Genomic DNA, 139,240 nt, shown 5'->3' with positions numbered 1-139,240 from the left:
CTCCACCACCTCCACCACCCCCACCGTGCACAACGCTGCACACCTTCGTCACCTCCACTGTGCACAGTACCACACCGCCGCCATAAGCTTGTCAAACACCTCCATCGTGCACACAGGTATTCCTCGTCTCCTCTTCCTCCTCTCCTTCTGCGCTTCTTCCTCTTCCTCCCTCCTATGTTCTTCCTCTGCTTCCTTCCTCCTTCCCTCCTCTTCCTCCACCATCCCTTCCTTTTCTCCTCCTTTTTCTTTCTCTCCGAAACACCGATACATACTAGTATACCGACACATGATACACCGGTACTGACCAGTATACTGGTCTGACCAGATCACCAAAACATGTCCAGTACCCAAAACGATCATCCTTGATCCAAAGTAGAATGAGTAAAAATAGGAACTTATCCGATCTATCTTAACCATCACTAGCCAAGTGAATTCCAGAATTCAGATAGAAGTACTGAATTAACCCAGAAACATCTTGGTCCACAAGCACTGTCTTGAGTGCCATAATAAAACTGGCATAACTCCAACATCTGTATCACTCACTACAACAAACAAAAGAATATAGAATTCTCCAAATACTCATCTGTTCACATGTGTAAACCAATTACCTAGTAATCTATGATACATTCGGATGAATTCATCCAGACCACTTTCTCAATAAACAACAATTGCATTAGTTTTTTTTACATATGGACTCAGGCATCCATGAATTAAGTTTCAATTTAGAAACTAAGTGCATGCAATCACCACATATTTAGTGATGCATTGAAGTGGGAATTTCATCTAGACTCTATATCCTCGGTGACAAAAAATATGAATGATAATTTTCCACTTCTAATAAGAATTTCAAGCATCTATTACCCATTTCTGATGTAAAGAGAGGATAATTGGATTTAACAGGCACCAGTTTATGCGAGCTTACAACCTGCATGGAGACCATGAGGATAGAATCACCAATAGCTTATTTCTTGAAACAGATTATCATATCAATTCCTCTAGGTGTCTTAAAATTAGAGTTGTAAAAGTCTTCCAGGCACTTATGCACCAATGACACAAATTAAAGTTCTTAATAAAATATTTGAGGTAACAAATTCCATTTATGAAAGTTATGTATGTGTACCCTTTTCTTTAAGCTAATATAATATATTGGCATAACACATCCTATCAAATGTAAAGTTCTAACTCCGGCAATCTGGGCCTCAATAAAAATACCTCAGTCCCAAATGACATAATAAGATCAGCTGATATCTAAATGCTATGGGGAAAAACTAATAAGTACTCAGGGCAACAAAGTACTAAGAGGTCTTATGAAAATAGGTTACTAGGTGTAAGATAGCAAAAAAGATTCAATTCCTCATTTTCCTAGAAAACCATGTTAACAACTTAAATCTTGGCAGCATTGCAACCATTTATTTGCCTACAATCTCCGCGCACTGCAAGTGTAGCTCGTGGCTTCAATCTCCTAGCATACCATGCATTTTCTTTTTTACAACAAACTGTGATTTCTATCCAATTTGATACTAACACTATGAAAATCTCATCAGCAACAAACTACCACTCCAATCTAGAACAAATAATTCAATATGCCATCTTAAGTTTTCGTTACAACACATCAACAGTATCAGAAGCACATATGCATGATATTTTTAAAGTACAAACAATAAATCAGTAACCTAGAAGTAAAAAATAACTACTAAAAACGTAAATTAGGAATTATTTTCTCATTTATCTTTAGAAAAATATGGAGTCAAAAAGTCATATTACACTTGTATATTAACAAGTCGCTCTGTTGCACACTCTTTTGATTTCAAAAACCACTACCCCTTTTAAAATAAACATTTACTACCTCACCATTTCTTATATTTCCATTTTTTATTGCCAAACAATCAGAAATGAAAATCCTACAGGAATGCTATTATTATCTCACATCAACTAACACCAAACAAATTTTCTTCTTTTCTTGTTGTACTCCCAGGATAATTTTACATAATTCTAAAAACCTAATAGTTAATTTCAAAGGCTTCATATCTTAAAGAGCTGAGTGGATTTGTATGCTCAAGCCAAATCATCATGAGTCAGGGAAAAAGCATTTATCGATAGAGTCATAAAAAACAACAGCTTTTTAACCCTAAAGGAAAATATTTTTACCATTCTCTGTAGCATTTCATGCACATAGCATGGTTGCATTTAGGCAATACGATTTTGCTGTTCATCTCCATGCAAATACTACATTCTTCTTCTCTTTCATCATCTGTCTCAGAGAACTGCTTCCTCTCATCCTCATCTCTTCGTCTATATCTTTCCATGCATACCGCCTTTTGCCTTTTGTTTTCCATATCGGTGATTCCTTTTTTTAGTTGAAGCAATGAGGGGAAAATTACAGCTATCAAAGAAAACAAAGAAGCAAGAAATTAGCAATCGGTAAAGATAGAAGAATGCTTGTCAAACTCCATTGCAAAAACCAACCATAGAATTCTTTAATGCTAGCTTTTCTTTCATGTGTTGACATGGTTGTTGATCCATCAGCATGAACCTGCACATCTTATAATTCCTCAATGAATAAAAGAGATCAAACTGTAAACAAACCAACAGGAGGCAAGTAAGAGTATTTTAATTAATGGTATAGCAATGGATGACATATAAAGACCTTATATATCATAATTCTAAGGAGTCCAAGTGCCCCAGCAAGGCTACAATCTGTCCACTGCACAAGAAAAAGAAATAAGTGTGCAGCTGGACAGTATGACATTCGCATTTGAAGGCATGCACCATCATAATCAGTGGGAAAATCTGATGCCCTGCAAGTCATGAGGAAGGATTAGGTAAAAGAATATTTTAAACAAAAAAAACATTTATTTTACTTCTAAAGCTACATTTTACTTAACAAGAAATAAAGTTATTCCACTTCTTACAGAGGAAGCATTGACAAAATTAAAGGCAAAAATTATCACGATTGCAAGAAAGCATCTAAAACAGTACTAGCCTTTTAAAGGACATGTAGACGAAACAAAATAGATAAACCGATTTTCCTTTCCCAATTAAACTTAGTGGAGGTTGAGAAGATGATGGAAGCCTCACCTCTTTCTTAAAATAACAATATACCGAAAGAAAACCCCACCGAGACACATGCACATACCATCTATGACCAATTTCCACCCAAAATAGCCAAATATGTCATAAATTAAGGATACAAAATGTACCCTTCCAAAAATCACCTAAAAAAGATTTAATTTTCGGTGTCAGGAGACCAATTACCAGAGTAATGCCAAAACCCTACAATACTTCAACTATCGATTACTATAGATCGCTAAAACTCAACAAAATTATGCTTTTTTTGTCCTCATCATCAGGAGCAGAAAGACACAGTAATCAGCAGAAAACGATATGCGCAACGTCAAAGCAATCAGGAACAAAAACCCCAAAAAAAGTAAACAACCAACGAACTTATCAAGAAACCCGATTGACCCAAAACACAAGAAATCAAACCCAAAAAAGAAGCAAAGAAGAAGAACTGCGGAAACAGCAGCACTACGTACAAAGAATTGGCGTGCTGGATGTCAGCCTCAAGGACCTTCAACGAGTCCTTGAACGATTTCCGCATTGAATTGCCCGACAACATCAACCCCTCCAATCATCCAAAGAAATAAAAACCCTAAAAGTCCCTCCGCCCCCGCCGAATTCCCAAGTCTTAAACCTCTCTCTCTCTCTCTCTCTCTACTTTGGTAAAGAAGACGACACGAAGGAGTCCCGTCTGATCGCGCTGCTGCTTTCGCTCGCTTTAATCGGTTCGATGGTTGCTTGGAAGAGAGGGTTAGGCGAAGGGTATATACACGTGGATGGAGATGTAGGCCCTCGCGCGCATCGAGATTGGGGCTGAAAAGATGGGGTTTGGGGCCCGCGAGTGTACGAAGGGGAACACGTAAGAAACGAAAAGTGTTGTCTCCCTCCATCGTGATTGGCTAGGAAGATGAAACACACAGCGGGCCCCATCTGATATCCAATGATAAGGCAGGTAGGATGACCCCGTGGTGGTCCCAATTTGATCTTGTAGCACATTATCCGCGATTAAATAGAGATTAATGAGAGACTAACTTTATCGAATAAACAAAACTTCCTGAATTTTTTTTCTCTTGTAATTGTGTTTGGAGTGCATGAAAATATGAAAGCTTTATATTTTGTAGAAAGATTCTGCCTTTGAGCATTTGGAATCTATTATTAAAAATATATTTATTTTCCTTGAAAATTTTGTAGATTGTCCAACTATTAATTAAAGATATTAAAGCTTAAGCGAATGATAATAGGCTTATCTATCTTTTGTAAATTCATTCATCTCAATTAATGTAATAGACTCATCTAATCATTATAAATCTATTTTATCACTTTTGATATGAATTTATATTAGAGTTTTATACTAAAAAAAAGACAAAATGATAAATTGAAGATGGAGATTAGGGAGGTAGAGAGGTGATTAGTGTACAAATTAATGAAGGTATCACCCTTACTTAAATACTTCATATATATAATATCTTGATTAGTTCTATATTAGAAGTTGATAAGATTAAAATTGAGTTATCAACTTCAACTTAAATATTTTGATCAGATAAAACAAAATTTATAGATCAATTAACCTATCAAGTATAAAATTATTATTAGGCTATGCTTTACGTGTATCGTGATAGAGTTTGATTTGAACTATGTTAGGTCTTAACAAGGACGTGAAATCTATATTTCGATTAGTTATAATCTATGAAATTAAAAAAAATATCATTAATTATTGTAAATTATAGTAATGTATCTGTTAATTGTTGCTATTCACATTTCAACAAAATTATTGTTTCTTCCCTACTGATCCTGTAGTGCAGCACTACGTTCTTGCCTTGCAACAGATTGGAGAATGCCAAGGAACTATAGAAACAACATGCTGTGTGTTCTCTGAAAGTGGCAATTCTTGTCCTGTGAAAGCCTTTCATCATTCTTTTTCAACCTCACTGACACCTTTTTCTCTAATACACGAGTTATACTTGGTAATTTACATCTCAGAAAAGACTCATGTAAATTACAAGCAAACTCAAGAATTGCATGAGTTTCTCCAAAATAGATAAACATTCTATTAATCTAACAGTCTTTGATGTGCTTCTTTTTCTTTTTCTTGTTTCTCAAGATTCCCCTTTGATGTGACAGAGATGGACAATGTAGCGGCAGACAATCTTGAATGGAGTTTGACACCCCATGTTTTCTTCATGGATGGATAGGATAGTCTTCTAAGGTCAGAGATATATCCATGTCCTTGGACAAAGTCTGCTTTCTTTCTTTTCTTATCCTCTGATTCTAAGATTCCCCATTCTCGCAACAATCCTCTGCATGCTTGTGTCCTAGTGCCCCCATAGATCCAAACACCCACCGATGGAGGAAGAAAAAGATGGACGGGAAAGAGAGAGAGAGAGATGTCTAATTCACGTAGACATCTGGAAGAGTAATGTCTCCTTTTCGACGTCGGTGTCAGAGTCAACCCAATCCAAAGCTCTCTCCAAAGTCCAACCAGCCAACTCAAAGTGGCCTGTCAGGCATCGCTACAGTTGTGTTTTACAGAAGGGAAGAGGTCGATTTGAACGGGATCAAGACTTCTTTACCTCACTTTGGACCATTTCAATGCGAGGAAAAGATAGATGACAGTGAGACTCTGCAAATTAGAAATACAAACGAAAGTTCTTTAGTTACTCTATACAAAATGCAGCTTATCATCACACGAAGTTTAGATTTACTTGTTGCAATCCGGGCTGAAGTATCTGGACTTGGCTGAGTTCTGTACGTGCTGAAAAGGATGTTTGGTGAAGAAAAGTTCTTCTTCCTCCAAGGAAAGAACATGGCCGCCGGTTAGTTGGTCAAAAAAGTTCAGCACCTCGTGCAGACAAGTTGGAAGGAGTTAATGGAGGAATTCAATGATCAAAGTTGGCACATTGTCTGAGTTCATTTTTATCACGTCAGACTTGCTTTTCTTGCAGCACAAGGGATGTGAGACCAGCGACTGATCCAAGGATCAGCAGCATTCCCAAGGAATTAGTAGTGCTCGAGATGTGCCCAGATCTGAAGGAGAGAACTGTATCCAAGAAACAACAAGGCAGGCTCTTCCTCTGCTGTCTAAGCAAGGTTTTCTGATAACAACCGAGTACGAGCAATCGATGTATTGTGCGATACAATATTACAGAGTCTTATAGTGTAATCACGCTCAGTGCAGACAACAGCGAGTTAATGCATCCATAACAGCTGCATGTCTGCTTTGAGATCTCAGAGAGATGGCTGAAGCTGCTCCCGGAAGACGCATAGCATGTCAGCAAACGTCACGATCCCGATAAGGCCGTAGTCTTCCTCGTCGACGACCCACAGGTAGCTCACCCGGTGCACCAGCGCCTGCACCATCACGGCCACCAGCGAGCTCCCGGGGTGGCATACTTCCGGCTCCGACGATCGCCTCCCAGTACTGGAGAAGCTCTTCGACGGCCTCCGCAGCCGCTTTTCCTCCTCGCTGGACTCATCATCGGAGGACGTGGAGGACGAGTTGGAGAACGAGGATAGCTCATCTTCCATAAGGTGGAGCATCTCCTGAAAGCCCTTCTCTTTCAGTCCGGCTTTTATTGCGCGGACAAGGGACTCCGGTGGCGAGCCATAGTGGTCGATGACGGCCATGAGGTCGCCTGCTTTCAGGGTGGCGATGCCGGCGGCCACAGCCACCGTGTTGTAGCCGGCAGAAAGAGCGCAAGGGGAGATGTCGCCCAGCAGTTGGCCATCGTCGGTGACGACGGCGACGGCGGCCTGTTCGGTAAGGGCGCGGCGGACGAGGGGGATGAGGGAGAGGCCGGGCTCGTCGTGGCGGATGGTGAGGGCATCGGCGGACTGGACGAGGCCGAGGTCGTCGATGGAGAGGGTAGGAATGGGGCAGAAGAGGGCGATGGAGTTGAGGAAGTAGCGGACAAAGTCCTCGTGCGTCAGCCAGCAGAATTTGGCGGCGGTAGCGACGCCATCGCCGCCCTGGTCGAGCTTCTTCCGGCCAAGGGAACGGATGGGGATCACAAGGTTCTGCGCTCCGTCAACGATCAGATCGAGGGCTTCCAACACGCTGCAAATCAAATTGCAAAATGAAAAATCGAATCTTCAAGCGTCAAATTGCTAAAAGGTGACAATTTTCATTCATATTCATTACAAATTAACCAAAAAAAAAAAGACAGGATGAAAGAGTACCTAAACTGCGGCTCGACGAGGCTGACGAGGCCGGCGCCCTTGGGGAGGAGGGCGGTGACGGGCCGCTCGAGCGCTGCGGCCGGCGACGCGAGGTTGTCGTCGGAGCAGAGGAAGCAGAGGACGTCCGCGACGCAGATCTTTCCAGCGACGGCGACGGCCTTCTTCCCCGGGGGGGCCCGGTCAGGATCTAGCACAGCGAGGTGGGGCTCGCCGCCTCTTTTGAGGGCAAGGAGGGCGTCGCTGACGGTAGCGGCGGAGAGCGGCAGCGATCTTAGCGGGGGCTTCCCGATGCAGAGGTCCGACACCTCATTCAACACCAAGCTCACTGCCATACACTGGGAAAACCTAACCCCTAACCCTTGCCTTCCGAGAACAATTCCTCACACCCAGAAAGAGGAGGAGAAAGACGAGATCGGCCGAGGAAGAGAACTCGATTACTTTATATAGGAAATGGGGTGGCAAGCTGTAGCCGAACGCGGTTGGAGTTTCAATGGAGAAACGGAACCCCCAAATACAAGAAAAAACGTTTCCCAAATACCAACCAAGTATGGAAACGGACGGAAACGTAGGCCGCCAACATGGAAAACTCGACACGGTTCAAGAGCATAGCTGGCGATCCCCACCGTCAATCCTACGCCTGCAAGTAGATCGACGGTCGTGATCATCGACCATGTACTTGTAGAGCGTCAGGCTTTAATTTCTAGCGAATTAAAGAAATCTCAATTTATCTTTCCTATCTTCTCTAATAGATTATTATATTTATTAAAATAAAAATATAATTATTGAAGTACATCACTTTTATTTGACTAATAATATAAATAAAAATGTTAAATCGAAGGGCAAAAGTCAAACACGGATGCGTGCTATATGTGGTAGCACGAAAAGCCATCGATAAATAAAGGTGGCCCACACGTAGACAATGCTTAACCGATGAGCTGTGGCTGTGCTTATCATCGGATCAGGTATTGACATTATAGACAAGATAAGTCGGCGGGCCATTCCGTATCGCCTCTTTGCCCGATTCAGATGACCCAACGTAAGCGTAAGTCACATGAATAGATGACCGGCGTGGGAAGTAGAACTCATTTTTCTTTTGTTTGACCGATCCAGCAAATGATGCAATTTACTCGCGGACCAATTCTAAGGTAGGTGACTGAAATGTTGAAATCACCGAGCAATGTTATCTCAGGATTCCACATTGCGATCGATCATGCTACGAGTTAGTGCAAACATTAAGCATTAATAATAATAGGTCTAAAATTATGATATATATATATATATAATAAAATATTAAAAATATTAAAATCTTTTATCCAAAACTCAAATAAAAATCACAAACGAATAATTAAAATACAAGAATTATGTTACTGTACATAATATCCAAAATATCTGATATAACCTTATAGGGATATAAACAGAAATAACCTTTATATATGAATAAATACTAGAAAACCATAATACGCAGCGGAATTAAATGAAAGTACAATCAAACAGAACACCAAGATATACATAAAAAACCCCTCCAATGTGAAGGGTAAAAATCACGGGGCAAACTAGAGATAATCCACTATAAGAATAATGAATATACAAATCTCAATCTCTTGCCCTAAACCCTAACAACGATCTCAAGAGAATAATTGGGATACAAGGATCACGTCACTACCTACAATATTTAAAACCTTCTCAAGTAATCACAGCAAGAGTCTACTGTAGATTTGATCTAACCTGAGATGAGAACACTGCTAGATGATTGAGAACAACATCTCTGTATTGTCCTTGTCTTCTTCTCTTTCTTTCTCTTCCTTTTCTGCCTTGTTTTCCTCCTTTTCTTTGGAATCCCGTGGGTGTATACTTCTCCCACGTTGCTGCCTTATTTAAACATTTTTCTGCCTCCAAAACGTAGCCACCACACCCCCTAATGTTAATTAGAGTTATGTTAAGAGGGGGTGTGGGCTATGAACTACCTAAGCCCACTATGGGCTGAATCTATGGGTTGCCAGCCCAACAACATGAGATGAGAACATTGTCTGAATAATTGAAAATAATCTCTTCGTATCTTCTTCATTTTCCTTCTTCTATTATTTTTCTACGCTTTCTTATTATCGTTGTCCACATTTTTTCTTTCTAAGCTATCACACTTAGTTAGAGTTTAAGTTAAAAATATATATAAAAAGCTAAAATGAGTTATAGATAATTAAAACCCGATTGAATCTTGGGTCATTTATCCGATAGATAATGATGGATATATTATGGCTCCACTCAGTAGCATAAGAAAAACAACGAATAAATGTTAAAAAAAAATAAAAAAAAATTATTCTAATTAAATCGATTATAACAATCAATTAGACCACTATAATCAATATTAGTGATCATTTGTTAAAAATATTTATTATTCTTAAAATAGATTAAGATATTAAAAAATCATATTAAAAATTATCCAATCTTGATATTAGATTATAGCACAAGCATCCGAACCCTTTCAGCCAAATTAGAAGACTTTTTATACACTTAAATCTAAATCATATTAGATTAATCCAATCACTAATACATAATAATAATAATAATAATAATAATAATTATTATTATTATTATTATTATTATTATTATTATGTTATACACATCTCGTCCTACCTTGATAACTGATACCTGCGGGCCCACCGGAGGAACGACCTGCTCCTCTTAAAATGTACTTACGGTTCTTATGGTGGGACCCATTTCCGCTACGATAATTATGGTATAATACTTCAAGTAACTAATATATATATTTAGAATTGGAATTAATGTAAATTATAGAATTAATATAAACAATCAAATCACATATTTCGATGTGTTTTCGTATTCCCTTCTTTTAATGCGCAGGTGGGACGCTGGCGACACCCCGGTGCGGGTCCCCCGTAGCGAACATGTGGGGCCCGATTGAATGGGCGAGAATGTCGAGTTCTGGCGTTCCGAAGTTGCCGGAGGTGGTGGTCTCCCGGTCCTTCTTTCTTCGTTCCTTCCTTCTCTTGTCCTGTTCTGATCCCATCCATGGACGACTTCTCGAACTCCCAAGAGAGCCCACATGCACGCTTCCCGTCCTCCCATTCCGATCCGCGTTAAAGAAATCGCAAGTCGTTCTTTTACAATCGGAGAAGCCAGCTTTACAGCTCCCCCTCCCTCTATTAGATCTGGAGCAACTCCATCTCTTTCTCTCTCTCCTCCTCCTCCTCCTCCTGAGGTCATCGGCTGTGAGATCTCTCGCAGAGAGTGGTGGAGATGATGGGCGTCAGCAGTCCTCGTGCTATTGGCAACGGCAAGGTCGATAGCAAGGTCAAGTACCGCAGCGTGGATGTCGCCGAGGAGGGAGAGGATGACGAAGCGTTCGCCGGGAGGAGGAGGAAGAGTCCGGAGAGCCATGGCAAGACTTACGTCCGCACCTGCGCCTTCTTCGCCTCCCTTAATTCCGTTCTTCTTGGCTATGGTGGCATCCTCATTTCCATTCATTACCATTATCATTGTTATTTGGTTCTATTGCTGTCTGAAACAGATCGCATCTTTTTCTCTCCATCCACATCGTTGTTCGTTGCCACATTTCCAGCCAAGACGAAGTCAAGGTTGGTTTGACTTGAAATTTACGAGTCTAGTTGGTCAACAGGGAGACTTCAATCTTTTAGGTCATGCTTTCTCGGTCCTTTTCATCTATGAAAGCAGCGTCACATGCTGCTTGCATCGAGGACATGGATATCCTTCTTCATCCCTCTTCCTGCTTCATCTATTTTGCTTGATGGATAGAACAGTTTCATTGTTCTTTAATCTCTTTTTCGATTGCTAAATTCGATCATAATTCTTCTTATTATGCCATATTTGCTGTCACTTTAGTATGTAACAGTACTTGGATTTGGGTCCTGAAACGTTAGCTCGATTTCTTCCGGTGACGCTTCTTGCTTGCATCTTGCAGATGTGGGCGTCATGAGCGGAGCTATCCTCTTCATCCAAAAAGATCTTCACATCACGGAGGTCGAAGAAGAAGTTCTAGTGGGATGTCTGAGCATCATCTCGCTGCTGGGTAGCCTAGCAGGCGGAAGAACGTCGGATGCCGTGGGCAGAAAGTGGACCATGGCTCTCGCCGCAATCATCTTCCAGATTGGCGCCGCAATAATGGCGCTCGCTCCTTCTTTCCCAGTGCTGATGATGGGAAGACTCCTCGCTGGCGTCGGGATAGGCTTCGGCGTCATGATCGCGCCCGTCTACATCGCAGAGATATCTCCCGCCGCTGCCAGGGGATCCCTCACCTCCTTCCCGGAGATCTTCATAAATCTTGGGATTCTTCTCGGCTACATCTCTAACTACGCCTTCTCCGGCTTCTCGGAACACGTCAACTGGAGGATCATGCTCGGCGTCGGCATACTTCCGTCTGTCTTCATCGGGTTCGCGCTGTTCGTGATCCCAGAATCCCCGAGATGGTTGGTGATGCAGAAGAGGGCGGAGGAGGCGAGATCAGTGCTCTCGAAGATAATCGAGGACGAGGGTGAGGTGGAGCGGCGACTGGCGGAGATAGAGAAGGCGGCTGGGGCTGCCACCGCCATCAAGTGGGAGGAGAAAGCTGTGTGGAAGGAGCTCCTGAGCCCTTCGCCTTCATTGCGCCGCATGCTGATCGTTGGCTGCGGCATCCAGTGCTTCCAACAGATCACCGGCATCGACGCCACCGTCTACTACAGCCCGACCATATTCCGCGACGCCGGGATCAAGTCCGACAGCGAGCTGCTTGCTGCAACCATCGCGGTCGGGGTCACCAAGACCTGCTTCATCCTGGTTGCCATTTTCTTGATCGACAGAGTGGGAAGGAAGCCGCTGCTGTACGCCAGCACCATGGGGATGACGCTGTGCTTGTTCCTGTTAGGCGTCGCTCTCTCCTTGAATCACCATGGGACGGGGCTGATCTCACCGGCAGCAGGGATCGGGCTGGCCATCGTTGCGGTCTGCGGGAATGTGGCCTTCTTCTCGGTGGGGATCGGTCCCATCTGCTGGGTGCTGAGTACCGAGATCTTCCCACTGAGACTGCGAGCTCAGGCCTCGGCCCTGGGTGCAGTGGGGAACAGGGTGAGCAGCGGCTTGGTCGCCATGTCCTTCCTGTCCGTGTCCCGTGCCATCACGGTCGCAGGAACCTTCTTCATCTTCTCCGCTATATCTGCTCTCTCCGTGGCATTCGTCTACTACTGCGTTCCGGAGACCAAAGGGAAGTCCTTGGAGCAGATTGAGGAGCTGTTTCAAGCAAGCAGAGAGGGTCAGAAGGAGGAGGTGGAGCTTCAAGATGCGGAGCATCTGTTGCAGGAATAGTTCATGTTGCCCATTACCAATATGTGCACTGCTTTGGTCAAATTGGAATCCAAGATTTGACTGGGAGTAAAATGCATGGGGATAAATTAGAATGAGCATCGGGTGACACTGTTTGAAGCTCCAACTTGACATCTGTTCAACATAGTTAGTAATCTGCAGGAACAAGTAGGCAAACATTTGGATGCGTAAAGCTCTATAGTGACGTCTCCACACACATATGATAGGGCACATTTTAGTAATATACCCTTCAACTACTGTTTACAATCACATGTCAAGATCAATATAACGGACCATGCCCCATGGTCAACATCGTTTCGCAAAGATCGGATGGTCTCGATTGGGTATAGCATCGTCCTGCAAAAGTCGAAACGATGTCACCTGAGCATAGTGTCGTCCCGCAAAGGTCGAGACAGTGTTGCGGGACGACGTCGCCCGAGCACAGTGCCGTTCCGCAAAAGTCAGGACGATATTGCGGGATGACATCGCCCAAGCATAGTGCCGACCTACAAAGGTTGGGACGGTGCCAACCAAGTATAGCACCATCCCGTAAAAGTCGGGATGACGTCAACCAAGTACAACACCATCCCGTAAAGATTGGGACGACGTCGATCGAGTACAGTGTCATCCCGTGAAGGTTGAGACAATATTGAGTGCGATGTCGCTTTTCGACGCCATGGCATTGAGGACACCCAACATATGCTCCAAGAGTAAGCTCGTTTCCCGATGGGTCGGCAACCATAAATATGATAGGTACGATCGGTCTATGGGCTGAAGGATAAAAACCTATCGTGGGTCGACGATAGGGGATTGGTTTTTAGCTTATTTTTCACCTAGTTCTAACAAAATCATCGAAGGGGTTGACCCCATTGGACGACCAACCAAAGGGGAGTATCCAGATCTTCAAGCCAAAGCCCAAGCCCGACCCCATTGGACGACGACTCCCGTCGCCCCGAGTACCGACGTGGATGATCTTACGCACTCGGAACTGAACCAAGTCGTGCTAACCCCCCAACCACGGTGTAAAGGATCACTGTCAATATCATTATGAACAATTAGGAATGACATAAGTAAAGGATCACTATCAATATCTTAGAGAGCATGAAGGTGATCCTGACATATAATTTATACAAACGATTAATGTTCTTGAAGCGTTGATCATTATATGCGAGTGGAGTCATTTTGAGCATTTATCAAGTATTATCTATCCAACTCGTTAATTAATATTAGATTAAATATGGTTTTGTCATAGCCTCTTGGTTGGGGAGTCGATGCATAATAAAGAGCCAAAGATATCTCTTTGGATCCACCTGGATAATTTGTGGTCGTTGGGAGAGATAGTTAATGTGGACCTTTTAATTTGTGGTTGAACTGGAATATATCATCTTTAATTTTTTCTTTTAAAGATTATCACTAACACAAATGATCTATATTCCTTATATCCACCCAAGAAGCTTTCATGGTATTAGATCAGAGGATATAATAAAGAGTATCATTCTTTGAGTCTCGAGTACGATAATTTATTTGACATGCACTCCACTCATGTATTATTGGCTTTGTCATCAAAGACGTCAAAGATATGATCATTCTTGTTCGACCTCGTCTATCCTCATGAACAAAGCTCTTGCCATACTGATATGACTCATACTGAATGGAATGACATTAACTGACATACAAGATAACACGACAATAAATTAACATGAAGTGAGAGTTGGCGTAGTGCGCCTGTGCTAGGAGTAGATAACGTCAACTTCCACGATAAAGATGCTACATGAAGGGACCACTGACCTGACACCGACCGCCCAATGGTAGCACAGCCTGCTGCAGAGGAGCAGCAGAAACATGACGGAGTAGGTGTCGAATTGGAATGATCCGAGTCCCACGTCCTCGCACATCTGATTCCTCCCTCTCATGGGCAATCAATCAAACAGTCGCCGTGCCTGATATAGATCGCGCTGCGGCATGTCATGCCACGGTGACGTGACATGAGATGGTCTCACTCTTCCCGTCTCCGCTCCGATCAAAGATAAAATATTGAGGGTATACTGCAATTACGAAAAAGGGCAAGCGCTCATATACAAGAGATCTCACCCAAACTCGTGTCCTAATCCGTACGGAGTGCCACTGTGTGGCGCGCGCCACGTCCACGAGGCTCGCGCGTTTAACGCCGACCGAAACGAGTGGCATCCAACCGCTGAGCTCCACGATCACCGTTCGCTCCTTCACCCACGTTTCTCACGATTCCATCAAGCCACGTCCATCTTCTGCAGGTCGAAATCGACGTCGCCCGTCTCACTGTTCATCGCACAGCAGCCGCCGTACCGCCTGATGTATGGGGCGATGCTGTCTCGTTCGGCCATATAGTGTGGTGTCCTGTCTTGCTACAGAGTGAGAATTAGGAAGTCGGACGTGGTCCTTTGAGCCGAACCATAAGTCTGTCACCCTTGGAACATGCTAATTGGCGAGAATAGCCAAACTACTGGTCCTAGCAAGCAACAAATGTGCTACTGTTGATTCTTTGGATCCGGTAAATTCCACAAACAACAGACGGGCATCATGCACTTCAAACGATAGTTGATGGTGGGATGTGCGTGCAGTTCGTTCTCGATGATGTCAGTCGGTAAATATCTCTCGACCGTCCGTCTCCATCAACAGATGAATGGTGTTTGTTTTACCTTGTGAATGCCCATCGATCACGTCGTCGACTCCCCCCTGTTACTGTCTCTGTCAACAGACCAATGACATGCGCCTTCTTTGATCGACCATGTCGCGCTGCTGTGAATCTTGATTCACAGCCACTTCATCCTTTTTTCGTTCCAGGAAGCCTTGTGTCGGGGATGCGATAGGCTGGGCTGCTCCTCGTTCCGCCTCGAGATCGGTGACAGCAGGAGTCGATCCCGATTGCGGTCGCGATCCCCGCGAGAGAGGAAGCGGAGCGCGGATGATAGAGGCAGCCGGAGTCGTGGTGCTCGAGCAAGGGCAGAATCGGCAACCAACGCGCGGCACATGAACGTCTCCTGTCTCTTTTTCCAGGTAGAGTAACTGCAGGAGCAGGACGAGGAGGAGGAGGCGGAAGACAAAAGCTCTCTTTATGTTTTCCTTTTTGATGGTGTTTCCTTTGAAAGTAATCACAACATGAGCAGTAGCTGACGACGGTGCGGATCAAGGAGGAAAGGGGAAGGAAGGGAAACAAAAGCAACGACACAGGCGGCAACGGCAGAGAAGAGCGCCGAAAGTTAGATTTCGGCCGCTCGTTCTCCTCTCTTTGTATGCCTCCATTCGTGGGAGATCGAAGACTCTTCTTCCTCCCTCGCTTCCGTGGTTCGTCGCTTTGTTCTGTTCCTTCCACGACGGTAGCTTAGGGTCTTTGACAAGAGATTCTTGAGATGTGAAGAAGTGCTTGTATCTGTGATGACGACGACGACTACGACGACGATGGCGTCGACGAGAGGAGTTTTGGACCTAAACCACATGCCGCCACCGGACTACGAGGACCACGTGAAGGAGGAACTGAAGCGAGCGATGATTCAGCACGAGATCTTATTCAAGCACCAGGTTCTTGTTTCCCCTTTTCTGTGCTTCTATGAATCCCTTCTCGCTCTGTTCTTGGTTTCTTGAAAGAACGAGGGGGTGTTTGGGCTTCCCGATTTGTAGGTGCGAGAGCTCCATCGCCTGTATTGGACGCAGAAGAATTTGATGAATGATGTTCGCTGGAGACGATCTGATCGCGTATCGTCTCTCGAGGCACAGAAAGAACGCAAGGGACCGGTGGAGGAGGTAAAATCCGGCAGTGTGCGACATGGCTGCTCCACGGTAAGATGCGCCCGTCTAGGGCTTGTTCCAAAACCTTGGGTTGGGATATTGGTGGGTGAATCATGGAGATCTTCCGATTCTAATACTTCGATACCAATCCGCAGGCGAAATCGATGGGGATGCAGAACACTTCATTTGAATTGCGTGCCAACGATAGGAGGAACTTCGATCTTCAACTTCCTGCAGGTGAGTTTATCAAGGATTCCACCAAAGATGTCACAAATGCCTTCGCAAAAGTACTCCTGTCCATGTTTTGATCAATGTGTTGTTTGGTGCAGGGCATGTGAAGGTCGACTTCAGTGCTACAGAGGTTAAGGTCAGTTGCTCTTCTGGCTTCGAAGCACTTGCAGATTATGCTGGATATCAGTCATCTTCGAGTTGCTGCTTTTTCTGACCTTTGTTCGGTAATCAAAATGCAGAACAAATCTGGCCATAGGACGACAGCCAAGTGTTCCCATTCTGTGCATCAGACTGAAAGATGGCAAGAACTCGACTTTATCCACTCAGATGCTGGTGAGTTTTTATAATGAAATTGATACTTTAGTACCTCATCGAAATAGAAATATATCTATTTTTTTGCTCACGAATAGACTGAAACACTTCTTGCATTGCACTTCTTAAACTAGCCAAACTCTCAAATATATTTAATGTTTCTTTCATTTATTTTTTGACAGTAAAAGATCATGTAGTCGATCCGAGATAATTGGGACTTACAAGTCTGCTTATTATTTAATATTTTATTTTCTTTATTTTTTGACGATAAAAGATCCATGTAGTCGATCCCAAATAATTGACACTTATAATTTTGTTATTGTTGTTGTATTCTTTTGTTTATTGGAAAGAAGAAATATGAATGCTTGAAACATTCAGGGACAAGTTTGATCTTGTGCATTTTATGCATATCTAACCAATCCAGATGTTGGTCAATGATTTGTTTACAAACCATCCAACAGATATGGAAAGGGTCGTCAATTTGCCTCTTTCACATGATATTTCAGTTTGTTGAAGGATTGCTTATTTGACATAATATCATTGTTATTATGCCTATCAATTGAGATGCCGATTGGGATCCCTACATATATCATCAATGCCGATATCAATAGAGTCAAAAAGCATGTGGTTAGATCAATTTAGGTCATGGAGGATCCTTTATAAGATCCTTCTCAGCCCCTCGTGTTGCTCGGCTAATTTGAGGAGGTCACCTTTATTTTCAGTGACTGGTTCAGTAGGCCAACAAAAAAGTCTCTGTTATGAGTCAAATCAATTTTGTATATCCTATAAGACTATGGTACAATTTAATCTAGTTATTTTACTCTAAGGAATCATATTTTGAAACTCTTATTAATTGTGAGAATTTTTAGATGACAGGACTAACTATCATCTTCATAACTCCTATCAATATATGAAGCAAGTCTGGAAGAACAAGTTTCTAATTAATGAAATAGCCTTTCTGTTTCCCACAAATTTTCTTTTCTCTTCCTTTTCTCCCTTTTCCCCAGTTCTTTGTTGATCACACTACTATTTTTGATGTTTATTATGGTTAGCAGAGTATAAGAAACGTCTATTTACCTGCAATTGTTTAAAACTGAGTAGATATTTTATTTGGCCTTGTTAAATGAACTTTTGAATATAATTTTAGCAGTCTTTTTTCTTTAATTAGAAGAAATTTTCATTAAATCAAATAACGTACATGACACTTATACGTGGAATTGAACCTGAGACCTATCACTTGTGTAAGTGTAACAATATACTTATCAATATGGATGTCTCGACAGAGACTTTAGTGATGTGTTTTGTATAATAATATTACATATTCAATACCCATTCATCTTTTCGTTTTCTTTTTGGATGTCACTGGACTAAAATTTGTCTTCTAGAAGCTTTTCTATATTGTGGTCAAATTGGAACGTTAATTAGTTTTTTATCTGTTTTGCTTACACTGAGGTTTTCTTAAATCCACGTATTTAGATTAAGATAATAATTTAAATTTTCTGTCTATAGCTGTGATTTAAAGATTCATACTGTTAGTTTTATTGACGATCCTTGAGTGTTTTATTTCTGATAACTTCATAAAGAATGGACTGTTAAACTTATTTTGGTCAGACAGTATGAATTTATATGGATTGAGAATTGGTCTTTATGGTTGGTTTTGTTAGTCTTGGTTTCAGTGTGTGACTGACCACCATTTACTTGAAGATTGAAGATAGAATTTTGCATTGAAAAAAAAATCATGTTTCTCATAACAAATTTTACCTGGAGTTATCCAGCCGACTTCTGATAACATCCTTTTAAGAAATATCTCGGATGCTTCTTTTCCTTTATTTTTCTGAATGTTGACAACTTGTTATAATTGTCGTTTAATGCCAGGCTTATCGAGATAGGCATCCAGCAGGATTTTCATCTTCTAGCCAACTGTGAAAGCTTCTTTGCTTCACTAACTGTCACTATTTTGGTTTTTACTCAATGTCTTAATATTTGCTGGAACTTGTTCAGGATTAGAAGAAAATGGAGGCTCTGTATCTCCCAATTTTCCCACCAAGAAGAAACAACCAGAATACAAACTTACACACATTGACCTGAACATAGCTCAAGATGATGAATCTAATACTTTTTTTTCAAATACTGTAGAAACACTTCATTCTCCATCAACAAGTTCATCAATTGTCCACCATGGAGATGATTTGAGAGTATCAAGCATCAAATCTGAACAAAAAGATGGGAGTGCAAAAGAATCCACTGTCACCGATCAGCTTGCTGTTGTATCCCCTGGTTCAGAAAATTCAAGGGAAAAGAGTGCTGACTCATTGCCTCATGAACATATAGATTCCTATCCTTCTTCGGTACAAGCTTCTGAACAGAATAATAATGCCATAGAGAATATTTGGAACTACAAAGAGTGCATTGTTAATAATGAAGATTGCAGATCAGGCATCAGAATCCCCGAAGCATGTTACAAAAATTTGTTGGAAAGATTTTCGAGTGCCTACAATGGGGGAGCCCAGGACAGTACAAATAGGACAGTACTTGCAGGCTTACATGAACCTGGAATGGAAAATATTGACTCATTTATCAGCCCACCTAATCTTGTTATACATGGTGATTCGAAAAAGAATATTTTAATTTCCAGTAAGTATAGGGAACACAACTGCTTGCATGCATCAGCTGGGAGTACCACCGATCTGCCACCAGAAGCTGCTGGAGATGTGGCAGAGAAAGAGACAAATATTGATGGGAGTGAAGAGGATACGGTATCAAGTCATGCCATAGTTCCAGATGAATGTCAACAAATTGAACTTAAGGAGTCTCCTATTGGGTTTAAGCCCAATCAGTTAGCTGGAAACAGTGAATGGGCCTCAAAGGAAAAAAGTGTAGTAGATCATGCAGTTATCTCCAAATCAGAGAACTCTGCAACTACACACATAGACTCAGTGATGCCCGAAAGGATTTGCAGCCAACAGGTTTCAGATGTTAATGGCTCTGACTGTATCTGCAGACAGGATGGACAAATATCTGAACAGCAGCTTGCTTTAGTAGAGGTAGATCATGTAATTATCAAGGCAGCTGAGATACTTGCATCTATTTCTTCAGAGAAGCCATTGTGTTCGGTGGATCAATTGACTAACAATGGGCGGATGGAATTTTATTGTGAAGAAGGCAATGATCAGCCTCAGTCTTCTGATTCTTTTGAGATGGGAACACTGAATCTAGAGGAGATAAGAGATAATGGAATTTCAACCTGCGCCAAACAAATCGACAATGAGACTAGGAAGGACGTATGCAAGTTTAAGCTAGGTAGGGGAATGCGGGATTTCCAGAAGGATATATTGCCAGGGATCATCTCTCTTTCGAGGCATGAAATCTGTGAGGATCTCTATGCCATAAAGTATGAGCTTGGGAAGAAGAGGTCTCACAGGACCAGTGAGGAAAATTGGGTGGTTCCTGTTAGAAGTAGGCGCTCAACCAAGGCCTTAAACCATCGGTAGAAGGTGCTAATACTTTTCTAAAGTGTCAAATTTGCATTTCTGGATTTCGAGTTCAAAATTTTAGGCTTAAATTCTGTAACATAGAGCTTTCAGTTACTTGAGCTGATTCTGCATAGTATTATACATATCATCTCAGTTAACAGATTCTTGCATTTGCTGTAACTCATTCTCTTTAAAACCTTTTTGGATAGTCGAATGTGTGCGCTGTCATCAAAACCATGGGTGAGTTTTTGACAAGCTTCCAGCAGTTTTCTCTAGCCTCTAATTTGTCCTTTGTTTGATGCAACAAGTAGAAGGGATGCCAGTGTGAAATCATAAGCCAACTATAGGCTAAAATGTTCAGATATTATAGTCATATATCATTAGGTTTTTCTATGAGAATTTTTTGTTGTTCAATCTGTTACCATCTTGTATTCCTTTGATCTCTTATGTTAAATTTAACCAGTGATGGTTGCTGTTTGATGTTAACAGGAAGCCAGAATAGAAGACATAAGGAGCACCGGTCCTTCTCACCTTCATACTTGATGCAAAAGCTTGTGCATCAAAGACTCCAGATTTGGAAGACATACAGATAATATTCGTGCCCATGATAAGATAGACACAACCACAGGAGAAAGGATACTCCATATCTCATCACCAGAAACAAGAAATAGATTTGAATGAACATCAACTTGGAAGTCTCTCCTTTGGACCATTCCGTCTATAGATGCAGAAATCTGTATGCCAACCGGACTCCATAAAGTCGCTTCATTCACTCCATTTATGACATAACAAAAGAAAGAGGTAATTTGGTATGCAAGAATTGGTTGGTGCACAATATGCGACCTCAGAAGTGTAGTCAACATCTTTCAAGGCCTTCTCTTCCAATGGTGGATCTTCCACTCACGGTGTGGCCCTCACTGGATGTGTACATCAATTCAAAACAGAAGCTCTCTACAAGACAAGAAGGGAAACCTGAAGCACCAGAAGATGCCCCAAAGCTCGGTCTTTAGATTCTCCAGCTGTGGGAGAGTTGGTAAAAGACCACAAGAACCGAGAGAGATCCCGGTAGCTAATCAACCATGGAGTATATTACCCTACTGCAAACTCACAGGAATCCTTCATGTTTTCTCCCAACCATAAGTCCAGTGGAAACTGTACTCTCCTCATCTCACGATGCAACGAAGGTTGAACTTTTCAAAGTCAGCAAGCTGTGCTAATCTCACATTGACCGTAAGTCATTTGAACAAATACCAACCTACAAACATCTAAGCCTTCTTCTCTGTACTAATAAGGTTGATTAGGTCTCCAGTTCAGTTGATTTTGACTGCTTTAGTTCAGTGGACCAGCAATGCGATGCAATGCAAGCTGGGGAAGAACATGCAGACAGCTGCCGAGATTCACTGTAAATGATCAATAAATGTCACAGCTTCACAGACCATGGCATGTCCTTCCTGCATCCCTACCTCATTTTTTTGTGATCATTGGTGCAACCATGATGCCATGCTTTGTTGGTCAAGCTATCATTATCATTCTTTGTAACAGCAGTGAATAGCTGCAGTTAATCATATAGCACGCTGGTGCATCTTCATCCATATTTGGCTGGCAAAGTGGGTGCGTGTCAATCATGCGACTGGAGTTTTCCCTGGGTCGAGATGCCATTAGGTAGATACGATAACATGGGCGTCCACCATCACTGCTCCTGAAAGGACGCTACGAGGTCTTTAGACACATTTGAGATATCATGTTGGGATCAGATCCAAATAGTTCACGTATGTCGATTTGTCGACAGTCCGTGTCGTCCATTCATGCCATCCAACCACCAAGGTCCAAGAACATGGAGTCCAAACCAAGTCCACTGTTTCACAAGGTCCCAACCATTTGGTGACTCTCTTCTTTTTGCCTGCAACAAAAGCAATATAAACATGGAGAATATGATGGTGTAATTGCCACAGGACTGCAGATTCCAACCCCATTTCTTTCTTTCTAGCTTCCTTTTTCTTCCTTCCGAAGATAGCCAAGTCAGATAAACATTTCCAAAGCACAAGGTGTCTCCTGCTTTTTACAGTTCATCTGTAACACAGGGTAATCCTGATCATAGCAGAGAGAGAAAGAATAATAGAGAGAGAGAGAGAGAGAGAGAGAGAGAGAGAGAGAGAGAGTCTTGAATCAATTAACACCGAAGAAATCTTATCAAAACTAGGGACGTCCTTTGCTTTGGTCTCTGTCTGCAGCACCTGGACCTACCATCTCCAGATAAGGTGGCCACTGGTTCCCCGTAGTGGAAAAGGAGTACAGCGGCCGCGACCATGGCACTTATCGCTCGGCAACGCCACGCCACCGTAAGCTCGAGGGAGAGTTCAGGGTTGAGCCAGATGATGACAAGGGCACATGGGGAGGTGATCATTCTGCCGGCCTCGTTCCTCCGTCATCTCAGCTAGCTCGAAGTGGCATCCGCCTCTTCGTCATCTCGCTCGCTCGACCGTGTTCTTCTCGCCGATATAGTGGGCGTTGACGATCAACAGTCCCCCACTGTTGGGAACAATGACTGAGAGTCTAATCATGGGCGTACGGGGTGGGAAGTCTCGTTGCTTTCCGCTTTTTATCGACTTCTCATCATCTTCATCATGTGTGGGACTCACCGTGCATTTCCTCGATAGTCGCTTTCGTTGCTTTGGAGGACGATGGTGTGTTCACGAATGGGTGATAATTTAGGTATGCTTTTCATCCTGATGCCCAAATCTTGGTTGATTGACGTCGACAAAAATTCTATTTTTCATTTTAATATATAGCGTGCCTTTTTTCTAAAACAAACTTTTTTTTTTTAGTTTTTTAATATTTCAAAGCACATCTCTTATTTATCATAATTCATAAAATACCAGAGTAAATATGTTAAACACCTATACCATGCTATAAATCCCTCGTGTATAATATTTATAATATCAATTATAATATTTTTAAATATGCTTCTATACTCTATTTATTCTAATTAAGGTAAATTAATTCAAAACTCAATAAAAATCGATTATCAAGGGAAATTATCATCGATATCCAAAGGCACAGGATCATCTAAGGTGATGATCAAGGTAGTTTCGAGATGAAAGTATCGTGCTCTTGAGGCACCACGCGCATTAAGATTGATGTCAGAAAAAAATTCTCAACTTGATCCTTTCGATGTTTAAGTTAGTGACTAATGTTTTTTTAGTAGGTATGAGGTTTTTCTAAAAGAAAAAGAGTTTTCTAGTATAGCGTCGAAGATGACTTTTTATACTTGGCATTAGATGAAACAATCTATAACCGCTCTAATGTCCACTTTGTTAATAAGAAAGATAGCTTTGATGGAAAGTGACATGAATTTTTTTGCTTTCATGATAGTTTCCATGTGAACACTTATGTGGTCGATAATGATTGATCATTAATATATTTCTTATCACCAACTTATATATAAAAATAATTTTAAATAAATATCATTATTGATTTAGGAATAATAATAACCAAATAGGGATACGTCCACGTCAGCTACATATTTCTGAATAGACTTACAATATTTTTTAAAAAAATAATAAGCTTATTAAAAAAGTATATAATTAAGAAATTAGACCTATTATTCAAGTTGTATTATTAATTATATCAGGTACAAATATGGAAAAAGAGACACTTCTTGAGAAAAAAATAAAACCCTAATAATAATAATAATAATAATACAAATATGTACTCTTCAGATATTATTAGATTCTCTATCTAATTTTGCCCCCAAAGGAATTATTTGCAAAAATAAAAGATTGGGCTAAGTAAAAAACGAACATTAAAATATAAGATTTGATGAAATCTAACTCAGTTCAAATGTAAGATTTGAAGCATCACAAACATAAGCTCCAAGAATGGTCCCTGGCTCAGTTTCAACTGCCTTCTAACTCACCTGTCATGTTCCCCTGTTCTACTAATGGGGCTCATTTCCAGGTTCTGATTACAATTAGGTCTTGGTTGATACATCAACATGCAGTAACAGTAGCGACGTCCTACGTTTCTTTGAAGCGCATAAAAATCTCGTCTTCCCTCCGTCGTCTCCCTCTTCTGCTTCGCGTGCGCACATCCCTATCACGAGAAATTCGCGTACAGGCATCACAGCAAGATGAAGGCCGAAGGCTGATACCATATAAGAACCGCACCTTCCCCGCTTCCTCCGAAGCTTCTCCGCCAGACCGCGAACGGACGTGGAAGCCCTAGCCGGATAAATCCCCCCGCATCGCACCCAGTTTTCGGAGCGCAATCCTCGATCGCGATGCGAGCGCGGGAGATGCCGCACCCCCTCTGTTGCATCTCCATCGACTGCCCCGAGCTCGGCGGGCGGTCTCCGCCGGTGCCGGCCCACCCGCCGCCCGGGCGCGACGGCGACGGCTTCTCTGTCGCGGTCGCCGGGGTCCTCTGCAAGTGGACCAACATCGGCAAGGGATGGCGGTACCGGTGGTTCTCCCTCCAGAGCGGCGTGCTGTCCTACTCCAAGATCCGCCGCGGGGACCCGCCGCTGGTGCCCGACGGCGGCGGGGTCCGCCTCATCGGGAGCGCCGCCGCTCTCTTCTCCCACGGGGGCGGCCGTAGGGCCCGGAAGCCGGTGCGCGTCGTTCATCTGAAGGTAAGCGAGGAAGCGATCGATCACCTGAACGGCGCTCCAAGTATAAATATTTCGTTTCTTGATTTAGTCGGATGGTAGGAATGTGATCGTCGGCTGATTCGAATTGGGTTAATGCATTTAAATCGAAATTTTTATGAGAAGAAAAAGGAGATGAAACAGTCGCTTCTAAATAAATTCATTTACTAAATCGAATGAGCGGTTGGGATGAAGCCTCGGAAGCCAGACGCCGAGAGCGAGCCATGTGCCGGCCTGCCACTGGCTAAAACTGGCAAGGGTGGGTCGCATCATTTGGCTGGGCGAAGGAACAGGGGGTCGGGAAGTCGCGTCTCCTCCTCTCCTACCTTGGCTGTTGGCGTTGATAGCTGCGTGGGAATCTGTATCTGGAAGTAGGAGAGGCAGAGGGAGCCGAGGGCATCGACGGTGGAGCGGTCTCGTTTGCTCTTGTGAGGTCGATGGGTGGTGTCTGTCCCCTTTGCTTAGGCCAACGGGGATATGTATATAAATAATCAGGAACGGGCGATCCGTACCGTGGCTGCTGTTCTTGCCACAAGGGCGCAGAAAGGAGAGCAGCGACAGCTGGACTTTGGCCTCAGCGATTGGATTCTTTGACGCAAGCAGCAAGCAGTACGAGGCTGGTTCTTGTTTCTCTGTCTTATTGTTTGTTCTCTTCTTCCGCTTTGGTTTCTCCCCCCCACCCTCCCCCATTACGTCATTCTCTTAGCTCTGCTTTACCCATAGGTGTTTTTATGTGTCTTGATCCGGTTGAATCCCTTCTTCGGTTCGTGTTGATTCATTGCGCTGCTTCTTCCTTGTCGTTTGATCTCTTCGTTCGTGCACTTTGGACTCTGTTTTAGTAAGCAACCCAGCTTTGAGACGCGTTGTTACCGAGAAATTTCGCACCTTCTTCGTCCGTGTGAGAATTGATCGAGCTTCTGCTTCTTCGTTGGTGGTTTTTGGTCCCCCATGTTAAATCCACGATCGTAAGGTGTCTGCGAACGCCGGATGGAGGAGGCACCTCCGAATAAGAGTCCGCCCTATGACTTAGGAGGCGCAAAAAATAATATATTGTTATTATCATTGTTATTGCTGTTATTTTATTTTGATGAAGCTGCAGGGCCTATGGTTAAGAGTGCTTTTTGCTTATGCTTCCGATCTTAAAAAAGAAAACTTTTGTTAAAATGGTAGGGAGCAATGAACACTCTTTATTGTCTTAGCGTATTTCGTTGGTGTAGATTAATGATTCTCAAAATGTGGTCACATAGAGTGGTTTGCCTGTACGTAATTTAGTGTTGTTTGAGACCAATAGTTTTACCAGTTCTGGATAAACACTACAAAGTGCTGATGATATTTACGCTAACGAACCTATTGGCAACTCAATATTGTAAGGTAAAGCAGCAGTTTTTGAGAGGTTATAGTGCTCGGGGGGACATATTTAAGTGATAAGTCTAGGTTATTATGTTTTTTAACTGGAAATACTGTAGTAGTTTGCAAGTGCGGGTCCAACAGTTTGAACTTCTATGATCTTCATGCTGAAATATGAACTTACCACTAACTTGCTTGATCACTCCAGCCTGGAAAGCAGAAATGAATTTTGAATTCTCTTTTGGTCTTTGACAAAATAGAAGCACACCAAAGTTAAACATAGGCACCATACATTTTTGCTTGTTTGAGAGAAAATAACGATTGCTTGTGTGAAGGAAACTTTTACTTTGTAACTTAGTAGGGAAGAGCTTGTTCTTTCTGTGATGAATAAAACCTGGATGAACATCTAGGATGAAATTTCATTTGTAACCATTCATCAGTTTTAAATTAATCTCTTGTGACCAATCTGCTCAAAAATGTTTTCTAGGACCAAAGAATTTAGGCTACAAGATGGGCCGCTAAGGCATTCATTCCATTAATAATCGTGTGCCGTTATGTTTCTCTTATTCATGTTATCATTATGTATCTATATGTAGTACCTGAAACATGAGTGACCAAATTTAATTTTAGGTTCTTAAACATAGTTGGCACTATTTTGATATCAACCAAAGCATGAATACTCTTTTGTGATATTTAAATTATTAGTCTTGATATGCTTGCATGGAGCCATATTTATTTAATTGGTACTTTGTTCTGATACAATCTATATAACAAAGTATCTCAAAGAACAATAAGTTTACTTGGCACTCTTATTATTTGTCTGCTTTATAATTTCAATTAAAGTTCGTTATACCGTAACATACCGTCTGGTATGGGCGGTATGAACCAGTCTGATAGGGAACTGATATGAGAGGTATATACTGGTTTGTTGGTACGCCCTACTATACTGTGTGTCGGTACATCGGTATGGTTCGGTACATACTGTACCGACGACCGATCGATATTCCTATACAGACCGGTAAGGTGAATCATGATTTCAATAAATCCTTTTTGAACAATTACTTTACCTTACATCTCTGTCAACGTGATGGTCCACTTCCAGCTTTGAAGCATCAAATGTGTTGTTGACCTTATTGCTTTATAATCTTCATATAAGTTGTTTTAGGTTTCGAGTGTTGAAAATTTTTCAATCTAAGATTTTGTAGTATTTTTGAATCTCTTGGTTTTATTGTCTTTCTGTTTCACCTCTTACATCTATTTTCTTTCTGTCTATCTGTGAAGTTTTTTTTCTTGGTCATATCCTACTTTATTTCAAAAAATAATGAGCAGAGCACTTTGTGATGAATGGAACATGTTGCATATTTCACCTTTTTCAATGAAGTGCGATAACCTGCTTCATGTGTGCCAGTGGCATGCATGAAATGTGATACTAATGGAACTTGTTGATAGAGCAGATTCTTGAAGCAACATGCTGCTTTGGCATGAAGCATACTGTCATTCAGGTTTTAATGAATTTATTTTGTACTTGCCTCAGGTCTCATCATTTCGTGAAAGTAAGACAGATGACAGAAGATTCTATATATTTTCTCCAACAAAGACACTTCGCTTGAGGACCCGTTCGAGCATAGACCGTGTGGCCTGGATTCAGGCTTTGATTTTGGCAACAAAAGAATTTGCATTACGTAGAGAAATATCTTTCATTCCAAATGATGCATCGATTTCAACTGAAAAGCTTAGAGCTCGAATGCAAGTTGAGGGCTTGGATGAGTCACTCATAAGGGACTGTGAGCAGATTATTCATTCAGAGTTTTCTGAGTATCACAGACAATTGAAGCTTCAATATGAAGAGCACTTAAGCTCTATTAGTACATTTCATCGGCAGCTGGAGGTACTTTTTGAACAAAGTCAACAACGTGTGGCTTGATTATTTTTAGTATCTTAGACTTAGATGATATTCTTTGTTTTGCTAGTTTGCTATAGTATTTCAACCAGCATTATTTTTATTAGTTCTTTACTTTGGAGAAGACTGCAGATCATTAGACTTACTAGTATGGGAAAAGAAAAGTTCTTCTGAGCGTCATTTGTCATCCTTTCGTTTATTGTTTGTAATAGTCCAAGTACATAAAAAACGTATTGAATCATAAGCAGATTATTTTAGGAATTGTCCTTTTCAGATACTGTTGGATTTTGATGGCATTGACTGCAAAATGCCCAAATATGTCATAAGCTATAATAATGTTGCTTTCTATCCATTAACTTGAGGTGCATGCTTTCTTATTATGTTTTAGCTTTGCAAATTGAATCTGGTCTCTTTCCAGGTGTTAAAGGTATTGTTTGTCTGCTTATTTATGCAAAATAAGGTGAAGTAATTATTTTGCTTTGAAATTATGAGTTTGCTCTTTCCCATAGTTGCATATGTTCACAGTTGCATATGATGTTTGCTGCTTTTCCATAGTGGCATATGTTCTAGAAAATTCAGCTGCTTTCTTTTGAATAGTCAAATTCCAAGGATCCTTTTTTTTTGTTTTGAGATGTTCATACTCAAAGCACATGGATCATGTTCTATTTGTCTGGCCCTTTTTTCCTTTGGTGATGAAGATTGTTCCCTATACCGAACTTGCTATTTCTGTATTGAGCTTGTCTATTGAAGTTTCGTGGATTCCTGGATAGTAATTCTATGTTAGAATTTTCTGAAACTGCTAAATAATAAGGTACACTAACTAATTGTTTAGCTGTCGTGGTCTTCCGTTAAAAGTTGTCTTAATGATGTGATAGATCTTCTACCTTACAGATATTTTCCATAGGCAATTTCTGGTGTACCCAATATGGTATGGTGTAAGTATTAAGTATATATAATTATATATATATACCCCTATGATTTGCAAACATCTAGAATGCCCTACATACTCTTACAACCTTTTCACCAGTTATCCCCATTGTTAATTTTCATTATTAACTGTTACTTATCTGAGTTAAATCTAATTAAATGTATGATTAATTAAATGATGCATGATAGAAGACCAAATTGCCTTCGTGCAAACAAAAAATAATGCTGTTAACACGGCCACCATATCATTGCCACATGATCCTGAAGTTAGCATCAGGTGCCATGGGGATGATGTGGCAATGATTATACAGCATGTATATGGCAGTGCAATAGTGATGATTTCGCAATCATGATGTAGCTGTCACATGGTGCATAGAGGTCAAAATTTGTTGACATCATGTTCATGTGTTTGACATATCATCACCTTATCAGCATTGTGTTGCTGCAAAATGTTGGTACCATGTCTGTCCTAGCATGATCTAGATCCATGCCATGTCAACATTTAATGGATCAAATTCATTTGAAGCCTTTCATAGTGAGTTCTTTCAAACAGAGGATACAATAGTCACTTTTAATAAATAGCTAATAGGCGTTTGGCAGAAATGTTTTTGGAGGATATACAGTATGTTAATAATATCTGCAAGGATATACACAATTTTTTGCAATTTTATTGGTCTATACAGGATACCATAGCCCTGCTAGGGGGCCAGGGACAGTTTCCTTTTCTTTCATAGGTTTAAAAATCTGTTTTGTTTCTTGAATATATCATTTCTAAAAATATTTATATTTGCAGGAAGTTGATTTAGATGTGGGAATTAGTGAAGCTCAAGTGCAGTTAACCAAGTATGAGTATTCAAGCTCTGCACATGTAAAATTTAATGGTATTTCCAACTCCAGTTTCAATTTGTCAAGCAGTAGTATTTTTGTTGTCGATACTTTTTGGTAATGCTAAATATTGTGTAATTTTGGTATGTTTCCTACTTGCTTATGCTTTTGGCAAGAGCAGTCAACAAAATAATATTTCATGATGCTGTCAGAGTGCGTCATGTGTCTGAAACTTGTATCTATTTTTTCTGCTTCTTTTTCTTTATCTTTCACCTTGTCTGGGTCTATTGAGAATCCCATTACCCTATTTTTGGCTTAAACTATCATATTTTGTTTGAACATGCAAAGCCCACTAAGCATTTTACTCTTAATCACCTTGGATGGCTCCTTCTTTTTGTTCTTCATCTTCTGTTGTTGTTGGGGTGGGGTGTTGGTTTTAGAGCTTACTTGATTATGTGGAATTTTGGTCCTTCTTCTATTAGCTTAAACTTTTGGAGGCTTTGGAACTACTCTTTGGCCATTTGGAATTTTTTTATTAGAAAAAAAGAGAAGAGAGAGGAAGAATGGAATAGCAAAAAGATTAAAAAAAAAAAAACCATCCTCATCTCTGTTACTAGTTAAAGAAACTAGCAACCCCATCTAGTAAAGGCATCTAAATATCATAGCTAAGCACCTAGGTTGCTTCAAGTCACAACTTACAAGCTTCAATTGGTTCACTTGGTGAATCAGTCTCAGCTCTAAACCAAAAAGCATAAGAATTGAACTTTAGTAGCTGTACCAAGCCATCAGTGATATGCAGCCTAATTTTGCTTGGTAGGGTTGATACTTGGCAGCATGTCTGTGTGATTCAGCAAAATGTTCCCTGTTTCTCAGTGTATCAGATATCTCACTTTTTCACTTTTTAACTTTATAGGGATGAGCAAAGCTTCCCACACAGACTTTGTCAAGCTCTCTGTCAAACATCCATAAAGTACAGGAAAAATGATGATTTAAATGTCTATTACATAAAACTACCTCTGATGTAATACCTTTCCTACTCATATTAAGTCATTCATAATTTGGTCAAATACATTTAAAGAACCAGTATGTTTATGAAAAAAACAGTGGATAAATTGAAATCAAATATAATGAATAGGAACCAAGGGAATAATTATGATTTGAAGTATATGAGTTTAGAGACTAGGAATGAGATGATACAATTAACCTATCAATTTCTTGGTATTTATCATTATAAACTAAAAGGATTCTGGTTTGTCATATGTCACTAAAAGTCTGTCTTCAAATGTCTGTTTTCTTATATTGTCTTTTTTATCAGAGTACAGTACAACTGAATCATCTGATGATGTTGAAAAGCAAGAGCTTGATGATTTGTCAGATGAAGATGAATTTTCCTTTTTTGATACAAGTGAATGCTTCGGTGATTCTGCCTCTAAAGTAATAGCCTCAGGTGATTCTGATAGGACTTCTGGAATAGAGAATAACTGTTGTGATAACAATATAATGGATGAAGGGCAGCTAAATTATCAGAATATGTTGCTGCATACTAAAAGGCGTACGAAGTTACCAAAACCTATTGAGAGGGAAAAAGGTGTTAGCCTTTGGTCAATAATTAAAGATAATGTTGGGAAGGATCTGACAAAAGTATGCCTTCCTGTTTACTTTAATGAACCATTATCTTCGCTTCAGAAGTGCTTTGAAGACCTGGAGTACTCATATCTATTGGATCAAGCATATGAACACGGAAAAAAGGTAGTATATTATACTTCTACATCCTTGGAGTGGAATTCTTGTGTTGCTGGACTTTCAATGATCTTTTCAATAATTTAAGAGCAACAAATAACTCTGTCCTGTCATTCTTTCATTTAATTATTTAGACTGTTTAACTTCTACTAAATATATAGTTGTACGGAAAATATAACCAAATTTTATTAATGCCTTTCTTCATAGATTAAAAATGGATAAAGTATTGCAAATTATTGTAACTCTTATTCATTCATCATTTTATTGAATGCTTTCGAACCTTCACTAAAATTTGTTTTGCAAATTGAATAATCCTTTAAGTACAATTACAGCTTTAGATCAAGTGGAATTAAGATAAAAAAAATTTAATTGTGACTTCGCAATATCAAGAGAAAATAGAGGGTATGATTATAACTAAAATAGATGTACAAGAATTTTTCTAAAAGTATCTTGGGCTTGTTTGATAGAATGGGAATATTAATGAAGATATAGTCCACATGGTTACAACAACGTGGATAAGGTGAATTAGGGTATTAGGAGTGTTGTGTGATCATAATATGTCCCTTAGATTACTAGGAATATTTTATTGGATTGTGAAATGTTAGCTATGAATTATGGATCATAATGTTGCGTAGTTAAATATAACATATGCAAAAGGTTAATGTTGCTGAGAAGGAGAAGGATGTATTGAATTATTAAAAAAAAAAAGAATAAAGCAGATTAGATGTAAAATGTGAAAAAAATTTTAATATGATGTTGATATATCCAAAGGAAACCTATAGATGAAGCCCTTAAATAAGGTAGTGTGAGAATGGGTACAAGAAAACCCATGAAATTTTTTTTACAAACAAAGAAAATTTGATAGCTGAATTAGTTTAGAAAGAAACAATTTCTTTTTGTATTCAGTATGGAGTATCAGTTATGTTTTCTTAATTGAATTAGATTAATGAGAGTCCTTGACAGTTACTATGGTTTGTTCAGTTTGCTGATTCACTTTTCCCAAGAAGAATTTACTTTGAAGTGACAAATTTTATGTTTGTTTACAGACTTTATTTGATCTTATATATTTTCAATAAATACAGTTCATTCTGTCCATAGAAATCCATAGTGGCTTCCACAGATCTGCTCAAGTTTTAGCAATCTTGCTAGCAAGCAGACTAGCTGGGCTTTTTCCCCCTTTTTCGTGAAGTTGCTAGAGCTAGTGAAGATTTTGTTATGCAGTTATTTAAGAATTTTTTTGACATAGGATATAGATCTAACTGTTTTATTCATGTGTCAATTTCTGCTTATTTGTATTTCTTTGACATAGGACATAGGATATAGTTCTCAAGTGTTCATTCTTCTTCTGTCTTCATTATCGGGAAATTTTTGGAATATATTCTCTACATAGCATAATGTCTTTGTACAAGATTATTCTAGGTTTCCCCTCAAGCTGCTGGTTAGTTAACTACCAAAAGATTAAAGTGAAGATACTGAAGGTCATGCTGGTATAATTTATCAATGGTTCAAGTGTTCAACAAAGATCTTCTAGTTACATGTCAGTAAGCAAGTGCCATGAGAATGCAAATAGTGGGGTGCAAAAAAATTTCTTTGTTCTTGCCAAAACATCAATCTAATTTTTGGCAAGTATCAAAAGAGGGGTTATAATTAAAACAGATTAAGTGGCTTGATAGAGAATGATGCATGAATGTGAGCTTCCATTCTGACAATGTAAATCCTAGGAGGTATCAACTACAACAATAACAAGTCATAATATCCCAATTATTTGGAGTGCATTACATGATGAAATTAAAGGGTTAGAAAAGAATCTAAATTAAAGTATCAGAAAGCCTACTATAACACCTTATGAAGAAACATATCAATGATGAACATTTGGCACTTAGAATATTAGCAATGTCCAAAAGAATTTAAGATAAGGTTTAGATTAACTAGAAATGACGGTAGCAAATATGAGTCCATGTGCATATTTGACAAGAGTGATCTGTTCTTTTTTGTTATAATTTGTGATGAATCCATGTGCATAAAATAAACTGTTTCTCAAATTCTGTTGTTCTTTGTGATATTTCTGTATGCTAAGTAAAAATGGCAGTGTCTCTAACCAAATACTTAAGTTAATACCTGGAATAAATCTGTATCTGTCCTTTGAGTACTGCACAAGTCTTAAAGCTAATTTGTGATATCCAATAGGCAAGGTAGCATATACATGGTTATAATTGCAAAATTCCTGATCAACCTAATTTGTGTTTCTTATGCTGAACTTTTGTATTTAGGGGAATGGTCTCATGAGGATTCTGAGTGTAGCTGCCTTTGCAGTCTCTGGATATTCTTCTTGTGATGGCCGCCTTTGCAAACCTTTCAATCCTTTGTTAGGAGAAACATATGAAGCTGACTACCCTGAAAAAGGAGTCCGTTTCTTTGCTGAAAAGGTAGGTTTTGGACTATGGTATGAAGATCTCAGTCTCATTGTTGTGATTTGCTTTACCATTTTCATAAAATTATAAAAGTTTATCAAATTACTGAGAAATTATCCAGAGTAACAGAAGAGTCATATATATCTATTTATTGATTGAGTTTCTCTATTCATGAAAACTAAAATCAAGCCAGAAAGCTCATTTGTTATCTTTCCAATGCGTACTGCTAGTAAATATGTTATCATTTTTGGATGCATGCTTGAAGCAAAGCACATATTATGTAGAGTTATGTTCATAAGGGGAGTACATTCAAGCCCTTTTGGGATTCATGAAGTACAGCACATATTATGTAGAGTTATGTTCATAAGTGGAGTACATTCAAGCCTTTTTGGGATTCATGAATATGCTTGGTTGCTATAGGTGTTGTTTGCAAGTATATGATTTGGGATTGATGTAATTGGTTGGGTCAGATTGGCATGATCAAGATCACTCAGGAAATGAATTTGAAATTAAAGAAACATTTGAAAAAAATATGTCAATGAAAGACTTATACAGGCATTTTTCTTAATTCAAGTGAAATGGTTTGGATACTTCAAATCCTTTTTTGTGAAAATTTCATGGGTGTATGCAGTCTGCATCTTAACTACCATTTTCAACTATCAATTAATGCATATATTAGTTTGTTTCTGCCCTGTGATCCAGAAGTGTTGATGATTCAGAAATGTGCATGGCATACTTAGCAATTATTAAATTTGAGTATGATTTTGTATGCAAATATTCTTCTATTGAGAACAAAAATCTAGCAGCAGCAGAAGTGCTTCAACAATTAGATCTTTAACATTTCATAAGAAACTTGATGAACGCTTCATTTGCTTATTTATATGAATGTGACATGGTGTTCTTTGCTTGCCTCAAAACATATTAGGACATGCTGCCTTTGGAATGATGAATATTTACTCGAGTTCTCAAAATTTGTTTTGTTGTCAGAAAATTTATCTACAAACAAAATCTAGATATTTTCTCACATCAAGGCTGAAAGAGAAGTTATCTTGTAACAAAAAACTGAAATTTAGAAATTGATAATTAAATCATATGATAGAAATCAACAATTGAATATTTATTTCATGAATTAGAGATTTTCTAATTTGTTCATGTTATATATGCTTCTGAGGTTTCTCACTATTCCACTAGGTTAGCCACCATCCTATGCTCATTGCCTGCCATTGCGAAGGCAGAGGTTGGAAATTCTGGGGAGACAGCAATCTCAGGAGTAAGTTCCGGGGACAATCCATACAACTAGATCCCCTTGGTGTATTAACCTTGGAATTTGATGATGGCGAAATTTTTCAGTGGAGTAAGGTATGTATTACCATGCAAAATTATTCATAACCTCAATTTTTCTGTAAATAAAACAAATATTGTTTTCTTGTTAAACATATTCACAATTCAAGAAAATCACTGTTGTCATAAAAGAGTTGCATGCTTCTTTCTGTCATGTCATTCTACACACACACACACACACAGACTTCATAAACAAGCATCATCCGGAGAAAGATACTTTTCTGCCCTGTCAAATGTATCATTTGGTTTCCATTTAGGTCACAACGACTATCTATAACCTGATCCTCGGAAAAGTACACTGCAATCACCATGGTACAATGAACATCCTGGGTAACCGGAAATATTCTTGTAATCTAAAGTTCAAAGAGCAGTCGCTCCTTGACCGCAACCCTCACCAAGTAAGGAATGAGATTTTGCCGCATTTAGTCCAGTCTTATCAAGTTCTTCTAGTGACTGGGGCCACATTCTTCTACAAAGGTGCTAGGCTTTGTTGAGGCTATGAACGGATCAAAAGTTGCTACTTTGGTTGGGAAATGGGATGACAGCATGTACTTCTCGTTTGGCGATGAAATCTTGAAGACCAAGAGCTCTGTTTCGACAGAGAATGCAAATCTGCTGTGGAAAAGGAATAAGCCTCCTACTGAACCCACTCGATACAACTTGACATCATTTGCTATTACATTAAATGAGCTAACATCGGAACTGAAGGTAGATATGAGATGCAATTTACTTGTTAAATATCATATTTTTATCTTGTTAATTTCATTATATTTTCCTTTGATCTCATTATGAATATTTGGTCATAAATCAAGGAAAAACTTCCACCAACTGATTCAAGACTGCGGCCAGATCAGCGGTATCTTGAGAATGGGGAGTATGAAAAGGCAAATACAGAAAAACTGCGATTGGAGAAGAGACAGCGAATGGTAGTCCTCACTCACAATATTCTTAAGCTTAAATAGCCATATAAATGTGGTTTTGCTGTTTCTTGATATCTCAATTATACTGTAGTAGTGTAGTATTCTATTACATTTTATGATATGCCATCCTGATCCACAAGGATTTTTCTGGATTGAATTCCGTGTGGAAAATACTCACTGCTAACTAATTGCTAACTGATAGGACTGCTAGCATTGATTGCCAGAACCTACAATAAACATGCAGATTCCTGAGAGTCTGCAGAGGCTTCATATAAAGAATGCATTGTTGGATACGAATACTCTTCTAGTTAATAACTTCCATGTTGTAGTCAAATTGCAAAGATCTATCAAGGGCATGTGCTTTCGTTGAATTTTGAATCTTTTACCTTTCTTCAGAAGTTAGTGTTAAACATTGCACAGCATGCATGATCAAATTCACCTTTTGGTGCAGTCAAGAAAATTGCAGGAAAATGGGTGGAAGCCAAGATGGTTCCAAAGGGATAGTGAGGATGCAACATTCTGTTATATAGGCGGATACTGGGAGGCAAGGGATCAGCAGAAATGGGATGACTGTATGGATATATTTGGTGAGTACTCAATGAACTAACTGTGGTACCCAGCAGCTAGCATGAACTCAGCACTCAGGTCGGTGTCGCGTGATGCTTAGTTGAGTTTCTGCACATTCAACTCTTCTATTGGTGTGTGTCAATCTGCAGATGACTCATCAACTTTATGGGTCTCCATGTAACTGCTCATTCTTTCGTTGTTTGATTTTGTCATTGGGTTTAGGAGAAGAGGGGCCTGAAGGTATCCCTAGTTATTCGATCATGCCAATAAAATGAAGCCAATTCATATTTTGCCTCCCACCATTTTCCACTGTTTGGTCTTTTACTTGTTTCAGACAGATTCAGTGTCGTATTGTTTAAGCAGTCGCATCAGAGATACATGTAAATTATAAATGCAACTTTCTTTGAGTAATGTTAAAGAGTATCGTTCGTTTGTTGAGGAGAGCAGTTGAAAACTTCATTTTGTTGCTTTTGGCCATGAATTATGTACAGGAGAAATCCTTTATCTAATCTGGGTCACTTGTGAAACATTTGCCTTGGGGTTTTGCTAGTGCAAATATGGTTGTTTGTAGTCAATTGAGAGTGAGATTGTCTAGCGGGACATCCTACGAATTGTTGTGGGTGTGTTTGATGAACATTTCTTCGATGATCAATAAGAAAGTTGGATTCCACAAGTATAGGTGTTGATGTGGTGGATGTCGATGATGACTAAATCAACTTGACTCGTTTCTGGGTTGTCTGCACGAGGGACTCATTGTAGCAGACGAGATAGCTTGGGTGTTCGATAAAGTTTCTCATATGCTCGAATTAGTATTGAGGTGAAAAGTAGAGTCATGAGTGAATAGTAATTGATCTTTGTAACAGTAAATCGATGGTCTTTATAAAGAGTTTGAACTAAAGAAATATATTTTATTATATTGATAAAATGTTTCTTCTTGGATTCTTTACCATTACTTATGTGATTGATCGAGGTAAACATCCATGTCAGATGTATACTTTGATAGTGTCTTTAGAAATGCATTTGAAGCCTTTTTAACTATTGGAATAAAGTGGGAAGTTAATCTCAGTAATAGTTATATGGAATTATTTGTTATTACTCGATCAAGAAAATATATAATGAGTATTATAGTTATTGCACGGTAGGATTTGTGTGAGTGAAGCGATAGGTTTCAACCGACATATCGAAATGGTTGGATGCCGCAAGTGGTGTCGAGTCGAGTTGGTGTTTATGTGAGTGTGACATTAGATCGATGTGTCAGGTTGACGATACGTTTGACATGACATAACATGATGTGGGATTGTCCAAAGTGTGAAACTCATTTATTAAGTTATCTTGATCCGGATTATAGAAGTGTTTAGAGACAAATGACGAAAGAGTTTGTTTTAAGAAACTTTAATTACGCTCTCGCACTTCATTAATTCCCTGTTTATTAGTTCGTGCCTTAGTTTAAGAGATTTCGTTGGGCCCCACCGTTAGCATCTTATTTGTTCTCCTGCATATCGATATTTCAAAAAAAATTTATATATATATATATATATATATATATATATATATATATATATATATATATATATATATATATATATCCGAGGTGGTCTTCGCATAGTCCAGACGAGGTGGTATTTAGGTCAGGTCGAGGTGGAATTTGGTTTCTCGGTGGGTTCCTACATAAAGGTCAATGTCGGAAAGAGTTTATCAACCTACCGACCCCTTCGACACTCAAGCTAGTTCAAGAGGTTATATGAGGTGTCAAAGGTTTTTCGAAAAAAGGTTTGACCTATGGGTTAATGTCGGGGTCCGCTTTTATACCTAATCAGTTGAGAAAATCCTTTGTAATAACCTCAATGTCCTCTCTTGGCGTTTTATCCACGAGGGTGACAGGCTTGAACAACCTCTCGTGGATTATTGTCCATAAAGATTGACAGGGTTCGTTCGAATAACCTCCCATGGATTATTACTCACAAGGACCGACAGACCATAGCTACTCCCACATCATTACCTAGTGAATAGTAATTCGATCCTTTTCTTTTATATTAGGGTCTCTACGGCGACTAGTTAGCGGATAGAGATTGGTTATCAAAATATTTCCTATCATTTGTCCCCCCACAAAAGTGTGCTTAGGGCTCTTACGAGAGAGGTTCGAAGCGCATCGTTTAGTTTGTTCGATACCGGAGCATTCGAGATCTTATCTTGCGGGTTGGGTTTTCCCGATTTAGGTGTCTCGAGTACTTTTACCTTTTCGCCTTCACCGTAATAAATTTATCTTAGCATGGGTCAAGTTTTCCCGACTACCATGCCTTGAGAGCTTTTAGCTTTGTGCTTATGCTATAGCGAATTCATCTTGGCATGGGTCGGGCTTTCCTGATTCACATGACTCGAGCATATTTGGCCCAGGAACTTCATCGTAGTGGATTTATATTGGCGCAGATCAAGTTTTCTCGACTAACATATCTTGAGCACATATGGCTCAAGGTTTATGCCCTAACAAATTCATATTAGTGTGGGTTGGGTTTTTTTGACTCATGCCTCGAGCACATTTGGGTTGGGGTCTCTGCCATAGTGGATTCATTAGGCGTGAATCGGGTTTTTTCAACTCACATGCCTTGGGCACATTTAGCCCGAGGTCTCCGTCGTAACAGATTCATATTGGTACGGGCCAAGTTTTCTTGATTCACATACCTTGGACATATTTGGCCCAAGGTATCTATCATAGCATATTCATATTAGTGCAGGTTAGGTTTTCCTAACACATGCCTAGGGCACATTTGGCTCAGGGTCTCTGTCGTAGCGGATTCATCTATGCGTGGATCAGGTTTTCTCGATTCATATGACTCGGGCACATTTAGCCCTCCTTCTAGTACTAAAATGTTAAGAGGGTGTATCGTCGGCGATTAAGTTAGCACAGCTCGGTTTTGACTCGAAGGCGTAGAGACGTCCGAGGAACCCTTGAGGCGGCCTTGGTGTAGTTGAGGTGGCTCCAAGGTGGTCTTCGTGTAGTTTCGACCTATCCGAGGTGGTCTTGAGATTAGGCCAAGGTGGAATCTAGCTTCTCAGTAGGTTCCTACACAAAGGTCAATGTCATGAAGAGTTTCCCAACCTATCCTCTCCGATACTCAAGTTAGTTTAGGAGATTGTATGGGGTCTCACAGTTTTTTTTTTTAATGGTTCGACCCTTTAGGTTGGCATCAGGGGTCAATGTTTATACTTCACCAGCAAAGAGGATCCTCTGTAATAACCTCAATGTCCCTTTTGGCTTTTTATACACAGGGGCGATAAGCACGAACGACCTCTCAATTGTCCACGGGGGCTAACAAATCATAACCATCTCTACGTAATTGCTTAATGGAGGGTGATTCAACTCTTTTCTTTTATTTATGTCAGTGCCTTTAGAGTGACTAGTTAATAGACAAAAATAATTTATCAAAATATTATATATATATATATATATATATATATATATATATATATATATATATCCCCTTTTGACCTTGAACAAAGTATCTTACATATGAAATAGGAGCAGGACAATGAAAATGAAATTGTACTTAAATAAGTATCTTAACTCGTACCAAAACAAGTTAAATGTGTACGAGAGAGTGAAAAGATTACATTTTTGTACTCTCGCATATCATCGAATATGGTGATACAATTTATCAACGGTTGATACTTCAATTTTATCTGATATATTTTTGTATCTTAAATATTAAGTTGGTGATAATGTATCAAATTCGCTTATAAAAGATTGAAATTTTAAAATATCATCTGATATATTTTGAAGACATTAGTTATTTTATCTAGTAAAAAAATCGATAGTTCATCATAAAATTTTAAACTTAAATCTCATCTTCATCATTTATCCTTTCATTAAAAAAAAAAGAACAAAATTGTTGGTGTGTTGATGTCCACATACGGCGGCTTATTGTCTCGATTTGATGCAAACTCTAGAGCTTCCAAAACTCGTCACATTCAACGTACGCACGCAGCCCCACACGGTCAGCAAATTGCTCGATGGTAGGGCGTGCCCCTAATAATTGTATTGTTGTATTTGAATTGCTGCAAGGGTTCTCATCCAAATCACTTGCTCATCAACTTGTGCTACAACAAATGACAAAGGTTGTGGTTGATCCAAATCCAATGTGTTGTATAGTTGATCAATTATAAGGCTCATAACTAAGCTAAGAACCCGAAGGAGAGTTTGTCTTGCAAAGCCAAAATGATGATATGGTCATTGCGGCAACTTGTTCTTTGATCATTGCCCCAGACTTGCACAAAGTTTATATTGACCTCCTTTCATGGATGCTGCGCCTCAATTATTGAACCTTGTCATGCTTCTTCCTCAGTCTTCTTTCTAACCTTTCACAAGGCCTCTTAACTATGTTGTGGAGTTACTTATCGTCCATTAGAGAAGATAAGAACACTCTTTTTCTTGTCTGATATAGTTTCACACTGTGCAGTGAGAAGCTCCATAAGTCGGCTTCGGTATGAACTACAACTGGATTGATGTTACCTGTGGCAATCAGCTTCAGACATGTCTTCTTCAACGTAAGAAGAAGCTAAAACCCAGCTGCCATTCCTGGTTATGTAGCTCAGGAAACTCTAAAACTTTGCTGCAGGCCAATGAATCAAGTCCCCCGGAGTGGTAACCTCATGGCCACTAAGTTCCAGTGATATATATGATGATGGTATTTGCACGTCAAGCTAGAAGAAGGAATGGTGCACAAAAGTCTTGTGGAACAGCCACAGGAATGCTCCAAAACGATCCGGAATCTGCCAGCTAAAACCCCTTGGCCATTGCTTCTCCCCTCACATGGCCTTGTTTGTCCTGTCTTCCTGCCTACAACTGGCTCTCAGTGGCTCTCCTCTCTCCTTCTCGCCCTATAAGTACCACTGCGTACCACGATGCATCAACCCATCACGAGCACTTAGCGTTCACTAGAGTGGAAGAGACCATGGCGTCCAAGACCACAAGCTCGATCGCTCTTTTCCTCTTGCTCAACGTCCTCTTCTGGGTCCTCACCAGCGCCTGCGGCTACTGCCCTACCCCGACGCCGAAGCCCAAACCCAAGCCGAAGCCGAAGCCGAAGCCAACCCCGAGCCCTGCCCCCTCCGGCAAATGCCCCGTGGACACCCTCAAATTTGCCGCCTGCAGCGACGTCCTCAAATTGATCAACGTCGAGATCGGCAAGCCGCCGAAGAAGCCCTGCTGCAGTCTGGTGGAAGGGCTTGCCGACGACGAGGCCGCCCTCTGCCTCTGCACCGCCCTCAAGGCCAACGTCCTCGGCACCAACCTCGACATACCCATCAGTCTCAGCCTACTGGTGAACTACTGTGGCAAGAAGGTCCCCGAGGGTTTCCAGTGCCCTTAAACTCCCGCTTGTTGGCTTTCCCGGTGTTCATGTGAACTCAAATCTACATCGGTGTAGCTTCTTCGTCTCTCTCTCTCTCTCTCTCTCTCTCTTTCAATAAGCGCATGCAGATTGTGACTAGTGAATGGTGTAATGCATTTTGTTTCTTCCATCGAATGAAATCACAAGTGTAATTGTTCGGGGTCACTTTGACACGATTTGCAGCTTCCTTCATGCAACCGTGTTGTTCTTGCGGTGCATACGTAGGTAGGAGCTAACACTGGAGCAGCTTCTTCACGGAAGGCCGATCTGCTTTTGAATCTCTACTTGTATCAGTCTTACGATCACAAGTATCAGCCTGGAAATGCGAGAAGAAATTAGATGTGCATGTGGATATGCATGTATACATGCACTGGACTACCATCTTGCACCTCCATGCACTGAGAAATTACATGTATCTACAATCAATCTTGGTCGTACAAAATCTTCGCGAGCCATTATATGACATTTGTTCTTTCTATAAATATGTAATTTTCAACTTTGATTTGAATAATTATAACGATATGATTAAATGAGGCCTCTAAAAGAATGATTGTGGTGGCAAAAACGATTTCCTATTGAAGGCCAACAAGAAAACAAAGCCACATAGTAAGGTTATAGAGATTTTGTTTAGCTTGGGATGTAGAGGGAATCTACCCCTCAGTTTCACTACCAATTCACATATTGTAAGGTGATCAAACCAACAAGACACCTTTGTCAACATTGGATTATTGAGATTGTACTTTATGTTAGTATAATGTGTTATACTTGATATATATATATATATATATATATATATATATATATTCTTTATGAGTAAAGATAATATTTATATTTTGATAATACATAATTGGAAATAGGGAAATCATATCTTATATTAGTACCTACATCTAGGTCATATTATGTTGTACTACCCTGATGAGGCAAAGTTGGGGACCCTTCTATGCTAATTTGGCTTCAGTCAAAATTCATTTAGGAATCTTTTACAAGTACCAAATCAGAAGGTAGGCTTCCATCCACCAAATAATGAAGCAAGAAAAAGAACTCCAAGATTTATGTTCATATTGTTCTTTCTTAGAGTGTTTACCCTTCTTATTTTCTTAAAAGAGTAATTCGTCCTAAATAACATCTAAATTGTCATATTGATCTGATATCGAACTCATTAATTTGCCAGACTTCCATGGTACTTATTGGTATGAATTTGCCAAAGGAATCGACTGTATGTTCCATGATCAAATGAACTGTTCTCTCGGCCTACACACATGCTTGCCACAGTGCTTTCTTGGCATACTTCCATCTCTTGGAAGTACGTATTAGATTTAAGGTGCAAGGAATTTTGTCGATTGAATCATTGGATTAGTAATTAGCAACAAAACTGCAATCCAACCATAAAAGTATTTCTGTCAGTAATCATCAAGATATTTACTAAGTGATTTGATTTCGTCCCATGAAGACCATAATTGCTGTTCATGTGCAGTGCATGCATGAATGTTGTGGCCATATTATATGTGGTGTCCAATCCAGCCTGACCCACTGATGAGTAAGTTTTAACTACCATGGTCCCAACCTAACCCTAGCTTGTCTGGTGGCAAGTTTCCTTCTTCATCTCAAAGAGATTCTGAAATACCTTTTTTTATAGAAAAAAATAAAAAAAAAATCTTGAAAGAAAGGGATCTTTTAAAGTAGATAGGGATCCCAGAAATATGATATTACAATCAATAATGAATAGATAAGACTCGATCAATAATTAGACCAGGAGGGTATTAGCTTAAAATAATAATACGAGGAATATTTCGCTCATATCTCGAAAATAATAAGGTGTAAAATATTTCATTCGTACATTGGTTAACTTATTTTAAAATACTATTTAGGATTATAATCGAGATCAATTATTATTTCTTAAAATTATTTTACCCTTCGTCGACGACTGATGCCTCGGAGGGACTATGTCGAAAACCTCGTCTACTTTCGATCTTCATATAGATCGATCATGGGACAATCGTCCGAACTCATATTAACCCTAAATCCAAATAAATGTTCGAATTTTTTCTTCGATCACATTAAATTTTTTATACATACGGATCCGAATCAACTTGATCAAATCCAAATGTTATCAATTTAATCCCTATGCAGGTTTCTTCTGATGACGCACACTTCCTAAGAACCCAAATCATACTCTTCTTCAACCACCGAAAGAGTAGAAGCGGATAGCAAACATGTGCGTGCATGCAGATTGGTAGACAGCCATGCAATTTGGCGGGCCAAGTACGTGCGTGCATGCAACCCTACACATGTGAGTTACAGCACACACTATAGCGATCCTCGACACTGCTTCACGTGAATTTTAGGCTCATGTCACCTTCATGTTCCACCCAACCTACTCATCTTAATTGTTATGTATCATTTCATCTGATATATGAGGCTAAAAGAATACCATTGCATGGCCAACTTAATCGATTCATTTGAGCAAATGTCATATCATTCTTCCAAGTGTGCAATTCAGATGTCAAATTTGTCCCTCGGATTGTTGATAGCATTATTCACGAACCTTATTCTTCCACCCACTCACTGGTACACTTGCCAATCCCTGGTTTACGCGTTCAAGGGTTAAGTCGGAAGCTAACACATGAGATAAAGCTCATGTCAGGTTCCTCTACTGCGTGCAAGAAGCCTAATTCAAGTTGGCTTGGGTATCTGCGAAAGTGGAAGACGATCCTAAAACGTTAGGTAAGCTATCAGATCCCTCAATCATTTATCGTCCTTGACATATGAAAGACGTGTCGTGGTCACTGGTTAATCTCTCTCTCTCTCTCTCTCTCTCTGCCTTTTGCTTAGTATGAAAGATTGAAACATACATGAAAAGGACTGGAGGAGGTGTGGTGTTCCCTTTGATACCATTTCATTTGACGATGTTCAGTTACTTCAGTAACTTGTGTTCAGTGCATTATTGTCCATACAGTAAGGGCTGTCTTCATTCCACATTTGTATGAGCAATGGAGGGATGTGATGTCACATTATTATGATCATGCTTCAAGTGATGAAAATGACACATCATGTCGGCAACATTATATTATATTATATATATATAATTAATTAATGAATATTACCTTTTGAATTCTTTGGCCTGCAAAAGACTGGTTAAGGAAACCATGTGCACTGAGGCCACAAATCTCAAAGAAATGGTCCTTAGAAGTACCCCAACTCCAACCGAGGAGGACAACTCTCATGCCTTCCAAGGATGTTTCCCTGAGATCATACTAAACTATCAGCAATTTGCTGTTTGTTGGACTCTTGATCACACAAAACAATGGCTGAAGAGATCCATTGTTCCGGAAAAGACAAACATCCGCCTCCAAAACCCAATAGCTGCTGAATCAACAATTTGATCGATCTTGGAGTCCTCCTTTTATTTTCTGGCTTTTGGAAGAAGGTAAGAAGATACTGGACTTGATTTTGGAACAGGAGAAACAAATCATTTCCCACCGATCATAGATCTATCTATGTTGCCACCTTTGGTTGCTTGGAGGCAAATAGTAGATCGACCTCGACTTAGGTGACTAGTCTTGAGACTATCACTTTTTTTCTATGGTTATAATTGCATGCATTGATAGAAGTCTCGTTTCGACTACCATCTCTCCCTAATTTATGTTTCATTAGATTTGCGATATTCATACAAACTCAAATTCCTATCGACAAAAATATCGACATATTGTTGGGCGTTGATGGATTTGGATTGGGCCGGGCATCAAGAATGAAAGACACATAATTATTACGATAATACTAATTTGTAGCTCTTTTTCGGGGAAACTCAAGTCTCATGTCGCAACTTAAGTTGCGAATGGGCAGTCCAAGGTGGTTTGAGTTCTTGTTGTGTAACAAGGCGGCGACAAAAGATGCAGAGGAGGATGTTCTACGTATCCGGGGAGGGGGCAGGGAAGGGGTGACGGACCACGCTGCATTGCAGGCGGCGACAAGCAATGCAAAGGGGGATGTTCTCAGAAATTTGGAATGCATAATGTCATATATGCAATGATAGAGAGAAAACTGAATGACAAATGTAATATATACCTGTAAACATAGGGTTGAGAGCATATAAACTTCCTAGAAAATGCATTTACACTCATTTAACTGTGAGTTACGAGCATGAATGTACTGTGTGCATTCATGCTTTCTGTCTACTGGTAGCGTTATTCCAAAAGAAACCTAAAAGAAAAGGTAATGTCACAACTTACCATGGTAGATGGAAGAGAGCTTTCTCTATTACTTTATCATTATCTGCGTTGCAGTCATAAGAGAGCAAGCCATTGCAAACAGATGACAAAGTGCGAGTAGCCTTCGTAATCCAACTGATGTCAATGGCTTACGTTTGGACATGCACAGACGGAAGTTTCTGCTAAACCACTAGTTCTCACTGTTGCTGAAGAGCTCACCAACGTGTAAGGACGGTACGGTCTCAGTTATGGGATGGGGGATGCGTCCTCGGTCCCACGTAATCCACATCAAACCCTGGGCGCTCCCTTCGTCCACGTCGCGGCACAGGCAGTGAAGACATGACCAGCGAAGGGATCTGAGCTGCACCTGATGCGATTTCTGTCTTCCCCTTGGCGTCCTGTGCTTGAGCGTCTGTTCCATTTAGCCCTCCCAAAGCTGCAGCCCTGTTCGAGAAGTAATGACGCTGCGTCTCCGGGGACGAACCACTATCATCGAGCCTCACCTTTCTCATGTCCTGCACAACCGACAGAACTGATCTTTTCAGACGGAAGTGTGTGATGGAATTGCATGCACCAACCTTTCTCGAGTGGCTAAATGCTGTGTTTGAACTCTTAGCACGCCCCGTAAGATCGAGGGCATCGCATGCATTCATGGGATAACCTAACAGGAGAACTAAGAGAAGAAGAGGAGACATGTTTGGATCTATGTGAAGAGAGAGGCGATTTCGCAAGACAGTGAAGTGGGAGTGCTTCCTTTAAGAATGCGTCGGTCGAGAGATTCAAGTGGTAAGAGGAGAGATGGGGGGATTTGGGAGGGTAGACTCCCTTTGTCTGCCTTTTTCTCTATTCTTTCAACAGATAAAACCATAGAAAATAATTTTGAAAGGGGTGCAACAAAGTGAAGAGTGATCAAGTATAAAACACTGGATGAACTTGGATATGGGGATTTGTGTTGACTTGGCTGTACCAAAGATCAACATACATTCTCTTTCTTGGACCATAGAAAGTTTTGATGACTTGAAAGCTGAATGTGTAACCTTCTTTCCTTTTTCTATCTTTTAGTTTCTGAAAACTTGCGAAATAGCTTAAGTGAATTCAGATGCTGAAATCTTTTCCAAAGTTGAAGGCACAGAAGCCTCCATGAGGTGGTCAAGATCATAAATGAGGTATGCTAATCAAGGACTTTCAACTCTCATTTGCAGCAGTCCACTGACTCTGCAAGTGATTCCCTTGTGTTCAGACTGTTACATTGAATGTTTCAGCCATATAAACCCCATCAAATGGATGCATAGGGTTAGGAACCAAGAAACAGTGATGGGGAAAGAGTGAGCGAGCTTAGGAGGGGGCCCACAAGAAGACGTCGGCATCTTTTATCGAGTGGGACCTACGTGCTCTCCCGACCAGGGGGAGTGGGTGAACTGTTGGGTCACGGGTGAGCGGGCGACGGTCGATGGAAGGAAGGCGCGGGGAACGGAGAGAGAAGGTGGTCGATACCGAGGTTGGAATCGGGATTCGAGGTCGAGTCGACCCGGCCCGTGTCGCGTAAAAAAGCGCCCGCGCTGAATCGCGTGCGCCTCGACCCGTGGGGCGCGCCGCGCCCGGCTCCGTTGTCTCGACGGCGTTAATCCTTGCCATTATATCCCGTCAGCCTCTTAACGCCACGTCTCCCTTCTCTCTTTCTTTCTTGATTATATATATATATATATATATATATATATAGAAAGAGAGAGAGAGAGAGGGGTACAATCTTACACATTAGCGTTCATGTCGAATTGGGCTTAGATGCTTCAATGGTAGCATCCGTATTAGGCCCCAACGTGCCTTTATATCGGCAAACACCGGCTCTGTGCTGAAGGACTTCAATGTTTTGATGGGGTCGTGCAGTGCAATTTAATTGATTTTTCATTTTGATCGTATCCACATATCCTATTTATTTTATTTTATTCAGGTTGCTAACTCAGTACTCAGCTTTTAAGTGCGACTATAATCTTTTACATGAAACAATAAATTCATCCTGAATGGAAAAAGTAGCATGTCGTAATAAATTTTTTTTTATTAACAAAATTATAAATTCAAATGAAAGTGAAACTTTTAGTTTATCCTTACTGGATTGCTAAAAAAAAAAAAAAAATGGAAGGGAAGGGGACAAAACAAATTCACATTTATTGGGTCTCAAAAATAAAATGGATAGAGCCTATGGTTCCAATTTGGTACAACAAAAAGCAACGAGCTTATGTTCTTAATTTGATTTGAACGATTACCCGATCTAATTAGACGTTAAAAATAGATTAGTGTTTGATACGGGAAAGGATGAGTTCTCCTGTGGGTGGATCATTGATTCTTTTTTCTTTTTTTTTATAATGAATCCTAACTATTCTTTATTATGAATTAGAAATGGATGCGTAGAAGAAACAGTGTGCTGATAAAGAGAATAAATTCCAAAGTCAAAAGAGTGAACGAGTTACAAAAATAAAGGGTTTGTTATCCTCTTATAATTATAATAAAGATAAACAACGAAGATAAACCAATTCGTAAAAAAAAAAGAATAAAAAGATCTAGAGAATCGGGGTGTATATTTTTATTACTATTGTATTCTATATACATAATAGAATACAAAATATCTTGTTTTGACCATATTGCACTATGTATCATTTGATAACCCAATAAATGCCTCCTATCCCTACTTCAAGTGGAAATGTAAATGAAAGAATTACAAGGATATTTAGAAAAAGATAAATCTTGGCAACAATACTTTCTATATCCACTTCTTTTCAGGAGTATATTTACGTATTTGCTTATGATCAGGGTTTAAATAGTTCAATTTTTTATGAACTCATGAATTTTGAGGGTTATAGCAATAAATTTAGTTCATTACTTGTGAAACGTTTAATTATTTGAATGTATCAACAAAATTATTTAATTTATTTGGTTAATGATTCTTACCAAAATCGATTCGTTAGGCACGATAATTATTTTTATTCTCTTTTTTTTTTCTCAGATGATAACAGAAGGTTTTGCAGTCATTGTGGAAATTTGATTCTCGCTGCAATTAGTATCTTTCCTTGAAAGAAAGAAAAAAAACCAAAATCTCATAATTTACAATCTATTCATTCAATATTTCCTTTTTTAAAGATAAATTATCGCATTTAAATTATCTGTCGGATATACTAGTACCTCATCTCGTCCCTATGGAAATCTTGGTCCAAATCCTTCAATCCTTCAATCTCATCCATATACTAATATCTCATCTCATCCAATAAGATGTTCCCTATTTGCATTTATTACGGTTCTTTCTCTATGAATATTATAATTGGAATACTCTCATTACTTCGAAAAATTATATTTATGTTTTTTTAAAAAAAATAAAAGACTATTTTGGTTCTTATATAATTCTTATATATCTGAATGTGAATTTGTATTAGTTTTTCTTGATAAATAATCTTCTTATTTACGATTAACATCTTTTGGATCTTTTCTTGAACGAACACATTTTTATGAAAAAATAGAATATCTCGTAGTGTGCTGAAATAAAAGACTTTACGTGTCTTCAAAGATCCTTCTATATACTATGTTCAATATCAAGGAAAAAGCGATTATGGGTTCAAGGCGATCCCATTTTCATGAAGAAATGGAAATGCCACTTTGTAAATTTCTGGTAATATTATTTTTATTTTTGGTCTCAACTGTACAGGATCCATATAAACCAATTATCAAACTATTATTTCTATTTACTGGGTTATCTTTCAAATGTACTAATAAATTCTTTGACGATAAGGAATCAAATGCTAAAGAATTCATTTATAATGGATATTTTTACTAAGAAATTTGATACCATAGTTCTAATTATTCCTCTTGTTCCATCATTATCTAAAGCTAAATTTTGTACCGTATTCGGACATCTTATTAGTAAGCCAATTTAGATGGATTTATCATATTGTGATATTATTAATCGATTTGGCTCATGAACATGAACTAATATTGTTTAAGAACACAAAACTGATCAGAGGTATTGATAGATTGATGATGGAGAAGTAAATTACTATGCAGGATATTTTCCTATATATATATATTATCATTAGCTAATGTTGCTAATGTTTTCTTTTGGGGAAAAGAAAATCAAAATAGAAGTATTCTTGGTAATATTTCAAGGATAAAATCATCATACTCCAATTAAATCAAACTTTATTAACGACGAATATATATATATATATATATATATTTATCATTTAAAAAACCAAATAAATAAGCATTACAGATATGACAAAAAAAAGAAGCTTTTTCTTCAGTCTAAAAGAACAAAAGCTTTTTTAGAAAGTGCAAAGTTCCACTAAATCCTCGGTGGTTATGGGACCAGCATTGGGCCCACAGCTTCAGCCAGTTACGAGGAAGGTAGAGAACATTTTGGTTCTTTTCTTATTCCTATAGGGCAGCCGCTGGACCGTTGGATCGCGTCGCGGGAAAGGTGAGGACCGCACGTCGAGAGCCGCGACATTCCTGCGTCGTACTTTGTTTCGTTGTACCCCAATGCGTACCAGCGTCGTCATCGATAAAGATGTCGGGCCAAGTCGGGTGGAAACGTGGGGACACGAATCTAGAGCTGCGTTATGCCGACTAATCGGTCGATCAGGGCCGTCCACAGTCTTGGGACGACCCTCCACATCGGTTGGATCGCCGTTTCCGCCGAGCCACACACACCCCATTGGCTGGCGGCACCTTCGATAAGCCGGGCCCCGCAGATCCAACGGCCTCGATCTCTGCGCCACACGGTGCCCACGGGAGCGGCTCACCCACGTCGTCCCCGAACACCAAACAACCGCCAACTTGACGTCCGCTCGTCGGAAACCAATCACGGAAAGCCGTGTAGGGAAGCAATGGCTGGCCGCTGTTCTGTCTCCGTAGCTGATCCGACCAAAGGACGAACCCTACACGGAAACGCAACAATTTGGCCTCAGATCCAGACCGTACAATACGACAGGCCGAAATGTTCGTAATGCCCCCTTCACGTTGACCGAAAGAACCTTTTAGCAAGGTGACTCGGTGGAGAACAATAATTTACCCATCCGCTTGCGGCGTACCCGTCTTGCCTCCCGTTTTGTGATTGGAAGATGCCGCGGGACCCACTTGCATAGCCGCGGCAGTAGCCGGGCGTGAAACCGAACGTGTAGAAGATGAGCTGTCGATCGACGCTATCTAGATTTGAACCGTTACAACACGTATCGTATCGGCTCAAGACGTGTCGTATCGATGAAGGTGCCGTGTCTCGGCAACTTTTAATTCCGTAAAGGGCACAAAAAGTGGGGTCGTGTCAAAGGACGGAAACAGCCTCCAAAATCAATGGTGTCTTTGCGATGGCTCTGAGGGCATTTTGGACTAAAAGAGAGATTATGCTGACCATTTTCTTCGTTGGAGTAACCAGCTACATGCTTACAGCATCGATTGTGGAGTGGTGTGAGAAACGAGGAGAGGAGGAAGCAGGCAAAGGGAGCCAGAGGAGAGAGAAGGTTGGGGCTCACTTTCATTTACTCTTTTTAGTGTTGCACGCATCCGTGGCAGAAGCGGTGAAGAAAGCAAACGCAGAACAAGGGGAAGAGGAAAGAGAGAGTGGAGATTTTGAGAAGAGTACAGGGAACTCCCGCTGCTTCCCCCGCTCCTCCCGCTCTCTCTCCCAACCCAACCAGGCAGTCACAGCCCATTCAAAGATAAAAGAGAAGCTTTGAAACAGAAGTAGGACAGTAGAGAAGAAAGAAGAAGGAAAGGAAAATACAAGTGTAGAAGAAAAGTTGAGAAAGATGGGAGGAGGCAGAGGAGGAGGAGGAACTCCTGAAGCTTAATTTTTATGCGCCCGTTGTATTATTGTCCCATTTTGTAGACTTGTAGACAGAGGAAGCCGAACAAAGTTGAGATCTCCCCTTTGTCCACCTTCTACTGTTTCAGCTTTCAAGAACTTTGTTTTTATCTCTTGGGGTAAAGTAACAAAGGACTTGCGTCTGGATTCTTGCATTAGATGAGGGGTCTGCCCTATCATGGCCAGGGGAAGGGGGTTTTAGAAGCAGCTGAGACAATATTAGAAGGAAAGCAAGCTCTTTTCTGGGTCAATAAGAGTCCAAAGTTGGCGATCCCAGAGGTAGCGGAGCCAGGATCGGTGCTTGATCACAGGAGCCCCAGCTCTCCCACCTCCACCGTCACACTGTCTTCTTCCTTGGGCAGCAGCGGCTCCTCCAACTCCGCCGGAGTGGCGGTGGTCTCCGAAAACCCCGCCAACAAATGGCCCCTCTCCGACTCTGGCAGCGGTGCGTCCGGGAAGGAGGACTGGGAGGCTGAGCTGCAGCTGATACCAGCCCAGCTCGACACGGGCTTCGTTGCGGGAGGTGAAAGGTGCGGTCTTGGCGTCGAAGACTGGGAGGCGATGCTTACGGAGACTTCGGCGGCCTCCCCCGATCGGGAGCAGACTTCTCTTCGGTGGATCATCGGCGACGTCGTCGACCACTCTGCGGCCGGGCTTAAGCAGCAACAACAGCAGGTGCTCTTCTCCCAAGGGCTGGTGGATTTCAATGGCAGCAATGACGGCTTGGGGTTCGGGATTCTCGACCCGGGAATTGGGCTTGAATCCTTTGGAAGGATCGTGGACGAGCTTTCCGTCTCGGCTTCCATCGGCAGCCTTCCTCCTTTGGCTTCTAACGTAATTACTGGTGGTAGCTTCTTGCTCGAGAGCAGTAACGGCTGGGTGTCTCCGCCCTCGGAGATCACCGGCGTCAAAGGGGCCACCTTTGGCCACCAAACCGGTAGTCAGCTCTTCTCGCCACTGCCGCTGGCAGGCAACAGCATCTCGCAGCCGGTCTGTCTACCGCCAGGCTCGTACTTGACGGATACCATGGAGGACAAGCCGCAGTTGTTTGGCGCAGGCCTTCTTCTGACCCAGCCATTGGCCACCCCGAGCCCGTCCTTCTTCCTCGGTGCGGGGGAGGTGGAGCACCAGCAGCTGCCGCATCTCCTCGTCCCCACCCAGCCGAAGCGCCTTCATTCGATCGTTGACCATGTTCCGCCGAAACTTCCCTTTCTGGAGCCTGGGGGCACTTCGGACCTCTTCATCCATCGACAGCAGTCATGCCCGCAACAGCAGCAAAGCACAAGCTTTACGCTGCCTCATCCCCAGGAAAGGTTGGGGAAACCGAAGGTGGCAGCTCTTGGGGACGATGCTTCGGCAGCAATGGCCGCTCAGCAGCAGCAGCATCATCATCAGCTACAATATGCATTGGTTGACCTGCTTTTCGAGGCTGCAAGGATGGTCGAGGCGAGGAATTTCGTTGGCGCCCATGGGATATTGGCACGGCTCAATCACCAGCTCCCCTCCCCCGTGGGGAAGCCTCTTATCCGCTCTGCTTTTTACTTCAAGGAGGCATTGCAGCTAATCCTCTCGAATAGATCGAATCCCCACCATCGGCAGAGTCCGTTCTCGTCTCATCCCCTCACGACTCAATGGGACATTGTGCAGAAGCTCAGTGCTTACAAGGCCTTCTCCGAGGTCTCTCCCATCATTCAGTTCTCTAATTTTACCTGCATCCAAGCCCTCCTCGAGGAGCTCAGTGGCTCTGACCGTATCCATATCATCGATTTCGACATCGGTTTTGGCGGACAATGGTCCTCCTTCATGCAGGAGCTGGCCCAGAGGCGCAGTTCGGTGTCAGGTTCAGTGTGGCTACTTAAAATCACAGTTTTGGCCTCAGATTACTCCCAAAACGACTTGGAGCTCCAACTCATCCGGGAGAATCTCTCCCATTTTGCAAGTGACCTTAACATTCCCTTTGAATTTAACGTCCATTGCCTGGATTCTTTTGATCCCTCGAAGCTCCTTGGCATGGGAGGTGAAGCCGTTGCTGTAAACCTCCCTGTAGCTTCTGCAAACCTTTCTTCCATGGTTCTCCTCTGCCTTGTGAAGCAACTCTCCCCGAAGATTGTGGTCTCAGTTGACCAAGGGTGCGAACTGAGTGGCCTTCCGTTCTTGCAGTACTTCCTTCATGCTTTTCAGTCCTCCATGGTACTTATGGAGTCCATTGATGCATCTGGAACTGACCAAGATATGATTAGCAAGATCGAAAGGTTTCTGCTACAGCCAAGGATTGAGAGTTCTATTCTTGGGCGGCACCGGGTGGATGACAAGATGGTTTCCTGGCGAGCACACTTTGCAACCACAGGGTTTGTGCCCATTCGATTCAGCAATTTTACAGAGACACAGGCTGAATGCCTTCTGAAGAGGGTGTCGATCAAAGGATTTCATGTGGAGAAGCGCCAGGCCTCTCTCTTCCTTTGTTGGCAACATAATGAGCTTGTCTCTGTATCAGCTTGGAGGTGCTGAAGAGCTGCTGCCTCACAGGCATGTAATCCTTGTACCTGTCCTTGCAAAGTTCTGGCAATCATTGGCACTTAGGTATTCGTGCTTTGCTGGCTCTAGATGTTGCAGCAACATAATTTTCTACGGCAGTAATCACTTTTGGTGTTATAATGGTCTCAACTAATCTTACCTCACGATTCATCTGGTTTTGGTGGCATTTGTTCCCTAGTAAAATGACATTGGCACATTTGATGTCGATTGGAGTTTTTATGTTTTTGTTTCTGATCATGATATTCAGATGATTATGGCCTAATTATTTGTCATCTTATTCAGATATGATAACAATATCAGGATATGGATCTTAGTTTAATTTGATGTCATCTTTTTCTTCATAAGAGGAATTGTCATTATGCATTTAATTTTTCTGCGATTACTCTGTGACATGTGGTAATATTTAGAGCATCAGCTTCGTCATAATTGATCGACATGTTGTGAGGTTCTGGTAGATATAAGCTATCATGATAGATGGCCAAATTGGTTGAGATAATACTCAAAGATCATTGTCTATCAGCCTAAGCAAAAATGAGACGCACATGGATGAAGGCAAAACGGAGAATGAGTGCAAAGTTATTTCTGATGATACTCAAGTATCATTAACATCATCTTTTTATGTGATTCTTATTTATAGGAGTACATTCATTTAACACACCAAAAGAAAGGAGTGTGAATGTCATCTCTCCTGTTTATTACTGTTATTCGGCATTAGAGAGAATTGATCTTCTTTAGAGTGAAGTTTTTGACAGAAGTTTGGATCATGATTCTGCAGGGGTGGTCTATAATGTTTAGGTTGTTACATTGTATCGGTAGTTGGACTTGTGATGAGCTGTATATAAGAGTTTTTTTTTGCTTCATCAATTCTTTATTCCATTGTTTTTTTTATTTATATTCTTGACTTCAAGAGATTCCCTTAGGGTCTTTTGGTGTGGATTTTTTTTTTCCATCTAATACTCAAGGAATCACAGACTGGTGAGCAAATTAGCCAAAATTGGTGAACCATCCTGATCAGATTTCACAACACAGCTGCTCCTACGATTTCAGCTAAAACAATGCAATTGAAATTTGATTCCTATCATTCCATGTAAAGTAGGGCTTACTCGATATAGCATCTCTTACAGCGTATATTTATTATTACCTTCATAGTTCCATGGTTTCTTCAAATTGTTTCGGCACCATAAAATCATTAATTTTATGATTCTGATTTCATCTATTACTACTGCTGGTTTCATTCATTGAACTATAAACACTTAGCATCTTATGTATACTTATGAATACACACCAAGTAGAAACACTAAATATCTACCAAGTTGATGTTCAAATTGTTATACATGTTTTTATTTGTTGTGTAAAGATTACTGAACTCCAATCCAAATTAATTTTACAGGTTATACTCAACTGAAACATGAAGCATATTTGCTGCCAAAATTTATTGTCTCTAATTGGTCTAGTTTGTAAAATTAAATGACATTGAAAACACACAATACCTAATTTTGGCATTCTAGAGCATCTATCGAAGAATTCAGGATGCAAAAGTATCATCAATGAACCATAAGTAGAGTTGTCAAAGTTTTGTTAGGTCCTATGTTCAAACCAGTTTATGATACTGACTTCCACATATACCTTGATTGATTATGCTGTAGAGAATGTGATATTTTTCCGGTGCATCTGCCCCTTTCAAGCATATGCAACAAGTGATTAGGATATCGAATCAAGTGCATGCTTGTCAGATATGCAATCTTGTTTACACGTTTCAGTCAACAAGTTCTATTGTAGTTTCGCTTGTCATTCTTGCAAAAAGTGGCCATCTTGGCTTTTGTTTTCGCAGCTGGTATTTTGTCTATTCTCATTGTTTGTGTGACCGTCTTCTTGCACCCTCAATTTGTTAGATCCAAATAGCAAAACACCTCCATGATCGTGTGCCTGCACATGGTCAATGTAGTCTATTATTAGACGACAGTGGCTGCCGGGTCCAAAGCTCATGTCTTCATGCAGTAATGGCAGATACAGTCATGCGGCTCACATGGTTAATGTGGTCTATTAGATGACGGTGGCCGCCGAGGCCAAAGCTCATGTCTTCATGCGGTAATGGCAGATACAGTCTTGCTTTCTATGTAATGATTCTTTGCTTGCAGGGCTAACACCAGACAAAGCTGCCTAATCATGGTTCATTACATTAATTAAAGCTTTCCTTGCTGATCTATCACATGGTCACTCTATCGTCCCACATGATACACAAGGTACATTCTTTCTTTGAGCAACTCTTGTCCTCTTTAGTATTGCTCAGGTCCTCCTGTTCCTCCAGTAATCAAAAAGCTAGTTTTGAAGGACTAAACGGACACAAGCTTTCTATCTGGAATGGAGCGGAGCTTTGTCTTCCCCGTTGCTGCGATACGAGTTATGTTGTCACCATGGACTCATCTTGAATGTGTTTTGTTGTCATCCTTGTTTTATGTTTCAGTGCACACTTCTACTCTCTGTTGTCACCATGGACTCATCTTGAATGTGTTTTGTTGTCATCCTTGTTTTATGTTTCAGTGCACACTTCTACTCGCTGTTGTCACTATGGACTCATCTTGAATGTGTTTTGTTGTCATCCTTGTTTTATGTTTCAGTGCACACTTGTACTCTCTGTTTCCTTCTCCACATCCCATTGAGGTCTGAAGCTTTTTCCAGTGGTGGACAAACTGGCCAGAACAAGGTACCAAGCCAGGGGTGTTTCCAGTGGTGCAAAGGTGACTGATGATGTGGTACACATTGCTAAATGTCTCAGCTGATTCATGCAATGGGGCCAAGTTGTGCTGTGGATGGTGACAATACTTTTGTTGATGCTGCAAGCTGATGAATCATTTTCTAGGGAAGAAGAACCACTCTGTCATGCACAGAAACCTACTCACTTCTCTGACTTAATGTATGTGGTTGAGGAATTAAACCTTCCCATGGACTCCTTGCGTCACAGGTGAGGTGGTTGTCCATTGGAGCAAAGCTATAACATAGGGAAATGCCTTAGCATTTATTTCGAAGAATTATTTTATATTTTCTTCTCGTGATCTTTCTAAGACACCCATCAAGGTTTAATCTTAATCCATCCTCATAGAAGATAAGATTTTCTACGAGAAAATTTTTTTATTCTGTTAAGGAAATTTTTTTCTCCTAATCTGTATAAATAGGAGAGGGTCATGTTAATGTATTTAAGTTAAAGTTACTTCAATAAATTTTTTTAATAATTATTCTTATCTTTTATTATTTTCATCATGATATCAGAGCAGTGAGAAAAATAAAATTTTGCCCTTACCCGTGCCCTCACTGTAACAGCAATCACAACAGCAGCAGCGATCTGCTCTTTACTCACGAAGCCTCTCGCTCGTAAACCATTCTTTGCATCGATCCAAAATAATCTTTTCTCCTAATCTATATAAATAGGAGAGGGATATGTTAATGTATTTAAGCTAAAGTTACTTCAATAAAGTTTCTTCAATAATTATTCTTATCTTCTATTATTTGGGGAAATAAAATGGAATGTGGATAAGATATGGAAAAGAGCATATCTAGTAATGTACCAATTTATATTATTTGATATCAATCATTATAATAATAGATTGATACATATCAGCATCAAATTATATGGTCTGATATTTTTATAAATATTCATTTGTATGTATCGAATCGATATATATTTTAAATCTCCATAAACATCTTTCTCTCCTCATGAAATGTCTGGGGTTTGGTAATTATGTTCTTTGTGAGTTATGAAATACATGTATATCTAAAAAAGTGCTATATCTCCAACTTGATACTTATTCTAAAATACTCACCCCAATAGTTAGATATTCTTAGTATTATGATTCCTAGGTTTAAAAAATTTATATTAAAGTTTTTATAATTATGAAAGTGAAATATTTACATCTATTTATTCGAATATTATTGATTTTATCGACAGACATAAACATGAAAATAATAAACATACAGATAATTTTAATATTCCAATTGGTTGTAGCGAATAGTGTCGATGGTGGCAGATGACGATGACACCACCAGGGGCCGCGAGTGATTATTGTAAATGAGGAGAGAGATGACGAGAGATGAGGACTGCTCTATATCCTCATCGATGTCGACACGATTGTTAAATGACGAAAAGATAACTTGGTATTTGCATCAATAGCCATTTTGCCACTCGCCAATTATGTCGATGCGGATACAAATGTGGAGCGGTGAAAGAGTCGCTCGATAATTGCATTAGTGTTGATGCAGTTTTAAAGTGACTCTCGTCTCTCACCATCACTCTCCTCGTCCGCAACAACTACTCACGGCCCCTAGCAACGCCATCATTCATCACTATCGATATCAATATTATTTATCACTATCAATTAGAATATTAAAATTATCTTTTATTTATTATTTTTATATTTTCATGAGTAAAATCGACTATGTTCTAGATATTTTATTTTTATAATTATATAGATTTTAATATAATTTTTTTAATTATAAGACCAAAGCCTACAAATTAGCCCTGACAAGTATTTTGTACGCTGTTGTACCCTGAAAGACTATACAAACTATTTTTTTATTAACTCTCCAAACCCTCCCAATCTTTTATTACTCAACCATTTTTTTAACAGTAACTTAAATTGTAATATGCCATTAGTCCTACGTAAAAATGTATATGATTAACTTATAACAGTTAACTCATGATTCAATACAAGAATGATTACATGATTCAATACATTAGATAATCAGAATCATAGCTGCAACTCGATGTTCATTTTTAAGAAATAAACACTAAATTGTGCACCATAGATTGTTTGATGCACAATGGATAATTCTTCTATATATATATATATCGCCTAATGACGAGGCTTCACTTGGTGTTCATCACAACCACCAACGAGTTGCAGAGAAGACAAAACAATTCTATCTCAGTAATGGGGTGAACAAACAAGCATTGCATCGTGGCCATCAGCTCTTAAACCCTTATCCGAACTCCTGCGCCAGTGGCGGAAACGAGCCCAGCGCCTCCGCTCATATTCCGCCTCCTCCCTTCCCTCCGTCCTTCCCTGCCGTCGACGCCATGAGCGACACCGTCGACAAGCTGGTCGTTTTCCTCGCGAAGCGAGACGGGATCGACAAGCTCGTCAAGACCTTCCAGTACGTCTCGAAGCTGGCGCACTGGCACGCCGAGTCCGCCCATCCGGGCCTCGCCGGCAGGGCCAAGAGCTGGGAGGTGGCCTCCGGGCTCAGCCGCAAGGCCTTCCGCTCCGGCCGCTTCCTCACCGGCTTCAACACCCTCCGCCGCAGCCCCGGGTCCACGCCTCTCCTCCGCTTCCTCGCGGTGTTCGCCAACGCCGGCGAGATGGTGTACTTCTTCTTCGACCACTTCCTGTGGCTGTCAAGGATCGGGGCGCTGGACGCGAGCCTGGCGCGGAAGATGAGCTACATCTCGGCCTTCGGCGAGGCGCTGGGCTACGTATTCTTCGTCGTCATCGACTTCATCATGATCAGGAAGGGGCTGGCGGAGCAGAAAAAGGTGGAGAAAGCCGGCGACGGCGGGGGCAAGGAGGAGTCGAAGAAGATAAGAGCTGAGAGGGTGATGAGGTTGATGGCAGTGGCTGCCAACGTAGCGGATTTCGTCATTGCCTTGGCTGACATCGCGCCTAATCCTTTCTGCAACCATGCAGTCACGTTAGGGATCAGCGGCCTCGTCTCAGCTTGGGCCGGTTGGTACAGGAATTGGCCATCCTAATACAAGACAAGGAAGCAACAAAGCAAGCAGTATTTATCGTTCGAGATTAGTATATGAGTCTCTCTGGCATGCATGCATGCATATAATGTTCTGCTCCCAAGTAATGTGTACTCCACCAGTGAATGCTTACGCTCTCCAGAACGGGGATCACAAAAGCCCATTAAGCCTGACATCGTTACTCCTTTATGAAGAAGCTGCAAAGGACTTCATCGTCTAAACGGAGTCTTGTGCAGTATCAATTTGTTTGAGAAGACGTTTAGAAGATAAAGAGAGGACGAATATAGCATTTCAGAATAATAAAAAAATATTTCATTTTTAATCGATCATCCCTTATAGTCATCAAATAAACCTCAACATAGTGTGTGGGTTGTGGTCAAGATTCATTGGGAGCAAGTAACAAAAGCACCTCATAAAGCTTTGTGGTGATGAAAAGTATAATTCAACAGTCCAGTTCATGTTATAAGACTGCAAAGACTATAAGGCACTCACCTAAGACAGGATTAGCATACAGCTGATATTTCACATGCCAATGTGGAAAGCATAAACATTGTTTTAAAGAAAAGATAATCATGGCCTCAAATCTTGACCATACCAATTGGTATGTGTTTGTTCTTGAGAGTTAATCGTGGCTCAGTTGTTTATTTTCTAATAATTAGACAGGCTTATATATCATATTTAATTATGCGAGGATCAATACAAAATATAATCAGAAAAGATAATCATGAGAGTTAATCGTGGCTCAGCTTTTTTATTTTCTAATGATTAGATAGGCATATATATTATATTTAACTATGCAAAGGTCAATACAAAATATAAAGACTTTCTAAGAGTTCATAATCTTAACTAGGACAAATGAGCTAGCACATGAGTCGACAAAACTCGACTCATATAAACAAAAATCTATTGCTAGACAACATATGTTTGAGACATGTAAGTCGATAAAACTCGACTCACGTAAGAAGAAACATGTTACGAAAGGAGGCATAAGACAAAATATGTCCGAGACATGTAAGTTAACAAAATCTGATTTTTATAAGAAAAAATTCGTTATGGCACTAGACATAAAATAAAACGTGTCCAAGGTATGCGAGTCAGCAAAAATTTATCTGCATAAGAAGATACATGTCACGTCAAGAAAACTCATCCTAATTGAAGAGTCATCAAAGACATAAGTTAGACTAGGTCACGAAAATCCGACCCACCTAAAGAGAGACTTGCCTGAGATATGGAGGTCGAGAAAACTTGACCATCTCGAGGCTAGCCCAAGGTGGAGAGGTTGGGCGCTGACCCCTCTCTGCCCATGGTGGGCTAGTTGGGCACCAACCCCCTTTGGCCAAGGTGGATTGGTCAAGCACCGCCCCCCCTCCACCCGAGGTGGGTCGGTTAGGCGTTGGCCATCTCTGACCAAGGTGGAGGGCCTGGGTGTCAACCTCCTCTCCACTTAAGGTAAGCTAATTGAGTGTCGATCCTCTCTCACTAAGGTGAAAGGGTCGGGCACCACCTTCGGTCAAACGCCAACCTTCTCCTTCGACCAAGGTGTCGGGGTTAGGCATCGACCCCTTCTTTGCCTAAGGTGGATTAGTCGAGTGCCAAACCCCCTCTTCGACCGAGGCGAGTGGGTTAGGCGTCAACCACAGTGGAGGGGTCGGGTGCCAACCCCCCATTCACCCAAGGTGAGTGGGTCGAGCATCGATGACGTCCTCCGACCAAGGTGGAGGGGTCGAGTGTTGACCTCTTCTTTACCAAGGTGGGTTGATCAGGTGTTGACTTTCTCTCCGCCCGAGGAGAGTAGGTCGAGCACTGACCTCTCCCTTTGCTCAAGACTGAGAGGTTGAATACTGACCCCCTTTAACCAAGGTGGAGGGGTCGGGCATTGACCCCGTCTCAGCATAAGGTGGGTTGGTTAGGACACATCGATTGCCTCGCTGCTCAAGGTGGAGAGGATGAGCTCCTAGCCCCTACGCCCAAGATATATTGGTTGAGCATCTCGGAGCTCCCCCTCAAAAAAGTGATCAAAGAAGTGTAAAACCAACATGTTAGTTGAGCTAGTCTTCATGTTTCAAGACCCAACCAAAGAGCCATCAAAGTATGCTTTAGAGACAAAAGCTATTACTCATGGACATGTTTGCATGAGTATGGATCCAAAGCAAATATTTATGAGCTATCCAAGTTATTAAATATTGTTAAAAGCTATCTCCTAATGAATATTTTATAAAATATATCGTATATTCACAACAAGTGTAAAAGTTCATTTTTAACATAACCAAGAGTTCTCTTTTTCACATTGAAGAAATTTTTATCGATTTTGATCTCGGAGCAAAAGTGACACATCAAGACCTCAACATTTCTACGTCGGAGATACCTTGGATAATCCTATACACATAGGTCCAAACCATGTTAAGCTGATCTCGATGTCAATGATATCTTTCCATAACACTTATAAACGATCTAAATTTCACCTCATATGTTAATATATCCTCCTATATAATGACTTTGGGGGTGATATAAAAATACAAAAAGCTAAAGGAATAGGCCTAAGTGTTAAAGATAGGGTCCGTAGACACTTACCGGAAAACAAAAGGGATTATTAAGGATAATTAATGGAGATCATGATATATCTGTTAAATGTTTGAGAAATCAAATTTTGAGGAGCGAGAACAATATGTTGTTATCAGTGATACATGTTTTCTAAATTTGAACTTAATTTTAAATTTCGACGATGAGATATTATGCCTTGGAATTATTTTTGCATTCAAAACATAAAATTCCTACTGTGAAATTTTCTTTTGACGCCGTTATAATAAGACACATGTTACACGAACTTGCACAATTCCAATGCTCTATGCACCGAACAATCGTCGCCTAAAGCTTTGTATTTGCCTGTTGCGACTTCGCCTCCCCTCACGCTCATGGAGGCGATCTCCGTCCTCTTCCTCCGCCCCTTGCCCTCTTCCTCCTCCCCACTCCTAAGCCCTAAGAATCCCCAAATCATCCCCAAAGTTATACCCCGGCGGACGCTGATCTTCCGCCGCACTGTCCGCCTCTCCCTCTCCCATGGCATCACCAACAACGCCCCCGAACCCGCACCTGAGACCGCGCCCGCACCCGCACCTGCTCCTTTGTTCTCCTCGTGGACACCGCCCCAGCCTCTCTGGCGCGGCCTCTCTGCCCTGATTCTTGCCGGGCAGGTGGCCCGTCGTGCCCTCTCCGGGCGCATACACCGACGGAACACCCTGCAGCAGCTGGAGAGGGTCGGACCCCGCTCCACTGGCGTCTGCCTCCTCACCGCCGCCTTCGTCGGCATGGCTTTCACCATCCAGTTCGTCCGCGAGTTCACCCGCCTCGGCCTCCACCGCTCCGTCGGCGGCGTCCTCGCCCTCGCCCTCTCCCGCGAGCTCTCCCCTGTCGTCACCTCCGTCGTTGCCGCTGGCCGCGTCGGTTCTGCCTTCGCCGCCGAGCTCGGCACCATGCAGGTCTCCGAGCAGACCGACACCCTCCGCGTTCTCGGCGCCCACCCGGTTGACTACCTTGTCACCCCCCGCGTCATCGCTTGCTGCCTCGCCCTCCCCGTACTCACCCTCCTCTGCTTCTTCGTGGGCCTCGCCTCTAGCGCCTTCCTTGCTGACGCTGTCTTCGGCGTCAGCATCAACATCATCCTCGAGTCCGCCAGGAGGGCGCTGCGCCCCTGGGACATCATTAGCGCCATGATCAAGTCGCAGGTGTTTGGGGCCATTATTGCGATCGTCAGCTGCGCCTGGGGGGTCACGACTCATGGCGGGGCCAAGGGGGTTGGCGAGTCCACGACGTCTGCCGTGGTCATCTCCCTTGTTGGAATTTTCATTGCAGACTTCGCTCTTTCTTATTGCTTCTTCCAGGGTGCAGGGGACTCGCTCAAGGACGCCATGGGATAGGTATTTTATCTCATCGATGTATGAATTAAGAGGTTTCCTAACTGATGTTCATGTCCGGACGCTGTTCGAGCTTTTGCGTCAACAAAGCTATTTTTTTGGGTTGAACGAAAATGTCATTTGGGTATGTTAAAACAAATCTTCCCAAACACCTTACGTAATGATGATCAACCATTGGGTCTATTTCTATTTGTTGAGTGAAGATATAAAACGATTGAGGGAATGAGTATGTACAACACTTGATGTCAAATAGACTTGCTTAAGTGTTGGTTTCATAGCTTTACAAAGACAATCCATACTTCAGTTTGCAGCATCGTATGAAACTGCTGCATTTGTAAGGCTTAGATTATTTCAGAATGTTTTTTCTCTAAAACATCTTGCTTGCTTCAGTTATTATACCATTTGCCAATGCCCACTGAATCGTCACATTTTTCTCTGAGAACGTTTCAATTATTTGTCTCCACTAGTTGCTATGGACAATGATAGAATTGTTTGTGTTTTCTTGTGCTTTATACTTCTGATAGTAACCGTAAAGGAAATCTTTGAAAGCTAATCGGTTGTACCATATTAATTGTCAAAATTACAGCGTATGGTTATAAATATCAGTTCCACTTTGCATGTTAATGTGAATTTTCGTTTTTTTTCAATTTAAACTCATTCCTTTGACATTAATTATTCTACTGTAAGTTTAAAAACTTGCCTGAGACCAAAGGAGTATTTGATTGCTGTTGAAGACTCCAAGGTCAATCTTGCATCCTTCTCTTTTATGCTTTTCTTCTATTAATGCTTTAACTTCCTGCTTATAAATAGCTTGAAAGAAGTTCTTGTTGCTTTTGGTACATCACTTGTAACTTTTTCTACTTTGTCTAAAATGGGTCAATATGTGTTGCACTCATTCCAGTCTCTGTATGGATTCAATACTTGTACAAAGATGAGTTTTACTCAATGTTTCCAACATTAAAATACTTGCTGAATCAATTGGTTTTAACAATGATAAGTGTGCATCTCGTTTGGTCTACTAATAAATCAAATAATTCTTTAAATTTTCTTCATAGTATACTTCAACATGGATGAGTTTAACTTGGTGTGTTCAAGATTGAAGAAGATTGCTAGATCAGTTGGTTTAGCAAAGCTACACATTCCATCTGGTCTACCAATAACTCAAACAAGAATTTCTTGAAAGAATACTTCATCTTTCTTGAGTGTAAGTTGTGATGAATCATTAACTAGATATATTGATTATCACTTGGTATTTCCCCATCTGGCTAAAATGATGCTTTAGCTCAGATAGAGAAGGAGCTATGCATAAAATTACTTAATCAGGGCCACAGAGAATACTCAATTACATTTGTTGGTGTCATCAGTCCAAACAACTAAAACAAAAAAATTAGTCTGTAGCATTGGTCTAAAGGTTCGTTACATTTAGCTGAGTGGCTAAACAAGCTTCACTGGCAGTACACAGAGAGACCTTTCTGAATTTTTAAGTAAATCAGGATTTGAAATATGGTGGCATGGGGGTTTCAGCTTGTTGGTCTGCATGATATGGCATAATATGCTGGCATGTTCTTTGTGCCGGCTGGAAAGGTCCAAAAAATGACATAGTAGATCTTGGCACCAAAATGGCATGATATGAAATGTGTCAGAGCAAAATTTCCACTGTCATCTAAATTTTCAATTCTTAGTGGAAACCAGCTGACGATATGTTTGTATTAGATCAGATGGTGGTTGTGATTATCTTTCATTATTGTGATATGTGGTACTGTGAATGTCTCAGGAGCAAAAGTGAAGATAGAAGAATAACTGAGCTGGAAGAAGTGAATTTGAAATGTTTTAGACAGTGGAAATGACTTGCAGACTCAACCAAAGAGTTCCTTATCCAAAATATTGATCCTCATTGCTTAAGTTTAGGGCATCTTTGACCATATAGGACCTTTTGCTAATCCCTCACAACACAATGCTAGTCGAACAGAAATGATTACTGTATGTAGCTCGAACCTTCAGTCCTTGTATAGTGCTTCCTCTTTCCCTAGGATAGAGGTAGACATATCTATGCTAAATAACTGAGAAAATAAGAACAAGGATATAGTGTTCCATGAATTCCTAACAATGTGCACACTTGTAGGTAGGTATTCTTTGCCAGAAGTTGTCTCCGGACCACAAGTTCATGTATGGTTTTGTCTATGGATTGCTTTTACATTTCGCCCGCCTGTTCCTTTGTGGCATTAGCATGGCACTAACTGCTGCACAAGCACATATTAGTCATGCAATATGGCCCATAAATAACATGTTTCTGTGTTTATGGTAATCCCACTGGTAATAGGTGGAACAATTTGCATTTTCATGGTAACTTGTAGTTTTGGTTAATTTCAACAGTCTTCGAAAGTTTTGGCAGCCTTGCTGCAGTTTGGACTTTGTTCACAGTGGTTTTGGGATAAACAAATTAGTTCTCTTGAAATTGATATTGATTCAAGGTCATTATATCATTTTATAGGTTTTTCTTTCCATGTCTTTCTATTCTATTTCATCCATAGGTGAGAGAATGACCGTCTATGAATAATTTTTAGTGATATTTAAGTGGATATGAAACAGAAATTAATGTTAGTTTATGATATTTAAATGAGGAAAGGAACTTGATTACTTAATGGGTCTGTACCTCCATATAAAGGTTTACTGTTTCAATTTCCTGAACATAATATATGTTTCGATGTACTGTTTGAGACATATAAAGATGGTAGCTCACCTTTGGACATATGTGCTTGTGATTTTATTTATCTTCTAAAGATATAGTTTGGATAGGTCCATACAGAGATTGTTTTGATGAGTGATACTATTTCTTATATTTCTATATTTTTAGTACAAAATTAGCAAACACCACTGTCAATGTTTTGGTCAGGACTCAAAACTGAGCATAATTGTCTGTCTTGTTGTAATGATTCTGATGATTCTATGAATGAAGCTCCAGTGAACAAGTTCAAATTGAACACTGCTAAAAAACATAAATGACTGTATACATATCTGTGGAGGTTGGTAGCATTTGTTGGCTTTTGAAAACTCGGGATAATGCCCTTTTGATCATTATTCTGGTGATCCAGTAACATGGTTAAATGCAGCAATCACTGATGATGCTACATAAACCAGCTCTAGTTTGCTGGAGATCAAGATGCTGCAGTGTATGGTTTTGCTAATATTTGGTTTATTTTCAAACATTCACAATTATTCATCATTTTTTCTAATATACGGATGATATCTATAATAATTTATAAAGTTATGTAGGTGCTAAGTTACAGCATAACTCCCATAATGGTCTACATGCTGATCCATTTTTCAGATTCTCCATAGTTAACAAAAGGTTATATTAGGTTTTCTGCACAGGTCCCATGTCGTGTGTGCTTGTTTGGGTCTATCATTGCTGACACTGCTTGATTGACTTTATTATCTTCATCCCATGTTTTACTTCTTTTCTTAAGAAAAAAACAAACAAAAAAAGAGTCTCTTGCAGTTTTCTTCTTGTACTTGAGCTCTCAGTGTGCTTCCTTGCAAGTTCATGACTGAGGCTATAGGGTTTTCTTTGCAACCAGCACACTACTGCTGTGATGTGCAGAGATCTTTAAAGCTATTGATTGCTGTCATGTGATAAGTGATGTTGATGCAGAAATCACTAATGAAAACTGATTGATTGAATGTTGATATCATCAGGAATTGTATAACTCTGTTGCAGGCTTAATTGCTCCTGTCTTGTCACCTTTTTGAATATTTATAATGTTCCAGCAAACCAACTTGGCCAAGTAAATGTGTTTATGCCCTCAAAAATAAAAGATTCTGCAACCTTTTTCTCTGCACCTTTGCTGTCTTTTTTAGTGATTTCAGCAAAGACTTGACACGAGAAGATGAATGAAACTTGCAACCCACTTGAGGTTTCCAATCATAGTTGGAACTTTACCTGAACAAATTCCTTTCATTTCATATCCGAAAGACTGAAAGATGCTTCAACCACAACACAAGACTGCCTGCTTTTTTAACAGCTACTCAGTGTCAGCTACCTCCATGTGGAAGGCTTTCTTCAGGCCTGAAGGTACAAATCTGTATTCATCAATTTTCTTTTAATGCCTGATCAAAGAATTCGTTTAGAGATTGATACCACTGCTTCGCTATGTTAATAAAACCCATGCAAGATGTGATGAGATCATCATGTTTGTTCAATGCTACCAATACTGTCTTTTTGTGGTTTCTTCTCCAGACTTATGTTCTCCCAGAGATGAAAATGAACTACTTTACTTTTGGAAGTAGGAGATAAAGATTGTTCCTTAGATCTATTCTTAATAAATTGATTGTCTTCTTGTTGAATCAAAAGTATGAAACCAACCTTTTAGCGTGTTTCTAAAAAATCATTTTAGGTTTCCTTTATGTTCCTTTGTTAATCTTAATCGATTTAACTCATGTGATCATATCATCTGTACACCTCGAAATATTTTCATACTATCTTATATCTTTTCTCCCCTTAGATTTGTTGCACATCCATCTTTATATCTTCATCTCGACTATACTAATTTCTTCTCTAGTTATTTGATGTTTCAGGAAATCGAACATGATTTATGTTGCAATTCTCTGAGAATCTTTAATTCAGTTTTCTACAGCTGATTTAAGCCACCTGAGTACCAGTTTCACGAAATGGGTGGTGACCGATGATGATAAGCATGGCAACAGCAAAGCCCAAGATTCCATGACAAAGATAAAGTCGAGCTTTCGTCTACGACTCGTTCGACTCAACTATCCACCTTGCGGATGTGATGAGCAGTGGCGCGACACCTCCAACTCGGGTCCCACACTGGTTATGAAGCGCCAATGGCAGAGGGGGGCAACATCTGCATTCCCTCGGGTACCACCAGCAAGAGCACCTGAAAGCCACTACCACCACCCTGCTCTCTCCCGGTCGGTATCGTTCTTTCTTCGGCTATCGATTAATGGGGTTAATTACCTGCAACTAAACTTGCTAATGTGCTTGAAATTAAACCACAAATTAAGATCAGAGATAAATATTCCTCTTTCAATCCTCTTGTCCTCGAGCTTCATCAAACAGAGGATAAGACAGGCGTTGAAGGATCGATCGAGATGGATGATTCCAAAGAGAGCCACTTCATACATCCAATAGTCTTAATTCTTTTAGCTTTATTTTATGTACAACGTGTTGTACGCAATTTTACGCAATCTGGCAATAATATCATAGATTGGTCCTTCCGGCAAAATGCTGTTCTTTCATGATTCGTATCTACAAACTTGAAGAGTTTGAATCTAAAACTCGTAATGTTTGAGCTGGACATATTAATGCAGAGGTGACAAGGGAACGCCGATGGAGCAGGCGACGACAGCGACGCTCACCGCATGGCAAACGAGCGGCCGGAGTGGGAAACGTGGATGAGCGTCGAAGTACATCACTGACGGGCCGCAAGCGTCCAAAAGAAGCGGGGACTGACCAGCTCAATCCGGGGGGAAGCTTACAAATTTTGGGAGAGGGAGGGAAGGAAGAGATGAGGAGAAGAGACAAGTACTGCAGGTAGCAAGCGGGCTTTGCAGGCGGTGAGTTGCAGAGGAAGAACAAAACGACAACAGCAGCAGCAACTCCAGCTCTGCTGTGCTATCTTTAGTCTTATCAAGCGCTACTAATGTTTTGGAAGTTGATGTTCACCAGCAAGAACAGCTGGAGAACAGCAAGCAATTGGGACAAGAGAATAAGAACAGTAAATTAAATGTTCAAGAGTGCTATCAGATCAATCATCCATCTCACGGGAAGCTATACATACAAAGCGAATGACCGAATAATTAGTTCCACCCATTTCAGTGTGAAGAAAAGGAGATTTGAAGCTCTAAAGCTCGCTCAGAGTTCGCTACAATTCATACCTCAACTTGCTTCATGTACAGATCCAATGGTTGACGTACTCAGAATTGCTCATTTCACTGTGCGGTTGGGACTGAACTCAAAGTCGGAGACAGCAGAGAGAGCCGCGTCATCATCCAGTGGCGCAGGCAGGTTGAGATCGATTAAGCCGACGCCATCGCCGGACTTGCCGCCGGCTGTTGATGTGGTTGGTGTCGAGCACGACAACGGAGGCACTGGTGCCGGTGAAGTGACGGTAGTGGTGGCGGTGGAAGATGTTAAGTGCGACCGCTTGTGGCCGCCGAGAGCCTGGCCGGAGGGGAAGACTCTGAAGCAGAAGGGGCATTCGTGGACTTTGGCGTCGACACTGGCCTGGGAATCGTCGTCCCCGTCGGTACGCGATCGGACAGCAGGGATACACGCAGTGGGCCTTCGGTGGCTCGCTAGGTGGCCGCCCAGAGCTTGGTACGACCGAAACACCTTCTTGCACGTCCCGCACTGGTGCTTGCTCCGCCCCCTCCGCGGTGGACGTGAACGGGCGGCGATTCGACGGCCGTATCCCTCGTCGTCGTTCCCGTCGAACAGCAGCGATGCCTTACCGGCGGTCCAGGAGTCTCGGGAGAGCATCATGAGGCAGAGGGCGACGTCCTCCTCCGTCGTGACGTCGGAACTCTCCGGCTCCGAGGTAGGCGCGTGGGATCGATGGCGCGGCCGTTTGGAAAGTCGGCGATCGTCGGTGGCTGCAGCGCACAGCGACTCTGTCTCGCTCTCACCGTCCTGGACGACGACGGAGGAGGAACCGGCGGGCTCGATGGCGGCGAAGGCGGAGGAGAACTCCGGGTCCACGAGGCGGAAGCTCTTCCGTGGGTTCTCCCTAAGGCCATAAGCAGCTTCCTTGGTGAGCTCTTCCTCCTCCTCCACTGCTGCCTCCACCGCGCCGTTACCGGCGGGTAAGCCCGCGGTGACGGCGGAGCAGTGGTGGCCAAGGAGCTTGGTTGGAAGGGTGGCGGCGGCGGCGGTCACGTGACGGCGCATGTGGCCGCCGAGTGCCCGGCCGCTGGAGAAGCGACGGAAGCAGATGCTACACCTGTGCTTCTCCATACGAAGCACAAAAGAGTGAAGGAAGAGAGAAGAAAGAAAGGAATAGTATGACAGTAGTCGAAAGTGATGTCTCTGGAGGCGTGAAGCTTTTCCTCCTGATATTATAGCGTGAGAGAGTACAGGAAGCAGTCGCCAGGAAACGTAATAAGAGTATACGACAAGTATTCCTCCACCAAAAGATACGCACACCCCCTCACATGAAGAAGAGATTGCAGAGGGGCAACTAATATTAATCTATGAGACGAAAGAAACAAGCAGCGATTAAGCATAAAAACCCAATGGAAAACATCATATTTATTTTGGAAACACTTAATTCCCCATTCATAGCAGACTTGTGAATGTTTTGGTCTTACCAATTCCGTCACAGTAAGTACTTCATACTTATATCGAGTCCTTACGGTACCATAAACATGACCAGCAGTATCGAACATGAGAATGCTTTTGGCATTACCAATTTCGCGACAGTACATTATACTTGCTGACAGTCTTGATTGCAACGCATTGTGCCTCTCTCTCTCTCGTTCCTCTTCGGCTTGTTCGTCTTCCGTCTCCATTCCGTAGTTCCGCAGAAGTCGGCAGGGAGTGTTAGCTGGAGAACAACAGGAGGAGCTGCAGTAGCAGTCAAGTGGAGTTGTTGAAGTCTGCAACGCTGTGATCTCTCTCTTTCTCCCGCGTCCTCCTTTTTCTGTGCGGGTGACATCGAGGTGTGCGCAGCCACTGGCTATTCTACACCCGCTTGTGGAATCCATGCATGGAATGAGACACATACTTCACTACGTATGCAAATCATGTATATTATTATATCTCGAGTGTATAGAGTTGCATTAAATTTTGATGGTTGCCTTTTTCGTCTTCTTTTTATAATGTTTTACAGTCATTAATTTCGTAATATTTATCCCAATAAGAGAAGTTTGGCTGTTCGAGTTGGCCATCACCAACTGCTGGAGGAAAAGGGAAAGATTCTGTCACACAAATTAAGGAGGTTCTTCAGTTCTTGGTCTTGTCCATAATCATGGGGGCAAAAGGAATCCCTCTGCCCTCCTCTTTCTGCACCTCACTCTTCTTCTTTTCCCCATAAGAGATTACTATACTGACTGCCTACTCCCATGAACGAAGGAAGATGTTATCTGTCCCCTACCCCACTCTTCTCCCATCCAAGTTCTTCAATGATCAAGGAATATTTCCAGAAATATTATTAACTCATGTTATAGCCAAGAAATTTGGCATCGGCCAATGTTCTATACGAATGCAAGTAACCCTTAGATAGCGATTGCCAATGTTTTCATTTTCGTATTATATTATCCAGTTTAGAGTAAGCAGATGGCTTGAAGATTGCAGATTTGATAGGTTAATCTTGCAGATTGAATGTGAGATCAGCCTTAACTCTTGTAGTTGACTTCGATTTTTCTAATTGATGCCATATTCTATCGGTCTTTAAAGTCAAATGCATCTTAGATTGCATCTGGCTTCAAATCTAATGCCATGCTTTGTGTCGTGCAATGTCAAAGCATGGGATCTGCAAGTGCGATAAGAAGAGACTTATATGCAACCCTAACTACAGCGACTTTACTTCAGATGTACATTTTATGCACCTGACCAAGATTTGCAGCGGTGTTTTCTACTTTATTACTTGCTTCAGCATGGAGTAAATGCCATCGCCATCTTTGCACCGTAAAAAGCTCCACAACTCTGACCTTTCTTGCTGTTTTACTGTGGTCACTCACCAAAGCAACCTATTCGAGTTAGACGTTTGCAGTTCCTAAACGAAGCAGGGGGATGATTTGCTTCATTCGTGGAAGGATTGGTGGAGGAAACGAATTGCATGAAGTGTGTATCGTGAATCCATTGGCTAAAAGACGGTACGAAGAAGAGGTAGTGAGGGAGAATAGGCCAACGCGAAAGGCGCCCATCCCACATGCGTTGCCCGACTGCCTTCCCATTAACTTCACCTATCATATGGCCGAGCGGCATTTTAGCTCTCTCCTCCTCCTCCTCCTCCTTCACCTTCATCACCTACAGATTTGGCATGACCCCGTCGCCATGACATGTCGCGTATCATATCTGTCGAACTGTCGGTGGTGCTTGTTCATCATCCTGTGCACTAGAACATCATAACATGATCGTACCTTAGCTTGCAGCGGAGCTTGGTTCATCGTTCATGACACAGAAGCTAAACTGCTGCATCTGAAGCAGCTTTTAGAAAGATTTGCCAAGAGTGCTGGTGCAGCAACATGTGATCGGAAGAACTAGTAAAACAAGTGAGTAAAACCTGTAAGAGATCTGCTATTGATTACCTGAAATCGAAGAAAGTGCACAGCATTTCCCCGCACTAGATTCACTGTTGTCTAGCGATGCAGGGGGGATACAGAAGCAGGAGTGCATTGGGTCCTCGTGGACTAAGAATATTGATGTGAATAACTGAGTCTTTTTATTTGGGTGCAAAGGGTAAGTGGCGAAGAGGAGATTCGGATTAGATTTCTTGTCTAACATGACAAATACGGGAAGAGCAAGAAACACAATCAAAAGTAGGTAGCAGAAAAGTACACCTTCTTCTCCACTATTTCTATTGGATCAAAAGCATCCATCTTTATCATAAAAAGTGTTTCAGTACCCAATCATCAGATCTCAACAGACACTGAAGGGAAGAGAAGAGAGAGAGAGAGAGAGAGAGAGAGAGAGAGAGAGAGAGAGAGAGAGAGAAGGGAGTTACATGATCTTTAAACAAAAATGAAAATTGAAAAGAAGTGTTCTTCTTTTCTTGTCCTGAGGGAAACAGGAGAAGACATCTCCCACCAGAGGAAAAAGAATTGTTCTTGTAATTACACTCTTCTAATACAACATACATACGGTGCGAAGTTCTTCCTTCTCTTCTGTTTCTGTGATGTCGAACAGTGGAAGAATCTCCTCATGCCTCGCTGCCCTCGTTGGCTGACGAGCCAATCCCCACCTGCAACCAAGGCGAGCTTTCCCCTCCCATGTTGATATCCTTAAGGTCACTCAGCGCTAGCTTTACCTTACTGTCCGCTTCATCATCCACATTGAGACTAGACATCTCGGTGTTTTTGTCCTTGCTGTGAATGTGATTGTCATCGTTGTTCTTGTTAATGCTGGTAGCGGCTCTGTTTTTGTTCGTGTTGCCACGATCGATCCATGACCGTAGGTAGATTGCCGCAGGCATTTCGAGCCGCAGTGAACTGCCGATATCCCTCCGCACACCAGCGACGTCGTCGGCGGGCGCGGGCATGTTGAGATCGAGAGGCTCGGAGTTGGAAGTATCGAACATTGGTCTGAGAGTTAGCTGGTGATGAAGGTTCGCGTGGTCTGGTACGGGCTGGAGCTTCACGCCGGGGTCCGGCGGGTTCGACGTGATCCAGTGGCATCGCTTGTGCCCGCCCAATGCCTGTCCCGAGGTGAACACGCGGTGGCATATCGAGCACTCGTGCAACTTCGGCTTCTTCTTGAGCGGTGCAATGGCCAAGGGAGCCGAGTTCTCATACGGCACGATCGCCATCGACATCGACGCGGCTGCCATTTCGCTGGCGTTCTTCTCATGCGTGATGACCTCTTCGTCCGGCAGGGCCTCGTCGAGGGCTTCGAGCTTGGCGGCGAAGCAGCCTTTGACCTTCTTGTGGCTGGCCCTGTGGCCTCCCAATGCCTGGTGCGAGGTGAAGACCTTCTTACAAGCCTTGCACTCGAACATTCCCCGGGGGACGCTAGGCAGAGTTGGTGGTGCAAGTGCAGGAGCCTTAGGCGTCTCCGCGGTCGCGGCGATCGTCATCGTTTGCTGCCGCCGGTCATCCTCCTTGCTCGCCGACGCACACGACTCCTCGGTCTCGATAATGACCACCGGCTCCACACGGGCCGCGGACAGCATCACCAAGCAGTTAGCGAGATCTTCCTCTTCCGTCAAGACCACCTTCGTGCGCCGAGACCGCTTGCCCTTGGACCAACCGGCGCATCCCTTCTGTCCGGCGAGATCGTCCTCAGCCTCAGACCTAGGCGACGAGGGGAACCAGTCGTCTCCCTCCTCCTCGGAGCTGCACTTGCCGTGCTCAAGGAAGGACTTCCAGGACAGGAACTCCTTGCCGCAGTTCTCACATATGCGGCAGCTCTTGAGGCGGTTGGGGTTGGTGCGGAGCGCGTACATCCGCTTGGTGCCTGCGGCGGCCGGGTTATTCAGCTTGTCGTCCCACTCGGAGGCGCCAAAGCCGGAGGTATCATCATCTGCATCGGCCTGGCCGCCCACCGAGTCATCGAGGATGCCGTGGGCGCGCATGTGGCCACCGAGGGCGCGGCCACAGCCGAAGCCCTTCTTGCAGATCCGGCAGTAGTGCTTGTAAGCTTGCTGCTGCTCTGGTTGTTGTTGGTCCATCACCATAGCCATTAGAAAAGAGGGAGAAGGGAGCGACGAGAAGGGCAGGTACGGGTGGAGCTTTGTAGTGGTTGAGATTGATGCTGGGGTTGGCTAGTAAAAGTTTGTATGGTGTAAGACTAAGCTCAAATGGTCTCTCACCTCTCTCTCTCTCTCTCTCTCTCTCTCTCTCTCTATAATCCTCATGTTCTTAGTGGTGTAATTGAGTTGTTCCCTGGTTTATAGTTGAGTTGGTGGTTGGATGTGGACGGGGGAGGGAAGTGGAGGCGGGCTGTAGTCGTTGGTGACAAGTGGGTGTCAGAGATGTGGGGTCGGCTGCGGCCCGGGTGGGACGCCCTGTGCTGCGTTGGCTCCGCTGGGTCAATGGACCCAATCTGGGGTTGGCTTTGCATGCTACCTCACACCGTTAACCACCACCATCCATTTCCTCTCTTTTTATCCACTGCATTCTTTTCCCTCTCACTTTCCTCCATCTAATGAACTCGCATATTATTATACCTATATAATTTTAACTCGAATATTATCTTTTCTCGGAATAATTAAAATAAACAAGATTGCTTGGTTAGGTCAAACTATCTTTATATACTAATATATTATTTTATATTCATTTATGTGATTATATTTTTATTTATTATGTATCTATATTATACGAATTTTTTTTTTGTAAGGTTACATGCATACATTTATTTATTGTTAATATATTTTTATTAATTTAAATAAAAAATATATATATTTACTTTTGAATAAATATGAACTTTTGAAATATAATATGATTAAATAGTACTTATGATATATATCTACGATCGTATATTGAGTCGAATTCGTTTCTCCGAATGCACATATTTCCCGACGTTCTCCACCCTCTCTCTATCTCTCTCAACCTCGCGCTCTACTGCACTAACTCAGCCAAGGAGAGAAGCCTTCAGAAACTGCAGTGGTCTGCAACTGGTAAATAAGCTAAGTGCGCAGAACCGGGGACAAACACGCGATAGGCACACCGGCGGTCGAGAGGAAACCGGCCACCGAGGCACGACCGGAGGCAGCAGTGCATCATCTTCCTCCAAGCATTCAGGCCGCAGGTACAAGCTTCTCGAGGATGTCTTGTCTTGAGCACGGCGGTCAGCTGCTGTGAACCTGTCATCCCATTGTTGCTTTTGACAGGGGCTATGTATTGCTGTAAAGTATGCACGAATAGAGAGAGAGAGAGAGAGAGAGAGAGAGAGAGAGAGTCTTTGATTTAAATAGATGAATCCTGACAGCAATAATATTAGTACAAGTTTCAGAATCAGGTTTCCTTTCAAATCTAACCCAACATTAATGTTTGACATAAGACTCCACTAAGTGATGATGGAGGATTTCTGAGATATATCATTTCTCCTTTTGACTGGTGGACAGGAAGAGAAGAACTTTCATTAAAAGAAGGTCTCCTTCTGGCAGTTGGTGTACTTTTGGTTATTGTTATCCAGAATATTTCAGATTGATCACAATCATTCATCTCTACAGATGCACTCCAAATGACAGTAAATCACAGAAGTCAGGATAGATGTTTTCCACCTCTTGATAAAGCAGTCACATAAAACTTCTAGGAAGATGCTTAACCAGCTGAGACTCTGTATTTGAGACAGTGTGGTGCTTTTGCTGTCTTTTGCAGTACAAACTTGAACTGCTGATTGTAGTGAAACTGGAGTCTCATTCCTAAGAGTTGGCATGATCTTTCTTATCATCAAAATGTTATTTTTCATTGCATTAGCGTGCATAAAACAAGTATTGTGACACCACTGGGATTACAGATCACCCTACCAAAAAAAGAGAGAGAGAGAAGGGTGGTCTAGAAATCGTTTTGTTCTTGCAAGAAGACCTCTGGTCTTTGCTGCACTGAAAAATCATCTCTTAGTATCTCATACGATCCAAGAAGCTCTTCCCATCAAGCTTTGAAGAGAAGAATAGCTTCATGAAATCTTCATGGTTCACGGTCTTGTACCTTGCGCCACTTCCTCTTACCAGCTCCTGCAGGGGACCTATCATGGCATTAGATTTGGGACTGTGGAATGTTGCTATCGACAGTCTTTCCCTCTCTGTGTTCACTACAACTCTGTGCTCGATACTTTTATATCTGCCATTGCTGAGGATCTGCATGAAAAAGAACAAAAAGAGGCCATTAGATCTTTTGCGAAAGATTACATATAACTGAAGTAGTAGCACAGGATGAATTCAAAGGAGGATCTACCTCAAATATATCACCAACGTTAACGATGAAAGCACCGGGAAGAGGCTTAACGGGGAACCACTCGCCGCTTCTCTTTATTTGCAGCCCTTGGACTTGATTTACTTGAAGAACCAGTGTTATGAGATCAGCATCAGAGTGCTGGGAGAACCCCAATACCTTGTCGGCTTGAGGGCAAGGAGGGTAGTAGTTGAACCTTACTGATTGAATGCCGACCTTGAACTTGTCAGTCACCACATCCGGGTTGAGTTCCAAGTTCTTAGCCATGATCTCCAGCAAGCGATCTGCCAAGTTCTTCACCTCAGCAGAGTAGTTATCCAGTGCAGCCCTGAGATTACTTGCGACAGTCAACGTACAGTGATAGCTACAAGTAACTGCGAAGAACAATTGCATGCATGTACTGATGGTATCGATGAATCTGTTCACAATAAATGGAGAAGAAAACTAGAAGGAAGAGAAGTGTTCGATCCTGTTCTATGGAACAGTGCGTCTGCATGCTTGCCTGAATGTGAGGGGTTGAGTGGGCCAAAACCTCAAACACCTTTCGGGAGCAGGTTGAGTGTTAAGGTAGAGCACGTCGGCCCAATCTAGTTTCTGATCTTTCGATACAACAAACAACTGGCCGTAACCTTGCACATCGCCGGTCACCTGCGCCAGTTGCATCTTCTCTTCCAGAGGAAGCTGGAAGAACTCCCGGACGTCAAGCTTCGTCTTCTCAATCACTTCCTTCGGAACAGTGTGATTTATCACCTGCAAGAGATCAACAGATCCGACCCATCGTGTCCACGTTAGATGCGAGTTTGTGCAGCCGATTCACTCCACTACAGACATGTCTGCCACCTGGAAGAAGCCCCAGTTCTGGCAGGCCAGGTGGAGCTTGGAGGACTCGTCTCGGGAGGAGTTGGGGTCGAGGAATCGGGAGAAGTCGATGACGGGGATGTCGACGCCGCAGTCCGCGACGACGGGGTGTGCGCCGGCCTCTGGCCGGATGTACCTCTCCGGGACGTCACGGCTCGCCGCCGCGAGAGCTTGAACGTTGGCCACCGGGAGCGAACCCATCGTGAGCTCCATGTCTAGTCACGCCTGCTGTTCCGGTAAGGCTCCCCTATCCGAGTTGACCGTTTGGTCTGCGCCGTAGAATCCTCTTTATATTATTGCCGTATGAGAGAGAAAAAGCGGATCTAGCAATTAAATTAAGATTATATATAGTACAGTTCAATAAATTTAGATGGATAAGAAGTTGACCGCTTAGATCGGATACCCATAAGTAGGATCGGATCCACAATTCGATCGGACATCGATTCAATTTACTAATATATACCATCCAATAAGTAGATCAGATTAGAAACCATATTATCTGATTCAATTTTTATAACTATGCAAATTACAAAATGATGCTAGTATATCAATTAAACTCATTTAAATATTTTATTTAATAATTTAATTAATTGTAATGGGACAAGTGATAACTAATATATTACTTATCATTGTGACATTTGTTACGAACGAGTCCGCATTAAGAGGAGGGTGAATTAGTACTAACGGATAAAAATGTTGGTTTTGTAAAACTCTTTCTCACTATGAAATCGATTTCGGAAAGATAGCTTGAAAGTGTACGGAAGAGCATAGTGGATGTAAAGCAAGTAAGTAAAATGGTTTACAGTTAAAGATTGCTCAGAGGAAAATGCAAACAAGATTTTATAGTGGTTCGATCATTGTGACCTATATCTACTCCGTCGATTCCTCTTCCGTCGAGGCCACCGGCATCCACTATCGATCTTCCTTTAATAGGTGAAGATCAATCTCCTTCTTACACCCCTCTTCTCCTTTTCATAGGTTTAGGAGACAACCTTTATAAGCTAACACTTCTCTCTAAATACAATTTTAAGTTTAAGCTAGAGGAGGGGATTTCTGAAGAGATTTCTACGACGTTCTCTCATTTTTAAACTCTTTGACTTGTATTATTTAACCAAGGATGAGAGGAGTATTTATATGAGTCAAGTTAGTTCAAACTTGGAGCCTAAAAATATCTTATCCCGGGTTTCCTAGGTACGGGCGGTACCACCGTCAGTGTCAGTCTGACACTGGACGGTACCACCGCCTGACAGGGGTGGTGCCACCTCTTGGCACCTTGCCATTGGGCGGTACCACTGCCTGCAGCCTCTTGGAGACTGTGTCTGGGTAGAACCATCACCTGACACAGTCTCGGAGACTGTACCACGACGGTGTCACCTCTTAGGTCACTGTTTGAGCCTTTTCATTGGGCCCAACACAGTTCATTCATGGGCCCAACTGGCTCTTAATTGAGTTGGTCAAATTTCAATCCTAGTTATATGCTAACTACGAATTTTAAGATATTTACTAAGCTAAACAAGTCTGTAAGTCTAGTTTCGATCAGATTTTCTTAACCTCATTTGATTTTTTTTTTATGCATATGGACTCGAATCAAATTGGACTTATCTAAACATCATTGATATTTCTCATACCAATTATATAATAATTAAAAAAATTGTTTGTGTTTCATTTTTCAAAGAAATTTTTTGTCAAATTCTAATTACAAAAGTGATGTCAGTCAAACATCCAAGAAAAAAAAAAGTACCCGTTGAGTTTTTTATTAGATGTATAATGTTTCATATATATACCATTTGCATGATTTCACATTTTATATATTTTATTTTTATATATTTTTTTTTATTTTTTTTATTTATTTATTATTATTATTATTTCATTTAAATTGGATATTTTACCTTATCATAGCATATTTTAGTTTATTTAGTTTAGCGACCTTTAGTTAAAAATAATTTATCTCTATTTTTGTTAAAAGGGTTAATGTAAGTTTGATCGATTTTTGTGAAGTATAAAATAGTAGAACATATTCGAGACAATTAGTCATCAATCAATCGAATAGCTAAGACGCTTCAAAAATTCTTAAATTATTTAAAATGCTTATATGACTCATATTGTTTCTTCTAGCTTCTAATCTCTCGTCCATTTGACCTAAGTCAAGGGATTCCTCATCTCACTTTTTTGATTTGATAGCGAACTTTCTTGGATCCAAATTCGAAGAGTTTAAAGGTAAATAAGTATCCAAAAAGATTTTTTTTTTTTGTAAGACTCAAATTTAAGATATGAAATAAGAATATTCTCTTTTGATGTTTTATTAATCAGGTATAATTATTGCGCATGCTCAAGTTGGTGTCACCATCATTGACTTAATTAGATACGACTTTTGATTGGTTGTCTATCTTCGTTAGAAAAGAAATCAGTTGGATATTCCTCCATTTCCTCTTTTATTTGACTCGGATTGGTTATTTAGATAATATCATATTATATCTTGAAACTATCAAAAAAAACTTTCTTGTCTTAACATAAGTATCGCTGCAATTTGATTGGAGTTTTCTATTTATATTATATTCATTTTTACATTCGAGCTTTGAAGTTTCTTGTCCAAGAATTATAATAAATTCACTTCTCAATTTGTTGTTGGTATTACCAAGATTTTATGTTATATTCAATCAATACTCTTCATGAATCCGATTTAAAAACATGTTCAGATCCTTAGAATATTTGATTCATATCGATGTTTATTCTAATCAGGATTCGCCGTGATATATCTAATCCATGCATAATATCATAAAAAAATAGATATAAATTTTAAAATTGATATAAATTTGTGACTACTACTTAATATCGACAATGGGTATCTAAAAGAATGAAATTTAGATAGTTATACTCTGTCGAAGTAACGAAGTGTGACATATATGTTTGGAACAGATTCCATTTCGTTTGAAACGGATTCCATTTTGATTAGAATATATTCCATTTTTAGATATTTTAAAAAGTACTATCTCGTTGAAATGTTCTATACATATGTTATTTCGATAGTAAAGATCTAATAAGAGTAGCATGGGATATGTTCTCCAATATTTGATCCATATTTCATTTTTTTTCACCCGTTTTCATAATCAAGCTAAAAATTAATCATGTGAAATTAATCAATCAAAATGGCTTCAAAATACGTGTATAATGTAATGGTTCAAAAATTTGTATAGTAGACTTATCTAAATTTACTATTACATCGGAAGTCTTACATCTCGACTTATTCTTACATCAGAAGTGAGTTAAGTTTAATATTGATTTAAAAGTATAGTACTTTTAATTTAGATTTAAATTATTTTTAAATATATTTTTAATTTTGTATAAATGATAAATGATGAAAATAAACTTAGAATTTATGATTTTATAATGAACTGTCAAAATATTTATCAATTAAATTATTTGACCTTAAAATTTTTTTAATTTATTTAATTAGAAGTGCCACGAAGAAAAAAAGAAGCTATAAATTTGAATGAACAGATTAATTTCCTCATAAAATATTATGGGATGAGTGACTTGCTATTTCCTCAAAGTATTACAACATACACATGAATAGATTAATTTGAATGGTAATAACATCACAAAATAATCAAACAATACCTAATTATCAGCTGTAAAGTGCACACCAACCACTGCCACTAATTCTCTAACATGAGACAAATAAAAGATGTCAGCCTTTAAGGCCAAAAGCACAAGAGCATCTTATCCAGATCATAAAGAACATGACCAAAAAGAGAGGACACCCATTATAATTGCCCTTCTAAACTATCTTATTTTTGATACCAAGATTGCAATTATTTCTTCTGTATCTTTGTGTGTATGCCAAAACACACAAACCCTTCAACAACTGATGAATCCGAAAGCCAAAACAGTTCATATTGATCACAAGTTCACTGTAGTCATGGAGGATTGCTGTGCAAAGCTGCCAACTTTGTAGCCCTTGCAAACGACAGTGCCATCGAAGATTGAAGCTTCCACGCCACAGAGAAGTCCTCCAATGGAGACAGCAGCTGTCGTCACGCCCATTATTCCCATTACAACCAAACCAAACTGGGGCGGTGGGTCGGCCATCAATCATTGCACCAGCTGCTATTAGCCCTCACCGCCCACATTGTTCTGACGTCCCCCACAACGACGCCGTTTCCATGGACGGCACCGTCGATCGAGACTCGGTCGATCTCTCTATATAAGCCCCATGGGTTCAGGGCTTCTGCACTCTGAAGCCGAAGAGGTAGTGAGGAGAGGAGAAGAGTGCAGCTGAGCTTGGTGTAACTCGTCCTTGTTCTGAGATGGCGAAGCTCGCATTAGGAAGCTTGGGTGACTCCTTCGGCGTAGTGTCTCTCAAGTCCTATTTGGCCGAGTTCATTGCCACTCTCCTGTTCGTGTTCGCTGGCGTCGGCTCCGCCATCGCTTATGGTAGGAAGACATATGTGTAATGGACCAGTCAATGAATGTTGTGAATGAGTGAAAGCTTGAATGCTTCTCGTTCTTGCTGCAGGTAAGCTGACGGGTGGTGCAGCGCTGGACCCGGCGGGCCTGGTCGCCGTGGCCCTCGCGCATGGCTTGGCCCTCTTCGTCGGTGTCTCCATGGCAGCCAACATCTCCGGCGGCCACCTCAACCCGGCGGTCACCTTCGGCCTCGCCGTCGGTGGCCACATCACCATCCTCACCGGCATCTTCTACTGGGTCGCCCAGCTCCTCGGCTCCACCGTCGCTTGCCTCCTCCTCAAGTTCGTCACCGGCGGCTTGGTAATGAACGCATACAAGCATACCACGACCTGACCTGACCTGACCTCATCTTTCGAGTGTTAATTCCGGTCATCAACAATTTCACGTGCTGTTCGCAGGCTGTTCCGATTCACGGCGTGGCGGCCGGCATGAGCGAGCTGGAGGGGGTGGTGATGGAGGTGGTGATCACCTTCGCGCTGGTGTACACGGTGTACGCGACGGCGGCGGACCCCAAGAAGGGGTCGCTGGGGACGGTGGCACCCATCGCGATCGGGTTCATCGTAGGAGCCAACATCCTGGCGGCCGGGCCATTCAGCGGCGGTTCCATGAACCCGGCGCGCTCCTTCGGCCCCGCGGTGGCCAGCGGAGACTTCGCCGGCAACTGGGTCTACTGGGTGGGGCCACTCATCGGCGGCGGACTGGCCGGGCTCATCTACGGTGACATCTTCATCGGCTCCTACCAGCCCGTAGCAGCTCAGGACTATCCTTGAGGTTGCAGCGCCCGCCGTTGCGGAGATGGCTTGGGAGTCTTCATGTCTTGTTCGTGTCTTGTGTGATCTGCTTGTCACAAATAAATGTACATATAAATGCTCCGACTGCATGTCTTGTAATAAATGTTCTCTCTATTGTGTTTGTCTGTCCGTTTCAATTAAAGTAGTATGAATGCTCCCACTTGTCAGATCATATTGTAGTATTAGTTGCAATAATGACTCCTAATGATTGATAGAATAAGATAAACTGCATGGCTAATTATACAGAAATGATAGTTAACAAGTACATGTTAATTCCATTAATCAAAGTTTACTATTCTAAACCTTTAATCGGTTCAATTATGTTAATTAAATTGACCCAAAATGATCTCAACAGTGATGTTCATCCAATTTTAACATTATAATTTCACAAATAATATGAGTACTGTCAGCTATCCCAGACAATGCCTCACACATCAACCGACTCGACGGAGCCTGGACAAACGAACTAGAACGTAGACCGAGGCCCATTAACGATCTGTTCAGACTTGGTCCTGTAAGCCATGCCAACACTAGCGTCAGATGCAACTCGCTCCCTGCAAGCAATCGCATCAGACACGGTAAATCACCCTATAAAGACCCCGCCCCTGAGAGGGGCGAAGGGGGGAAGGAAAAAACACACGCAAGAACATATCACTTCGCATCACTAACTTGATCGTTGGAGGGGTCGGGCCGAGCCTCCGACCTGACCTATGTGCAGGTGAGAAGACGAGGTTAGAGCTCCAGGGAGGCAGAGCAAAGGAGGCCCTCTCTACGGAACACCCTGACCAACCTCGATGCGGCCTGATCTGTGCCGCCGGCCACTACAGTGACGACGAGATCCCCGCTATTCGGACCCGACACAACTCGCGTCGGCCCCAAGGTCATGACACGAAATTGTTTACACCAACAAGTACGATTTCATAAATCTTATCGTATCGATCATAGTCGTTTGTAAGACTCTGATTTGATTCAATTAAGAGTTTTCTCTACTTTCTCTTGAGTTTTTAAAATTGCTTACTCGTAACATAGTTATTATTTTAAGATCCTACTAGAGAGAGAATTGGATTTTATAGAGAAAAAAAAATCTATTAGAGAGAGAAAATAATATATATTAAAGATGAAAAATAGTATTATTAGAAAGAGAAACATGTGCAATTAGAGAAAGAATCTCTAGAGAGAAAATCTGAATAGAAAGAAATTGTATAGAGAAAAAAAATCTTTATACAATGCCTGTGATATCGATCGAAGATCATCGACATGACTTCTTTTAATAATATAATTCAGTATTATATTCTCTATTTATTGGTAAGAATTATGATCACTGAATATCTTAAATATCAAGATATTTAAGATATAAAATTTTTACAAAGTCTAATAAAGTAAAAAAAGATTCTTACACCTCAAGCTTAGAAGGCTGAGTTGAGAGATCATAGAAAGAAAGAAAGATCAAAAGACTTGTAACCTTTGTTCATCATACTTCATATGGTGGTTAGTATCTTTGAGAAAATCTCTATAATCTTATAATCCTTCATAAAATTTACCAAGTGACTAAGGTGATGAAGATACATATGTCTGCACTGAGATCAGAATATGAAAACATGAAGAAACAGAATAAATTCATCTCATATTATTGATAGGATGAGATAAACTACATGGTCAGATATCATCGACAACAAATACATGTTAGTGTATTCATGGAGCTGTTACTTGGATCACAGAATTGACTGTGGAAGTGGACAATTGGTGGAAGCCATTAGGCTCTGCTTGAAATGAAGGCTCATATGTTGCAGCTTCTGCTGTCATTTGGTAGACCAAAATCCATGGAAGCCGATAGGAAAGGTCAGGTGTTTTGGCACTTCGAGCTTTGCTACGACTGCTTCGGCTTCCCCTATTCTTCTAGCATCCAGTATGACGAGGTAACACATTTGCTTTGCGACAGCATACTGGTGTCGAGATGAAAGCAGAGATCAGCCATGAAATTAAGAGCGCTCAAGATCCATATCGATTGATTGGCAAGCACAAGTACTGCGAGAACAACATCCTCACCTCAACAACGAGAACGTAACCATCATCTTCCTCTGTGCCTTTGGGAACAAAAATTGGCTCGCCGACGAACATCCGGTCGCCGGTAGACCATGACTTTGCTGATCCATCGGATAAGTCCAGCTTAACTATGCTGTCAAAGGGAAAGCGAGGCAAGAATCTCCGGGTTCCAGAACTGGAGCCCACATAAACATAAGTGTTCTTCTGACCGGAGAAGTATGGATTGATCGCCGGGAAGTCTGCAGGTCTATTCCATATGTTCGAGAGATTTGCCATGGAGCATCCATAGCAAGTCCCTTTTGCGTCCAACTCAATCGATACCTGGAAGTGCATGCATGCGTCATTCGTTCTGCGATACATGGTATTAGCTTCACGGGCTTCCAAACTCACCTGAATCAGGTGGGGCAGCATAGCCTCCCTTCCATCAACCAGGTTCATGAAAGAAGGGTCAAGCTTTCCTGTACGCCAGTTGTATCCTACAAAGCAGCATCGTGTATGCTAAAAGAAATGATAGATAGAATGAAGCAGAACATACAGTGACCACCTACCGAACATCTTGTGGAAATTCAACCACTGGTAGGAGCATACCGAGGCTTGGAGCTGGATCTTCAAGTTCCCATTTCCATCCCTTTCCTCGAATGCATTCCCTGTGTGCAGTGCCCATTTCTGGGATGGAGCTTGTATGGGCACAAGCCAGTTCCTGCCTCGGATGGGACTCTGGGAGAAACGGGGCAGCACATAAATTGGTGTTGAGGGTTGGCTGGGGTTCACTGCAAGTGCTGATATCATTGGGTGTAGGCCTGACACTGCTAGTAACGATCCTGCCACTCTCAAAGAAGTTTCATCTTTGTATCAAAAGAATCCCATAGGTAAGCGTTCTTTCCTAAAGCTCAGCAAAAGAAAGAGCAACATACAAGAAGAGCCTCTAATTTTCAGGAATAATAAGAAAGAACTTGAGCTTCCAGAACTATAGACCACTGTAAGCAGAAAGAAATGTAATGGTAGTTTTAGCAGGTCTGTAAGAAGAGAATAGCATAGTTTACCAGGGATATCAAGCTTGATGCGGTTTCCAAGGAGGACATAGTGACTGTCAGTGAAGGCCCAATCATGGATCATCAGGTGATCAGGGATGACGAACTCTTTCTTCTGCTTCAGCTCATAGTTATAGTCAAACTCTGCATGGCCAAGAAATCAAATACATCAGACTAAGATATCTGAGTTACAGAAACGTCCTCACGTTTACACCAAATGAAGCAGTCTCCAAGTGAATCTCAAAGGAGAATGAGGCCACCCTGCCTTTGAACTTGAAAAAGGCTGTTGGTTGATACACCAAGAGCAACAGGTAGATTTACATGCGAAGTAAGCACATTGCAGCAACTACTTAAAGAGGGCACGAAACTTGGAAGCAGAGTATTTGAGTTCAGAGGGACTAACACCAGACTCTGCCACACTACAAGTTTGCTGCTGCAAAGGCAGCATGGCCTGGAGTTGCCTTCTGAACACCCAAACTGCGATGCAGTTCCATGACATGTAGTTTCTGAAACCCTACATTGCAACTGGCACACACACATCCCGTACCGTAGAAAGTGAAGGTGGAGCGAGGAAGGAGCATGTCTTCAGCGTTGCAGGAGACCATCAGCAGCCTGTTCCGCTTGGCATCTATCTTGTAGTGAGCCAGCAGCCTCTTTGGAGGCATCTTAAACACTCCTGCACTTCCGATTCACCTGTCAGCGCCAGCATCGGAGTCCATGCTTGCAGAAAGGAAATCTCATGTGTTGTATTTGCTTTATTAGTTTGCCGTGCTCTTGTGTACGTGGTGTGCTGCATGCACGGCTGTTCTCACCTCGCAATATGGGCTTCAACAAGTGTGCGGCGACGTCCACTGCTCGACCGCGGCTGCCTCCATCCGTCTGCCGTCGATCGCCATGACCACTCCCGACGAGGTCGACCAGCCCCACCGTATCCAACGACGCGGGATCGATCTCGTATGGGTCCCCGCCCTCCCACAGGCACATCAGCCTAGGGCCCCACTTGAGGACCGAGGTGTTAGCCACGTTCTTCATCACCTTCAGGTTCCCCACCCGCCTGCCGCCCCGCAGCACCGAGAAGGGCCCCCGGTGCGTGAACCGCCACCGGCCAGTCGCCGCCTCCCGCTCCTCCCGCTGCGCCGGCGTCGCCACGTAGCGCGCCGAGTACCAGACCTCATCGCTGCTGCCGCGGAAGTCGAAGGCGCGGAGGTACCCGTGGCCGTCCAGCGGGTTTACGGTCGACCCGTGGTCGTCGGAGAATATGCCCGGGCCAGCCAGGTAGTACGTGCCCCGAGGGAAGTCGACCGGGACCGAGCCGTGGGCCACCCGGAGGAGCACCGGCTCGGCTGTCTCCGACCGCTGGGAGGCGAAGAGCAGCTGGTAGTCCCAGAATGCCGCGGTGGGCGAGTCCGGGGCCGTGGCAGAGCCGGCGAGCTGGGAGGTGGAGGGAGAAGATGCCGCCGCAGAGGAGACAAAGGGGATGGTGCGATGGGCAGAGGCGGTGGTGGGCAAGGGCAGGAGCTTGGTCGACGGAGGCAGCGGCTGCAGGCGGTGGACTGGAAAGGCTTGCATGATGTTGCAGGTTTCGGAGATAAGCGAGGTGCCATCCACTGGGACTGTTATTATAAGAGTGGTTATGCCAGTGAGGTCACGTCCATCGGTGTAAATCACCGGGTGCGGAGGAACAGTGTTCGGCAAAAGGAAGAAGGTGGCGCTTCTGTATGCATTCACTGTTTATGTTGGAAAAGACACAAACCGGGCATGACAGAAGAAAGAGACGGAGCAAAAGACACAGAGCACTCGTACGTGCCGTCCTTGGTGGGAATAGGGCCTCCGACGCGGTGCCGGCAAATTGCCAAACCGTGGAGCCCGCTCCTTGGACGCATACCCTCCTTGGTGGTGTCAAGATCAAGTTGGAGGCAAAGAATGAGAGCAGTGTCCGGTGGGGAAAAGAGCAGAGCCATTCGCAGTGCGTCCATTTCGTCTCTAATCTTTATTATCATGATGATGTCGACGGAGTCGTCGACAACAACCAAGACGAGGATGGCGGCGGAACCATTGTCGTCACCCCGCATTCAATTTGCACCGCGCCTGCCCCTTGTGATCACCGGAAGACAGACGACGCCAAGCAGAGGAACCTCGTGATGCTGCGGAATCTTCCTTGCTCTTGCTGTGCTCCGAGTGATGCCAACCTTGGAATCCGCGGAACCATTTCCTGTTGATGCCTCGTTTGGTTCCACATCGCCTTGTTGCGGCGCCCACACTTAGCAGAGATGCAATAACATTAATGAGTGACGAACAATTTAATATGAACTCATTAGACAGTTTATGTTCCTATCCATAACAACAATCACACCAAAAGCTTCAGCATACATTAGTGTACAAATTATATAAAGCTATTTTTCTGATTTAAATGCGATTTTAAGTGTCTAATAAAAGAAGCAGATATAAAAAATATACTTTTCTATCATTTAACAAAACCCTGTTCATTGTAGAAGTCAAATTCAAAGTTCCCTTTTTGAAAGAAAAAAGAGTTTATAAAAGAATAAAAGAAATGATAGCACAAGTCAGTTGGATAAAGAATCATGTTGAGCAAGCAGCTGTTACAAGTTCTTAATGAAACAACACATTGCTTCCTGGCATTTTACAACATCAACTTGTAATACAAAAGGAATAATGTTGAAAAAAGGATATAGAAATCTGTGCTATGGCATTTTAGAAGACAAATTTATAAAAGAAAAGAAGAACAAAGAAAGAGAACACACGAATTTAAAAAAAAATATTGTTCTTCATTAATCTTACATCAAAGCTAAAATATCTTTGATAAGTTCATGCCATGGCAGACATTTCAGACAAACAGAGCTCTGCCCTCCAAAGAAAATATTGATCAAAATCAGAACACCAAGTAGTTAACTACTTGACTAAACCAAACCAAAATTCAATCATTTGGTCAAGCTTTTCCGACCAAAAACGTCTTTGATGCAGGGAAGAACAATTGCTTTCTTAGCATAACCTTGCCCTTCATTAAAGGTTTGTACCTTTGTAGGAGATATATCAAAATGTTTAAATTATCTTGCACCTATAAATGATGATATAGAGACCCAATAGGGACAACTAATTCTACAAGCTGTGATCCCACATTCTTGTGCTCCGTAAGCTCTGACGGACAAGCTTACATGGTAGACATTGAACTTCAGGATACACATTCTTGTGCTCCATAAGCTCCGACGTATAGCTTACATGATAGACATTGAACTTCAGGAGACATGTTAGGTTCTGCAGCAAAGTATAAGAGATAGTATACTATCAGATCTGCTGATATGTATAATTATTCCCTTCATTCAAACATTACATAATATGCACACCAGATGCTATAGGACTTAAAAACTTGACTTCATTACTGAGCACAACACACCTTAATCAGTGGAATATCTCCGCAAAGGCAGATTTTCTGATATTAAGCAGACAAATTATAAGATTCAACAGCACAGTTTTTTCCCCAAAGCATGTAATTTTACCATAACAAAGAAGAATGCATACCCAGGAACAATCTTTAAGACTGTCTTCATTCTGAAATCAGTATATCTAGGTTCTAGTTGGCTTGAATTATGTAACAAAATTGACATATGTGATAAGGTAATTTAGAGCTGGAGAAGAAGAGGCAAGTACAATGTGCTTTAGTCTACTTAAGGTTTGGGTCAACTTGGAAAATTTAAATGGGTCATTAGTACAATAGTTCATCTGGTTAGCAACCTTCCATTGCTTATCTGAAAGGAGCCAAAGTTATCGAGGAAGTACTCTGACTGGGATCTTATGCATTATACAACCCAAAGTACAAAATGACGTCCCTGGTGAAAGAGGACCACCTTTCATGAGGATGAGCCCTGCCTGATTCATTAATTTAGAGGCAATGAGTGTGTAAAGACAAGTTTCTTCCCTAGTCACGCATGGACATGCAGCACAGCTTTTCTTATGGAAAAGCCATTGAGCTAATAAATAGTAACCTCTTGTGATTCTTGCTTTCCATCGTGGTAAAGCTCAGCCCTAGCTCTGGGAGATTAAACTGTGCATCACAATCATTAATTATTCTTCTCAGAATATTTGATAGTTAAGCCATGGAAACTCATCGGTTCCTTTAAGCCACATAAGGAGACAAACTATTCTCGAAAAGGAGCAGTTAGAATGGCAAAGACAAAAAGACGAACAATGCCAGGTAATGTATCAGCTGATTGGAAACTGAAGGCAACTTACATTTTCTAATTCACCACTATGCACATTAACAATTGCAAAATTGTATTCAGCACAGAACACAAAATAACTTGCTAAGGAGCTGTCTAGTATAAAGACAAATTTCCCTATTGCATTTTATGAATCATGGTCACTTTTTCAGGAAAGAGTATGAAAAGAGAGAACATGAATCTGCAGGCCATTTAATGAACCTTAAAAAAGACCAGTCAAACAACTATATGATTTGATTTCTTACTAATTTGCATCCATTCATAAATGGCATAACTGATTAACTTGTTCTTGAACAAGTGAAGCAGTGATTACTGGTAGATTTCTCAAGCAAGAATTAGAGGGAACATCAATCGGCTGGCCATTTATTGCAACAATCGACATAGAGATAAAAGATCACTGAAACAACTATCTTATCTGATTTCTTACCAATTAAACAGCTATCTGATATGAATTTCTTACTAATCTACATAGATTCATAACTTATTAGCTTATTCTTGAACAAAATTGAAAAAGGCACAGAAACCTTTACCTTCACTAACAGCAGCATCACCACCTCAAGCCTTTCATGATTGGCATCATCAATCACCCAGTGATCATCATCCCTGCGCCCTCATCTGTCAGAACCCCAAGACGCAGAGAGTGCGGAACCTGGCCATCAATACTGACTCCCTAGTCCTTGCCGCTGTTGATGAGAGAAACAAGGATTTGTTGACCTTGCGGACGAGGATCGTCACCACAACTTCCGTGGCGAGGGCGTCGGTGACGCGGAGCCCCTTGTGGAACTGCGGCTGGCGGCCAGGCGGACGAACCGGGAGTTGATCTCCGGCAGGATGTAGACCCCCGCCCGTGCCGACGTCTGAGGACGACAAAACCTCCGCCGGGGCGGCGGCAAGAGAGCTCGAGCGGGTGGACCTCGCTGGAAGGAAGCCAGGTTTAGGTTCGCGCGACGTGCATCGTAACGCCGTCTAGGTGTTCGCTTCAATTACTTAATGAAAAGAGTAGAGAGATAACGCCGTCTAGGTGTATGCAGTGGAACACGGCCAGCCGAAGCAAAACCTTTTAAGATAGCTAAACATATGCTTCTAAGATTACTTAATACACAAAATGACATCTAATTGCTTATATTTAGGCTCAACATATTTCAATAATGTGTCACTAAAACAAATTATATATATATATATATATATATTTATTTAACAAAGAAACGTATGAAAGGTTTCAGCAAATGAAGAAGATGATACGAAAGATACGAATTAATATTTATCTGAACATGTTTAATACAACTAGCTCAGTCTAGTGTTTCATCTATGGATTCAATTCCACCAGACGAGGAGCTCTACAAGAAGATGAACAGTTGCAGCTGCGGCTCATTTCCAGGTCTATTAGTATTCCCATAGTAATGGCTCCTCCGGTGGAAACTCCATGCAGTTCTCCCATGGCGAGGAGTAACAGAACCCTTCTCCTACATCAAGCAAGAGATCCGGTAGGTCGAAGAGCGCATCGTCGCTATCGCTCGATGGGGTTAACGGAGGTGGGGATCGTGAAACCGGAAGCTCAGTCTGCCTCAGGCCGGACTCCGCGCTCGTGCATGTTCCCGGGCGGGGATCACCGAACATGATGGACGCCGCCAGCGCAGCTGCTGCTTGGATGTCCTCGGGGGCCGCGGAGGCCGGTCGCGGGAGCTCGGCGGCCAGTTCGGGGAAGTTGAGGCACGCCGACTGGCCCTTGATCGATAGCGCCGCCACGTCGTGGGCTCTGGCCGCCATCTCCGCCGTCGGGAACGTCCCGAGCCAGATCCTCGTCTTCTTCCTCGGCTGCCGGATCTCCGACACCCATTTGCCCCAGGCACGCATTCGTACACCTCGGTACGCCGGATGTTTGCGGCCCTTGCTCCCCTTTCTCGCCTCGTCAACACCGTCGCCGCCGCTGCAGTTCGTCCGAGCCACTCGCTTGCAGCCACTCTTCACAGTCTTTTTCGAGATCGTGTCAGCTTCACAATCTCGGCACAGAGATTCTTCCATGACTGAGGGCACCAAGGTGGAGCGATCGCAGAGAATGTAGTGCAGCAGCAGGTTTTTATGAACGCCCAACCCGAGAAGAAGAACAAAGGAACAGGACGATGGGCCCATGCAAAAGTGATGCAGTCGTAGTGACATTACCCACCTCCATGGTGTTCAGAGTCGACCTTCCTTGAACACCAACTCTTACCCCGCCCCCCCTCCTTGCTCCTGAAGAGACGTAGTAAAACCAGCTTATCACTTTGACCAGGTGTGCTTCATGTGCCTTTGCTTTCCCTGAGACTGTGCTGCCATTAAGTTTCGAAGGCTGGAGGTCCTTCCTTGGTCCCTACCGATAAGGGTGATGACAATAGAAAGCAGTACTTCATATTTATACGAACGATTGACCAACTACTAGGGCAAGTTTTGTCACAGGAAAACACCTATTGGAAGATAAACAAATTCATGCACTCATGCTCATGTAGAGACAATTCAATCACATTATTCCTGTAATAATGTGGGCTGCTAGGCAGTATCATGCATCATATCTATTCCTCTCACATCAGCACTTGGAGAGATGTTCTTCATGACCTTAGAGAAGGCACTTTGAACTGCACCAAAGAACTAAGCTTTGAAGTTGTCTTGTGTGTTGGCATATTCTAATTATCTGAATCATCATCTCATGCTTTCAGTAGATTAATCAGGATTACACCTAATGAGAAGTGCCGTCTAACCTTCCATGCCAAAGAAGATAATCTAAAGTGAGACTCACACTCTGATCTGCTTTATGCTGTAATACACATCGGGCTGCCAGTTTTCTGTAGAGTATGCTTCATTTTCAAGGAGAGGTAACCAAGTGTGCAAGAGACAAAGACTGTCTTGTGATGGTTCAGAGTATAATAACCATGTAATTTAGATGATGAACATGATTAGTCCTCTTAGAACTCACAGCAACACAACCTACTCCAACAATGTGGCAATGTATCAATGCATAAGAAAGGCTCTCAGTTTTGTTGTATTAGGTGGCAATCAGATGGGGCTTCCTAACCTTGTTCTCTTGCATCAAGAAACTATCTCTTCTTAGCTTGATTGCTGGGATTGGGATTTAATACCATGTTTCATACGTCCCTTGTGTCGCCTGATACTTACAGCATGTGTGTGTGACCCTCCATTTGTTCTTTTATGAGGATAGGTTGATCACTTCTTGTAGCCATGACTGTAAGGAGGTCTCACCTAACCTCTTGCAGTCCTTGCAGAAGCCCAGAACACCAATCATTATGCCTCATGCCTAGTGTGGAATCCATTTATATCACTCTTCCTCGTCCTGTCTAAATTCCCATCATTTTCTCAGTGTCCGCACACCGTCTGCTTTATGAATCTTGTCCTGTGAATCTCACCAGACGTGAAGGAAAATGTTCTTCACGGTGTAAGGAGTTACGTGTTTAAGAGCTGCAGTATCAGCCAAAACTATCCCGGTGAGGACGGCATTGGAGGATTCTGGAGACCTCAAAACCCTTCCGTCAACATGATACTGATGCTTCATCAACCTTTTCTGATTGAGTGGAACAAGGACTGTTTGCATTGACTAAAAGTGATGTTAAATTGTGGACATCGACATGCCTTCATCTCCGTTTTGTTTTGTTGGTGAACATCGACCTTTCTCGATCGAGTTAAATCAGTTTTTGATTACCCGATGTAAAAGTCGAATTGGATTTAACATGGTCCTTCTCTTAAGCCGATCTCAAAATTGAATTTGTCTGTAGTCGTTGAACCCTACAAAATGCATCACAGACTCTCGAAAATACCTCTTTGACACCTAAGTCAATAGACAAGTCGATTTGTCCCTTTAATAGTGGGAGCTTTGTTACCTTTAGATGGTGTGCTACTCGTGCAAACATGGAGCGTCGGTCTCAAGTGTAATCGTCGTCAGCCTACGCTGAATTCAAGAATGCGTAACTTCTTGACACCTGGTATGAATTGTATGGCGACCACGTGACATTGAGGTGACGTCAGGGTGTTCAATTATGCGGATCCGACTTGCCAACCACGCCACAGTGTCTGCTACGTGGCGTCGATGTGTCAACCGCGTGATCTCGGCATGTCCGTCTCGTGGAAAAGTCACGTGATATTTATGAGTCAGCTTTGTGGAGTCGGATCATTGGCCTAGTGCTCTACCAATGTGCCGGCCGCATGACCTTGGCATGTCGACGGTGCAGTGTTGGTGTGTTCGTCATACTGGGCTTACGTGGTATCTACGTGTCAATCATATCATTTTTCTATCACACATACTTTGTTAGTTATAAGAGTCCTACGAGAGAATCAATGACACGTATGCTATACGGTATAATTTTTTATTAATATTAAGAATAATATTTTTTTATTTTATATTATGTGATGTATATATATTGTGATGTTGTTGCATCCGTGCAATAAGAATTGGATCAATCATAAGATTAAGATAATGAGATTAATTCACATTTAAACATAACTCCTAAATATTTCTAGTCATAGGTTATTTGAAAGAGTTATCGAGATAATCGGACAAATCGGTATGCTATATACCTGTTCATATGAAGGGGTCAACTGGTCTCATAGTTGCTTATGTGGGGATACTAGGGATATAGTGTGAGTGCTTATTGAAGAATGGATTCACTTAATGATTCACTTACGAAATGTTAGATGGTTAATAATATATCATAGTCAGATAGTGATTCTGTAATCCCAATTGTGTATTTAGTCATTCGACTTGAGACAACAATGATGCATTGTTTGAGTATTTCGTTCTTTGATATCAAACTTATAGATCTCGAGGTTCCAAATCTAGTACAAATGACCATTGAGAATGACAACCAACTTTACAAAGGTAATTGAGTGTCAATAGAGGATCATCAACTCTCAGTATCATAAGAGAAATATCTTGTGTATTCTCACTCATGCAAATCCCTGGCCAAGATCAATTAGATTGAGAAAATTTGATAAGAGCGAGACTTAGATTGAAAGATGAGTTCTCCGAGAGAATCCAATAAGAGTGAGACTCGAATCGATTTTGTTTGAGCCTAATAGCACCATACCCGGTATACGGACTCTAGGATATTGGATGGATAAGAGATTATAAATAGACAATAGCTGAGGATAAAAATGTCCAAAGGATTAGATCCCCCTATATCGTTTGAGGACTATGGCGTAATAGCTAAATACGTCTATAGTTGATGAGTTGAGTGAATTATTATAGAGATGATGTAGGGAAATATAGGGGCAACATCACATGCACAACGAAAAAATAATAAACAAAAATATTATATTTTCTAAAAAAGTATTCGTTGTCGTGCGAAGATTAGTGCGTAAAACCCTGCGAAATCGAAAATTACGTATATAAGAAAAATATGTTACCTAGGGAGATCATATATCCATGAAAACCTACAGATCTATGAGAGAGGATGAAGGAGATCAACTATCCTCTCTTTAGTAGTGATCCACACGACAAGGGCTGTGAAGACGCTCCTCAAATTTACGCTCAAATCTCCACACCTATTAGTTGAGGAGGAGAAGGGGAGAGGAGAATAGGAGGTGACAACAAAAAAGAACCTAGCTCATGACTCTTTAATTCCCTCTTATTTATAGAGGACCCCTATCAACTTACCCTAATGGATCATACCATATTGGGTATTAGATCTCCATCTTACTACTCAAGCTTTTTATATTAGTAGGTCTCTACCCAATAATATCTTACTACCTCTTATTGTATCTCATCCATAGAATCCAATAATTCAGGGACTTATTGGATATCCAATAAAATATGGGCTCCAACATATATCTAATATCTGAAACTCTATTCGTCGCAACACCTACCATATGTGTATGACCCTTTAGGCCCACTATCAATCTGGCCATGAGTCATACATATTAGAACTCATTTTGGCTTAATGAATCATTATCTTTATAATAATTCACTCGACCCATCGACTGTGGATATACTAGGCCACTACGTCGTAGTCCTTGGATGATATAGCGGAATCCAATCCTTTGAACATATTTATCCTCAATTATCGTATTTCTATAGTCCATCATTCATATAGTATCCTAGAGACCATATACCGAGTATGGTGTTGTAAGGTTCATACGGTTTCTACTCGAGTCTCACTCTAATCGGATTCTCCCGAAGAACTCTTTCTCTCTCAATCCAAATGACCATGGCTATGGATTTGTCTGAGCAAGAACACATGAGACATTTCTCTCATGACACTAAGAGCGGATGATCCTCTATCGATATTTAATAGCCCTCGGAAAGTTTTTTGCCACTCTCGATGACCGACTATGCTAGATCTGGAACTTCCATGCATATAAGTCTGACATCAAAGAGTGAAGTACTCATACATGACATCCTTAGTGTCTCAAGTCTAAGGACCTAATACACTATTACGATGATAAAATCGTTGTCTAACAATAAGACATCATTAATCATCTAGCATTCCATGAGCAGATTAATCAGTGAACTCATTCTCTAATGAGCACCTGCACTGTATCCTTAGTATCCCCACATGAGCTAAGACTAGTCGTCTTCATCATACAAACGAGTATACAGTACACCAGTATGTATAGTTATCTCGATATCCCTCTCGAATAACCTATGACCGAGATTATTTAGAGTTTGTATTTAAAGGTGAATCAATTTCATTATCGTGATCTCATGATGATCCGATTCTCATTGCATAGATTCATGGACATCACAATATATTCATGCAATCGATAATATAAAGTGATAAAATGTCAAATAATATAATAAGCAAAAAGAGTGTGTGTCATGTCACACATGTCATCAATCATATGATTGGTTTGTAGGGCACCTATGACTAACAGATAATAATTTACTGATTCAAAAGGAGTTTTAAGTCAAAAAGAATTCTGATAGATGTAACTCACGACAAACTCGGTATTAGGCTTAGAGGGTCACACACATATGGTGGACGACGCAACGAATAGATGATTAGATATATGATATTCAATAAGTCCATATTTTATTGGATCCATTAGGTATGATCTAATAGAGCTTAAAGTGATTATTGATTAAGGATTCAACATCCATTAAGCCATGGGTAATTGGATGAATATTCAATACACATTAAGATATGATCCATTAGTGCGAGATGACAGCCAGAGGGATCGATCCCTCCTTGTTTGGTATTGCTTGGTGGTGCACGATCGTGAATAAAGAATCCGTCGTGCGATCGCGAATAAAGAACCCGTCACGCGAAGAGGTATATCGTTACGTCAATTATGTGGATCTCAATATGATATCAGAGCTAGGTTGCTCATACGATGATCGATTATTAACTACGTAAATCAGTTTACTCGTAAACTAATTACGTTTTTTTTTTCTTTTTTTTTCTGATTTCAAGATTAGGATAGCGTGTGTTTTTTTGACGGCTGAAACGCTCAGATGATCAATAATTTTTCGTCAAAAGGTTAACGGGAAAAGGGGGAAAAGGGCAGCAATGGTTGCTGACCTACGGCCCTGCTTGGCCGAGAGCAACCCTTGCGGCCGGGAATCCCTGTCCGGCCAAGGGTGCTAAGCGGCCAGGGGCACCTTGCACATGGAGACCAAGACTAGTAGTCCATCTTTTGTTGAGCCACACAGGCCTCCATTGGTTTGACTGATATACGTTTACTTGGATTCCAAGGAGTGTCGATGAAGACTGATGACAGCAATCTTAGAGTTGACCAAATGATTGTCTTGGCATATGAGAGCTTGGGATTAGGTCTGGCTCTCTGTTAAATTATGACCAGCGTGAAACTGTTGCTTAATGGGGAAGAAGGAGATGAGGTCATGATCTTCCAGAAGAATATTACATATGACTGTAGCATTCAGATTTTATATCTTTCTTCCAAATCCAAGTCAAACTTCTCCAGGAATCAAACGCAAGAAGCGTGGGGTCATATGAACTTCAGATTCCCAAGAGGACATCCCCTTCGAGGTTGTTTCGTCTTCAAATTTTGCAGCTACTTTCGTCCCTGCATAGTCATCGACTTTTCAACGTTCTCTCCCTCTCTCTCTCTCTCTCTCTCTCTCTCTCTCTCTCTCTCTCTCTCTCTAATATAAAAAGCCTGCATCTTCATCTTCTTTCTATCGGAGCCAATCATCGAGAAGAGGTAGTCAACGGCGACCCACAAGATAAAAGCTTGCGACTTCTAGATCCGATATAACAGCACATGACAGGAAACTTTTGGGTTACTTCAAGTTGACCTTCCAGTCAACCCCCTGTGCTGCCTTCCCAAACTTTTGCCTTTGCATGGTGAACATCCAATCGATGCAGTTCTTTCTATCAGACGCTCTTACGTATTATGTATCTATGAATACATCTCGTGTTAGCTAAATCTTCTAACTGGGAATTGACAGTGTTTAGAGATTCATAGAATTTGACTGTGAAGATAAGTTCTTAGGGGGGTTTCTACACCATCACAAGGCTTGGGTAGGAATTTATGGGCATCATTCATTCAAGAAATTTTGTGAACGAAAGACTCGTTCCCGTGACATGATCTTTTATTTCTATCCATCTATTTTACTCTACGATAAAGGAAACTGTGATTTAATGTTGTCAAGGTTGACCATGTAAAGCGAAATGGGGGTATTGTGGTCTCGCCCAGTGGCTATTTGATGTGTGTGAGCCTACCATATGGTTCACATCACGCGAAGCCTTTGTCTTTGGTGCATATATGCAAAACTTAGAAGCCATTTACTGAGAAAGAAAAAGTTGGAATTTTGCTCCACCAATCATGAGTTCATCACGAACAACTGTGGGAGAGATTTAGTAAGTTTCCCGATTAATTTATTTACTTTTTGTCTTTTGCCATTTCTGAGTCTTCGGGGCATTAAAGTCGCCAGTATGGCACGGTTTGGTAGCGGTCGCGTCCTCTGCTTGGATGAGGCGATTCTTCCACTTTCGAAAGGAGATTTTGATGTTTAATATCGCTTAAAGGTGCGATTTTGATGGCCTTTTTGGTTGGTCTCTTCCGACGGTGTGAAGCGGCGTAAAAAGGTATCCGGGAGGAACTTTGTGCTTTCTGTTGGAATCTTTGCTCGCCGGTTTCTTCGTGTGATTTGGAGTTCTTCGCTGTCGTTTTACTTCTTTTTCTGCTGTCCTATGTTGGGTTTGTGTCGACATGTGCTTTGTAGGATGAAAGATGTTTTTTGCCCCTTCATCTTGGTCTGCGTTCGTCGTTAGATGCCTTTTGCTTCTCTTTCTCTTCATCTTGAGTCGATTTAATATTCGAAGATCAATTTGGCATAAGTAAAACACGTTTCTTGGAGTGACTTGGTTGTGCTGTGTTTGTGGTTTTCTTATATTGTTTACTTGGGTTTTCATTCTCTCATTTTCTCTCAATTTTTTGGGATTCTTTTTTATTTATTTACAGAAAAAGGGTTTCATATCTTCTGTTTTTGGCTGTTGTTGAGAAGGGGTTTTTCGATTGTTTTCTTCCGATTAGACTGTTAGTTCGATAAGAGAAAAGGGAGGAGTGTCTCTTCACCCAAAATGTACATCCACTTCTTGGGAGGAGATGATTGAGTTCTGAGAGAGGTCTGTTTACTCCTTTTCTTTCTATAATTTAGGGGAAATTTTCTATCATCCATTTCTTCTATCTTCTTCCCAGTTTTGTCCAAGCTGTGCCTTGTGACCTTCTGTTTAAGATTATTGGTCCATTGTGCTATGGGTTGACAAAACTCTTTCCATTTCAAGTTTAGAACCTGTTTGTAGTACATAAATTTAGATGAGTTTTTTAATGTTTTGAATGCCTTCAATACTGTCTACAGTATCTTACTATCTTCTAGCTTGAAATAATTTCATGTGGTAAACATTAACTGCATGATAGCTGATACTTCTTTGTCTTTACCTTTCTTAACTCTTTTTGCAAGTAAAGAAAGATGTGTAATAATCAGATTGTGGAAAAGGAAGAAGGCAAAGATTTCAGTATTGGAGAGATGGAAGAAGGTAACAGATTGGTACATGATTCACTTTCTACGGTTGCACTTGCCATAGATGGGACAAAAAAAAGCAAGTATGTGATCCAGTGGGCTCTGAATAAATTCAGAGATGAGGGTAGAGTTATGTTTAAACTCCTACATGTTCGGCCAAGGATTAAGATGATTCCAACACCAAGTAAGTCATGACAGCAGATCTAACTCTTGTAGTGGCCATGCCATCTATGTCAAGGAATTCTCTTTTTTTTTCTTTTTCCAATTACTTTGTTAGAACAATGTGCATTATTTGTAAAAAGAATAAACAAGTAACACCAGAATCCTTGAGACACGGCCAAAGATAAAATCTGTGCTCCTAATCCTCATTTTCCAAGCTTGACTATCACACAAAAATTGTTAACAATAGACATGCAGTTGTGTGCATAAAGTAAAGCCATGCTCCTAATCCACAATTCGCAAGCTTGAGTAGGCACATCTTTGAACCTAGAAAAATGAAACTTCTTACATTCCCATAATCAAGCTTGCTAGTTGTGGATGTGTACACATCCTTCAGGAGGATGTCTGTTGATTAATAGACACATCAACCTGAATTATTTGATATTGCAGAGAACCTATGAAGCTATGCCACTTTCTAGCACACAACATTGTTTCTGGGCAGCTCTGTGTTGATTGACATGAAGAATCCCTGAAGTATTTGAGATTTATCAGTTTAGTTCTCTTGTAATATCATAATAAATTCAGGTGAACCAAGTGACAAACAAACTTATTTCTTAGAGAGAGAAAGACAATGACACTTGTCCTTTAAAATGTTTGAAATTACAAATTATGATCTTTCAGTATGACAATTCTTGTATTGTTCATTGTAATAGATCCGGATGCCTATGAAATTTGATTGATGCATATAGAGGTCAGGGAAGTTCTCAGTCTGATTACCAGCACATTCTTGTATAATCCAGTGAAACTTGCTTTCTAGTATGTTGGTTCCATTTTTTATACTTAGGACCAGCTACTTATAATTTATTGACTTGTTTCATCCTGTAAAGTATAATGACATCTTGGTCCTGTTCCTCTTATTTGTTATGTTCCCTTCTCATCTCTGGAAACCGTGAGTTGCTTTCTTCAAATTTGCTAAAGGTAGCAGGCCGTAATAGCTGAATCTGTTCAGCTCCAGATATTGCAACTGTTGCTCCATGTATTTTCGCTGGATGCATATCTTCTTGAAGAGCATGTCTGCTTTCCCTCTCTAGTTCATTTTTAGTGAGAAAGTGCCATGCAGTTTTGTTTGGACAAGGAGTATAGTTTGATTTGGATTTTAAGTGAGCCCATCTGTTAAGAAGGGTCAATTCGAATTGTTAATGGAAATGCAACAATTTTTCTGGAAAGAGAGAAAAACAGTGAAAGAAAAATTAGAGTGGAGGAAATTCGTTTTGTGTAACTTTATTTTACGCGGATGCTTTGTATCATTCTTGCCCCTGGTCAAGTATTCCACTTATGGATATTTGTTTCAGTATCTTTATCCACACCTGTGTCTTCTTTGATCTGTCTTGTCCTTCTTTTCTGCATTTTGGCTTTCAGATATATCCATCCAATAGTTAGGTTCAATTAGTGGGATTCTAGTGGGATTTGCAATTTAATTTAATGAATTTTAATATTTTTCAAATGAGATGACAAATTTTCTTTTCTTTTAAGAATACACCACAACAGGACATTTGTACTCTTTGAAAAAAGAAAAAACAACAAACTCACCAAAGTAATTACTAAAACTAAGGATGAAAATTCAGAGGAAACATCTTAAAATAATTACCTTGATCCAGAACCATACTTAGCTGAAACCTAATCTTAAATTCAGTCCTACATTAAGCATTTTCTTAAACAATTTGATCTTTTTCTTACAAGTTTTCTGTTGCCGCAGACATTGGAATTTTCGTGATTTTTTAGCTTAAACATTATTTGGAATCCCTGATAATCGCTCATTTGATATGTCGTTCTACTTATAACATGTCTATTATTTTAGTGGGGAATCTCCCTGTTAATCAAGTGCGAGAAGATGTTGCCTCTGCATATAGGAAGGAACAAGGATGGAGAACCCAAACAATGCTTCGTCCCTACAAGGACATGTGTTCACAAAACCAGGTCCAACTTGTTCCATTACCTTATTTTCTTAAATTAAGAAAAAGATTTGATTAAGGTATATTTGGACAATATATGCAGATCGAAACCAAAGTTGTGGTACTTGAGGCAGATGATGTAGCTGAAGCGATAGCAAAAGAGGTCACAGAAAATTCTATCAGCAAGCTTGTGATAGGTGCTTCTTCCAGAAATGCATTAATGAGGTACTATAACTCCCAGTTTTCACCAATTAGTTAGGAAAAGAGATTTGTTGACACTTTCATAACGCATTGCTCTAAGAAATCAAGCAGAAATGTATTGAAGAAAATTCAGAATTGGCTTCTTTTTTTTTTTTTTGAGGGGCCTCTTCTAGACATCACCTTACTTTTTTGGATGCCACACCCATGAGCTGGGTTTCAACTTAGTCCGGTTTGGGATTGATATAATGGGTAATGCAGTTCCATGGGATTAATTTGATAGAACACAACTTCAATGAAAATAAAAGGCAGATTGATATAATGGGTAATGGATTTCTGCAAGGGTAATTTGATAGAACCACAGTTTTAATGAAATTAAAAGGCAAGTAGACGTAGGATAAAAAGAGTAAGAAGTGAAAGTGACGAGATGAGTTGGTGGTGAAAGGAAATTTTGTTTTGATCAGTATACTTCTGTTTAACCTCTAGACTTTATAGTGAAGGCTCATGTATCAATTATGCCTTTCTAACAGAAAACAAATGCAGCAAGACTCTCCCAATTAGAGAACCTGGAATTTGCAAAAAGACCACGTACTTTACATAAGTTGAGTTATAGTGGATATCGCCCAACATAGCTAAAACCGAACCCTGGACGAATATATTACCAAATCTTGCAATTTGAAACTTTCTTACATGTAGAAGTTTTTGAATTGGCTTGCAATATGTGCTCTGACAAATTGTTATTTAATTTTTTAAGTGTCCTAAACTACAAAGACAAGATCAAAGCTTACATGAAATTAGTGTCACATGCAACTGCTAGTTTTAAGATGCTAATTTATGCCTGTAGCAAATTTGGTTCTAAAATCAAGATCTGTGGCTCTTTTATTACATGATGCAATTGGGACCTTTTGCTAATTATCTAAATATACATTTTTAAATAAATACCAAATGCTTGGATTCTAATGTAATGGAATATCTTATAGGAAATCACTGGGCTTGTCTACCTGTTATGTTTTTCTCTAGGATATCTATGATTTTTTTCTTGTATATATTGTGTCATTCAGCCTTTACAGAAGTGTAATTTAATAAACTTTGTAGTTTTGTACAGGGTACACTAATCCCACTAAAAGTATTAAAAGCTAAGCAAGTCTTTACCGAGCACTGCGGTATTAATCTTGATAATTTTTTCGTGGCTTTCCTTTCCGTCCAAAATTAACCTTCCTATGAGTTTTCACATTCAAGAAGCTTCGTTCATCCATATGTCGAGTTAAGGTTGCACAGACTGGTCTGTACAGAGTACAGACCCTGAACTTTTCAGGAGCTTTACAAATTGAGATACCTTTTAATCACCAGATTATGGAATTTTGGTTATTGGTGAAAATATCATATTTTTGTTCTTTGTATATTGTCATTTTTTTTCTCTTGTAGTTTTTGGTAAACTTCTGTACATGCTATCTTTCATAGTTTTTAGTAAACTGTTCGATCTTTTTCTCTCTTTGGTCCCCATTATCATTGCATGAATGCACAAACACTTGATGTCCATATTTATTTTTTCTGATCTAGTAAGAATCTTTTGATGTTTATTTCATTAAAGCCACAAAGTTTATGATGCATATTGCTGTAGGAAGTTTAAGGGAAGCAACTTGCCAACCAGAATTGCCGAATGTAAGCCAAGCTTTTGCACAGTTTATGTTGTCTCAAAGGGTAAACTGTCATCTATTTGTGCATCGGTATCTGAGATGGATGAGACTGCATCCACATCAATAACAGATGATAGTGCTAAAGAAGAAAATGATTCCAGTGGACTTTCTAGCAGTTTTTCAAGCAATTCTAGAAATCCTATATCAGGTAATGAACTGTCTCCTCTGCACCATATGCAATTAACTTGAGCAGTATTCTAAATGACAGACATAGAACTGAATCACTGATTGACAAAGAAAAAAGTGGCTAAATACTTAAGAAGTAGAAGTAGAGAAACTTCAGATCATTTGCATCCAAAAACTCCAAAAAGATGGTAGATATTGCAATGAGTATCCTGTTGCTTAATCCCTTGTCATCGACTCTTAGGACGTGTCACTGAGGTCAGTCTGTTTTCTTCTGCTGCTGAAGATGTTGGAGTGAAGAGACATGGATCTATTACCCATATCTTGGTTATGAAATTTTCCAGATATAGGCTTGTACTATATGTTCTTCTCAATTGTCACTAGGCATACAATTTACACTCAATATAAATAATTATGTGAACTTTCGGGACTACCAAAGATGAGTTCTATTAGCACTTAGTCTAAATAATTATGTGAAGTTTTGGGACTGTCAAAGATGAGTTCCATAAGAGCCTTTGTTATGGAGTGGCCTGAAAAAACATCCTCCTAACTGGACTCATGCTACGATTGGCCACTTCCCCTCATGACCGGCCACACGGGAGGGTTCCACAGCCCAACATAAGGGCTTTACAGTTGGCAGGTCACTACCTTTAACTGGGCCAATCATGGGGACCCAAGGAATCCCTCAGATGGTCGTCTACGGTCTAACATAAATTTCTTTGAAAAGGACATGTGATCAGGGCCTTTTTGGTCATTACCTAGTTTAGTGGCCAAAGGAGACCTATTTTGAGTTTAATCAGTGTCCCAAGTATGAGTAAGGGTATAATCTATGATAAACAAGTTATTTTACTATTAAGATTCCATATTTAAGAGTTCTAGATGCCTCTGAAGTGACAAGATCAACTCTCCTTTCCCCCCAACCCCTCCATATATATAGATCATGAAAGCCATTGGGGGGTGTTTTTGACTTATTATCCTACCAAGCCTTTATAAGAGTTTTAGCTTAGGTTAATTATTCCCACTCATTCACTTGGAGGCACTAATTTCCCAAGAAGAAGAAGAGACCATAACCTTACAGCTTTCCAATTGTTCATTATATAACTAAAGATTAATTTTCAAGTTCCCATTTTAGATATTGTTCACACCAAATGTAAATGATGTTGTCGCATCAAATTTTTAGTTGCAGATTCAGGGTGTTTATGGCTGTGATCAATTTAAATGTAAAAGAGATAGCTACTACACACTTTCTTTAATGGAGGAATTCTTAGGGATTTCAATTTTTTTTTCCAAACAGAAGAGCCAAAACTCACCTCCATTTATACATGCTAGATAAAATTTGTAGGGAAAACAAAATGCAGTGTAATTCTGCTGGCCAACAGATCATTGCTGTGCAGAGTCAAACATAATCTTCTGCTCATGATGATTGTGGCACTGGCATATGTTTTCTTGAGATTTTTTTACTACTCTTACAATTAGTTTTTATTTTGTGCATAATTGATAGGCTCGGGTGCAGAAGTAAAGTCCTCCTTTCGGCTCACTTGTCTGCCACAACTTCAGCAGGAAGCCTTTATCAGTAAAGATTATGGTAGATCCAATTCAGTTGATACTCTTCTAACTGGAAACATGTCTCTGCTTGAAGATTCTAGAATTTCTAGTTCTTATGTATCAGAGAGTCAATACAGTAACAGTATAGCTAGTCTGAGAAGCTATCAAACGGTTAAGTCATGGAATTTTACTACGAGTTCGACATCCCATAGTTCAAAAGAATATTCACCATCAGGAAATGAGGTAACTAAATTTGCTTTCCAAAGCCTAGTGCACACAATTCTACCAACTGCAGTGTCCTACATCTAAAATGAAGTTTTCAGGTCACAAGAAATTTTTGTATATGTTGACTAGTTTGTTTACTCTCAATCCTCTACCATGCAGGGAGACATAGATCTTGAGCTCGAGAAGCTGAGAACACAACTCAGGCATCCTATGGGGATGTTTAAATTTGCTCCAAATGAGTTGCATTCTGCTTCCCAACAGGTAGAGCTTTTTCTTTTATTACACAAAAATTCTAAATAGATAATTGAAATTTGTTTGCGTTAATTTGTGAAATTTTCGGTTGGCCAGCTGCATGACATACATGAGCACGACAGTGAGGAAATATTTAAACTCCAAGAAACAAGGTCTAGATTAGAGATGACCGGTAAGATCGCTCAACTAGAAAATGAAAGACATGAAGACAGTGAGAAGCAAACTCCTGAAAGGGAGCTTGCATGTAGTAGTGAGCCTTATATGAAGTACAATTGGGAAGAGATAGTTGATGCTACCTTATCATTCTCTGATGCTCTCAAGATTGGAGTTGGAGCAAATGGAACTGTTTACAAGGGAATTTTCCATCATACAGTTGCTGCAGTGAAAGTATTGCACTCCAGTGAGGGTTCTAACACCAGGCAGTTCAATCAAGAGGTAGTATATATTTTTCCTTAGTTTCCTTAGTTTCCTTAGTTTCCTCCGATCTAATGCGTATATCCAACATTCCAGCTTGAGGTTCTTAGTAGAGTTTGTCATCCACACGTGCTCCTGCTGCTTGGTGCATGCCCTGACAAGGGCTGCATTGTTTATGAATATATGGAAAATGGTAGCCTGGAGGACAGATTACAGTGCAAAAATGATACACTCCCACTTCCATGGTTTCATCGCTTTCGTATAGCATGGGAAGTTGCGTCTGCTCTTATCTTTCTACATAACTCGAGACCAGAACCTATCATACACCGGGATCTTAAACCTGCCAACATTTTGCTTGACAATAACTTTGTGAGCAAGATTGGTGATGCTGGACTTTCCACTTTAATTCCTACATCCAATATGCCTTTGTCTACAATGTACAAGGACACTGCGCCTGTTGGTACATTTTTCTACATGGATCCCGAGTACCAGAGAACTGGTTTGGTGTCAGCCAAGTCTGATACCTATGCACTAGGAATGGTGATCTTAGAGTTGCTGACTGCAAAATCACCAATGGGACTTGCTTTTGCCATCGAAACTGCATTGGAAACGGACTGTTTGATGGATATTTTGGATTCTAAGGCTGGACGGTGGCCTGAAGCAGGGGCGAAAGAACTTGCTAATCTCGGACTAAGGTGTTTAGAGATGAGGCGCAAGGATAGGCCTGAATTGAAGGATCAGGTTCTTCCAGTGTTAGAGAGGTTAAAAGATACAATGGCACAGGCTCATGTTTCACTACGTGACCCCTCTGTTCCTCCAAAGCATTTCATCTGTCCAATACAGAAGGTATTCGTTCACCCTGTTAACTTACTACAAACATGTGATACCACTTAAAATCTAATTTCGTTGCACTTCTCATTTGAATTGGATATGCTTTACAAGTATGTGCTAAAAGCACATCCCTGAATATTTTGCAGACTGTGATGGATGATCCCTGCATCGCTGCTGATGGTTACACATATGATCGGTATGCAATCGGGGCATGGCTCAGCTGGAACGAAAATTCACCGATGACAAATTTACCATTGCCCAATAAAGAGCTCATACCGGACAATTCTCTTCTATCTGCAATCATTGATTGGAAGGCTAGAACTCAATGACACCATGACGATCCATCCATCTTGGAAAGCCATGTTGCTCTTTCGCCCTACATATCCACGTCAATTAAGTCAAAGAATGTTTTGGTACTGCTGCTATGACAGTAGTGCAGAGTCTCTGTAAATATAAAAATGCCCAGAAAAACAAGTTTAGAGCAGAAGATGACATTGTAGAGAAATGTGTAGAGTAGTATGTATGTTTTGTGTTGTTATATGAAACGAATCAGCCATGAGATTTTTTTTTTTCCTCACTAGCAGTCCAAAATTGAATAGTATGATCGGAAAACAAGATTTTCCTGAATGTATTCTCATCAATTTTTGTGAATCAAGTCATTTGAATTCTTCTAATTTGCTAGTGTTTGTATGAATGAATGCTTGTTGACTTTGCCATCAATGACACTGCTGGTTAAGATAACTAGCTCTTCTTCGCACACCATATGATATGTGAGCATTTTGATGCCAGACTTTTACATCAAATAACAGCTAAGTTACAGTTTCATAATCTCTGTTTATTCCAACTTTTTCTGCATGTACTACTCTCTTCAGAGCTTTGCTGGCTGTGGGAGAGAGAGAGAGAGAGAGAGAGAGAGAGAGAGAGGTGACAAGCCAGAGACCAGTTTGGCCGAAGGAACTCCATCAATCACATGCCTGCCACAATGGCCATCAGGTCAACTGGAGACACACAAGGTAATCCAAAGGTTGTTCTCCTCCAAAGCTGCGACAGACAAACTTCCGACACCCTATCTATCATTTGAGAGGGAATAATTCCCTCGGCAACTTGGAAAAGATGTGACAGCATCAGAACTACATCTCAGGCTCCCATTTGATTGTAATGGTGCTAAGAGCATCAGATTTCTTGCTTCATCATTGTTTCCATCTGTACAACTGCAGGAAAGAAGAGCACTGAAATGATTTGGCTTGTAAAGAACTGAACACCATCCGGAAGTCACAGTTTTGCGAGTGGAAGTCACATCAAGTAGTGAGGGGGATTCGACATCACAAATATGCATCCAATCACCAAGAAAAAAAGGAAGTCTTGGAAAGAAAAAAAATACATATACTTTTTCAGAAAGGCAATGATAATGTAAGCAGAAAAGAAAATTGATTGTGGGATTCCCATGGACTTATGTTGCTGTATGCATGCTGTATGTCCTTTAGGGAAGACTCCACTGGACCATCATCAGTATGAACCTCTGATGGATCTATCATTATTAGATCATGGTGATCACCAGATTTCAGGGTTCCTGTCCTCAAAAGCTGTGCTCCATTATGGCCTCTTACATGAAATGTGTGTCACTTCACCCTCACTCCATCTTGAAACTTCAACTATGGGAATGTGAGATGCATGCAAACATCATTCAGTCACCAGAAGATTGTAAGAACTTAATCTGCAACTTAGTTCATCACTATGAATCTTTAAGCTGTCATGTGATTCATCCTCAGAAAGTGAGATCTAGCAAAGGCAGCCTCACATGTGGGTCTCTACAACATTATTATTACTATAAGAAGCACTTGACAAGGGACAGAATGGCCGAGGTTTGAATAATGGCCACAGACGTGGGATCTCATCCATGGGAATTGGAACCCATGGCCATGCAACTATGAACAGTGAGAGCGTACACAGCTTGGAGGAGACACAGTGGCCCACCTCACCACTACCGATGTCCTCGTTCCATGTTACATGCCATGCTGCGATGGTTCATCATGATGTTGGGTTTTGGTAGAGGGCAAGGCAGTCGTACACTCTCGATTGCACCCTAAGATTAGGTGGTCGGCCGACTGTAGCCGCCACGGCAGTCTCGCGGATCTAAGATGCGTCGATCGAGCCGCTGCACGCCTCGCAAAGCACGATGGACGTAGATCGCTCGCCGGTCGAGAGATCTCCGAGGCAGTCGTGACTCCAGTCGTGAGCCGTCGTGGATTGCGACGTCGGCCACGATCAAGGGAGACAGAGAGGGGCCGATGACACGTGACGGCCACGTGTGAGGATGTCGGAGCCACTCCTCCATCTCTGTCGTACCGGCTCACATGCACGCATATGATTGGGGTGAGACACGTGGGGGCAGGCAACGAGCACTCGTGCGTGCGGGCGCGACATCGCTGCCGGGTTTGGATCCACATGACATGCCCATTTCAATAATGGTGCCATGGTGGGGCCCAAACCAGAAAAATGATTTGTATTAGTTTAACATCGATTGAAGAATGAAGAAGAATTAAAATCTTATAAACACCAAAGACGACAACTGAAACCTTATCTCAATGCAATGATTTATCGTAATTAAAAGAAGATTATCATGATTAAAGGAATTATTATTCGTTGATAAAATTGGATAAAGATCTCAATAGTCAGCACTGTTCCTAAGGATCCCATTTCCTATTGGCATCAACAGGCTGTAAGAACTGTGGCACTCGAAGGCGACGCATAGCAATCATGAGGTGCTGCAGGAGACCTCTTATTTTGCTTCTACTTGTTTGGAGATTCGTGTGTGTTCATCTCAACGTAGATGGTAAGATCATATACAGCACAAATATATACGGGATTATAGAAGGGTTGTATCCATGCCAGACTCGATGATTCTGATCCCAAAAATGGTTGGCAATGGGATCAAAGTTCTCTCTCCGTCCCTTCGGCTGACAACACAAGGTAGGGTTATGGGTCAGCAGGTCATGTCAAAGCTGCAGTGCTGACCCCACACCTCTCCTGTGTCAGCGAGTGCCTCAGACTGACTTGGTCTCGGATTTGCTTCAAGATGGAATCATAAGATCATGTAGACAGCACACACAAATCGAATGACGAATGAGATAATTGAGACGCTAATGACTACTGAAGCACTTGCACGGTCACACATGCACCAGTCATGATTGAGTTGGAAGCAACAGGAATACACCAACTATTTAGTAGACCATCCGCCTACCAGTGATACCCAGATTCCGAGTCTCTGCCGTGGATCCCTCGTCCATCACCAGCTCTAGAGAGAGAGAGAGAGAGAGAGAGAGAGAGAGAGAGAGAGAACAAGGAGATACAAGTGAAGAAAGGATTAAAGGCATTACGAGAAAAGAGAGAAAGAAAGGGGAGATTAGAGAGTGGTGTGCTAATGGAAAAGGAATACCTGGGCCTCAGCCTCAGTCTCAGCTTCTCCAGCAATGGCTTCCCTGGTCTCCTGCATTCCTCTTCCGCTTCCCAACCATCGTCTTCCTCCTGTCAGCAGAAGCCGGCTCAATGGCGTCATCTCCTCCACGACCGTTCGGGTAAACGACATCGATATGTATATCCTTCTTTCGACTGGTCTTGAGATCGTATAATGTATGCATGCAGAGAGCAGACCGATCTTGGACGTGAATCAAGCGCCCTCGGCAGCAGCAGGGAGGAACAGCGAGGAGGACGGAGGGGTGTCGTCTCCCAACAGCAGGGCCTCGAGTGCCACCGCGAAGAGGTCAACGGAGCGCGAAGCAGGCTCCAGGGGCGTCAGCGACGAGGAGGATGACGGCGATGGCTGCCGTAAGAAGCTTCGACTCTCCAAGGACCAATCCGCCATCCTCGAAGAGAGCTTCAAAGAACACAGCACCCTCAACCCTGTGAGCCATCTTAGTCTCGCACCAGTAGGGTTTTCTTTGAGAATGCCTACAAGGATTTATGTGTTTTGTCTCTGGCAATTAACAGAAGCAGAAGCTTGCGTTGGCTAAGCAACTGAATCTGAGGCCACGGCAAGTGGAAGTGTGGTTCCAAAACAGGAGGGCGAGGTGCTTAGACCAGACACTTTTATCCTACTTGGAAGATTCATATCCAGTCGAATCATCCGATGCTACCAAGTGTTGTTGTTGTTGTTGTTGTTGTTGTTGATCATCCAGGACGAAGTTGAAGCAGACGGAGGTCGACTGCGAGCTCCTCAGAAGGTGCTGCCAAGACCTCACGGAAGAGAACAGAAGGCTGCAGAAAGAAGTCCTGGAGCTGAGAGCTCTGAAGCTTTCGCCGCAGCTCTACATGCACATGACGCCTCCCACTACACTCACCCTGTGCCCCTCCTGCGAGCGAGCCTGCGGCTCCACCTCCGCCGCCTTAGCTGCTGCATCATCATCATCGAGGAACCAACCGCCGGCGGAGTACCACCAATTCCTCCACCAGCAGCGACCTGTTGCAGCTCCGTGGGCGCCGATTCAGCTCCGTCCATCGTTCCTTGACGCTCCTCCACAGCGCTCTTGACTCCCATAGTTCGATGTAACGCTGTTATCTGATACCGATACTGGGCGGACGCAGTGAATGCTGTTGTTGTCAGCATATGGTGGTGGTGAGGATGATGATGGGAATCGCAGGTGGGTGATGGGAATCCCATCAGCTTTTCTTTTTGATGGGCATTCTACAACTCCCTACTCTCTCTCTGTGTCTTTATTTTCTTATCAAGATTAATTAATCCAAAGCAACCAAAAAAACAAAAACAAAAAAAGGCTTGTATTATAATTGGTAGTGGTGAGGTGGTGGGAGTGTCTCAGTCAAAAGACTCAAAACTCTCGTGTAAATCTCAAGTTCTTTCTTTAATGACCACCCCCAGCTTTTGTCATGCAAAGGGGATCTCTTTTTCTCTTGTACTTCAGATACTAATGTCTGACACATCAGACTGAGATGTCTCATCTCCTCAGTTTGAAGCTATAATATGAACTAACATACTTGTGTATCACCTAAGAACTCATTTCAGTAATACCATTTTCCTTAATTTTTTTAGCACAAATCCCCGTTCTGATTATATTGGTCGATAGAACTTGGCAATCAATAAGCACTGCTTGCAGAAAGTAGTCCTAATGAATATGTCTTAGTTTAACCTACCAAATAAGTAAACAGAATACTGAAAAAGTAAGAGATATGTCTCGATTTTTAGGCAGAACATACAAGAACATGCACAACCAAAACAAGAAAAGACAACTAGCTTGAAGCAGTAGATCAGAAAAAACATTGTCACCCATGATGCCACACAGTTCTCTCAAAGCAAGGTATGCTAGATCTAGTGCCTTTTCTCTAGAGGTCACCCGAGCCACCTTAGCTGTGCTAGTTTCAAGACCATTAGTTCAATTAAGATCCTTCTCCTTACAATTTAATCTGATCAGGTGTTCATATGTTGGCTTCACCATCAGTGTCATCACCCACTTCAGTGTTGCACAAAGGGTTTCCATGGCCAGAAGAAGATTGCAATAGTCTCTTAAGCAACGGGCATCTTTTCCAAGCTGAGGTTGCTTGCCTTATTGCAGAGGCCATTTCACAAGTTCAATAAGTGCAACTTCTTTGTTGGCAACTGCATTATGATGGGTGATCGGGTCCACCCTGGACCATAGGACATTACTTCCAGCTTGTCAAAAACTAAGATGGATTGAGACTCAACCTCTATTTTCATCTTGATCGATAATACTATCAAATTGACTATCAACATGAAGATATCATGAAAACATGCCAAGTTGACTGGAAACCAATTTATGAGACCAAGCTTTTCTCATCTTACTCATTTGCGGTAATCACAAGTTGCTGACTAAAATGAAGCTTACATGGTGTTCAAGGCATCAGCTAGTGAACCATGTATAGATCCCAACCCTGGTTTCTCTGTCAGCTTTTCATGATCTTGATGCTCTGGTCACACCTAGGTCAATCTCCAGTTGCTAGGCCTCTATACAAGTACCATATATATGAAACATAAATCATATTTGATTTTCTTATTGTGGGTCTTTGAAATGACTCAATTGGATGACTTTTGAGTTGAGTCAAATTCCTGAATATTGTTGATTAGAGTGACCAAATATTATAATTTTCAATAGAAACAAGACTAAAAAAAGTGATGCTACTACTGCACAAAATCCATTGCTTTTTCTCCTCCCCTCATCACTCAAATTAATCAATAATCCATCATTATATGTACCTAAACAAATATGTTCGATTTGCTAACATATTAACCAAAGGTAGTTCTAATTTCTGAAAACTGGGGACTACCATAACAGTATGCATTGAAGTTCACTGATCCAGGTTCAGGCTAACTAAGTCCAATAGAACAAGTGAAGCAAAAAAGGTTCCTTGTAATCAAGGATTAAAGTTCCCAATTAATGCTTTTAGTAATAAAAAAAATAATAGAAGAGTGAATATTTTAATGGTATTACCACTATATATAAGAAGCACAGCTCTACAAATCAATCAGATGTAGGCCGTATTCCTCTAATTTTTTGGTGTTGTCCTAATCTGTTTTCAATATGAACCAAGGGAATCATGAAAAGGCTTTAGTCTTATTGACCCATCCCCTACTTTTTCTTCCACATGGATCTCTAAATCCACTCCCACCAACAATGCAGAATGGGAAGTGGAGGAATGCTCAATCTGGATTACCCAATTCCAATCCTGTTCCTGATCCCAACTTCTCATAATTGTATCCTTATATTATAGTACAATTAATTAATCTAAGGAATATTTCCATAAATTATAGTGCCCTTTTGCACATATCATTGTGCCATGGTTACTATCTTGGCTACAGTAACCTGAAGATATCATGCATTCATACTTTAAGAATATAAGGCCATCTGTTGATAAATATAAGATGCATGCCTTCATGAAAATCAAAGCAGTAATGGAAACTTGAACTTATAGCTCATGCTTTACACGATACCATTGTTCATAAATCACAACTACCTCAGACTTGACTGAAAACTTCTCCAATCACTGATCTGTATGGGTTTCGGGCTTGATGATCCATTGAGCTGTCACCTCTCAGATGAAAATTTTTGACAGAGTTATGTTTTTCTATAATAAACATAATTTAGAAAAAAAAAAAAAAGTAATCTACTCTTACTGTGAATTTAGAGTGCCTAAAACAAGAAACTAAAACAAAGAGTTCTCAAGCGACAATTGTTTGGAAGTTCTCACACGAGAAGCAGGGACAAATCGCGGCAGAACGCTTACTGTCATTTCTCCCTTTCTTCCACCTTGATCTCTCAACCGACAGTACCCTTCATAGGCACTGCAGAAGAGGTTGATTTTGTAGTAGTTGCTACTTCGTCTTTGGATGTAGAGGACGAAGATGAATCTGTGGGTTTGTGATGATTCTCTATTGCAGAATTCTGCAGTAGGCTGAAAGAAGATCCTTGCTTGCTGGTCTCGGCTACTGCTGGAGAAAGGTCGTCTAGGATTTCTTCCTCTTCTCCTCTTCTTCTTATGTTGCTGCTCTCAGCTAGGAAGTTATCCTAGGCAAACTGGAACTTACAGGTTAAAGGAAGACAAGGTTGCGACAGTTTGGGAAGAAGAACCAGCAGTAGTTCCTTCTCTTCTCTTATTCTTGGCTGGAGAACTTCCTTAGGGCCGGCTGGTCTTTGATTTGGGATTATTGAAGGGTGCTGCACCCCTTTGATTTTGATAGGGTTGAGGGTGCCCAAACCCTAATTTGATTCTAATCACTTCATCACAAATTTCTCTCTTAAATCAATTTAACTTATTCAGAGCTCCATATCAGATATGTAATGCCTACTGCATTCCCATATATATGTGGACATATTGTAATTCTGCCAACACTAGAGCAAGATCATCATACAAGAATCATATTTCTTGGGTCAGAACCAAATTTAAAATAATTTGTTTGAGCCTGGGTCTCTCATAACTCGATTGTAGTTCTGTGAGGTCAATATTTTATAAGCATCATAATCCATTTCCATCCCTATTATAGTTCTTGCATAACTTGATTGTAGTTTGATGAAGTCCATATTTTACAAAAATCATCATCCATTTTCATCCCTACTTTAAAAGGATCCCAACTGCAATATCTATAAGTACTTGATCACCCTTATAACCATACAGTTATAAACACAGTTTATGAAAGTCCAGACAGATATTATATTCTGACATAAAACATTTATGGGTAACTCTTCAATGAACCATCCCCAGTATGTAACACCAACATAGGTTACACATTTCTCAAACTAAGCCCCAGGATTGCTACTAGACATAACATGCATCATGAAGCAATTGCAACCACTGACTCTTTCTCAGAAAACTATGAGCAAACTGTTATTTCTACTTAGAAAGTTGATACCATGAGGATCTAAACTATGTCAAGATTAATCTAATGAAAAATATGACTTGACAATTTCTTAAAAAATTAACATGTTTCAAATAAATGTGTTGTCTCCAGCAATATACGAACAGAACCAAAGACACAAAAATAATTTTGGCAATAGTTTTAGCTAAATAATACTAATAAAAAAATTCTTACTTCAGCACCAGAAAGAGGAAAAAAATGCTCTAAACTGTAGGTCATGTCGTCATGATAATTAAGCCAGTTCGGTAATATCAAGGATTGCTGTGGTTAGGATAAAAAAAACAAAACAACAGAAATTCAAAACACCTACTATCACAATCTTCCAAAAATGCATTGGTTGAAATTGTCATGCAGACATGCACCAAAGGCTTCATACTGCAAAAATGTAAAATAGCAATTATCTCAATACAATAAGAAAAGGAGCCTGGTAGATTAGATCATTCTCTTATTCTATAAAGCTACAGCCTCACTTGACCTAAATTCAACCTGTTAAAATAAGTAGATCCTCTATCTAGCCACAATTTGTTATTAGATTACTCTGAACATCTACAATTACACAATGCAATTATATCAAGCGAGAGCATTGCATATGTTTCTTCAAACAGGACTTGTAATTTTCATTTACCCCACTAATCACAGTATTCTAAACAATCTAAATACCAAAATAAGAGAAAATTCAAGCTATTTCAGAACATCTAAAAAGGCGTATAACAAAATTAGAGAACGTAGCACAGGTATAATAAGAATCGGAGAAGAACAGATAGATAGATGTATCTTACTTCATGAGCAAGTGGTAGTACTATCTGAAGAAGAGAACATAACAATCCACATCCTTTATGGCCACGATCGCCCGATGCACCACAATCAAATTCGCCGACTACAGACCACAAAGCCAGCAACATTAGTCATTAGAAACCTCCGCCTAAAAGTTACTTCTCTAATTGGAAGAAATGGAGAGGAGACATTCGATCCCCACCAACCTTGCACCTCCCATCTCGGTCCTCAAGGAAGGGACCTCCAAGCCGTCTTCATCCCTCCATCGGTTTTGATCTGCCTTCAGGGTTTCATAGATTCATCCAGGATCGGGGTTAGGGTTTCGATCTCGCGGTACGTCTGCTCGACTCTGGTGATGGTAGCTCTCGAGATGCTCGTCCTCAAAAGCCGCCCGCCTCCCGACTCTCCTCCGCCACCAATGTTGGAGATGTCCGAAAAGACTGATCGACCACCGAGATATGACGGTGGCGCCATCGGGTCACGAACAGGTCCGACTCCGATACCGTTACTGGTCGGTTCGGGTTGTCGGATCAAAATCCCAACCCATTACCGACCCGCCAAAAGCAGCTATCCAACCCGACAAGTTATAGGATTCGAATGAGGTCTCGATCATCCAAGTCATCAAATTCTTCGGAGCACCGATAAGAATCGTGGAATCATAATACTTGGAAGCATCACCGCGCTTATAAAGAACGCGATTAAGCATTTAGCCTGAGATAAGCGATCGCTGTCATGCTTTCTCTGGACACTGCTGCGGCGATGCCTTGTCATCTCCGACGAGGCTTTCCTTGCCCACTCTCTAAACAATGCATCAGCTAAAGCACGCTGCTGCTGCACATGGATTCTCACTAACTGCTGCACTTTCTTCAGCTGAAAAAAGCGATTCACCCTCTTCTTCTTTGTTTGATGGAGATTATCCATCCACTTAAGTACGTACGATTCCGTGTAGATTAAGCTTGGAATCAAGCACGGTGGCAGAGCACAGCACTGTTCTCTGTATCATCATGTATGGGAGTGTTGCAGTGGAGAGGAAGGTTTTGGTGCAGTGAAGAAGATATGAGGGTGGCGTGGGTCAAACGCCATTAATCCCACGCCACGATCTGGCTTCCTTTCCTGGTGGCCAGGAAAGAAGAACTGGTTCGATCCAACGCCACCCACGGCAGTAAAAAGGGAACAGAAATCATCTCAGGGGAGAAAAGAGAGCATCAGGGCAGATCATTCTATTCCATGTTGCACAACTTTAGACGTAGGTTGCTCCATGGACCGACCATCTGATGTGCTCAGAGCCCTTAAAAGCTCGGTAGCCGCCAAAGAAGAAAGAAGGGAAAGCTGGAATGCGTTCCTGCTGCAAAAGAGAGGAGGGCGGGCATAAGTCCAAACTGCACCCACCAGAACGAGTGGGAATAATCCAAGCGACTCCTCTCCATTCCCACTGAGAAGGTAATGAATGAAGAAGAAGGAAGGTGGGACAGGAGGAGGTATCAACGCTACCACCTTAATTCCTAGATTTCCAAGCCATAAAGCTAGCGTGCGCACCGCAAAAGAAGAATCCAAACCGCATCTTATCGTCTTCCATCAGCCTTGCCTTTACCATTTTGGAATTTACCCTTCTCCATCCGTTGTTCTCTCAAATTCTCTAAGCATTCGTTCAGCTCCATGCAGGAGAGCAGTGGGTGAGGGAAGAGGAGGGCGGCTGAGGTCATTACGGTACTTCCAATGAAGCCGCGGCCAACGCTTTTTAAACATGGCGGCCTCCTTCAGCCCTCCCACCAAAGCTTCTGCTTTCCTCTCCTTCGCTTAGCCTTTCCTTGCTCGCTAAGTCTTCCTCTTCGCTTCTCTCCTTACTAGATTCTCTCTCTCCCCACCACGAGAAAGTTTGAGAGAAGAGGAAAAGGAAGAAGAGCACATTAAGGGAGGGCTTCTTTGTCGGCACCGATGGCTGAGCCAAGCTCCCTCCTCCACCCAACCAAGCTTCCAACTCCGAGGCAGAGGACTCCGTCCCCGAATGCTCCGCAAGGCTCGTCCAAGTTCTTGTCCAGTCTGCTCTACAAGCTCGCCTTCTTCGTCGTGTTCCTCGCCCTCCTCCCTCTTTCCCCCTTCCAAGCGCCCGAGTTCGTGGGTGAAACCATCTCCACCGGACTCTGGGAGCTTCTCCGCCTCCTCCTCGTCGGGATCGCCATCTCGTACGGCTTGTTCGGTCGGCGGAACGCGGACCATGACATGGAGAAGGAACCGCCGCAGAAGGCTGGTAGCAGCACCCAGTCTTTTGTGTCGCAGATTCTCCATGTTCCGTCGGTCTTCGATGATGATGAGGCCGATAGCCCGCTCGGAGGTCTCGACGAGAGCAAGGTCCAAACATGGAGTTCTCAGTACTATAGGAATGAGCCAGTGGTTGTGGTTGCTAACGGAGGCACGAGGGGCAGCCACGCCGCTAACAAGCCTCTGTTGTTGCCCGTCCGGAGCCTGAAATCACAGAGACAGCTCTCTGGTTCCAGAGACGAAGTCGATGGAGTGGAGTCAAGAAATGGATCCGAGGAATCAGTCGTCCGTCCTTCTCCAATTCCATGGAGATCACGTTCGGCAAGGATGGAGCTGAAGGACGACGCTGGACCAGCCACTCCTGCCTTCGAGGTCGACAAGGGTCTTTCAAGGACTTCATCCTTCCGTTTGCCGGCTTCTCGCGGATCCCCCACCAGGCCTTCGCCTTCTCCCAAGAGGCATTCGCCTTTTTCATCTCTTTCACCGGAGACCAGGGTCAAGAGCGGCGAGGACATGGTGAAGAAGAAGAGCAACTACAAGCCAGCTCCGCCCCCCGCACCGCCACCGCCACCTCCGTTCGCATATGTTGGTCATGGATCCACATCCACGTCCGAGAGAAAGATCACAGCACGAAGCTTCAAAGATGAGCTGAAGGATTTGAGCAGGAGAGGGAGCGAGGGGTGGCAGAGAAACAATGGCGCTGCAGTCGTTGATCACTCCTTCGAGGGTCCTCCCATGGGGAGATCAATTCGAACATCAAGAGACATGGATAACGCAACAACTCGGCGGCCTCCACCAGTCCCAAAATATCCGATCGAGAAGAGGAACGAATTCATGGAAAAGGTTTTCGTTTCATCGGATGATGGTTCTGACAGCGATGATGAAGAAGAAGCTGCAGAGCCCTCAGCTACGGCTGTGCCCGACTCTGCACCAGAAGCAGGAATAAATCGGAATGAGGTAGACAAGAAGGCTGAGGAGTTCATTGCCAAGTTCAGAGAACAGATTAGGCTTCAGAGGATCGAATCCATCAAGAAATCCACGGGGCAGCGCAGTAATAGGAAGACAAAGCCATAGAGATTCAAGACAAATGGTGTAGCATGTGATGCGCATCATTTATCCTTCATTGTGCTTTCTCTTCCTCTTCTTTCTTTCTTTGATGCAGCGATGCAGTTATCAGACATCTTTCACCAAACAAGGTTGTCAAACATGTATCCTGTTGAATGAAAGATTCAACAATTTGGTTGTTCATCTTCTTCATCCTCCATCGAAGCCATTCTTCTGCCTAAGCACCAACTCAGATTAAGCGCAGGTGAAACTTGATCTTTCTTGCTCAAAAGAGAGTGACAATCACACCTTTTCTTCATTTATAAAGCCAAATATATTCATTCAGTAATCAGATTGCTATTAACAATTGGGAAAGAGAGAATTATGTCAAACTCAAAAGACTAATAAAATCCTCCAGAAACCCAAAAAAAAACAAAGAACAGTATTGAGCTTAACCATTTCCATGGATCTGTCACAAAAGAACAGTATATGATCATTGCTAACCAGCAGAAAAGCCTAAACCTCTGAAACTGAGGAATCTATGCATTGCATTGATCTGAAAGAGTACTTGTTGCAGCAATCAACTGTAAGCAAATCTGATCACAGATGTCTTCAACACATTAAAGTCTGTCTTTGCTGAAATCCATCCTTGGGAATGGCTTCCATGGAACCAATGTTATGTCAAGCTGATACTTCAGAGCCTTTTTCTGACTCCAATCTCATCCATGAGTGTACACATTTGATGGTTTGATCTTGGGAATCATATGAAAACATATAGAAGGATAGGTAAAGAAAGGGTCTCTCTCATCTTGCTCATGGCATGTCCTTCTAGCTTTGTTTTGAGATCAATCACCTCTGATTTCATGGTTTCACCTTCTCTACACTTGATCTGCATTTGTGTTTGTGACTCCCTGGATTTAGTCCTACATCAAACATGGGAGATCAACTAAGTTAGCATGTATGACATGTGTCTACTATTATTGAAATATATTGAGTTAGTTCACAAGTCAACTATACATTTACCAGAGGAAGAAAATCCTAAGAGCTCTTAAAATATTTTTTTTATAAAAAATAATCAACCATACCTAATTAAAGTTAGAAATTTTTTTGATTAGTTTTGATCGAGTGTAACTTAAGTATATTAGTTTAATTTTATAATTATTTGAGTGATCGTGTGTAATCGGGTCAACTTTCACTAAATCGACCTAAACATTCATAGAGTTCTTAGATGATTAATATCATTTTTATTTTTTTAACAATTTATGATAATTAATTATTAAATTTTGACTTTTTAAATTGATACTGTGATCAAGTATAACTCTATCAACTTCAACCATGCTAACTCAAACTTAAATAAAACTACTAGTATATGATTCTAAAATGATTAATATTATTTTTTATTTTTTAAAAATTTTATGATAATTAATTATCAAAAGGAATTTTTTTTTTGAATATATTATATGATCAAGTGTAACTTGATCAATTTTCACTAAGTTAAGTCAAACTTTTACCAAATTATTTGATCATAAATATAAGATGATTAGTATTATTATTTTTTTTTATAAGATTTTATGATAATTACTTATTAAATTAATTTTTTTTAATACGTTCTGGATCTCAGGTGTAACTTATTCAATTTTCACTAAATCAACTAAAATATTTATAAGATCATTAGCATAAGATAATTAATATTTTTTATATTTAAAAGATATTATAATAATAAATTATTTAATTTTTTAATTTTTTAAATTGATACTTTAATTAAGTATAACTTAGTTCAATTTTCGAGTATTACCTGAGTAACTTCCACTAAACCAAATCAAAATTTAATAGAAATAGAATCACTACAACATGACATGATTTTAAATTGATTAGCATCATCTTTTATTTTAAAAAATTTATGATAATTAATTATCAAAATTAAGAAAATTTTAATAGTATCTGATAGGGGTAAAAACAGATCTGACGTGACACGCCGGATTTGACATAACACATCATGACATCAGCCATCCATGGGCGACACAGTTCCCCAAGGGACGAACATTAACACCCCCATTATGTGCACCCTCGCTGACCGTACCCAAACGACCTCATCGTCTGACCCCCACGACCGGTCAAGACAGGAGAAGGCGTCAGCCGAGGAACCTGGCACTAGTGCTGACTTGATGTGCGCCAACGTCACCAGCCCTCAGCCAACGAACTGCAGCGTTTGACTCCAGGTGCCCGACCAAGGCAAAGGAGCACGTCGACCGAGGCGTGCCCATGCCCTGCGATAGCCAGGTTTGTCACGCAACCCCTGCGCCCTGCAAGCTGCCACATCAGGTAACATCAAATTCGTCTACAAAATACCCCGGAGTTCCAGACGAAGAGGTTGTTAGGATCGAGAGCACTAAGAGGGGGGGGGGGGTGAATTAGTGCAGCGGAAATCTTACAGCGATTTTAAAAACGAAAGCTGCGTTCGTCCGATAAAAAACGATTTCGATATAAAAGCAGAATCACAGTGCAGTTTGCGTCTAAGCGCAGTTTGCGTCTAAACACAGTTTGCGTCTAAGCGCAGTTTGCGTCTAAACTCAGTTTTACGTCCAAACGCAGTTTTACGTCTAAACGTAGTTTTACGTCTAAACGCAGTTTTGCGTCTAAACGCAGTTTTGAACCTTGAAAAGCGTTTTACGTAGAAAGCAATTTGCAGTTATAAATGGAATCCGAATGTAAGCGTAAACTGCAGTGTGAAGATCGTACGAAAACACGATTTACGTTTGAATGCAGATTCTGAAAGATCAGAGCTTAGAAACTCGTTCGTAAAGGCGCAGAGGGCAGTAGCTGTTAGGAGGTTTGCAGTAATGATAAAGTGCTCAAGGTAAAAGCAAACCAGAGATTTAGAGTGGTTCGGTCAGTCTTGACCTACTCCACTTTTGGCTTCCTCCTCCGACGAGGTCACCGACGTCAACTAGCTGCCTTCCTTCAATGGGCGAAGGCTAACTGCCCTTTTACAGTTTCTCTCCTTTTGACAGGCTCAGGAGACAACCCTTACAGATCCTTTCTCTCCTCTCTTTACAACTCAAGACTTGAAGAACAGAAGGAGGAGAACTTTAGGACTTTACACAAATTTGAGCTCTTAGAATCACTGAAAAGATCAAGAATTCGGTGTGGATCTGTATCTTTTCAGTGTTGAATGGGTGGGGTATTTATAGGCCCCAACCCAATTCAAATTTGGAGCTCAAAATGATCAAATCCCGGAATTTCGGGATCAGGCGGTTGCACCTCTTGACTGGAGAGGTGGCACCGCCTGGCAGAGCTCGAAGACTGAGCTCAGGCGATTGTACCTCTCTGCCAGAGCTCGAAGACTGAGCTCGATGGTTGCACCGCCTGGCAGAGCTCGAAGACTGAGCTCGGTGGTTGCACCGCCTGGCAGAGCTCGAAGTCTGAGCTCGGTGGTTGCATCTCCTGTCCAGAGAGGTTGCTCCTCTCTGCCAAAGCTCGAGGACCGAGCTCGGTGGTTGCACCTCTTGGCAGAGCTCGAAACTTGAGCTCTGGCGGTGCTACCTCTTGACAGAGGAGGTTGCACCGCCCAGTCTCGCTTGGAGACTGAGCCCTGGGCGGTTGCACCTCTTGGCTGGGGCGGTTGCACCGCCCACAGCACCTTGGGTCCGAATGGGTTGAACCATTCGACCCAATTTGAGTTCTTCAGGGGCCCAATTGCCCTAGGATTAAGCTAATGGGATCACCTCCCATTCCTAACTTAATCAACATGCTAACTACGATTAAATCTAAGACAATTTCTGCAGCTTTGCTTCGGTACGTCAATCGCTTCTTCCGGCGAGTTTCCGGCGAACTTCCGTCGATCATCCGATAAACCCTCGGTGATCCTTCTGCGGACATCCGGCATACTCCTGGACTTTGCGACGATCCACTTGGTGAGTTCCGACGAGCTTCGCTTGGCAAGCTTCTGGACTTCTCGGATCTGTTCTCGCTGAACCTCCGACGACCGTCCGAACTTCCGTCGAACTCTCGAACTCCCAACGTGATCATGATCTTGACTCTGGCGCAACACCTGCTGCTTGTCTTACTCTCATCGTAGTTAATCCTGCACACCAAAACTTCGATCGAGACAATTAATCCTAAGCAATTTAACCAAGTTGTCCGGCATGTCATTGGTCCCTCGACGCTTCGTCCGATTCTTCGGCGCATCGTCCTCTCCTGCAGCATATTGCCCAATCGGCCAGTTGACTCCGCAACTCCGATATCCTTGGCACAATACCCGCTCTTCTTGGCCCGATGCCCGAGTCCACGACCCGAAGCCTTCTGTCGATACGTCGACCGATCCACCGGCCCGACGTCCAATCTTCTGACATGTTCCTCCGGCACAACATGATGTTCCTGCTTTAATTGTCTCATCCTGATCGAAGCATCCTGCGTCACTCCAAACGCAGATTAAATCATAAACATATATCAAGTAGTTTCATCATCAAAATACGAGATTCAACAATCTCCCCCTTTTTGATGATGACAACCACTTGATGACGGAGTTAAACTTAACTCCCGGAGTTTAAACAAACTCCCCCTATCAATATGCCATATTGATAGAACCTTGAATTCAAACTGAATTCAAGTCATTGCAATATTCATCATGAATACTTGCAACACGTCAACATGAACATATGCATAAACTTATGCATCACATGTCATGTCATCAACATACTTTCATCAACACATACTTCTCCCCCTTTGTCATCAACAAAAAGGAGAAGTATCAATATCAATCGTTTGTGATATTGATTCAACTCATTGCATGAAAAACATAGTATCAAGTTTTATCATCATGCAATCTTGGAGCTAGAAGATTTAGCAAGTGTTACATCATGCTTAGAACATTCATGCTATCAAGTTTTAGATATGCAAGTTTTATAGCATATAAGATAGCACTTTTGGTAATGTTCACGATAGCAAGTTCTACATCATGCAAGCTAGCAAATTAGAGATGTTCAAGAAGGCAACTCTTGCTTCTTGAAAATTTTGCTCACTTTGCTAGATGCGCAAGTTAGTATTTTTGCCTCTTGAGATAGGCAAGCTAGCAATCAAGTTTTTGCATCTTCTTAACTTGTACAAGCTAGCTATCTCCCCCTTTGTCATTGTAAAAAAGAAAGAGAGAATACAGTTTTGTAGTTCTCTTTTCCTTTTAGAACGATTTCAAAATCATGACAAATGATGAATAATCAAGTTATGAATGTCAAGACAATTTTTCATCATGAATATTTTATCATAGCATGCATCATTATCATAAGTTGAAGTATTACATGCATGATATCATATCACCATTCATAATTACATTAATGTTTCATATCATGATGGTATCAATTTTGTCAAATTATATCCTACCATGCATGATCAAAACTTCTCCCCATTTTATCATTGAAAACAAGAAGAAAGTAGGGGGAAGAGCATAAAAGTGTTAAATATTTCAATCATTTCAAGGCATTTACATCATAGATCAAGTCATGATTCGTGATTCATCATAAAGCAAGTTAGTTTTCAATCATCACATAAGGCATTCAAGGAATTTTTGAAACATAGGAGAATGATTAATTTAAGCATACAATGTTTTAATCCAATTTAAGTCATGAATATCAATGTTTTCATATTGTGAGTATCAATTCATGACTACCACAAGATATTATTTGTGACTTCAATTTTGCAAGATCAAGATTATGATTTAGATAAAACTTATTCAAATTAAATCATTAACTTGAAGTTCATAATCAAGTCATTAAAATTAATTTCGAGATTCATAAAATATCATGAAATCATTAATCTCGATCAAATGGGAAAAGCATTTTTTTTAAGAGATTCTTTTTCATCTAAGCATGCCTTAGTCTTTATATGCCAAATTAAGATAAGCTTAAGGCAAAGAAATCTTGTATTATGAGATATATGATATCAAGGCTCATGATTCATTTGAAAAGATATAGTACAAAGAGCAACTTGAAACATTCTTATCAAATATCACATTTTAAAATATTCCAAGTTTCAAGATATCAATATGACACTTCATTGAATTGCATTTCATTTGAAGAAACCCTTTTTGATAAATGTAGGGAGCATAATGAACGATCTTGATTTATAAAGAGCTTCATGTTATAATTATCAAGATCATGATTATGATTATTCTCTTTAGCAAAGAATCACAAAAGCACTTTATTTTTGCATAAGAAATCTCATTGTATTATGATTTATAAATTCTTTTTCTGCACATGAATCATAGGAGATATGAATGTGAAACAAATCTTTGCAAGCAAAAACACTATCATTCATATTTCAAGATGGAATTTATAAGCAGGAATCATTTCATCAAATCTATTTTAGAAAAATATTTTTTATAAGTGTATGAGAAAATCTGATTGTTAGGATATCAATTGTTAAGTGAATCCGAAAATGAAATTAACATTTTCATATATTCAGACATGATTTTTGCTATAGATCTTGAAATTAAATCAAGAAGATCAAACAAGCTCATGATCATGGATAACTTAAAATCTCATGCATAAAATTGTTAATAACCATTTAATATTACATCTTTATGCATTACTTTAAATCAAACGTGATTTCATTCAACAATGTTAATCAAACATGATACACATTATTACTTCTTAACCATGATCAAAATCATTTTATTTGTTTATCATGCAATATTATCATTTTTGAAATTATCAGCATGATCATAATTTTTATATTTTTATTTTTAAACATGTAATTTTCAAGAAAATTAATTCTAAACTAAAAAAGAAAATATATCATGAAAGCATCAAGTAATTTTAAAATAAACCAAAGGCATTTTAATTACCTCAATGTCGTAGGCTGGTAAGGCGTAGTTTGCCGCCTCGCTTTTGTTGACTTTCTCGTCTTCAGAGGAGCTCGATTCATCCCAATTTTTGCTCTTCTTCTTGCGTTTAAAGCAAGTATTTCCATTCTTTTTGCTTTTTAATTTTCGTTTCATTTGTAGTTTAAGTTCACCATCACTTGAGCTTACGCTCGAGTGGTCTTCAAATGTTCTATGTCCCAAATCCTTCCTGTTCTTTGGAAGGTTGGTTTGTTCATCATTGTCCTCATCACTTGAGTCATCGCTCAAGTGGCATTCATTTGTCCAGAGTTCCAAATCCTTCCTGTTCTTTGGAAGGTGATTGTGTTCAACATGTTCATCATGTGCATTGTGCACCATTTCATATGTCATCAATGAACCAATTAGTTCTTCAAGTGGTAAGTTGTTTAGATTTTTAGCTTCTTGTATTGCAGTTACTTTTGAATCCCACTTTTTAGAAAGAGAACGCAAAATCTTGTTTACGAGTTCAAAATCCGAAAAACATTTTCCAAGAGCTCTTAAACTATTGACGACATCCGTGAAATGGGTGTACATGTCGCCTATAGTCTCACTTGGTTGCATTTGAAAAAACTCAAAATCATGCAATAAAAAGTTAACTTTCGAGTGTTTGACTCTACTAGTTCCCTCGTGCGTGATTTCAAGAATTCGCCAAATGTCAAAAGCCGTTTCACACGTAGAAATCCGATTGAACTCATTTTTGTCCAATGCGCAAAATAAGGCATTCATAGCCTTTGCGTTTAAAGAAAAATTCTTCTTCTCCAAATCTGACCATTCGTTCATCGGTTTGGAGGGAAGTTGAAAACCGTTTTCAATGATACTCCATAAGTCTAAATTCGTAGAAATCAAGAAAACTCTCATTCGAGTTTTCCAATAAGTGTAGTCCAATCCGTTAAACAACGGTGGACGAAAGACCGAAAAGCCCTCTTGAAGAGCCATTTCTCTCGGGTGTAAATCCGAAATGAGAAATACCCCGCTCTGATGCCAATTGTTAGGATCGAGAGCACTAAGAGGGGGGGGGGGGGTGAATTAGTGCAGCGGAAATCTTACAGCGATTTTAAAAACGAAAGCTGCGTTCGGCCGATAAAAAATGATTTCAATATAAAAGCAGAATCACAGTGCAGTTTGCGTCTAAGCGCAGTTTGCGTCTAAACACAGTTTGCGTCTAAGCGCAGTTTGCGTCTAAGCGCAGTTTGCGTCTAAACTCAGTTTTACGTCCAAACGCAGTTTTACGTCTAAACGCAGTTTTACGTCTAAACGTAGTTTTGCGTCTAAACGCAGTTTTGAACCTTGAAAAGCGTTTTACGTAGAAAGCAATTTGCAGTTATAAATGGAATCCGAATGTAAGCGTAAACTACAGTGTGAAGATCGTACGAAAACACGATTTACGTTTGAATGCAGATTCTGAAAGATCAGAGCTTAGAAACTCGTTCGTAAAGGCGCAGAGGGCAGTAGCTGTTAGGAGGTTTGCAGTAATGATAAAGTGCTCAAGGTAAAAGCAAACCAGAGATTTAGAGTGGTTCGGTCAGTCTTGACCTACTCCACTTTTGGCTTTCTCCTCCGACGAGGTCACCGACGTCAACTAGCTGCCTTCCTTCAATGGGCGAAGGCTAACTGCCCTTTTACAGTTTCTCTCCTTTTGACAGGCTCAGGAGACAACCCTTACAGATCCTTTCTCTCCTCTCTTTACAACTCAAGACTTGAAGAACGGAAGGAGGAGAACTTTAGGACTTTACACAAATTTGAGCTCTTAGAATCACTGAAAAGATCAAGAATTCGGTGTGGATCTGTATCTTTTCAGTGTTGAATGGGTGGGGTATTTATAGGCCCCAACCCAATTCAAATTTGGAGCTCAAAATGATCAAATCCCGGAATTTCGGGATCAGGCGGTTGCACCTCTTGACTGGAGAGGTGGCACCGCCTGGCAGAGCTCGAAGACTGAGCTCAGGCGATTGCACCTCTCTGCCAGAGCTCGAAGACTGAGCTCGATGGTTGCACCGCCTGGCAGAGCTCGAAGACTGAGCTCGGTGGTTGCACCGCCTGGCAGAGCTCGAAGTCTGAGCTCGGTGGTTGCATCACCTAGCAGAGCTCGAAACTGAGCTCAGGCTGATGCACCTCTCTGCCAGAGCTCGGTGGTTGCATCTCCTGTCCAGAGAGGTTGCTCCTCTCTGCCAAAGCTCGAAGACCGAGCTCGGTGGTTGCACCTCTTGGCAGAGCTCGAATCTTGAGCTCTGGCGGTGCTACCTCTTGACAGAGGAGGTTGCACCGCCCAGTCTCGCTTGGAGACTGAGCCCTGGGCGGTTGCACCTCTTGGCTGGGGCAGTTGCACCGCCCAATCTCGCTGGGAGACATATCATGGGCGGTTGCACCGCTTGGCTGGGGCGGTTGCACCGCCCACAGCACCTTGGGTCCGAATGGGTTGAACCATTCGACCCAATTTGAGTTCTTCATGTTGAATCTCGTATTTTGATGATGAAACTACTTGATATATGTTTATGATTTAATCTGCGTTTTGAGTGACGCAGGATGCTTCGATCAGGATGAGACAATTAAAGCAGGAAAATCATGTTGTGCCGAAGGAACATGTCAGAAGATTGGACGTCGGGCCGGTGGATCGGTCGGCGTATCGACAGAAGGCTTCGGGCCGTGGACTCGGGCATTCGGCCAAGAAGAGCAGGTATTGTGCCAAGGATATCGGAGTTGCGGAGTCAACTGGCCGATTGGGCAATAGGCTGCAGGAGAGGACGATGCGCCGAAGAATCGGACGAAGAGTCGAGAGACCAATGACATGTCGGACAACTTGGTTAATTGCTTAGGATTAATTGTCTCGATCGAAGTTTTGTTTTGTTGTGCAGGATTAACTATGATAACGATGAAGACATAAAGCGAAACAAAGTGTCGGAGTCAAGCGCGAAGGATTTGTTGCGAGTTCGAGAGTTCGACGGAAGTCCGAAGGTTCATCGGGAATGCTACCGGAACTAGCCGAGAATGAGTTGGGAGCTTGCCGAAGGGTTTTTCGGAAGCTCGCCGGAAGGTTCGTTGGAAGTTCACGGAGCTCGCCGAGAAAGATCGGAGCTTGCCGACGAAGCTCGTTGGAACTCGCTATGATCAAATCGTGAAGTCTAGGAGCTTGCCGGGAGTCCGCAGAATGGTTTCCGAGAGTTCATCGGAAGACCGCCGGAAGTTTGCCGGAAGCTCGCCAGAAGAAGTCTTGACTTGCGGACTTTGTAATAGCTTAGAAAATGTCTTTAAATTCATAGTTAGCACGTTAATTAGGGTTAGGATTAGGTGTTAATCCTATAACCCAAGTAGGGGCCAATTAGGCCCAAGTTCGGACTGGTTTGGACCAAGTTTGGAGCCAAACCAAGTGAGCTGGAATAGTGAAAGAGGTGCCACCGCCAGGGTTGGAGGTAGCACCGCCCAGGCTATGTCTTCCAGCGAGGTTGGGAGGTGCAACCGCCCCAGCCAGGAGGTGCAACCGCCAGGGCTGCGAGGCTGGGAGGTGCAACCGCCCCAGCCAAGAGGTGCAACCGCCCAGAGCTCAGTCTTCGAGCTAGACTGGGCGGTGCAACCTCCTCTGTCAAGAGGTAGCACCGCCAGAGCTCAAGTTTCGAGCTCTGCCAGGCGATGCAACCACCGAGCTCAGTCTTCGAGCTCTGGCAGAGAGGTGCATCAGCCTGAGCTCAGTCTCGAGCTCTGCCAGGTGATGCAACCACCGAGCTCAGTCTTCGAGCTCTGGCAGAAAGGTGCATCTGCCTGAGCTCAGTTTCGAGCTCTGCCAGGTGATGCAACCACAGAGCTCAGACTTTGAGCTCTGCCAGGCGGTGCAACCACTGAGCTCAGTCTTCGAGCTCTGCCAGGTGATGCAACCATCGAGCTCAGTCTTCGAGCACTGGCAGAGAGGAGCAATCGCCTGAGCTCAGTCTTCGAGCTCTGCCAGGCGGTGCCACCTCTCCAGTCAAGAGGTGCAACCGCCTGATCCCGGAATTCCGGGATTTGATGGTTTTGAGCTCGAATTTTGAATTGGGTTGGGGCCTATAAATACCCCACCCATTCAGCACTGAAAAGATACAGACCTACACCGAAATCTTGATCTTTTCTGTGATTCTAAGAGCTCAAAAGTATTGTAAAGCCTTTAAGTCTCCTCCTTCTGTTCTTCAAGTTTTCAGTTGTAAAGTGAGGAGAGAAAGGTCTGTAAAGGTTGTCTCCTGAGCCTGTCAAAAGGAGAGAAATTGTAAAAGGGCAGTTTGGCCTTCGCCCATTGAAGGAAGGCACCTAGTTGACGTCGGCAACCTCGTCGGTGGAGGAAGCCAAAAGTGGAGTAGGTCAAGGCTGACCGAACCACTCTAAATCTCTGGTTTGCGTTTATTTTCGAGCACTTTATCATTACTGCAAACCTCCCTCTTTACTACTGCTCTCTACGCTTTCACGATCAAGTTCTAAGTGCTGTTCTTCCGAATCTGCATTCAGACGTAAATTCGTATTTTCATACGTTACTGTTTACGTTTACGTTTGATTCTGCAGAACTGTCTTCCGTGCTTTTACGAACGAGCTTCTTTGCAGTTTATACTTACATTTTGATCCTATTGATAACTGCAAACTTTCCTCTACGATTTTACGAACGAGTTTCAGCATTTAGACGTAAAACTGCATTCAGACGTAAATCGACTTTCCTTGCTCAATCATCAGATCTCAGTTCACGTTTACGTCTTGATTCCAATTGCATACTGCCTTCTGCGAGTATACAAACAAGTTTCAAAGTTTAGACGTAAATCTGCGTCTAGACGTAAAACTGCGTTTAGACGTAAATCTGCGTTTAGACGTAAATCTGAGTTTAAGACGTAAATCTGAGTTTAGACGTAAATCTGCGTTTAGACGTAAAACTGCGTTTAGACGTAAGTCTGCGTTTAGACGTAAGTCTGCGTTTAGACGCAAATCTGCGTTTAGACGTAAATCTGAGTTTAGACGTAAACTGCGCTTAGACGCAAAACTGCGCTTAGACGCAATCTGCGCTTAGACGCAAACTGCACTTAGATACAAACTGAGAATTTGCTTTTGCATCATAACAGTATTTGAACGAACGCAGCTTTTGGTTTTTAATCGCTGTAAGATTTCCGCTGCACTAATTCACCCCCCCCCCTCTTAGTGCTCTCGATCCTAACAATTGGTATCAGAGCGGGGTTTTTCTCATTTCGGATTTACACCCGAGAGAAATGACTTTTCAAGAGGGTTGTTCGGTCTTTCGTCCACCGTTCTTTAACGGATTGGACTACACTTATTGGAAAACTCGAATGAGAGTTTTCTTAATTTCTCTAAATCTGGATTTATGGAATATCATTGAAAACAGTTTTCAACTTCCCTCCAAACCGATGAACGAATGGTCGGATTTGGAGAAGAAGAATTTTTCTTTAAACGCAAAGGCTATGAATGCCTTATTTTGCGCATTGGACAAAAATGAGTTCAATCGGATTTCTACGTGTGAAACGGCTTTCGATATTTGGCGCACTCTTGAAATCACGCACGAGGGAACTAGTAGAGTCAAAGACTCGAAAGTTAATATTTTACTGCTTGATTTCGAGCTTTTTCATATGAAACCAAGCGAAACCATTGTTGACATGTACACCCGATTTACGGATGTCGTCAATGGTTTGAAATCACTTGGTAAAAGCTTTTCGGATTTTGAACTCGTTAACAAAGTTTTGCGCTCACTTTCTAAAACTTGGGATTCAAAAGTAACTGCTATTCAAGAATCGAAAAACTTGAACCAATTTCCACTTGAAAAACTAATTGGTTCATTGATCACATATGAAATGACGTGCAATGCACGTGAAGAACTTGAGAACCACCTTCCAAAGAACAGGAAGGATTTGGGACATAGAACATTTGAAGACCACTCGAGCATAAGCTCAAGTGATGGTGAACTTAAACTACAAATGAAACGAAAATTAAAAAGCAAAAAGAATGGAACTACTTGCTTTAAACGCAAGAAGAAGAACAAAAATTGGGATAAATCGAGCTCATCTGAAGACGAGAAAGTCAACAAAAGCGAGGCGGCAAACTACGCCTTACTAGCCTACGACATTGAGGTAATTAAAATGCCTTTGGTTTATTTTGAAATTACTTGATGCTTTCATGATATATTTTCTTTTTTAGTTTAGAATTAATTTTCTTGAAAATTACATGTTTAAAAATAAAAATACAAAAATTATGATCATGCTGATAATTTCGAAAATAATATTGCATATTTTATGATAAACAAACAAAATGATTTTGATCATGGTTAAGAAGTAATAATGTGTATCATGTTTGATTAACATTGTTGAATGAAATCACGTTTGATTTAAAGTAATGCATAAAGATGTAATATGAAATGATTATTAACAATCTTATGCATGTGATTTTAAGTTATCCATGATCATGAGCTTGTTTGATCTTCTTGACTTAATTTCAAGATCTATAGCAAAAATCATGTTTGAATATATGAAAGTGTTAATTTCATTTTCGGATTCACTTAACAATTGGTATCCTAACAATCAGATTTTCTCATACACTTATGAAAAATATTTTTCTAAAATGGATTTGATGAAATGATTCCTGCTTATAAATTCCATCTTGAAATATGAATGATAGTTTTTTTTTGCTTACAAAGATTTGTTTCACGTTCATATCTCCTATGATTCATGTGCAGAAAAAGAATCTCTTAAAAAATGCTTTTCCCATCTGATCGAGATTAATGATTTCATGATATTTTATGAATCTCGAAATTAATTTTAATGACTTGATTATGAACTTCAAGTTAATGATTTAATTTGAATAAGTTTTATCTAAATCATAATCTTGATCTTGCAAAATTGAAGTCACAAATAATATCTCATGGTATTCATGAATTGATACTCACAATATGAAAGCATTGATATTCATGACTTGAATTGGATTGAAACATTGTATGCTTAATTTAATCATTCTCCTATGTTTCAAAGATTCCTTAAATGCCTTATGTGATGATTGAAAACTAATCTGCTTTATGATGAATTACGAATCATGACTTGATTTATGATATAAATGCCTTGAAATGATTAAAATATTTAACACTTTTATGCTCTACCCCCTATTTTCTTCTTGTTTTCAATGATAAAATGGGGAGAAGTTTTGATCATGCATTGTAGGATATAATTTGACAAAATTGATACCATCATGATATGAAACATTTATGATGTACAATTATGCATGCAATACTTGTGCTTTCTAATTATGATGTGATGTATTGCATATCATGATTTAAAATGCTATGAGTGCCAAGTTACACATTTTGAGAAGAAATTGTTATATTGAAATATTAATGTAATTATGAATGGTGATATGATATCATGCATGTAATACTTCAATTTATGATAATAATGCATGCAATGATAAAATATTCATAATGAAAAATTGTCTTGACATTCATAACTTGATTATCCATCATTTGTCATGATTTTGAAATCGTTCTAAAAGGAAAAGAGAACTACAAAACTGTATTCTCTCTTTCTTTTTTACAATGACAAAGGGGGAGATAGCTAGCTTGTACAAGTCAAGAAGATGCAAAAACTTGATTGCGAGCTTGTCTATTTTAAGAAGCAAAGATTGCTAACTTGCTTATTTCAAGAAGAAAAATTGTCTTCTTGACATCACTATCTTGAATATCTCAAGAAGCAAATCTTGCAATTTGCACATTGTAATAGGAAGCAAGAATCATGAGCTTACACAAGAAATTTATCTTGCATTTGCTTTCGAAATTTTTGCTAGCTTGCATAATATAGAACTTGCTATCTTGAACATTACCAAAAGTGCTATCTTATATGCTATAAAACTTGCATATCTAAAACTTGATAGCATGAATGTTCTAAGCATGATGTAACATTTGCTAAAACTTCTAGCTCCAAGATTGCATGATGATAAAACTTGATATTATAATTTTCATGCAAAGAGTTGAACCAATATCACACACAAACACTTGATTGTGATACTTCTCCTTTTTGTTGATGACAAAGGGGGAGAAGTATGTTGATGAAAGTATGTTGATGACATGACATGTGATGCATATGTTCATGTTGACGTATTGCAAGTATTCATGATGAATATTGCAATGACTTGAATTCAGTTTGAATTCAAGGTTCTATCAATATGGCATATTGATAGGGGGAGTTTGTTTAAACTCCGGGAGTTAAGTTTAACTCCGTCATCAAGTGGTTGTCATCATCAAAAAGGGGGAGATTGTTGAATCTCGTATTTTGATGATGAAACTACTTGATATATGTTTATGATTTAATCTGCGTTTTGAGTGACGCAGGATGCTTCGATCAGGATGAGACAATTAAAGCAGGAAAATCATGTTGTGCCGAAGGAACATGTCAGAAGATTGGACGTCGGGCCGGTGGATCGGTCGGCGTATCGACAGAAGGCTTCGGGCCGTGGACTCGGCCATTCGGCCAAGAAGAGCAGGTATTGTGCCAAGGATATCGGAGTTGCGGAGTCAACTGGCCGATTGGGCAATAGGCTGCAGGAGAGGACGATGCGCCGAAGAATCGGACGAAGCGTCGAGAGACCAATGACATGTCGGACAACTTGGTTAATTGCTTAGGATTAATTGTCTCGATCGAAGTTTTGTTTTGTTGTGCAGGATTAACTATGATAACGATGAAGACATAAAGCGAAACAAAGTGTCGGAGTCAAGCGCGAAGGATTTGTTGCGAGTTCGAGAGTTCGACGGAAGTCCGAAGGTTCATCGGGAATGCTACCGGAACTAGCCGAGAATGAGTTGGGAGCTTGCCGAAGGGTTTTTCGGAAGCTCGCCGGAAGGTTCATTGGAAGTTCACGGAGCTCGCTGAGAAAGATCGGAGCTTGCCGACGAAGCTCGTTGGAACTCGCTATGATCAAATCGTGAAGTCTAGGAGCTTGCCGGGAGTCCGCAGAATGGTTTCCGAGAGTTCATCGGAAGACCGCCGGAAGTTTGCCCGAAGCTCGCCAGAAGAAGTCTTGACTTGCGGACTTTGTAATAGCTTAGAAAATGTCTTTAAATTCATAGTTAGCACGTTAATTAGGGTTAGGATTAGGTGTTAATCCTATAACCCAAGTAGGGGCCAATTAGGCCCAAGTTCGGACTGGTTTGGACCAAGTTTGGAGACAAACCAAGTGAGCTGGAATAGTGAAAGAGGTGCCACCGCCAGGGTTGGAGGTAGCACCGCCCAGGCTATGTCTTCCAGCGAGGCTGGGAGGTGCAACCGCCCCAGCCAGGAGGTGCAACCGCCAGGGCTGCGAGGCTGGGAGGTGCAACCGCCCCAGCCAAGAGGTGCAACCGCCCAGAGCTCAGTCTTCGAGCTAGACTGGGCGGTGCAACCTCCTCTGTCAAGAGGTAGCACCGCCAGAGCTCAAGTTTCGAGCTCTGCCAGGCGATGCAACCACCGAGCTCAGTCTTCGAGCTCTGGCAGAGAGGTGCATCAGCCTGAGCTCAGTCTCGAGCTCTGCCAGGTGATGCAACCACCGAGCTCAGTCTTCGAGCTCTGGCAGAAAGGTGCATCTGCCTGAGCTCAGTTTCGAGCTCTGCCAGGTGATGTAACCACCGAGCTCAGACTTCGAGCTCTGCCAGGCGGTGCAACCACTGAGCTCAGTCTTCGAGCTCTGCCAGGTGATGCAACCATCGAGCTCAGTCTTCGAGCTCTGGCAGAGAGGAGCAATCGCCTGAGCTCAGTCTTCGAGCTCTGCCAGGCGGTGCCACCTCTCCAGTCAAGAGGTGCAACCGCCTGATCCCGGAATTCCGGGATTTGATGGTTTTGAGCTCGAATTTTGAATTGGGTTGGGGCCTATAAATACCCCACCCATTCAGCACTGAAAAGATACAGACCTACACCGAAATCTTGATCTTTTCTGTGATTCTAAGAGCTCAAAAGTATTGTAAAGCCTTTAAGTCTCCTCCTTCTGTTCTTCAAGTTTTCAGTTGTAAAGTGAGGAGAGAAAGGTCTGTAAAGGTTGTCTCCTGAGCCTGTCAAAAGGAGAGAAATTGTAAAAGGGCAGTTTGGCCTTCGCCCATTGAAGGAAGGCACCTAGTTGACGTCGGCAACCTCGTCGGTGGAGGAAGCCAAAAGTGGAGTAGGTCAAGGCTGACCGAACCACTCTAAATCTCTGGTTTGCGTTTATTTTCGAGCACTTTATCATTACTGCAAACCTCCCTCTTTACTACTGCTCTCTGCGCTTTCACGATCAAGTTCTAAGTGCTGTTCTTCCGAATCTGCATTCAGACGTAAATTCGTATTTTCATACGTTACTGTTTACGTTTACGTTTGATTCTGCAGAACTGTCTTCCGTGCTTTTACGAACGAGCTTCTTTGCAGTTTATACTTACATTTTGATCCTATTGATAACTGCAAACTTTCCTCTACGATTTTACGAACGAGTTTCAGCATTTAGACGTAAAACTGCATTCAGACGTAAATCGGCTTTCCTTGCTCAATCATCAGATCTCAGTTCACGTTTACGTCTTGATTCCAACTGCATACTGCCTTCTGCGAGTATACAAACAAGTTTCAAAGTTTAGACGTAAATCTGCGTCTAGACGTAAAACTGCGTTTAGACGTAAATCTGCGTTTAGACGTAAATCTGAGTTTAAGACGTAAATCTGAGTTTAGACGTAAATCTGCGTTTAGACGTAAAACTGCGTTTAGACGTAAGTCTGCGTTTAGACGTAAGTCTGCGTTTAGACGCAAATCTGCGTTTAGACGTAAAACAGCGTTTAGACGTAAATCTGAGTTTAGACGTAAACTGCGCTTAGACGCAAAACTGCGCTTAGACGCAATCTGCGCTTAGACGCAAACTGCACTTAGATACAAACTGAGAATTTGCTTTTGCATCATAACAGTATTTGAACGAACGCAGCTTTTGGTTTTTAATCGCTGTAAGATTTCCGCTGCACTAATTCACCCCCCCCTCTTAGTGCTCTCGATCCT

The 139,240-nt window shown here is 41.4% G+C and overlaps 18 protein-coding genes across 39 annotated transcripts in view; 11 read left to right on the top strand and 7 right to left on the bottom strand.

Annotated features, from left to right (window-relative positions):
- Positions 1–3,778, bottom strand: part of LOC103972019 (E3 ubiquitin-protein ligase AIRP2) — a 6,805-nt gene extending 3,027 nt beyond the window's left edge. The window contains exons 1-4 of the mRNA XM_009386210.3: positions 3,537–3,778; positions 2,648–2,798; positions 2,467–2,533; positions 2,149–2,383 (exon numbers count right to left, since the gene is read on the bottom strand). Of these exons, the coding sequence (XP_009384485.2) occupies positions 2,149–2,383; positions 2,467–2,533; positions 2,648–2,798; positions 3,537–3,619 (536 nt within the window). The 5' untranslated portion in view covers positions 3,620–3,778. The remainder of the gene's footprint in view (positions 1–2,148; positions 2,384–2,466; positions 2,534–2,647; positions 2,799–3,536) is intronic.
- Positions 3,779–6,100: 2,322 nt separating this feature from the next.
- LOC103972018 (CBS domain-containing protein CBSX5) lies at positions 6,101–7,653 on the bottom strand. The gene is made up of 2 exons (XM_009386209.3): positions 7,237–7,653; positions 6,101–7,114 (listed from the first exon to the last, which is right to left on the bottom strand). The coding sequence occupies exons 1-2, from the start codon at positions 7,566–7,568 to the stop codon at positions 6,286–6,288; spliced, it is 1,161 nt and encodes a 386-aa protein (XP_009384484.2). The 5' UTR covers positions 7,569–7,653; the 3' UTR covers positions 6,101–6,285.
- A 2,696-nt stretch (positions 7,654–10,349) lies between these two features.
- Positions 10,350–12,647, top strand: LOC103972016 (probable polyol transporter 4). Of its 4 annotated transcripts, XM_009386205.3 has the most exons (3): positions 10,350–10,644; positions 10,763–10,829; positions 11,174–12,647. In XM_009386205.3, exons 1-3 carry the CDS (start codon positions 10,492–10,494, stop codon positions 12,550–12,552), a joined length of 1,599 nt encoding a protein of 532 aa, XP_009384480.2. In that variant the 5' UTR covers positions 10,350–10,491; the 3' UTR covers positions 12,553–12,647. The 4 variants fall into 4 exon arrangements, with proteins under 4 accessions (XP_009384480.2, XP_009384481.2, XP_009384483.2 ...); XM_009386206.3 differs by lacking the exon at positions 10,763–10,829 and having other exon boundaries at positions 10,353–10,696; XM_009386208.3 differs by lacking the exon at positions 10,763–10,829 and having other exon boundaries at positions 10,511–10,644.
- A 2,568-nt stretch (positions 12,648–15,215) lies between these two features.
- Positions 15,216–21,765, top strand: LOC135626730 (uncharacterized). 5 transcript variants are annotated; one of them, XM_065132304.1, is made up of 9 exons: positions 15,216–15,582; positions 15,693–15,870; positions 15,944–16,104; positions 16,204–16,362; positions 16,467–16,548; positions 16,641–16,678; positions 16,782–16,875; positions 18,856–20,348; positions 20,817–21,765. In XM_065132304.1, the coding sequence occupies exons 2-8, from the start codon at positions 15,819–15,821 to the stop codon at positions 20,343–20,345; spliced, it is 2,076 nt and encodes a 691-aa protein (XP_064988376.1). In that variant the 5' UTR covers positions 15,216–15,582; positions 15,693–15,818; the 3' UTR covers positions 20,346–20,348; positions 20,817–21,765. The 5 variants fall into 5 exon arrangements, with proteins under 5 accessions (XP_064988376.1, XP_064988374.1, XP_064988377.1 ...); XM_065132302.1 differs by having other exon boundaries at positions 15,675–15,870; XM_065132306.1 differs by having other exon boundaries at positions 15,217–15,582; positions 15,675–15,870; positions 18,991–20,348.
- Positions 21,766–24,272: 2,507 nt separating this feature from the next.
- LOC135584537 (oxysterol-binding protein-related protein 2A-like) lies at positions 24,273–37,388 on the top strand. Of its 7 annotated transcripts, none has more exons than XM_065132294.1 (10): positions 24,275–24,957; positions 27,854–28,207; positions 29,940–30,027; positions 31,287–31,720; positions 33,982–34,137; positions 35,314–35,481; positions 35,721–35,861; positions 35,941–36,171; positions 36,276–36,389; positions 36,835–37,388. In XM_065132294.1, the coding sequence occupies exons 1-10, from the start codon at positions 24,607–24,609 to the stop codon at positions 36,988–36,990; spliced, it is 2,193 nt and encodes a 730-aa protein (XP_064988366.1). In that variant the 5' UTR covers positions 24,275–24,606; the 3' UTR covers positions 36,991–37,388. The 7 variants fall into 7 exon arrangements, with proteins under 7 accessions (XP_064988367.1, XP_064988366.1, XP_064988368.1 ...); XM_065132296.1 differs by lacking the exon at positions 24,275–24,957 and adding an exon at positions 25,010–25,588; XM_065132297.1 differs by lacking the exon at positions 24,275–24,957 and adding an exon at positions 25,263–25,581.
- A 4,455-nt stretch (positions 37,389–41,843) lies between these two features.
- LOC103972013 (14 kDa proline-rich protein DC2.15-like) lies at positions 41,844–42,502 on the top strand. Its single transcript, XM_009386194.3, has one exon. It carries the CDS (start codon positions 41,900–41,902, stop codon positions 42,314–42,316), a length of 417 nt encoding a protein of 138 aa, XP_009384469.2. The 5' UTR covers positions 41,844–41,899; the 3' UTR covers positions 42,317–42,502.
- A 9,475-nt stretch (positions 42,503–51,977) lies between these two features.
- LOC103972011 (scarecrow-like protein 27) lies at positions 51,978–55,144 on the top strand. The gene has a single exon (XM_009386193.3). It carries the CDS (start codon positions 52,550–52,552, stop codon positions 54,896–54,898), a length of 2,349 nt encoding a protein of 782 aa, XP_009384468.2. The 5' UTR covers positions 51,978–52,549; the 3' UTR covers positions 54,899–55,144.
- A 4,697-nt stretch (positions 55,145–59,841) lies between these two features.
- Positions 59,842–60,838, top strand: LOC135627334 (peroxisomal membrane protein 11-4-like). Its single transcript, XM_065133400.1, has one exon. It carries the CDS (start codon positions 59,997–59,999, stop codon positions 60,666–60,668), a length of 672 nt encoding a protein of 223 aa, XP_064989472.1. The 5' UTR covers positions 59,842–59,996; the 3' UTR covers positions 60,669–60,838.
- Positions 60,839–63,489: 2,651 nt separating this feature from the next.
- On the top strand, positions 63,490–64,977 carry LOC103972009 (protein TRIGALACTOSYLDIACYLGLYCEROL 1, chloroplastic). The gene has a single exon (XM_009386191.3). It carries the CDS (start codon positions 63,578–63,580, stop codon positions 64,577–64,579), a length of 1,002 nt encoding a protein of 333 aa, XP_009384466.1. The 5' UTR covers positions 63,490–63,577; the 3' UTR covers positions 64,580–64,977.
- Positions 64,978–70,312: 5,335 nt separating this feature from the next.
- Positions 70,313–71,706, bottom strand: LOC103972603 (zinc finger protein ZAT9-like). Its single transcript, XM_009386954.3, has one exon. The coding sequence runs from the start codon at positions 71,547–71,549 to the stop codon at positions 70,521–70,523; it is 1,029 nt and encodes a 342-aa protein (XP_009385229.2). The 5' UTR covers positions 71,550–71,706; the 3' UTR covers positions 70,313–70,520.
- Positions 71,707–74,317: 2,611 nt separating this feature from the next.
- On the bottom strand, positions 74,318–75,933 carry LOC135627312 (zinc finger protein ZAT1-like). Its single transcript, XM_065133359.1, has one exon. The coding sequence runs from the start codon at positions 75,931–75,933 to the stop codon at positions 74,455–74,457; it is 1,479 nt and encodes a 492-aa protein (XP_064989431.1). The 3' UTR covers positions 74,318–74,454.
- A 1,677-nt stretch (positions 75,934–77,610) lies between these two features.
- On the bottom strand, positions 77,611–79,275 carry LOC135626171 (2-oxoglutarate-dependent dioxygenase 11-like). Of its 2 annotated transcripts, none has more exons than XM_065131281.1 (4): positions 78,986–79,275; positions 78,648–78,895; positions 78,149–78,473; positions 77,611–78,051 (listed from the first exon to the last, which is right to left on the bottom strand). In XM_065131281.1, the coding sequence occupies exons 1-4, from the start codon at positions 79,214–79,216 to the stop codon at positions 77,812–77,814; spliced, it is 1,044 nt and encodes a 347-aa protein (XP_064987353.1). In that variant the 5' UTR covers positions 79,217–79,275; the 3' UTR covers positions 77,611–77,811. The 2 variants fall into 2 exon arrangements, with proteins under 2 accessions (XP_064987353.1, XP_064987354.1); XM_065131282.1 differs by having other exon boundaries at positions 78,678–78,895.
- A 3,905-nt stretch (positions 79,276–83,180) lies between these two features.
- On the top strand, positions 83,181–84,382 carry LOC103972007 (probable aquaporin TIP2-1). The gene is made up of 3 exons (XM_009386189.3): positions 83,181–83,437; positions 83,520–83,770; positions 83,869–84,382. Exons 1-3 carry the CDS (start codon positions 83,311–83,313, stop codon positions 84,238–84,240), a joined length of 750 nt encoding a protein of 249 aa, XP_009384464.2. The 5' UTR covers positions 83,181–83,310; the 3' UTR covers positions 84,241–84,382.
- A 1,471-nt stretch (positions 84,383–85,853) lies between these two features.
- LOC135627326 (carotenoid cleavage dioxygenase 7, chloroplastic) lies at positions 85,854–92,608 on the bottom strand. Of its 2 annotated transcripts, XM_065133384.1 has the most exons (8): positions 92,101–92,608; positions 88,148–89,595; positions 87,883–88,011; positions 87,348–87,479; positions 86,853–87,125; positions 86,695–86,780; positions 86,308–86,625; positions 85,855–86,204 (listed from the first exon to the last, which is right to left on the bottom strand). In XM_065133384.1, exons 2-8 carry the CDS (start codon positions 88,902–88,904, stop codon positions 86,061–86,063), a joined length of 1,839 nt encoding a protein of 612 aa, XP_064989456.1. In that variant the 5' UTR covers positions 88,905–89,595; positions 92,101–92,608; the 3' UTR covers positions 85,855–86,060. The 2 variants fall into 2 exon arrangements, with proteins under 2 accessions (XP_064989455.1, XP_064989456.1); XM_065133383.1 differs by having other exon boundaries at positions 85,854–86,204; positions 86,308–86,780.
- A 198-nt stretch (positions 92,609–92,806) lies between these two features.
- Positions 92,807–93,907, bottom strand: LOC103972005 (ethylene-responsive transcription factor ERF039-like). Its single transcript, XM_009386187.3, has one exon. It carries the CDS (start codon positions 93,725–93,727, stop codon positions 92,954–92,956), a length of 774 nt encoding a protein of 257 aa, XP_009384462.2. The 5' UTR covers positions 93,728–93,907; the 3' UTR covers positions 92,807–92,953.
- A 6,321-nt stretch (positions 93,908–100,228) lies between these two features.
- Positions 100,229–109,607, top strand: LOC135626726 (U-box domain-containing protein 35-like). Of its 7 annotated transcripts, none has more exons than XM_065132286.1 (11): positions 100,238–100,374; positions 100,467–100,542; positions 101,483–101,721; positions 103,555–103,673; positions 103,752–103,873; positions 105,468–105,691; positions 107,168–107,454; positions 107,596–107,697; positions 107,785–108,123; positions 108,199–108,948; positions 109,080–109,607. In XM_065132286.1, the coding sequence occupies exons 3-11, from the start codon at positions 101,487–101,489 to the stop codon at positions 109,260–109,262; spliced, it is 2,361 nt and encodes a 786-aa protein (XP_064988358.1). In that variant the 5' UTR covers positions 100,238–100,374; positions 100,467–100,542; positions 101,483–101,486; the 3' UTR covers positions 109,263–109,607. The 7 variants fall into 7 exon arrangements, with proteins under 7 accessions (XP_064988357.1, XP_064988358.1, XP_064988355.1 ...); XM_065132283.1 differs by having other exon boundaries at positions 100,239–100,374; positions 100,467–100,602; XM_065132285.1 differs by lacking the exon at positions 100,467–100,542 and having other exon boundaries at positions 100,229–100,374.
- A 2,482-nt stretch (positions 109,608–112,089) lies between these two features.
- Positions 112,090–113,606, top strand: LOC135626729 (homeobox-leucine zipper protein HAT4-like). Its single transcript, XM_065132290.1, has 4 exons — positions 112,090–112,508; positions 112,576–112,835; positions 112,921–113,000; positions 113,109–113,606. Exons 1-4 carry the CDS (start codon positions 112,355–112,357, stop codon positions 113,458–113,460), a joined length of 846 nt encoding a protein of 281 aa, XP_064988362.1. The 5' UTR covers positions 112,090–112,354; the 3' UTR covers positions 113,461–113,606.
- Positions 113,607–119,554: 5,948 nt separating this feature from the next.
- LOC135626728 (uncharacterized) lies at positions 119,555–121,594 on the top strand. Its single transcript, XM_065132289.1, has one exon. It carries the CDS (start codon positions 120,023–120,025, stop codon positions 121,418–121,420), a length of 1,398 nt encoding a protein of 465 aa, XP_064988361.1. The 5' UTR covers positions 119,555–120,022; the 3' UTR covers positions 121,421–121,594.
- Positions 121,595–139,240: the final 17,646 nt, after the last annotated feature.

Source organism: Musa acuminata, chromosome BXJ2-11 (genome assembly GCF_036884655.1).
Source record: "Musa acuminata AAA Group cultivar baxijiao chromosome BXJ2-11, Cavendish_Baxijiao_AAA, whole genome shotgun sequence".
Lineage (NCBI taxonomy): Eukaryota > Viridiplantae > Streptophyta > Magnoliopsida > Zingiberales > Musaceae > Musa > Musa acuminata.
This window is presented reverse-complemented; position numbering and strand designations above follow the sequence as displayed.

Excerpts from the sequence above, each read along its gene's own strand:
- LOC103972018 (XM_009386209.3), bottom strand. The coding sequence starts at position 7,568 with ATGGCAGTGAGCTTGGTGTTGAATGAGGTGTCGGACCTCTGCATCGGG. Across the intron at positions 7,115-7,236 it reads CTCGTCGAGCCGCAGTTTAG|CGTGTTGGAAGCCCTCGATC; the intron begins GTACTCTTTCAT and ends TTTGATTTGCAG.
- LOC103972016 (XM_009386204.3), top strand. The coding sequence starts at position 10,565 with ATGTCGCCGAGGAGGGAGAGGATGACGAAGCGTTCGCCGGGAGGAGGA. Across the intron at positions 10,830-11,173 it reads CCAGCCAAGACGAAGTCAAG|ATGTGGGCGTCATGAGCGGA; the intron begins GTTGGTTTGACT and ends TGCATCTTGCAG.
- LOC135626730 (XM_065132304.1), top strand. The coding sequence starts at position 15,819 with ATGCCTCCATTCGTGGGAGATCGAAGACTCTTCTTCCTCCCTCGCTTC. Across the intron at positions 16,363-16,466 it reads TGCGACATGGCTGCTCCACG|GCGAAATCGATGGGGATGCA; the intron begins GTAAGATGCGCC and ends ACCAATCCGCAG. Across the intron at positions 16,679-16,781 it reads TCAGTGCTACAGAGGTTAAG|AACAAATCTGGCCATAGGAC; the intron begins GTCAGTTGCTCT and ends ATCAAAATGCAG.
- LOC135584537 (XM_065132294.1), top strand. The coding sequence starts at position 24,607 with ATGCGAGCGCGGGAGATGCCGCACCCCCTCTGTTGCATCTCCATCGAC. Across the intron at positions 24,958-27,853 it reads TGCGCGTCGTTCATCTGAAG|GTCTCATCATTTCGTGAAAG; the intron begins GTAAGCGAGGAA and ends TACTTGCCTCAG. Across the intron at positions 35,482-35,720 it reads AAATTTTTCAGTGGAGTAAG|GTCACAACGACTATCTATAA; the intron begins GTATGTATTACC and ends GTTTCCATTTAG.
- LOC103972013 (XM_009386194.3), top strand. The coding sequence starts at position 41,900 with ATGGCGTCCAAGACCACAAGCTCGATCGCTCTTTTCCTCTTGCTCAAC.
- LOC103972011 (XM_009386193.3), top strand. The coding sequence starts at position 52,550 with ATGAGGGGTCTGCCCTATCATGGCCAGGGGAAGGGGGTTTTAGAAGCA.
- LOC135627334 (XM_065133400.1), top strand. The coding sequence starts at position 59,997 with ATGAGCGACACCGTCGACAAGCTGGTCGTTTTCCTCGCGAAGCGAGAC.
- LOC103972009 (XM_009386191.3), top strand. The coding sequence starts at position 63,578 with ATGGAGGCGATCTCCGTCCTCTTCCTCCGCCCCTTGCCCTCTTCCTCC.
- LOC103972603 (XM_009386954.3), bottom strand. The coding sequence starts at position 71,549 with ATGGAGAAGCACAGGTGTAGCATCTGCTTCCGTCGCTTCTCCAGCGGC.
- LOC135627312 (XM_065133359.1), bottom strand. The coding sequence starts at position 75,933 with ATGGCTATGGTGATGGACCAACAACAACCAGAGCAGCAGCAAGCTTAC.
- LOC135626171 (XM_065131281.1), bottom strand. The coding sequence starts at position 79,216 with ATGGAGCTCACGATGGGTTCGCTCCCGGTGGCCAACGTTCAAGCTCTC. Across the intron at positions 78,896-78,985 it reads AGAACTGGGGCTTCTTCCAG|GTGATAAATCACACTGTTCC; the intron begins GTGGCAGACATG and ends GATCTCTTGCAG. Across the intron at positions 78,052-78,148 it reads ACGTTGGTGATATATTTGAG|ATCCTCAGCAATGGCAGATA; the intron begins GTAGATCCTCCT and ends TTTTTCATGCAG.
- LOC103972007 (XM_009386189.3), top strand. The coding sequence starts at position 83,311 with ATGGCGAAGCTCGCATTAGGAAGCTTGGGTGACTCCTTCGGCGTAGTG. Across the intron at positions 83,438-83,519 it reads CGGCTCCGCCATCGCTTATG|GTAAGCTGACGGGTGGTGCA; the intron begins GTAGGAAGACAT and ends TTCTTGCTGCAG. Across the intron at positions 83,771-83,868 it reads AGTTCGTCACCGGCGGCTTG|GCTGTTCCGATTCACGGCGT; the intron begins GTAATGAACGCA and ends TGCTGTTCGCAG.
- LOC135627326 (XM_065133383.1), bottom strand. The coding sequence starts at position 88,904 with ATGCAAGCCTTTCCAGTCCACCGCCTGCAGCCGCTGCCTCCGTCGACC. Across the intron at positions 86,781-86,852 it reads GAATTTCCACAAGATGTTCG|GATACAACTGGCGTACAGGA; the intron begins GTAGGTGGTCAC and ends GCTGCTTTGTAG. Across the intron at positions 86,205-86,307 it reads GTTACGTTCTCGTTGTTGAG|TATGCTGTCGCAAAGCAAAT; the intron begins GTGAGGATGTTG and ends TCTCGACACCAG.
- LOC103972005 (XM_009386187.3), bottom strand. The coding sequence starts at position 93,727 with ATGTCACTACGACTGCATCACTTTTGCATGGGCCCATCGTCCTGTTCC.
- LOC135626726 (XM_065132285.1), top strand. The coding sequence starts at position 101,487 with ATGTGTAATAATCAGATTGTGGAAAAGGAAGAAGGCAAAGATTTCAGT. Across the intron at positions 103,674-103,751 it reads ACATGTGTTCACAAAACCAG|ATCGAAACCAAAGTTGTGGT; the intron begins GTCCAACTTGTT and ends CAATATATGCAG. Across the intron at positions 107,455-107,595 it reads ATTCACCATCAGGAAATGAG|GGAGACATAGATCTTGAGCT; the intron begins GTAACTAAATTT and ends TCTACCATGCAG.
- LOC135626729 (XM_065132290.1), top strand. The coding sequence starts at position 112,355 with ATGGAAAAGGAATACCTGGGCCTCAGCCTCAGTCTCAGCTTCTCCAGC. Across the intron at positions 112,509-112,575 it reads TCTCCTCCACGACCGTTCGG|AGAGCAGACCGATCTTGGAC; the intron begins GTAAACGACATC and ends GTATGCATGCAG. Across the intron at positions 113,001-113,108 it reads TTCCAAAACAGGAGGGCGAG|GACGAAGTTGAAGCAGACGG; the intron begins GTGCTTAGACCA and ends TTGATCATCCAG.
- LOC135626728 (XM_065132289.1), top strand. The coding sequence starts at position 120,023 with ATGGCTGAGCCAAGCTCCCTCCTCCACCCAACCAAGCTTCCAACTCCG.